Below are 144,179 nucleotides of genomic sequence, written 5' to 3'. Positions count from 1 at the left end.
AAATTCTATCTTCTTATCCTGTTTCTCTTTAACTTGCGTAATCAGCCCTTCCCATTGTTCTAGTGCCCGCACGCTTGTGTTTTAGGCTGACTTAGGCATAAAAGTGGAGATTCCAAGCATAAGGCTGCATGGTTTCTGAGTCTAAGGTCAGAGCCTGTGATAGTTGGTATCAGAGCGAGTTCGATTCTGCGTGTTTATGTTGTGCAGGTTAGATCGTGATTGAGGTGATGGCATCCCAAAGCAACGTTGCTAGCCAACAGCCAGAGGCCCAGGAGCATGGATGTGGAAGAGGCAAGAAAGCTAGTTCTAGAGATATCTAGTCTACCATGGATGGTAGGCTGGCCAAGGTGGAGGCGACCGTAGGCAACATGGGGGAGAAGCTTGAAGAGGTAGAGACTCACATTGCATCGCTAGACTCTATGGGGGAGGAGATCTAAAGTGAGCTGGAAGCTGCTCTCAACAAAGGCATGGACGTGTTCACCCAAAAGACTCAGACCTTGGAGGCTGAAGTGCTAACCTTGCACGATGGCATGGAGGCCATACGCCAGCAGATGGAAAAGCTTGCCAGTGAGCTCGTTGCTTGCAAGACTGCCATTAGGAATGGCATGTTTGCTGGAGTGTCCAAGTCCAGATTGGATGTCCCCAAGCCTAAGGAGTTCAAGGGGACTAGGGTAGCCAAGGAAGTAGACAACTACCTATGGGGTATGGAGCAGTACTTCCAAGCCATGGGCATTCAAGACGAGGTGATAAAGGTAAGCACCGCTACTATGTATCTCATTGATGTAGCCTTATTGTCATGGAGGCACAGGTGTGATGATGTCAAGCGTGGGAGCACCAAGATTGGAACCTGGGCAGAGTTCCAAAAAGAGTTCAGAGAACAATTTTACCCAGAGTATGCCGATGATGAGGTGCGGGCAAAGTTACGCAGGCTGATCCAGCAAGGGGACATAAGGGAGTATGTCCAGAAATTCTCTGAACTGATGCTACAGATCTCGGATCTAGGTAAGAAGGATGCCTTATTTACTTTCATGGATGGGCTGAAGCCATGCATGAAGCATGAGCTACAAAGGAGAGGAGTTCATGACTTGGCTAAAGCCATGACTACTGTCGAGGCCTTGATAGAGTTCAAGCCTCTAAACAAGTTTGAGTCTACCAAGCCCAAGGGTAAGGGCAGGGATGATAGGGACTGGAAGAAGCAGCCTAAGGGGAAGGACCATGACCAGGAGTCCAAGGATGGAGATCGAGACCGTTCAACCAAGGATGGTGAGAGGAAGCCACCAGCAGGCAAGTGGAAAGCAAAAGGGGATCGAGAGCCACTAGCATGCTACCTATGTGGAGAGAGCCACATAGCATGCAATTGCTCACAGAAGGGCAAACTGGCTGCTGTAGACAAGGAGTCTAACGAGGAGCCAGAGTCAGGGGTAACAAAGCTTGGGTCGTTGGTGCTCAATGCTGTCTAGAGTAAGGGGAACCATAAGCCAAAGGGCTTAATGTTTGTGGATCTAATGGTTGCAGGTCAAAAGGTGAGCACACTGGTGGACACAAGTGCCTCACATCTTTTTATTTTAGGTGATGGAGCCCGAAAGCTCGAACTAAAGGTGCAAAAAAGGATTAGTACCATCAAAATGTTGAACTCCAAGGAGGTTCTAGCCATTAGAGTAGCACGAAGAGTGGAGTTACAGCTTGGAGACTGGAAAGGTAAGGAGACTATAGAGGTAATACCCCTTGACGACTATGAGTTTGTGATTGGGTTGGATTTCCTTGTTCGGATTAACGCCCTCCTTGTGCCTTTTGCCGATTGTGTTTGCATCTTGGATGCACGGTGCCAAAGCTTAGTGCCATTAAGAAAAGGGTCTGGAGTTGGGTCACGGGTGGTGTCAGCCATCCAATTTGCCAAGGCGATAAGCAGACAAGAAGACACATTCTTAGCAGCCCTAAAATATGATGACCCAAGGGAGAAGGAGACCGAGTCACCCTTGGAGGTGCTAAAGGTGCTAAAGACCTTTAGTGATGTGATGCCCGTAAAGCTGCCTAGCAAGCTACCACCTAAGAAAGAGGTGGACCACAAGATCAAGCTGGTGTCCGAGGCCAAGCCACCAGCTAGAGCCGCTTACCGAATATCTCCACCAGAGTTGGAGGAGTTGAGGAAGCAGCTCAAAGAGTTAGTTGATGCTGGCTTCATCAGGCCATCGAAGGTGCCCTATGGTGCATCGGTTCTATTCCAGTGCAAGCATGATGGGTCGTTGTGGCTGTACATAGACTATCGGGCTTTGAACAAGCTAACCATCAAGAACAAGTACCCCATCCCACTCATTGCGGACTTGTTCGATCAACTTGGGAGTGCAAGGTGGTTCATTAAGCTGGATTTAAGGTCGAGCTACTATCAAGTCAGGATCGTGGAGGGAGATGAGCCAAAGACAGCATGTGTCACTCGGTATGGTTCATATGAGTTCTTGGTGATGCCTTTCGGACTCACGAATGCCCCAGCAACATTCTGCACCCTTATGAACAAGGTACTTCAATCGTTCCTTGATCGATTTGTTGTGGTTCATTTAGATGACATTGTGATCTACTGCCAGACTTTGGGAGAGCATGTAGACCACTTGAGACAGGTGTTCCAGGTGTTGTGGGCACACAAGCTGTTTGTCAAAAGGGAGAAGTGCTCATTCACCCAGCAGGAGATCCCGTTCCTAGACCACATAATGGGAGGTGGCAGGATACGCATGGATGAAGGCAAGATACACGCCATCCTAGAGTGGCAAGCACCAACTAAGGTCACTGAGTTGAGATCATTCCTTGGGCTGGTTAACTACTATAGGCACTTCATCAAAGGTCACTCAGCAATAGCCACACCATTGACTGACTTGCTCAAGAAAGGGAGAGCATGAGAGTGGAGCGCAGGGTGCCAGAAAGCCTTTGATAGGTTGAAGCAGGCTATGATCGAGAAGCCAATCTTGGCCTTGCCAGACCATGCCAAGCCATATGAGGTACATACGAATGCATCAGACTTTGCCATAGGGGGCATGTTGATACAAGAGGGACGTTCAGTCACATTCGAGAGCAGGAAGCTGAATGAGACTGAATGCAAGTACACGGTCCAAGAGAAGGAGATGACTACAGTGGTACACTGTTTGTGTACTTGGCATTATTACCTGTTGGGGTCGAGGTTCGTGGTGAAGATGGACAATGTGGCAACCAGCTACTTTCAGACGTAGAAGAAGCTATCTGCCAAGCAAGCAAGATGGTAAGATTTTCTTGTAGAATTTGATTTTTAGATGGAGTACAAGCCAGGACGGGCGAACCTAGTGGCAGACGCCCTGAGCAGAAAGGCTAACCTTGCTGCCATTAGCCAACTAGAGGGGTCACTGGTGCCGTGCATCAGTGAGGGACTTGTGCATGATCCTACAGCCAAGGTTTTGATGGAGTACACCCAGCAAGATAAGCCTAGGCAGTTTTGGTTGCAGGATGGGTTGCTGTACACCAGGGGTAGTAGACTATTTCTGCCACAGCATGGGAAGCTCCGTAAGGAAGTTTTGCAAGAATGCCATGATTCAAGGTGGGCTGGACACCCTGGAGTGAGCCATACCCTGGCTCTGATCGAGGATCGGTACTACTGGCTGCACATGAGGGACGATGTGGAGGCCTATGTGAAGACTTGTCTTGTGTGCCAACAGGACAAGGTGGAGCTCAAGAAACCAGGGGGTCTCTTAGAGCCATTGCCAGTGCCAGAGTGACCATGAGATAGTGTTTCTCTAGACTTTATAGTCGATCTACCCAAAGCAGAAGCGTTTGGAAGCATCATGGTAGTGGTGGATAGGTTTTCCAAGTATGGAATCTTCATTCCAGCAACCAAGGAGTGCCCAGCCGAGGAGGCAGCTCGATTGTTCCTGAAGAACATGGTTAAGTAATGGAGCGTGCCGATGACCATTGTTTGTGATCGGGACGGGCGTTTCACGGGCGGGTTCTAGATTAAGTTGCTCAAGCTGTTGGGGTCAGACTTGAACTTTTCCACTAGCATGCATTCACAGACCGATGGGCAGACAGAGCGAGTAAATGGACTATTGAAGATCTACTTCAGGCACTATGTAAGTGCCATAGAAAGGGACTGGCCAAAGCTGCTAGATATTGTGCAGTTTTCCTACAACTTGCAAAGGAGCGAGGCAACGAACCAAAGCCCATTTGAGGTTGTGACAGGGCAACAATGACTAACACCCGGTTTGATTACTGTAGGTTATACAGGGTCGAATCCAGCAGCATACAAGTTTCCCAAGGCATGGCAGGAGCAAACTAACTTGGACAGAGTTTGTCTACACAAGACGGCTAAGAGGTCGAAGAAGTGGGCAGACAAGAATAGGCGGGACGTGTAGTTCCAAGTTGGAGACTTGGTGTTGGTGAAGCTACATCCCATTGTACGCTATAGGGGGCTACACAAAGGCCTAGTCCGGAGGTATGAGGGACCCTTTCGAGTAGTCAAGAGGGTAGGCAAGGTTGCCTACAAGCTAGATATGCCACCCAAGCTGAGGGTACACCCGATGTTCCATGTGAGCATGTTCAAGCCGTTCTATGAGGATGAGGGAGATCCAAGATGGGTAGAGTCAAAGCATGCACCATTAAGAGCAAGGGCCTCATATGAGAAGGAGGTCCACAGCATCATAGCTGACCGAAAGGTGAGACCGAAGAATTATCAGCTAAGATAAGAGTACTTGGTGCGCTGGAAGGGACTTTTAGACAGTGAGGCAAGCTGGGAACCAGCAAATGACTTATGGCAGTTCGGAGACCAAATCAGGTAGTACCATGCAGAAGAAGCAACGAGGGCATTGTGCAATCAGGTGAGGGAGAATGTCACACCCTGGGCAGGCACGCCAAGCACATCAGGTGCACCACCAGGTGAGCCAGAGGTTAAGGCCCGCAGACCAGGTGTGCTGGCAGGTATCTATGCGCAAAGCCTAGCAAACGAGTTCATAACGCTCGCCCAACTTGCAGGCCAGCTCATGAGACCAAGGCCCTGCATACAAGCTACTCGCACCACATCCAGAAGGGCCCAAGTTGCTGGACAGGAAAGAGAAGCTTTTGGAAGCAAGTAGGATCAGTTGGAGCATCCTAGCAGATTTGGTTGACCCTGAAAATCAGGAGTTAGAATCCTGATTGATTGTAATCTGTATAATCCCATGATTTTAGCCTTTATTCTAGGGATATGCCATTAAGTTGTAGCTGGAGCCTCAACTATAAATAGAGGGCTACTCCACCCTCATTTGTACTCTATCAAACACTTCTGTTTCAGTGAATACAAGAGCATTTCCAGAATTCTATCTTCTTATCTTGTTTCTCTTTAACTTGCGTAATTAGCCCTTCCCACTGTTCTAGTGCCCTCACGCTTGTGTTTTAGGCTAACTTAGGCATAAAGGAGGAGATTCCAAGCCTAAGGCCACACGGTTTCTGAGTCTAAGGTCGGAGCTCGTGACACCTGCACGCTCATTTCGTGGGTTAGCTTAGGCATATGGAGTAATTCCATGTCTAAGCCCCAGCTGAATCGAGGGTTGTGGTAGCAGGATCGGTAGCTGGATCGACAGCACGCAGAGAGGGATCGGGTTGATCCTCGGCTTGCGCATTATACCTCTCTGGCTGGCCTCTCCGACCAGCTGAGCGCTCGCACACTCATTTCGTGGGTTGACTTAGGCATACGGAGTTCATCTCTAGTCTAAGCTTACGGAGTTCATTCCCAATCTAAGATCAGACCGGACCGAGGGTTGTGGTAGCAGGATCGACAGCACGCAGGGGGAATCAGGTCGATCCTCGGCTTGCACATTCTACCTCTCCGACCAGCTGAGCACCCGTACGCCCGTTCTGTGGGTTGGCATAGGCATAGGAGTTCATTCCATGTCTAAGCCCTCGTCAGACCGAGCGTTGTGGCAGTGGAACCGGCAGTACGTAAAGGGGGACCGGGCCGATCCCTAGCTTAAGCATTATACCTCTTCAACCGACTCAGTGCCCGTACGCTCGTTTCATGGGTTGACTTATGCATACGAAGTTTATTCCCAGTCTAAGATCAGATCGGACCGAGGGTTAGATAGCAGGATCGATAGCAGGATCGATAGCACGCACGGGGGATGGGCCGATCCTCGGCTTGCGTATTCTGCCTCTCCGGCTGGCTGAGTGCCCACACTCTCGTTTCGTGGGTTGGTTTAGGCATACGGAGTTCATTCCATGTCTAAGCCCCAGTCAGACCGAGGGTTGTGGTAGCAAGACCGGTAGTGAGATCGACAGCATGTATAGGGGGACCGGGTTGATCCTAGGCTTACGCCATATGCCTCTCTGACAGGCCTCTACGGTCGGCTGAATGCCCACACATTCATTTTGTTGGTTGACTTAGGCATACGGAGTTCATCCCTAGTCTAAGCATACAGAGTTCATTCCCAGTCTAAGATCAGATCGGACTGAGGGTTGTGGCAGCAGGATCGGCAGCACGCAGGGGGAACCAGGTCGATCCCCGTCTTATGCATTCTGCCTCTCCGGCCAGCTGAGCGCTCGTATGCCTGTTTCGTGGGTTGGCTTAGGCATACGAAGTTCATTCCATGTCTAAGCCCCAGCCGGATCGAGGGTTGTGGTAGCGAGATCGACAGCACATAGAGGAGGACTGGGTCGATCCTCGGCTTGCGCATTATGCCTCTCCGGTCGACTCAGTGCCCGAACGCTCGTTTCATGGGTTGACTTAGGCATATGGTGTTCATTCCCAGTCTAAGATCGGAATGGACCGAGGGTTGTTGTAGCAGGATCAAGAGCATGCAAGGAGGACCGAGCCAGTCCCCGGCTTGCGCATTCTACCTCTCTGACCGGCTGAGCGGTCGTACGCTTGTTTCGTAGGTTGGCTTAGGCATACGGAGTTCATTCCATGTCTAAGCATACAGAGTTCATTCCTAGTCCAAGATCGGATCGGACTGAGGGTTGCAATAGCAGGACCAGTAGTAGAATCGACAGCATGCAAGGGGGACCAGACCGATCCCCGGCTTGCGCATCTGCCTCTCCGGTCGGCTGAGCGCCCGCATGCTCATTTCATGGGTTGACTTAGGCATACGGAGTTCATCCCCAGTCTAAGCATACGAACTTCATTCCCAGTCTAAGATCAGATTGGATCGAGGGTTGCGGTAGCAAGATCAGCAGCACACAGGGGGGACCGAGCTGATCCCCAGCTTGTGCATTCTACCTCTCCGACCGGCTGAACGTCCGCACACTCATTTCGTGGGTTGGCTTAGGCATAGGGAGTTCATTCCATGTCTAAGCCCCAGTCAAACTGAGGGTTGTGGTAGCGGGACCGACAGCACGTAGAGGGGGACTGGGTCGATCCCCGGCTTGCGCATTCTGCCACTCCGACCGGCTGAGTGCCTACACGCTCGTTTCATGGGTTGGCTTAGGCAAACGGAGTTCATTCCATGTCTAAGCATACAGAGTTCATTACAGTCTAAGAGTTTGAGCCACGATGCACATGCTGGGCTTAGGCATGTGCTGGTGCAACATTTTTTTCACCCGGGGCACCATCGTCGAAGCATCGCCGAAGAGCCTAACCGACGGTAATGAGGGTTTCGACGATGGGGGGGGCCGGGGGGGTGTGCGCACATGATGTGTGATGGGTGCTGGTACTTGGCCCTTATGTTGGCCCCCTATCCCTCATCAAACCTTGAGAACTCACACCTCCTTAAAGAGCATTTGAGATTTTATAGGTTTGCTCCCAGTAGCCATTAAAATGTCTGAAATGGGGACACTTTTTTCAAACGGTCACAAAAGCTTCTCCACTTTGAGTTTTTAGCTGAATTTTTTTGTGCATGCCAACAAAAGTACAAGGATCACCTCTAAAAATTTGGGGACAAAACTTTTTCTAAAAAAATTTTAAAAAATCTCGAACTGTAAAAAGTTTCAAAAATCGTGAAAAATAGAAAACGGGTCGTCTTGCCATGAAACTTCACATGAAGGCTTAGGGGACCATTGTATGAATTTACAAGCCAAAAAAATGGCATTCGCATGGCAGAAATATGAAGATGTGCTTGAACCCACCTACCACCCGTTCGATCCCCGACTTGCGCATCCTGCCTCTCTGGGGGGCTGAGCGCTCGCACGCTCGTTTCATGGGTTGACTTAGGCATATGGAGTTCATCCCCAGTCTAAGCATATGGAGTTCATTCCCAGTCTAAGATCAGATCGGACTGAGGGTTGCAGAAACAGGATCGGTAGCACGCACGGTGGATCGGGTCAATCCCCATCTTGTGCATTCTGCCTCTCCGATCGGCTGAGCACTCGCATGCCTGTTTCGTGGGTTGGCTTAGGCATAGGTAGTTCATTCCATGTGTAAGCCCCAACCAGACTAAGGGTTGTGGCAATAGGACCGGCAGCACGCAAAGGGGGATCGGGCCGATCCCCGACTGCACGCTCGTTTCATGGGTTAACTTAGGCATACGAAATTCATTCCCAATCTAAGATCAGACCAGACTGAGGGTTGCGATAGCAGGATCGACAGTACTTAGGGGGGATCGGGCCGATCCTCGACTCGCGCATTCTGTCTCTCCGATCGACTGAGCGCTCGCACGCTCGTTACGTGGGTTGGCTTAAGCATACGGAGTTCATTCCATGTCTGAGCATACGGAGTTCATTCCCAATCTAAGATCAGACCGGACCAAGGGTAGTGGCAGTAGGACCAGCAGCAGGATCGACAACACGCAGGGGGTACCGGGTCGATCCTCGACTTACGAATTCTGCCTATCCGATCGGCTGAGCATCCGTACACTCATTTCATGGGTTGGCTTAGGCATATAGAGTTCGTTCCATGTCTAAGCCCCAATCGGACCGAGGGTTGTGGCAGCAGGACCGGCAGCGGGATGGGCAGCACGTAGAGGGGGACCGGGCTGATCCCTGACTTGCACATTATGGCTCTCCGGCTGGCCTTTTCGATCGGCTGAGCGCCCGTACCTTCTTTCATGGGTTGACTTAGGCATACGGAGTTCATCCCCAGTCTAAGCATATGGATTTCATTCCCAGTCTAAGATCGAAATGGACCGAGGGTTGTGGCAGCAGGATTGACAGCATGCAGGGGAAACCTAGTTGATCCCCGGCTTATGCATTCTGCCTCTCCGGCCGACTGAGTACCCGCACGCCCTTTTCATGGGTTCACTTCATAGGGAGTTCATTCCATGTCTAAGCTCTAGCCAGACTGAGGGTTGTGGCAGTAGGACCGGTAGCACGCAGAGGGGGACTGGGTCGATCCTCGGCTTGCGCATTATGCCTCTTTGGTCGGCTCAACACCCGCACGCTCATTTTATTGGTTCACTTATGCATACAGAGTTCATACCCAGTCTAAGATCGGACCGGACCAAGGTTGCGACAGCAGGATCGACAGCACGTAGGGGGGACTGGGCCGATCCCCAACTTGCGCATTCTGCCTCCCTGATCGGTTGAGCGCCCGCACACTCGTTTCGTGGGTTGGCTTAGGCATACGGAGTTCATTCCATGTCTGGGCATAAGGAGTTCATTCTCATTCTAAGATTTTGAGCCACGGTGCACATGCTGGGCTCGAGCATGTGCTGGTGCCATATTTTTTTCGCTTGGGGCACCATCGTTGGAGCATCACGGGAGAGCCTAACCGGCATCATTGGGGGTTTCGAAGATTTGGGGGGTCGGGGGGTGTGCGCACATGATGTGCGATGGGTGCTGGTACTTGTGTCACAAGCTCTGACCTTAGACTCAGAAACCGTGTAGCTTTAGGCTTGGAATCTCCTCTTTTATGCCTAGGTCAGCCTTAAACACAAGCGTACGGGCACTACAACAACAGGAACGGCTGATTACGCAAGTTAAAGAGAAACAAGATAAGAAGGCAGAATTCTAGAAATGCTCTTGTATTCACTGAAACGGAAGTGTTTGATGGTGTACAAATGAGGGAAAAGTAGCCCTCTATTTATAGTTGAGGCTCTAGCTTACACTTAATGGCAATATCCCTAGAATAAAGGCTAAAATCATGGGATTATACAGATTGCAATCAATCAGGATGCTAACTCCTGATTTTCAGGGTCAACTAAATCTGCCAGGATGCTACTGCTGATCCTACCTGCTTCCAGAAGCTTCCCTTGCGTGTCCAGCACCTTGGGCCCTTCTGGATGTGGTGTGGGCAACTTGAATGCCAGGCCTTGGTCTCATGGGTTGGCGTACAAGTTGGGCGGGCGTTCTGAACTCGTTTGCTTTGCTTTGTGCGCAGATACCCGCCAGCACACCTGGTCTACAGGCCTTAACCTCTGGCTCACCTGTTGGTGCGCTTGATGTGCCTAGCGCACCCGCCCAGGGTGTGACATTCTGCCCCACCTGATTGTGCAATGCCCTCATTGTGTCTGCTGCATGGTACTGCCTGATCTGGTCCCCAAATTGCCATAAGTCATCTACTAGTTCCCAGCTCACCTCACTGTCTGGAAGTCCTTTCCAGTGCACCAAGTACTCTTATCTTGGCTGATAGTTCTTCCGTCTTACCTCCTAGTCAGCTATGATGTTGTGGACTTCCTTTTCATATGAGGCCCTTGCTCTCAATGGCGTATGCTTTGACTCTGCCCATCTTGGATCTCCCTCATCCTCATGGAATGGCTTGAGCATGCTCACATGGAACACCGGGTGTACCCTCAGCTTGGGTGGCATATCCAGCTTGTAGGAAACCTTGCCTACCCTCTTGACTACTCAGAAAGGTCCCTCATACCTCCAGACTAGGCCTTTGTGCAGCCCCCTATGGCGCACAATGGGATGCAGCTTCACCAACACCAAGTCTCCAACCTGTAACTGCACATCCCGCTTATTCTGGTCTGCCCACTTCTTTGACCTCTTGGCCGCCTTGTGTAGACAAACTCTAGCCAAGTCAATTTACTCCTGCCATGCCTTGGCAAACTTATATACTGCTAGATTCAGTCCTGTATAACCTACAACAATCGAACTGGGTGTTAGTGGTTGTTGCCCTATCATAACCTCAAATGGGCTCTGGTTCGTTGCCTCACTCCTTTGCAAGTTGTAGGAAAACTGCGCAACATCTAGCAGCTTTGGCCAGTCCCTTTGTATGGCACTCACATAGTGCCTGAGGTAGACCTTCAATAGTCCATTCACTCATTCTGTCTGCCCATCGATTTGCGGATGCATGCTAGTGGAAAAGTTTAAGTCTGACCCCAATAGCTTGAACAACTTAATCCAGAACCTGCCCGTGAAACACCCATCCTGATCACTAACAATGGTCCTCGGCACTCTCCAGTACTTAACCATGTTTTTCAGGAACAATCGAGCTGGCTCCTCGGCTGGGCACTCCTTGGATGCTAGAATGAAGATTCCATACTTGGAAAACCTGTCCACCACTACCATGATGCTTCCAAACCCTTCTACTTTGGGTAGACCGACTATAAAGTCCAGAGAAACACTCTCCCATGGTCGCTCTGGCACTGGCAATTGCTCCAAGAGACCACCTGGTTTCTTGAACTCCACCTTGTCCTATTGGCACACAAGACAAGTCTTCACATAGGCCTCCACATCGTCCCTCATGTGTGGCCAATAGTACCGATCCTTGATCAGCGCCAAGGTACGGCTCACTCCGGGGTGTCCAGCCCACCTTGAATCATGGTATTCTTGCAAAACTTCCTTGCGAAGCTTCCTGTGGTACGGCACAAACAGTCTACTGCCCCTGGTGTACAGCAAGCCATCCTGCAACCAAAACCGCGTAGTCTTACCTTGCTGGGCGTACTCCATCAAAGCCTTGGCTGTAGGATCATGTGCAAGTCCCTTCTTGATGTGCGGCACCAGTGACCACTCTGGTTGGCTAATGGCAGCAAGGTTAGCCTTTCTGCTCAGGGCGTCTGCCACTAGGTTCGCCCGTCCTGGCTTGTACTCCATCTGAAAATCAAATTCTGCAAGAAAATCTTACCATCTCACCTACTTGAGGGACAGTTTCTTCTGCATCTGAAAGTAGCTGGTCACCACATTGTCCATCCTCACCATGAACCTCGACCCTAATAGGTAATGGCAACAAGTGCGCAAGCAGTGCACCACTGCAGTCATCTCTTTCTCTTAGACCATGTACTTACGCTCAGTCTCGTTCAGCTTCCTGCTCTTGAACGCGACTAGATGTCCCTCCTGCATCAACACGCCCCCTATGGCAAAGTCTAATGCAACCATATGCACCTCATACGGCTTGGCATGGTCTGGCAAGGCCAAGACTGGCTCCTCAGTCATAGCCCACTTGAACCTATCAAAGGCTTCCTGGCACCTTGCGCTCCACTCCCATGCTTTCCCTTTCTTGAGCAAGTCAGTCAATGGCGTGGCTATTGCTGAGTGACCTTTGATGAAACGCTTGTAGTAGTTGACCAGCCTAAGGAACGATCTCAACTTAGTGACCTTGGCTTGCAGTTGCTACTCCAGGATGGCGTGTATCTTGCCTTCATCCATGCGTATCTTGCCACCTCCCACTATGTGGCCAAGGAACAGGATCTCTTGTTGGGCGAATGAGCACTTCTCCCTCTTGACAAACAGCTTGTGCGCTCGCAACACCTCGAACACCTATCTCAAGTGGTCTATATGCTCTCCCAAAGTCTGGCTATAGATCACAATGTCATCCAAATAAACCACAACAAATCGATCAAGGAATGATTGAAGTACCTTGCTCATAAGGGTGCAGAATGTTGCGTGGGCGTCCGTGAGTCCGAAAGGCATCACCACGAACTCATACGAACCATACCAAGTGACACATGCTGTCTTTAGCTCATCTCCCTCTGCGATCCTGACTTGATAGTAGCCTGACCTCAAATCCAGCTTGGTGAACCACCTTGCTTTCCCAAGTTGATCAAACAAGTCCACAATGAGTAGGATGGGGTACTTGTTCTTGATGGTCAGCTTGTTCAAAGCCCGATAGTCTATGCACAGTCACAACTACCCATCATGCTTGCACTAAAATAGAACCGGTGCACCATAGGGTGCCTTCGATGGCCTGATGAAACCAGCATCAACTAACTCTTTGAGCTACTTCCTCAACTCCTCCAACTCTGGTGGAGACATTCGGTAAGGGGCTCTAGCTGGTGGCTTGGCCTCGGACACCAGCTCGATCTTGTGGTCCACCTCCCTCTTAGGTGGTAGCTTGCTAGGTAACTTTGCGGGCATCACATCACTAAAGGTCTTCAGCACCTTTAGCACCTCCAAGGGTGACTCGGTCTCCTTTTCCCTTGGCTCATTATATTTCAGTGCTACCAAGAAAGTGTCTTCTTGTCTGCTTACCGCCTTGGCAAATTGGATGGCTGACACCACCCACGACCCAACTCCAGACCCTCTCCTCAATGGCACTAGGCATTGGCACCGTGCATCCAAGATGCAAACACAATCGGCAAAAGGCACAAGGAGGGCGTTAATCTGAATAAGGAAATCCAACCCAATCATAAACTCATAGTCGTCAAGGGGTATTACCTCAATGGTCACCTTGCCTTTCCAGTCTCCAAGCCGTAACTCCACTCCGCGCGCTACTCCAATGGCTGAAACTTCCTTGGAGTTCATCGTTTTGATGGTACCAGTCCCTTTTTGCTCTTTTTATCACCTGAAATAAAAAGATGTGGGCACCTGTGTCCACCAGTGCACTCACCTTCTGACCCGCAACCATCAGATCCGTAAACATCAAGCCCTTTGGCTTACAGCTCCCCTTACTCTGGACAGCATTGAACACCAACGACCCAAGCTTTGTTACCCCTAACTCTGGCTCCTCATCAGACTCCTTGTCTACAGCAGCCAGCTTGCCTTTCTATGGGTAATTGCCCGCTATGTGGCTCCTTCCACATAGGTAGCATGCTAGTCGCTCTCAGTCCCCTATTGTTTTCCACTTGCCTGCTGGTGGCTTCCTCTCGCCATCCTTGGTTGAACAGTCTCGGTCTCCATCCTTGCACTCCCAGTCACGGTCCTTCCCCTTGGACTACTTCTTTCGATCCCTATCGTCCCTACCCTTACCCTTGGGCTTGGTAGACTCGAACTTGTTCAGAGGCTTGAACTCTATCAAGGCCTCGGTAGTAGTCACAGCTTTAGCCAAGTCATGAACTCCTCTCCTTTGTAGCTCATGCTTCACCCACGACTTCAGCTCATCCAAGAAAGCAAATAAGGCATCCTTCTCGCCTAGATTCGAGATCTGTAGCATCAGTTTAGAGAATTTTTGGACATACTCCCTTATGTCCCCTTGTTGGCTCAACCTGCGCAACTTTGCCTGTGCCTCATCATCGACATACTCCGGGTAAAATTGTTCTCTGAACTCCTTTTGAAACTCTGCCTAGGTTCCAATCTTGGCGCTCCCACGCCTGACATCATCACACTTGCGCCTTTACCACAATAAGGCTATATCAGTGAGATACATAGCAGCGGTGCTTACCTTTATCGCCTCGTCTTGCATGCCCATGGCTTGGAAGTACAACTCCATACCCCAAAGGTAGTTATCTACTTCCTTGGTCGCCCTAGTCCCCTTGAACTCCTTAGGCTTGGGGACATCCAATCTGGACTTGGACACTCCAGCAAACATGCCATTCCCAATGGCAGTCTTGCAAGCAATGAGCTCACTGGTAAGCTCTTCCATCCACTGGCGCATGGCCTCCATGCCATCACGCAAGGTCAGCACTTCATCCTCCAAAGTTTGATTCTTTTAGGTGAACACGTCCAAGCCTTTGTTGAGAGTAGCTTGTAGCTCACTTTGGATCTCCTCTCCCATGGAGTCTAGCGATGCAATGTGAGTCTCTACCCCTCAAGCTTCTCCCTCATGTCGCCCATGGTCACCTCCACCTTGGCCAGCCTACCGTCCATGGTGGACCAGATATCTCTAGAACTGGCTTTCCTCCCTCTTCCACACCCATGCTCCTGGGCCTCTGGTTGTTGGTTAGCAGCATCACTTTGGGATGCCATCTCCTCTAACCTGCACAACACAAACACGCAGAATCGAACTCGCTCTAATACCAACTGTCATGGGCTCTAACCTTAGACTCAGAAACCGTGCGGCCTTAGGCTTGGAATCTCCTCCTTTATGCCTAAGTCAGCCTAAAACACAAGTGTACAGGCACTAGAACAATAGGAAGGGCTGATTAGGCAAGTTAAAGAGAAACAGGATAAGAAGGCAGAATTCTGGAAATGCTCTTGTATTCACTGAAATAAAAGTGTTTGATGGTGTACAAATGAGGGAGGAGCGGCCCTCTATTTATAGTTGAGGCTCCAGCTAACACTTAATGGCAATATCCCTAGAATAAAGGCTAAAATCATGGGATTATACAGATTACAATCAATCAGGATGCTACCTCCTGATTTTCAGGGTCAACCAAATCTGCCAGGATGCTGCTGCTGCTGATCCTGCCTGCTTCCAGAAGCTTCCCTTGCGTGTCCAGCACCTTGGGCCCTTTTGGATGTGGTACAGGCAGCTTGCATGCTAGGCATTGGTCTCACGGCCTGGCCCGCAAGTTGGGCGGGCATTCTGAACTCGTTTGCTAGGCTTTGCGCGTAGATACCCGCCAGCACACCTGGTCTGCGGGCCTCAACCTCTGGCTTGCCTACTGGTGCGTCTGATGTGCCTGGCGTGCCTACCCAGGGTGTGACACTTGGCCCTTATATTGGCCCCCTATCCCTCATCAAACCTCGAGAACTCATACCCCCTTAAAGAGCATTTGAGATTTTATAGGTTTGCAGCCAATAGCCATTAAAGTGTCTGAAATGGGGACACTCTTTTCAAACGGTCGCAAAATCTTCTCCACTTAGAGTTTTTAGCTGAATTTTTTTGTGCATGCCAACAAAAATACAAGGATCACCTCTACCAAATTTGGGGACAAAACACTTTCTAAAAAAAATTTAAACAATCCCGAACTGCAAAATGTTTCGAAACTCAAGAAAAATAGAAAACTGGTCGTCTTGCCATGAAACTTCACATGAAGGCTTAGGGGACCATTGTATGAATTTACAAGCCATAAAAATGGCATTGGCATGGCAGAAATATGAAGATGTGCTTGAACCCACCCACCACCCATTCGATCTCCGGCTTGTGCATCCTACCTCTCTGGTCGGCTGAGCGCCTGCACGCTCGTTTCGTGGGTTGGCTTAAGCATATGGAGTACATCCCTAGTCTAAGCATACGGAGTTCATTCCCAATCTAAGATGAGACCGGACCGAGGGTTACGGCAACAGGATAGGCAGCACGCAGGGGGGACCAGGCCAATCCCTGGCTTGCTCATTCTACCTCTCCGGTCGGCTGAGTGCCCGCACACCCGTTTCGTGGGTTGGCTTAGGCATAGGGAGTTCATTCCATGTCTAAGCCCTAGCTGGATCGAGGGTTGTGGCAGCGGGATCGACAGCACGTAGAGGGGGATCAGGCCGATCCTCGGCTTGCACATTATGCCTCTTCGACCGGCTTAGCACCCACACGCTCATTTCATGGGTTGACTTAAGCATATGAAGTTCATTCCCAGTCTAAGATAGGACCGGACTGAAGGTTGCAGTAGCAGGATTGACAGCACGTAAAGGGGACCAGGCCGATCTTCGGCTTGTGCATTCTGCCTTTATGGTCGGCTGAGTGCCCGCACGCTCATTTCGTGGGTTGGCTTAGGCATACGGAGTTCATTCCATGTCTAAGCATATGGAGTTCATTCCCAGTCTAAGACCAGACCAGACCAAGGGTTACGGTAGCAGGATCGACAGCACGCAGGGGGGATCGAGATGATCCCCGGCTTGTGCATTTGTCTCTCCAGCCAGCTGAGCGCCATCACGCTCATTTCGTGAGTTGGCTTAGGCATACGGAGTTCATTCCATGTCTATGCCCCAGTTGGATCGAGGGTTGTGGTAGCAAGACCGGCAGCGGGATCAGCAGCACGCAGAGGGGGACTGGGCTGATCCCTGACTTACGCATTATGCCTCTCCAGTCGACCTTTCCAGCACCTGCACGCTCATTTCGTGGGTTAACTTAGGCATACGAAGTTCATCCCCAATCTAAGCATACGAAGTTCATTCCCAGTCTAAGATCAAACCAGACTGAGGGTAACGGCAGCAGGATCGGTAGCACGTAGGGGGGACTGGGCCGATCCCCAACTTGCGCATTCTGCCTCTCCGGTCGGCTAAGTGCCCACACGCCCATTTCGTGGGTTGGCTTAGGCACAGGGAGTTCATTCCATGTCTAACCCCAGCCGGACCGAGGGTTATGGCAGCGGGATCGGCAGTACGCAAGGGGGACCAGGCTGATCCCCAGCTTGTGCATTCTGCCTCTCCGGTCGGATGAGCACCCGCATGCCCGTTTCATGGGTTGGCTTAGGCATAGGGAGTTCATTCCATGTCTAAGCCACAGCCAGATCGAGGGTTGTGGTAGCGGGACCGACAGCACATAGAGGGGGACCGAGCCGATCCCCGACTTACGCATTATGCCTCTTTGGCCGGCTCAATGCCCACACGCTCGTTTCGTGGGTTGACTTATGCATACGGAGTTCATTCCCCATCTAAGATCAGACCGGACCGAGGGTTGCGGCAGCAGGATCTACAACATGTAAAGGGGATAGGGCCGATCCTCGGCTTATGCATTTTGCCTCTTCGGTCGGCTGAGCACTCGCATGCTCATTTCGTAGGTTGGTTTAGGCATATGGAGTTCATTCTATGTCTAAGCATACGGAGTTCATTCCCAGTCTAAGATTTTGAGCCACGGTGTACATGCTGGATTCGAGCATGTACTGGTGCCATAGTTTTTCACCCAGGGCACCATCGCCAGAGCATCGCCGGAGAGCCTAACCGACGGCATAGGGGTTCCGGCGATTGGGGGGCCGGGGGGTGTGCGCACATGATGTGCGATGGGTGCTGGTACTTGGCCCTTATATTGGCCCCCTATCCCCCATCAAATCTCGAGAACTCACACCCCCTTAAAGAGCATTTGAGATTTTATAGGTTTGCTGCCAGTAGCCATTAAAGTGTCTGAAATGGGAACACTTTTTTCAAATGGTCACAAAATCTTCTCCACTTCGAGTTTTTAGCTAAATTTTTTTATGCATGCCAAAAAAAAAAATACAAGGATCACCTCTACCAAATTTGGGGACCAAACTCTTTCTAAAAAAATTTTAAAAAATCCCGAACCGCAAAAAGTTTTAAAAATCGTGAAAAATAGAAAACGGGTAGTCTTGCCACGAAACTTCGCATCAAGGCTTAGGGGGCCATTGTATAAATTTACAAGCCATAAAAATGGCATTGGCATGGCAGAAATATGAAGATGTGCTTGAACCCACCTACCACCCGTTCGATCCTCGGCTTGCGCATTCTGCCTCTCTGGTCGGCTGAGCGTCCGCACGCTCATTTCGTGGGTTGACTTAGGCATATGGAGTTCATCCCTAGTCTAAGCATACGGAGTTCATTCCCAGTCTAAGATCAGACCAGACCAAGGGTTGTGGCAGCAGAATCGACAGCACGCAGGGGGGACCAGGTCGATCCCCGGCTTGCGCATTTTGCCTCTCCTGTCGGCTGAGCGCCCGCACGCCTATTTCATGGGTTGGCTTAGGCATAAGGAGTTCATTCCATGACTAAGCCCCAGCCAGACCGAGGGTTGTGGCAAAGGGACCGGCAGCACGCAGAGGGGGACCGGGTCGATCCTCGACTTCCGTATTATGCCTCTTCGGCCGGCTGAGCGCCCACACGCTCGTTTCGTGGGTTGACTTAGGCATACGGAGTTCATTCCCAATCTAAGATTGAATCAGATCGAGGGTTGTAGTAGTGGGACCGGTAGCACGCAGAGGGGGACCGGGCTGATCCCCGGCTTGCCCATTCTGCCTCTTCAGCCGACTTAGTGCCCGCACGTCGGTTTCGTGGGTTGGCTTAGGCATAGGGAGTTCATTCCATGTCTAAGCATAGGAGTTCATTCCCTGTCTAAGAGTTTGAGCCACGGTACACATGCTGGGCTTGAGCATGTGCTGGTGCCGCATTTTTTTTGCCCCGGGGCATGATCACCAGAGCATTGTCGGAGCATCGCCGAAGAGCCTAACTGACGGCATTGGGGGTTCTGTCGATTGGGGGGTCGGGGGGTGTGCACACATGATGTGCGATGGGTGCTGGTACTTGGCCCTTATATTGGCCCCCTATCCCTCATCAAACCTCGAGAACTCAAACCCCCTTAAAGAGCATTTGAGATTTTATAGGTTTGCTGCCAGTAGCCATTAAAGTGTCTGAAATGGAGACACTTTTTTCAAACGGTCACAAAATCTTCTCCACTTTGAGTTTTTAGCTGAATTTTTTTGTGCATGCCAAAAAAAATACAAGGATCACCTCTACCAAATTTACAGACAAAACTCTTTCTAAAAAAATTTTAAAAAATCTCGAACCGCAAAAAGTTTGGAAAATTGTGAAAATTAGAAAACGGGTCGTCTTGCCATGAAACTTCACATGAAGGCATAGGGGACCATTGTATGAATTTACAAGCCATAAAAATGGCATTGGCATGGCAAAAATATGAAGATGTACTTGAACCCATCTACCACCCATTCGATCCTCGGCTTGCGCATCTCGCCTCTCCGGTCGACAGCACGCAGGGGGGACCGGGTCGAGCCCCGACTTGTGCATTCTGCCTCTCCGATCGGTTGAGCACCTGCATGCTCGTTTTATGGGTTGACTTAGGCATACGGAGTTCATCCCCAGTCTAAGCATACAGAGTTCATTCCTAGTCTAAGATCGGATCAGACCGAGGGTTACAGCAGCAAGATCGATAGCACGTAGGGGGGACCAGGCCGATTCCCAGCTTGCGCATTCTGCCTCTCCGGCCTACCTGCACACTCGCTTCATGGGTTTGCTTAGCCATAGGGAGTTCATTCCATGTCTAAGCCCCAGTCGGATCGAGGGTTGTGGTAGTGGGACCGACAGCACGGAGAGGTGGATCGGGCCAATCCTTAGCTTGCACATTATGGCTTTCAGGCCGGCTCAGCATCCGCACACTCATTTCGTGGTTTGACTTAAGCATACGGAGTTCATTCCCAAGATCAACAGCACGCAGAAGGGGATCAAGCCGATCCTCGGCTTACGCATTTTGCCTCTCCGGCCGACTGAGCACCCGCACGATCGTTTCGTGGGTTGGCTTAGGCATACGGAGTTCATTCCATGTCTAAGCATACGGAGTTGATTCTCAGTCTAAGATCGAACCGGACTGAGGGTTGCGGTAGTAGGACCAGCAGCAGGATCGACAGCACGCAATGGGGACTAGGTCGATCCCCGGCTTGTGCATTTTGCCTCTCCGATCGACTTAGCACCCGCACGGCAATTTTGAGGGTTGGCTTAGGCATAGGGAGTTTATTCCATGTCTAAGCCCCAGCCGAATCGAGGGTTGTGGTAGCAAGACCGACAGCATACGGAGGGGAATCGGGTTGATCCCCGGCTTGCGTATTATGCCTCTCCGACTGGCAGAGTTCATTCCCAGTCTAAAATCGAACCGGACTGAGGGTTGCGACAGCAGGATCGACAGCACATAGGGGGGACCGGGCTGGTCCCCGACTTGCGCATTCTGCCTCTCCGGTCGGCTGAGCGCGCGCACGCTCATTTCATGGGTTGGCTTGGGCATACGGAGTTCATTCCCAGTTTAAGATCGGGTCAGACCGAAGGTTGCGGCAGCAGGACCAGCAGCAGGATCGGCAGCACGCAGGGGGGGCCGAGCCGATCCCCGGCTTGTGCATTCTGCCTCTCCAGTCGGCTGAGCACCCGCAGGCTCATTTCATGGGATGGCTCAGGATATGGAGTTCATTCCATGTCTAAGCCCCAGCCAGACCGAGGGTTGCGGCAACAGGATCGGCAGCGGGATCGACAGCATGCAAAAGGGATCGGGTTGATCCTCGACTTGCGCATTATGCCTTTTTGATTGGCCTCTCCTGGTCGGTTGAGTGCCCGCACGCTCGTTTCGTGGGTTGACTTAGGCATACGAAGTTCATCCCTAGTCTAAGCATACAGAGTTAATTCCCAGTCTAAGATCAGACCGGACAGAGGGTTGCAGCAGCAGGATCGGTAGCACGCAAGGGGGATCGAGTAGATCCCCGGCTTGCGCATTTTGCCTCTCCAGTCGACTGAGCGCCCGCACACCCGTTTCGTGGGTTGGCTTAGGCATAGGGAGTTCATTCCATGTCTAAGCCCTAGTCAGACCGAGGGTTGTGGTAGTGGGTCTGACAGCACGTAAAGGGGGACTGGGCCGATCCCCAACTTGCGCATTATGCCTCTTCGGCCGGCTCAGTGCCCGCACGCTCGTTTTGTTGGTTGACTTATGCATACGGAGTTCATTCCCAGTCTAAGATCAGACTGGACCGAGGGTTGCGGCAGCAGGATCGATAGCACACAGGGGGGATCAAGCCGGTCCCTGACTTGCGTATTCTGCCTCTCCGGCCGACTGAGCGCCTGCACGCTCATTTCATGGGTTGTCTTGGGCATACAGAGTTCATTCCCAATTTAAGATTGGACCGGACAGAGGGTTGCGGCAGCAGGATCGGTAGCACGCAAGGGGTGATCGGGCCGATCCCTGGCTTGCGCATTCTGCCTCTCCAACCGGCTGAGTGCCCGTAGGCTCATTTCGTGGGATGGCTTAGGCATACGGAGTTCATTCCATGCCTAAGCCCCAGCCGGACCGAGGGTTGTGGCAGCAAGACCGACAGCGGGATCGACAGCACGCAAAGGGGGATTGGGCTAATCCCCAGCTTGCACATTATGCCTTTTCGACCGACCTCTCCTGGCCGGTTGAGTGCCCGTACGCTCGTTCTGTGGGTTGACTTAGGCATATGGAGTTCATCCCCAGTCTAAGCATACGGGGTTCATTTCCAGTCTAAGATCGGATCGGACAGAGGGTTGTAGTAGCAGGATCAGTAGCACGCAGGGGGGACCGGGCCGATCCCCGGCTTGCGCATTCTGCCTCTCCGGTCGGCTGAGCACCCGCATGCCCGTTTCATGGGTTGGCTTAGGCATAGGGAGTTCATTCCATGTCTAAGCCACAGTCGGACCGAGGGTTGTGGTAGTGGGATAACAGCACACAGAGGGGGACCGGGCCGATCCCCGACTTACGCATTGTGCCTCTTTGGTCGGCTCAGCGCCCGCACGCTCGTTTTGTTGGTTGACTTATGCATACGGAGTTCATTCCCAGTCTAAGATTAGATCGGATCGAGGGTTGCGGCAGCAAGATCAATAGCACACAGGGGGGGATCAGGCTGATCCCCGACTTACGCATTATGCCTCTCCGATCGACTAAGCGCCCGCACGCTCGTTTCATGGGTACGAAGTTCATTCCATGTCTAAGCATGCGGAGTTCATTCCCAGTATAAGATTTTGAGCCACAGTGCACATGCTGGGATTGGCCATGTGCTGGTGCCACATTTTTTTCACCCGGGGCACTATCGCCAGAGCATCGCCGGAGAGCCTAACCGGTGGCATTGGTTGTTTCGACGATTGGGGGGCCGGGGGGTGTGCGCACATGATGTGCGATGGGTGCTGGTACTTGGCCCTTATATTGGCCCATATGCATAAGTCAACCCATGCCTTTCCGGTCGGCTGAACGCCCGCACGCTCGTTTCATGGGTTGATTTAGGCACACGAACTTCGTCCCCAGTCTAAGCATATAGAGTTCATTTCCAGTCTAAGATCAGACCGGACCGAGGGTTATGGTAGTAGGATCGACAGCACGCAGGTAGATCGGGCTGATCCCCGGCTTGCGCATTCTGCCTCTTTGGCCGATTGAGCACCCGCACGCCTGTTTCATGGGTTGGCTTAGGCATAGGGAGTTCATTCCATGTTTAAGCCCCAGTCGAACCAGGGTTGTGGCAACGGGACCGACAGCACGTAGAGGGGGATCGGGCCGATCCCTGGCTTATGCATTATGCCTCTTCGGTCGGCTCACCACCCGCACGCTCATTTCGTGGGTTGACTTATGCATACAGAGGTCATTCCCAGTCTAAGATCAGACCAGACCAAGGGTTGCAGCAGTAGGATCGATAGCACGTAGAGGGAACTGGGCCAATCCCCGGCTTGCGCATTCTGCCTCTCCGGTCGGCTGAGCGCCTGCACGCCCGTTTCATGGGTTGGTTTAGGCACAGGGAGTTAATTACATGTCTAAGCCCTAGCCAGACCGAGAGTTGTGGCAGCGGGACCGGCAACACATAGAGGGGGACTAGGCCGATCCCCGACTTACGCATTATGCCTCTCCGATCGGATCAGCGCCCGTACGCTCGTTTCGTGGGTTGACTTAGGCATACGGAGTTCATTCCCAGCTAAGATCGGACCAGATCGAGGGTTGCGATAGCAGGATCGATAGCACGCGGGGGCGGACTTGGCCGATCCCCGGCTTGCGCATTCTACCTCTCCGACCAATTGAGTGCCTGTACGCTCGTTTCCTGGGTTGGCTTAGGCATACGAAGTTCATTCCATGTCTAAACATACGAAGTTCATTCCCAGTCTAAGATCGGATCAAACCGAGGGTTGCAGCAGCAGGACCAGCAATAGGATCGACAGCACACAGGGGGGGATCGGGTCGATCCCCGGCTTACACATTCTGCTCTCCCGCCGACTGAGTGCCCGTACACTCATTTCGTGGGTTGGCTTAGGCATATGGAGTTCATTCCATGTCTAAGCCCCGGCCGGACCGAAGGTTGTGGCAGCAGGACCGACAGCGGGATCGACAGCACACAGAGGGGGACCGGGCTGATCCTCGACTTATGCATTATGCCTCTCTAGCCGGCTGAGCGCCCGCACGTTCATTTTGTGGGTTGACTTAGGCATACGGAGTTCATCCCCAGTCTAAGCATACAGAGTTCATTCCCAGTCTAAGATCTGATCAGATCGAGGGTTGTGGCAGTAGGATTGACAGCACGCAGGGGGGATCGGGTTGATCCCTGGCTTGCGCATTCTGCCTCTCTGGCCGACTGAGCACCCGTACGCCCGTTTCGTTGGTTGGCTTAGGGATAGGGAGTTCATTCCATGTCTAAGCCCCAACCGGACAGAGGGTTGTGGCAGTGGGACAGGCAGCATGTAGAGGGGGACAGGGTCGATTCTTGGCTTGCGTATTATGCCTCTTCGATCAGCTCAACGCCCGCACGCTTGTTTCATGGGTTGACTTATGCATACGGAGTTCATTCCCAGTCTAAGATCGGATCAGACTGAGGGTTGCGTAGCAGGATCGACAGCACGTAGGAGGGACTAGGCTGATCCCCGACATGCGCATTCTGCCTCTCTGGTCAGCTGAACATCCGCACACTCGCTTCTTGGGTTGGCTTAGGCATACGGAGTTCATTCCTTGTCTAAGCATACGGAGTTCATTCCCAGTCTATGATTTTGAGCCACGGTGCATGTGCTGGTGCTGCATTTTTTTCACCCGGGGCACCATCGTCGGAACATCACTGGAGAGCCTAACCAGCGGCATTGGGGTTCCGACGATTGGGGGGGCCAGGGGGGTGTGCGCACATGATGTGCAATGCGTGCTGGTACTTGTGTCATGGGCTCCGACCTTAAACTCAGAAATCGTGTGGCCTTAGGCTTGGAATCTCCTCTTTTATGCCTAAGTCAGCCTAAAACACAAGCGTACGGGCACTAGAACAACGGGAAGGGCTGATTACGCAAGTTAAAGGAAACAGGATAAGAAGGTAGAATTCTGAAAATGCTCTTGCATTCATTGAAACGGAAGTGTTTGATGGTGTACAAATAAGGGAGGAGTAGCCCTGTATTTATAGTTGAGGCTCTAGCTTACACTTAATGGCAATATCCCTAGAATAAAGGCTAAAATCATGGGATTATACAGATTACAATCAATCAGGATGCTAACTTCTGATTTTCAGGGTCAACCAAATCTACCAGGATGCTACTGCTGATCTTGCCTGCTTCTAGAAGCTTTCCTTACGTGTCCAGCACCTTGGGCCCTTTTGGATGTGGTGCGGGTAGCTTGTATGCCAGGCCTTGGTCTCACGGGCTGGCCTGCAAGTTGGGCGGGCGTTCTGAACTCGTTTGCTAGGCTTTGCACGTAGATACCTACCAGCATGCCTGGTCTGCGGGCCCCAACCTCTTGTTCGCCTGTTGGTACGCCTGATGTGCCTGGCGTGCCCGCCCAGGGCATGACATTCTGCCCCACCTAATTGCGCAATGCCCTCGTTGCATCTTCTCCATGGTACTACCTATTCTGGTCCCCAGACTGCCATAAGTCATCTGCTAGTTCCTAGCTCACCTTATTGTCTGGAAGTCCCTTCCAGCACACCAAGTACTCTTGTCTTGGCTGATAGTTCTTTCGTCTCAGCTCCCGATCAGCTATGATGCTGTAGACCTCCTTCTCATATAAGGCCCTTGCTCCCAATGGTGCACGCTTTGACTCTGCCCGTCCTGGATCTCCCTCATCCTCATGGAACGGCTTGAGTATGCTCACATGGAACACCGGGTGTACCCTCGACTAGGTGGCATATCCAACTTGTAGGCAACCTTGCCTACCCTCTTGACTACTCGAAAAGGTCCCTCATACCTCTGGACTAGGACTTTGTGCAGCCCCCTATGGCGCACAATGGGATGTAGCTTCACCAACACCAAGTCTCCAACCTGGAACTGCACGTCCCACCTATTTTGGTCTGCCCACCTATCTTGGCCGCCTTGTGTAGACAAACTCTAGCCAAGTCAGTTTGCTCTTGCCATGCCTTGGCAAACTTGTATGCTGTTGGATTTGGCCCTGTATAACCTGCAGCAATCGAACCAGGTGTTAGTGGTTGTTGCCCTATCACAACCTTAAATGGGCTCTAGTTCATTGCCTCACTCCTTTGCAAGTTGTAGGAAAACTATGCAATATCTAGCAGCTTTGGCCAGTCCCTTTGTGTGGCACTCACATAGTGCCTGAGGCAGACCTCCAATAGTCCATTCACTCGTTATGTCTGCCCATCGGTCTGTGGATGCATGCTGGTGGAAAAGTTTAAGTCTGACCCCAATAGCTTGAACAACTCAGTGCAGAACTTGCCCGTGAAACACCCGTCTTGATCACTAACAATGGTCCTCGGCACTCCCTAATACTTAACCATGTTCTTCAGGAACAATCGAGCTGCCTCCTCGGCTGAGCACTCCTTGGTTGCTGGAATGAAGATTGCATACTTGGAAAACCTGTCCACCACTACCATGATGCTTCCAAACCCTTCTGCTTTGGGTAGACCGACTATAAAGTCCAGAGAAACACTCTCCCATGGTCACTTTGGCACTGGCAATGGCTTCAAGAGACCACCTGGTTTCTTGAGCTCCATCTTGTCCTATTGGCACACAAGACATGTCTTCATATAGGCCTCCACATCATCCCTCATGTGCGGCCAGTAGTATCGATCCTCGATCAACGCCAAGGTACAACTCACTTCGGGGTGTCCAGCCCACCTTGAATCATGGCATTCTTGCAAAACTTCCTTGCAGAGCTTCCCGTGCTGCGGCACAAACAGTCTACTTCCCCTAGTGTACAGCAAGCCATCCTGCAACCAAAACTACCTATTCTTACCTTGCTGGGCGTACTCCATCAAAGCCTTGGCTGTAGGATCATTCATAAGTCCCTCCTTGATGAGCGACACCAGTGACCCCTCTGGTTGGCTAATGGCAGCAAGGTTAGCCTTCCTGCTTAGGGCATCTGCCACTAGGTTCACCTGCCCCGACTTCTACTCCATCTGGAAATCAAATTCCGTAAGAAAATCTTGCCATCTCACCTGCTTGGGGGATAGCTTCTTCTACGTCTGGAAGTAGTTGGTTGCCACATTGTCCGTCCTAACCATGAACCTCAACCCCAACAGGTAATGGCGCCAAGTGCACAAGCAGTGCACCACTGCAGTCATCTCCTTCTCTTGGACCGTGTACTTGTGCTCAATCTCGTTCAGCTTCCTGCTCTCGAATGTAACTGGACATCCCTCTTACATCAACATGCCCCCTATGGCAAAGTCTAATGCATCCGTATGCACCTCATACGGCTTGGCATGGTCTGGCAAGGCCAAGACTGGCTCCTCGGTCATAGCCCGCTTCAACCTATCAAAGGCTTCCTGGCACCTTGTGCTCCACTCCCATGCTTTCCCTTTCTTGAGCAAGTCAGTCAATGGCATGGCTATTGCTGAGTGACCTTTGATGAAGTGCCTGTAGTAGTTGACCACCCCAAGGAACGATCTCAACTCAGTGACCTTGGTTGGCGGTTGCCACTCTAGGATGGCGTGTATCTTGCTTTCATCCATGCGTATCCTGCCACCTCCCACTATGTGGCCAAGGAACGGGATCTGCTGCTGGGTGAATGAACGTTTCTCCCTCTTGACAAACAGCTTGTGCACCCGCAACACTTCGAACACCTATCTCAAGTGGTTTACATGCTCTCCCAAAGTCTGGCTGTAGATCACAATGTCATCCAAATAAACCATAACAAACTGATCAAGGAATGACTAAAGTACCTTGTTCATAAGGGTGCAGAATGTTACTGCGGCATTCATGAGTTCGAAAGGCATCACCAAGAACTCATACGAACCATACCGAGTGACACGTGCTTTCTTTGGCTCATCTTCCTTCGCGATCCTGACTTGATAGTAGCCTGACCTCAAATCCAGCTTGGTGAACCACCTTACGCTCCCAAGTTGATCGAATAAGTCTGTAATGAGTGGGATGGGGTACTTGTTCTTGATGGTTAGCTTGTTCAAAGCCCGATAGTCTATGTACAGTTGCAATGACCCATCATGCTTGCACTGAAATAGAACCAGTGCACCATAGGGTGCCTTCGATGGCCTGATGAAGCCAACATCAACTAACTCTTTGAGCTGCTTCCTCAACTCCTCCAACTCTGGTGGAGACATTCGGTAAGGGGCTCTAGCTGGTGGGTTGGCCTCGGACACCAGCTCGATCTTGTGGTCCACCTCCCTCTTAGGTGGTAGCTTGCTAGGTAGCTTTACGGGCATCACATCACTAAAGGTCTTCAGCACCTTTAGCACCTCCAAGGGTGACTCGGTCTCCTTCTCCCTTGGCTCATCATATTTCAGGGCTGCCAAGAAGGTGTCTTCTTATCTACTTACCGCCTTGGCAAATTGGATGGCTGACACCACCCGTGACCCAACTCCAGACCCTCTCCTCAATGGCACTAGGCATTGGCATCGTGCATCCAAGATGCAAACACAATCGGCAGAAGGCACAAGGAGTGCGTTAATCTGAACAAGGAAATCCAACCCAATCACAAACTCATAGTTGTCAAGGGGTATTACCTCAATGGTCTCCTTGCCTTTCCAGTCTCCAAGCTGCAACTCCACTCCCTGCGCTACTCCAATGGCTGGAACTTCATTGGAGTTCACCATTTTGATGGTACCAATCCCTTTCTGCACCTTTAGTCCGAGCTTCCAGGCTCTATCACCTGAAATAAAAAGATGTGAGGCACCTGTGTCCACCAGTGCGTTCACCTTCTGACCCACAACCATCAGATCCATAAACATCAAGCCCTTTAGCTTGCGGTCCCCTTACTCTGGACAGCATTGAGCATCAACGACCCAAGCTTTGCTGCCCCTGACTCTGGCTCCTCATCAGACTCCTTGTCTATAGCAGCCAGCTTTCCCTTCTGCGGGTAATTATGCACTATGTGGCTCCCTCCACATAGGTAGCATGGTAGTGGCTTTCGGTCCCCCTTTGCTTTTCACTTACCTGCTGGTGGCTTCCTCTCACCATCCTTGGTTGAACGGTCTTGGTCTCCATCCTTGGACTCCCGATCAGGATCCTTCCCCTTGGACTGCTTCTTCTGGTCCCTATCGTCCTTGCCCTTACCCTTGGGCTTGGTAGACTCGAACTTGTTCAGAGGCTTGAACTCTATCATGGTCTCGATAGTAGTCATGGCTTTAGCCAAGTCATGAACTCCTCTCCTTTGTAGCTCATGCTTCACCCACGGCTTTAGCCCATCCATGAAAGCAAATAAGGCGTCCTTCTCGCCTAGATCCGAGATTTGTAGCATCAGTTCAGAGAATTTTTGGACATACTCCCTTATGTCCCCTTGCTGGCTCAGCTAGCACAACTTTGCCCGTGCCTCATCATCGGCATACTCTGGGTAAAATTATTCTCTAAACTCTTTTTGGAACTCTGCCCAGGTTCCAATCTTGGCGCTCCCACGCCTGACATCATCACACCTGTGCCTCTACCATAATAAGGCTACATCAGTGAGATACATAGTAGCGGTGTGACACTTGGCCCTTATATTGGCCCTCTATCCCTCATCAAACCTCAAGAACTCACACCCTCTTAAAGAGCATTTGAGATTTTATAGGTTTGCTGCCAGTAGCAATTAAAGTGTCTAAAATGGGGACACTTTTTTCAAACGATCACAAAATCTTCTCCACTTTGAGTTTTTTAGTTGAATTTTTTTGTGCATGCCAAAAAAAAAATACAAGGATCACCTCTACTAAATTTGGGGTCAATACTCTTTCTAAAAAAATTTTAAAAAATCCCGAACCGTAAAATTTTTTAGAAATCATGAAAAATAGAAAACGGGTCGTCTTGCCACGAAACTTCACATGAAGGCTTAGGGGACCATTGTATGAATTTACAAGCCATCAAAATGGCATTGGCATGGCAGAAATATGAAGATGTGCTTGAACCCACCTACCACCCGTTCGATCCCCGGCTTGCGCATCCTGCCTCTCTGGTCGACTGAGCGCCCGCACACTCGTTTTGTGGGTTGACTTAGGCATACGGAGTTCATCCCCAGTCTAAGCATATGGAGTTCATTCCCAGTCAAAGATCAAATCAAACCGAGGGTTGTGGTAGCAGGATCGGCAGCATGCAGGAGGGACCGGGCCAATCCCCGACTTGCGCATTCTGCCTCTCTGGTCGGTTGAGCACCCGCACGCCCATTTCATGGGTTGGCTTAGGCATAGGGAGTTCATTGCACGTCTAAGCCCCAGCCAGACCGAGGGTTGTGGCAGCGGGACTGGCAGCACGTAGAGGGGGATCGGGCTAATCCCTGGCTTGCGCAATATGCCTCTCCGGTCGGTTCAGCGCCCACATGCTCGTTTCATGGGTTGACTTAGGCATATGGAGTTTATTCCCAGTCTAAGATTGGATCGGTTCGAGGGTTGCAGTAGCAGGATCGGTAGTACACAGGGAAGGACCGGGCTGATCCCAGGCTTGCGCATTCTACCTCTCCGACCGGCTGAGTGCCCTCATGCTCATTTCATGGGTTGGCTTAGGCATAGGAGTTCATTCCCAGTCTAAGATCAGATCGGACCGAGGGTTACGGCAGTAGGACCAACAGCAGGATTGGCAGCACGTCGGGGGGGATCAGGCCAATCCTCGGCTTACGCATTTTGCCTCTTCGGTCGATCGAGCGCTCGTACACTCGTTTCGTGGGTTGGCTTAGGCATACGGAGTTCATTCCATCTCTAAGCCCTAGCCGGACTGAGGGTTGTGGCAGTAGGACTGGCAGCGGGATCAGCAACATGTAGAAAGGGATCGGGTTGATCCTCGACTTGCGCATTATGCCTCTCAGGCCGACCTCTCCGGTCGGCTAAGTGCACGCACGCTCGTTTCATGGGTTGACTTATGCATACAAAGTTCATCCCCAATCTAAGCATACGGAGTTCATTCCCAGTCTAAGATCAGATCAGACCGAGGGTTATGACAGCAGGATCGGTAGCATGCAGGGGGGATCGGGTCAATCCTCAGCTTGCGCATTCTGCCTCTCCGACCAGCTGAGCGCCCGCATGCCCATTTCATGGGTTGGCTTAGGCATAGGGAGTTCATTCCATGTCTAAGCCCTAGCCAGACCGAGGGTTGTGGCAGCGAGACCGACAGCACACAGAGGGGGACATGGTCGATCCCTGTCTTGTGCATTATGCCTCTCCGACCGGTTGAGCGCCTGCACGCTCGTTTCATAGGTTGGCTTAGGCATACGGAGTTCATTCCATGTCTAAGCATACGGAGTTCATTCCCAGTCTAAGATTTTGAGCCACAGTGCACATGCTGGGCTCGGGCATGTGCTGGTGCTACATTTTTTTTGCCCGGGCACCATCACCAGAGCATCATCGGAGCATCGTCGGAGAGCCTAACTGGCGGTATTGGGGGTTCCAATGATTGGGGGGGCCGGGGGGGTGTGCACACATGATGTGCGATGGGTGCTGGTACTTGGCCCTTATATTGGCCCTCTATCCCTCATCAAACCTCGAGAACTCACACCCCCTTAAAGAGCATTTGGGATTTTATAGGTTTGCTGCCAGTAACCATTAAAGTGTCTGAAATGGGGACACTTTTTTCAAACGGTCACAAAATCTTCTCCACGTCGAGTTTTTAGCTGAATGTTTTTATGATGCCAACAAAAATACAAGGATCACCTCTACCAAATTTGGGGACAAAACGCTTTCTAAAAAAATTTTAAAAAATCCCTAACCGTAAAAAGTTTCAAAATTTGTGAAAAATAGAAAACGGGTCATCTTGCCACGAAACTTAACAAGAAGGCTTAGGGGACCATTGTATGAATTTACATGCCATAAAAATGGCATTGGCATGGTAGAAATATGAAGATGTGCTTGAACCCACCTACCAACCGTTCGATCTTCGGCTTGTGCATCTTGCCCCTCTGGTCGGCTGAGCGCCCACACGCTTGTTTCGTGGGTTGACTTAGGCATACAGTGTTCATTCCCAATCTAAGATTGAGCTGGACCGAGGGTTGCGGCAGCAGGATCGGCAGCATGCAGGGGGGACCGGGCCGATCCTCGGCTTGTGCATTCTGCCTCTTCAGCTGACTAAGCGCCCGCACGCCTGTTTTGTGGGTTGGCTTAGGCATAGGGAGTTCATTCCATGTCTAAACCCTAGCCAAATCGAGGGTTGTGGCAACGGGATCGATAGCCCGGAGAGGGGGACCAGGTCGATCCCCGGCTTGCGCATTATGCCTCTTCGGTTGGCTCAGCGTCCGTATGCTCATTAAATGGGTTGACTTAGGCATACGGAGTTCATTCCCAGTCTAATATTTTGAGCCACGGGGCACATGCTGGGCTTGGGCATGTGCTGGTGCCGCATTTTTTTCGCCCGGGGCACCATCGTCGGAGCATCGCCGGAGAGCCTAACCAGTGGCATTGGGGGTTTCGGCGATTGGGGGGCTGGGGGGTGTGGGCACATGATGTGCGATGGGTGTTGGTACTTGGCCCTTATATTGGCCCCCTATCCCTCATCAAACTTTGAGAACTCACACCCCCTTAAAAAGCATCTGAGATTTTATAGGTTTCCTGCCAGTAGCCATTAAAGTGTTTGAAATGGGGACACTTTTTTCAAACGGTCACAAAATCTTCTCCACCTCGAGTTTTTAGCTTAAAGTTTTTGTGCTTACCCACAAAAATACAAGGATCACCTCTAAAAAATTTGGGGACAAAACTCTTTCTAACAAAAGTTTCAAAAATCGTAAAAAATAGAAAACGGGTCGTCTTGCCATGAAACTTCACATGAAGGCTTAGGGGACCATTGTATCAATTTACAAACCATAAAAATGGCATTGGCATGGCAGAAATATGAAGATGTGCTTGAACCCACCTACCACCCGTTCGATCACCGGCTTACGCATCCTGCCTCTCTAGTCGGCTGAGCGCCCGCACGCTTGTTTTGTGGGTTGACTTAGGCATACGGAGTTCATCCCCAGTCTAAGTATACGGAGTTCATCCCCAGTCTAAGTATACGGAGTTCATTCCCAGTCTAAGATCAGATCGGACCGAGGTTCAGGGTAGCAGGATTGGCAGAACGCAGGGGGGATCAGGTCGATGCCCGGCTTGCGTATTTTGCCTCTCCGGCCAGTTGAGCGCCCGTATGCCCGTTTCGTGGGTTGGCTTAGGCATAAGGAATTCATTCCATGTCTAAGCCCCAGCCGGACTGAGGGTTGTCGCAGCGGGATCGACAGCACGTAGAGGGGGATCGGGTCGATCCCCGGCTTACGCATTATACCTCCCCGATCGGGTCAGCGCCTGCACGCTTGTTTCGTGGGTTGACTTAGGCATACGGAGTTCATTCCCAGTCTGAGATCAGACGGGACCATGGGTTGCGGCAGCAGGATCGACAGCACGTAGGGGGGACTGGGTCAGTCCCCGACTTGCGCATTCTGCCTCTCCGACCGACTGAGGACCCGCACGCTCGTTTCATGGGTTGGCTTAGGCATACGGAGTTCATTCCTTGTCTAAGATCGGATCGGACCGAGGGTTGTGGTAGCAGGACCAGCAGCCAGATCGGTAGCATGCAGAGGAGGACCGGGTCGATCCCCAGCTTGCGCATTCTGCCTCTTCGGCCGGCTGAGCGTTCGTACGCTCGTTTTGTGGGTTGACTTAGGCATACGTAGTTCATCCCTAGTCTAAGCATACGGAGTTCATTCGCAGTCTAAGATCGAACTGAAATGAGGGTTGCGGTAGCAGGATCGACACCACGCAAAGGGGACCGGGCTGATCCCCGGCTTGCGCATTCTGCCTTTCCAGCTGGCTAAGCGCCTACACGCCCGTTTTGTGGGTTGGCTTAGGCATAGGGGTTCATTCGATGTCTAAGCCCCAACCGGACCGGGGGTTGTGGTAGTAGGACCGATAGCACGCAGAGGGGGATTGTGCCGATCCCCGGCTTGCGCATTCTGCCTCTCCGGTCGACTGAGCGCCCGCACGCGTGTTTCGTGGGTTGGCTTAGGCATACGGAGTTTATTCCATGTCTAAGCGTACAGAGTTCATTCCCAGTCTAAGAGTTTGAGCCACGGTGCACATGCTGGGCTTAGGCATGTGCTGGTGCTGCATTTTTTTTGCCCGGGTCACCATCACCGGAGCATCGCTGGAGAGCCTAACCGACGGCATTGGGGGTTCTGACGATTGGGGAGGCCGGGGGGTGTGCGCACATGATGTGCGAAGGGTGCTGGTACTTGGCCCTTATATTGGCCCCCTATCCCTCATCAAAGCTCGAGAACTGACACCCCCTTAAAGAGCATTTGAGATTTTATAGATTTGCTGCTAGTAGCCATTAAAGTGTCTGAAAATGGGGACACTTTTTTCAAATATGCACAAAATCTTCTCCACTTCGAGTTTTTAGCTGAATTTTTTTATGCCTGCCAAAAAAAATACAGGGATCATCTCTACCAAATTTGGGGACAAAACTCTTTCTAAAAAATTTTTAAAAAATCCCGAACCACAAAAAGTTTTAAAAATCGTGAAAAATAGAAAATGGGTCATCTTGCCAAGAAACTTCACATGAAGGCATAGGGGACCATTGTATGAAAAATAAAAATGGCATTGGCATGGCAGAAATATGAAGATGTGCTTGAACCCAACTACCACCCGTTTGATCCCCGGCTTGCACATCCTACCTCTCTGGCCGGCTGAGCGTCCGCACGTTCGTATCGTGGGTTAACTTAGGCATACAGAGTTCATCCCCAGTCTAAGCATACAAAGTTCATTCTGAATCTGAGATCAGACCGAACCGAGGGTTGCTGCAGCAGGATCGACAGCACGCAGAGAGGATTGGGCCGATCCCCAGCTTGCGCATTCTGCCTCTCCGACCGGATGAGCGCCCGTACGCCCGTTTCATGGGTTGGCTTAGGCATAGGGAGTTCATTCCATGTCTAAGCCCCAGTCAGACTGCGGGTTGTGGCAGTGGGACCGGCAGTACGTAGACGAGGATTGGGCTGATCCTCGGCTTGTGCATTATGCCTCTCCGGCTGGCTCAGCGCCTGCACGCTCGTTTCATGGGTTGACTTAGGCATACGAAGTTTATTCCTAGTCTAAGATCAGACTAGACAGAGGGTTGTGGCAGCAGGACCAGCAACAGGATCGACAGTGTATTTTGTGCATTTTGCCTTTCCGATTGGCCTTTCCGGCTGACTAAGCACTCGCACGCTCGTTTCATGGTTTGACATAGGCATACGGAGTTCATCCCCAGTCTAAGCATATGGAGTTCATTCCCAGTCTAAGATGGAATCGGATCGAGGGTTATAGTAGTAGGATCGGCAGCACGCAGGGGGGATCGTGCCGATCCCTGGCTTGCGCATTCTGCCTCTCCGGTTGGCTGAGTGCCCGCATGCCCATTTTGTCGGTTGGCTAAGGCATAGGGAGTTCATTCCACGTCTAAGCCCCAACCGAACTGAAGGTTGTGGCAGCGGGACTGGTAGCACGTTGAAGGGGATCGGGTCGATCCCCAGCTTGCGCATTATGCCTCTCCGACACGCTCAGCGTCTGCACGCTCATTTCGTGGGTTGACTTAGGCATACGGAGTTCATTCCTAGTCTAAGATCAGACTGGATCGAGGGTTGTGGCAGCAGGATTGACAGTACGCAAGCTGGGACCGAGCCAGTCCCCGACTTACGCATTCTGCCTCTCCGGTCTGCTGAGCGCCCGCACGCCCATTTCGTGAGTTGGCTTAGGCATAGGGAGTTCATTCCATGTCTAAGCGCCAGCAGGATCGACGATTGTGGCAGCGGGACCTGGAGCACGCAGAGGGGGGCTAAGGTAATCCCCGGCTTACGCATTCTGCCTCTCCGACGGGTTGAGCGCCCACACGCTCGTTTCATGGGTTGGCTTAGGCATATGGAGTTCATTCCATGTCTAAGCCCCAGTCGGACCGAGGGTTGCGGCAGCAGGACCAGCAGCACGAATGGTAGCATGCAGGGGGGGACCAGGTCGATCCCCGGCTTGCGTATTCTACCTCTCTAGCCGGCTGAGCACCCGTACACTCATTTCATGGGTTGGCTTAGCCATACAGAGTTCATTCCATGTCTAAGCCCCAGCCAGACCGAGGGTTGTGGCAGCGGCACCGATAGCACGTAGAAGGTGATTGGGTTGATCCCCGGTTTGTGCATTATGCCTCTTCGACTGGCTCAGTGCCCGAACACTCATTTCATGGGTTGACTTAGGCATACAAAGTTCATTCCCAGTCTAAGATCAGATCGGACTGAGGGTTGCGACAGCAAGATTAATAGCACCTAAGGGGGGACCAGGCCGGTCCCCGGCTTGCACATTCTGCCTCTTCGGTCGGTTGAGTGCCTGCACGCTCGTTTCATGGGTTGACTTAGAAATACAAAGTTCATTCCTAGTCTAAGATCGGACCGGACCGAGGGTTACGGTAGCAGGATCGATAGCACGTAAGGGGGACTGGGTCGGTCCCCAGCTTACACATTCTGCCTCTCCAGCCAGCTGAGCGCCCGCATGTCCGTTTCATGGGTTGGCTTAGGAATAGGGAGTTCATTCCATGTCTAAGCCCCAGTCGAACCGAGGGTTGTGGCAGTGGGACAGATAGCACGTAGAGGGGGACCGGGTCGATCCCCAGCTTGCACATTATGCCTCTCCGACCGACTTAGCGCCCGAACGCTCGTTTCATGGGTTGACTTAGGCATATGAAGTTCATTCCCAATCTAAGATCAGATCGGACTAAGGGTTGCGATAGCAGGATTGACAGCACATAGGGGGGACCGGACCGATCCCTGGCTAGCGTATTCTACCTCTCCGATCGGCCTCTTCGACCAGCTGAGCGCCCGCACGCTCGTTTCATGGGTTGACTTAAGCATACGAAGTTCATCCCCAGTCTAAGCATATAGAGTTCATTCCCAGTCTAAGATCAGACTGGATCGAGGCTTGTGGTAGCAGGATCGGTAGCACGCAAGGGGGACCAGGCCGATCCTCAGCTTGTGCATTCTGCCTCTCCGACCGACTGAACGCCCGTACACCCGTTCCGTGGGTTGGCTTAGGCATAGGGAGTTCATTCCATGTCTAAGCCCCAGCTGCACTGAGGGTTGTGGCAGCAGGACTGGTAGCACATAGAGGGGGATCGGGTCGATCCCTGGCTTGCGCATTCTACCTCTCCGGTCGACTGAGCGCCCGTACGCTCGTTTCATGGGTTGGCTTAGGCATTCAGAGTTCATTCCATGTCTAAGCATACGGAGTTCATTCCCAGTCTAAGAGTTTGAGCCACGGTGCAAATGCTGGGCTCAGGCATGTGCTGGTGTCACATTTTTTTCGCCTGGGGTACCATCACCGAAGCATCGTCGAAGCATCACTGAAGAGTTTAACTGGCGGCATTAGGGGTTCCGACGATTGGGGGGTCGGAGGGGTGTGCGCACATGATGTCCGATGGGTAATGGTACTTGGCCCCTATATTGGCCCCCTCTTCCTCATCAAACCTCAAGAACTCACACCCCCTTAAAGAGCATTTGAGATTTTATAGGTTTGCTGCCAGTAGCCATTAAAGTGTCTGAAATGGGGACACTTTTTTCAAACGGTCTCAAAATCTTCTCCACTTCGAGTTTTTTGCTGAATTTTTTTTGCATGCCAACAAAAATGCAAGGATCACCTCTACCAAATTTGGGGACAAAACATTTTCTAAAAAAATTTTTAAAAATCCCAAGCCGCAAAAAGTTTCAAAAATCGTGAAAAATAGAAAACGGGTCGTCTTGCCATGAAACTTCACATGAAGGCTTAGGGGACCATTGTATGAATTTACAAGCCATAAAAATGGCATTGGCAAGGCAGAAATATGAAGATGTGCTTGAACCCACCTACCACCCGTTCGATCCTCGGCTTGCGCATCCTGCCTCTCTGGTCGGCTGAGTGTCCGCACGCTCATTTCGTGGGTTGACTTAGGCATACGGAGTTCATCCCCAGTCTAAGCATACAGAGTTCATTCCCAGTCTAAGATCAGATCGGACCGAGGGTTACGGTAGTAGGATCTGCAGCACGCAGGGGGGACCAGGCCGATCCCTGGCTTACGCATTCTACCTCTCTGGCTAGTTGAGCGCCCGCACGCCCGTTTCGTGAGTTGGCTTAGGCATAAGGAGTTCATTCTGTGTCTAAGCCCCAGTCGGACCGAGAGTTGTGGCAACGGGACTGACAACATGTAAAGGGGGATCGGACTGATCTCCGACTTGCGCATTATGCCTCTACGGTCGGCACAGCACCCGAACGCTCGTTTCATGGGTTGACTTAAGCATACGGAGTGTATTCCCAGTCTATGATCGGACCGAATCAAGGGTTACGGTAGCAGGATCGATAGCACACAAGTGGGACCGGGCCAGTCCCTGGCTTGCGCATTCTACCTCTCTGACCGACTGAGCGCCCGCACGCTCGTTTCGTGGGTTGGCTTAGGCATACGGAGTTCATTCCTTGTCTAAGCATATGGAGTTCATTCCTAGTCTAAGATCGGATTGGGCTGAGGGTTGTGGCAGTAGGACCAGCAGCAGGATCGACAGCACAGAGGGGGGATCGGGTCGATCCTCGGCTTACGAATTCTGCCTCTCGATCGCCCTCTCCGATCGACTGAGCGCCCGTACTCTCATTTCATGCGTTGACATAGGCATACGAAGTTCATCCCCAGTCTAAGCATACAAAGTTCATTCCAGTCTCAGATCAGACCGGGTAGAGGGTTACGACAGTAGGTTCGATAGCACGCAGGGGGATCGGGTCGATCCCCGACTTGCGCATTCTACCTTTCCAGTCAACTGAGCACCCGCACGCCCGTTTCATGGGTTGGCTTAGGCATAGGCAGTTCATTCCATGTCTAAACCCTAGTCGGACCAAGGGCTGTCACAGCAGGACCAGCAGTACGTAGGGGCGATCGGCCTGACCCCCGGCTTACGCATTCTACCTCTACGATCGGCCTCTCCAGTCGGCTGAGTGCCCGTACGCTCATTTCGTGGGTGGACTTAAGCATACGGAGTTCATCCCCAGTCTAAGCATACGGAGTTCATTTCGAGTCTAAGATAGGATCAGACCGAAGGTTGCGGCAGTAGGATCGGTAGCACGCAAGGGGAACTGGGCCGATCCCCAGCTTGCACATTCTGCCTCTCCGGTCGGTTGAGACCCCGCACGCCCGTTTCGTGGGTTGGCTTAGGTATAGGGAGTTCATTCCATGTCTAAGCCCCAAACAGAACGAGGGTTGTGGCAGCGGGACCGACAGCACGTAGAGGGGGACCGGGTCGATCCGCGGCTTGCCCATTCTGCCTCTCGTGCCAGCTAAATGCCTGCACGCTCGTTTCATGGGTTGGCTTAGGCATACGGAATTCATTCCATGTCTAAGAATACAGAGTTCATTCCCAGTTTAAGAGTTTGAGCAACGGTGCACATGCTGGGCTCAGGCATGTGCTGGTGCCACATTTTTTTTGCCTGGGGCACCATTGCCGGAGCATCACCGGAGAGCCTAACATGAGGCATTGGGGGTTCTGGTGATTGGGGGGTCGGGGGGGTGCGCGCACATGATGTGCGATGGGTGCTGGTACTTGGCCCTTATATTGGCCCCCTATCCCTCATCAAACCTCGAGAACTCACACTACCTTAAAGAGCATTTGGGATTTTATAGGTTTGCTGCCAGTAGCCATTAAAGTGTCTGAAATGGGGACACTTTTTTCAAATGGTCACAAAATCTTCTCCACTTCAAGTTTTTAGCTGAATTTTTTTGGGCATGCCAACAAAAATACAAGGATCACCTCTGCCAAATTTGGGAATAAAACTCTTTCTAAAAAAATTTTAAAAAATCTCTAACTGTAAAAAGTTTCAAAAATCAAAAAATTTAGGGACCAGGTAGAGGGTTGCGACAGTAGGTTCGGCAGCACGCAGAGGGATCGGGCCGATCCCCAACATGTGCATTCTACCTCTCTAGCCGATTGAGTGCTCGCATGCCCATTTCATGGGTTGGCTTAGGCATAGGGAGTTCATTCCATGTCTATGCCCCAGTCGGACCAAGGGTTGTGGCAACAGGACCAGCAGTACGTAGGGGGGATCGACCCGACCCCTGGTTTACGCATTCTGCCTCCTCGACTGGCCTCTCCAATTGGTTGAGCATCCGCACGCTCGTTTCGTGGGTTGACTTAGGCATACGGAGTTCATCCCCAGTCTAAGCATACGGAGTTCATGCCCAGTCTAAGATCGGACCGGATAGAGGGTTGTGGTAACAAGATCGACAACACGCATGGGGGACCGAACCGATCTCTGGCTTGCGCATTTTACCTCTCTGGCCGGCTGATTGCCCTCACACCCATTTCGTGGGTTGGCTTAGGCATAGGGAGTTCATTCCATGTCTAAGCCCCAGTCGGACCGAGGGTTGTGGCAGCAGGATCGGTAGCATGCAGAGGGGGACCGTGTCGATCCCTGGCTTGCGCATTATGCCTCTCCGATCGGCTTAGCGCCCGAACACTCATTTTGTGGGTTGACTTAGGCATACGGAATTCATTCCCAATCTAAGATCGGACTAAACTAAGGGTTGTGATAGCAGGATCGACAGCACGCAGTGGGGACTGGGTTGGTCTCTAGCTTGTGCATTCTGCCTCTCCGGTCGGCTAAGTGCCCGCATGCTCATTTCGTGGGTTGGCTTAGGCATACGGAGTTCATTCCATGTCTAAGCGTACAGAGTTCATTACCAGTCTAAGATCAGACCGGACCGAGGGTTACGGCAGTAGGACCAGTAGCAAGATCGGTAGTACATAGAGGGGGATCAGCCCGATCCCCGACTTGTGCATTCTACCTCCCCTATCGGCCTCTCCAGCCAGCTGAGCACCCGCACGCTTGTTTCATGGGTTGACTTAGGCATACAGAGTTCATCTCCAGTCTAAGCATATGGAGTTCATTCCTAGTCTAAGATCAGACCGAATCGAGGGTTGCGGTAGCAGGATCGGTAGCACGCAGGGGGGATCGGGCCGATCCCTGCCTTACGCATTCTGCCTCTCCGACCGACTGAGCACCCGTACGCCCATTTTATGGGTTGGCTTACGCATAGGGAGTTCATTCCATGTCTAAGCCCTAGCCGGACCGAGGGTTGTGGTAGTGGGACCGACAGCATGCAGAGGGGGACCGAGCCGATCTCCGACTTGATCATTATGCCTCTCCAACTGGCTTAGCGCCCGCACGCTCATTTCATGGGTTGACTTAGGCATACGGAGTTCATTCCTAGTCTAAGATTGGATCAGACTGAGGGTTTCAACAGCAGGATTGACAACATGCAGGAGGGATTGGGTCGATCCTCGGCTTACGCATTCTACCTCTCCGATCGGCTGGGTGCCCGCACCCTCGTTTCGTGGGTTGGCTTAGGCATACGGAGTTCATTCCATGTCTAAGCATACGTAGTTCATTCCCAGTCTAAGATCGGATTAGACCGAGGGTTGTAGCAGTAAGACTAGCAGCAGGATCGACAGCACGTAGGAGGATCGGGCCGATCCCCAGTTGTGCATTCTACCTCTCCGGTCGGTTGAGTGCCCACATGCTTGTTTCATGGGTTGGTTTAGGCATACGAAGTTCATTCCTTATCTAAGCCCCTGCTGGATCGAGGGTCATGGTAGCAGGACTGGCAGCGAGATTGACAGCATGCAGAGGGGGATCAGGCTAATCCCTGACTTACACATTATGCGTCTCCGACCGACTGAGCGCTCGTACGCTCGTTTCGTGGGTTGACTTAGGCATACGGAGTTCATCCCCAGTCTAAGCATACAGAGTTCATTCCCTGTCGAAGATTGGACTGGACCGAGGGTTGCGGTAGCAGGATCGACAGCACACAGTGGGGATCGGGCCGATCCCCGACTTGCGCATTCTGCCTCTCCGATCGGTTGAGCGCCCGCACGCCCATTTTGTGGGTTGGCTTAGGCATAGGGAGTTCATTCCATGTCTAAGACCCAGTCGGACCGAGGGTTGTGGCAGCGAAACTGGCAGCATGCAGAATGGGATCAGACCAATCCTCGGCTTATGCATTATGCCTCTCCGGCTGGCTCAATGCCCGAACGTTTGTTTCATGGGTTAACTTAGGCATACAGAGTTCATTCCTAGTCTAAGATCAGACCGGACTGAAGGTTGTGGCAGTAGGATCGATAGCACGTAGGGGGGATCGGGCCGGTCCTAGGCTTACGCGTTCTGCCTCTCCGGTCGACTGACCGTACGCACGCTCATTTCGTGGGTTGGCTTAGGCATAAGGAGTTCATTCCATGTCTAAGCATAAGGAGTTCATTCCTAGTCTAAGATCGGACTGGACCGAGGGTTACGACAGTAGGACCAGCAACAGGATTGGTAGCATGCAGGGGGGATCAGGCTGATCCTCAGCTTGCACATTCTACCTCTCCGACTGGCCTCTCCAGCCGGCTGAGTGCCCGCAAGCTCGTTTCGTGGGTTGACTTAGGCATACGAAGTTCGTCCCCAGTCTAAGTATACGGAGTTCATTCCCAGTCTAGGATCTGACTGGACTGAGGGTTGCGGGAGCAGGATCGGTAGCTCACAGGGGGGACCGGGCTGATCCTCGGCTTGCGCATTCTACCTCTCCAGTCGGTTGAGTGCCTGCACACCTGTTTCATGGGTTGGCTTAGGCATAGGGAGTTCATTCCATGTCTAAGCCCCAGCTGGACCGAGGGTTGTGGCAGCGGGACTGACAACACACAGAGGGGGATCGAGCTGATCCCCGACTTACGCATTCTGCCTCTTCGGTTGGCTGAGCACCCGCATGCTCGTTTCGTGGGTTCGCTTAGGCATACAAAGTTCATTCATTGTCTAACCTTACGGAGTTCATTCCCAGTCTAAGAGTTTGAGCCACGGTGCACATGCTGGGCTCGGGCAGGTGCTGGTGTCACATTTTTTTCGCCCGAGGTACTATCGTCGAAACATCATCGAAGCATCACCGGAGAGCCTAACCGGTAGGATTGGGGGTTCCGACGATTAGAGGGGCCGAGGGGTGTGCCAAATGATGTGCAATGGGTTGGCATAGGCATACGGAGTTCATTCCATGTCTAAGCCCAGTAGAACCGAGGGTTGTGGTAGTTAGACCGGTAATGGGATCAGCAGCACACAGAGGGGGTTGACTTAGGCATACAGAGTTCATTCCTAGTCTAAGATCGGACCAGACTGAGAGTTGTGGCAGCAGGATCGACAGCATGCAAGGGGGATCAGGCCGGTCCCCGACTTGCGCATTTTGCCTCTTCGATCGGTTGAGCACCCGTACACTCGTTTTGTGGGTTGGCTTAGGCATACAGAGTTCATTCCCAGTCTAAGATCAGACCAGACCAAAAGTTGCAATAGCAGGACTAGCAGCAGGATCAGCAGCACGTAGGGGGGACCGGGCCGGTCCCCAGCTTGCGCATTCTACCTCTCCTGTCGACTGAGCACCCGCACGCTCATTTCTTGGGTTGGCTTAGGCATACGGAGTTCATTCCATGTCAAAGCCTAGTCAGACCGAAGGTTGTGGCAGTAGGACCGGCAATGAGATCGACAGCACACAGAAGGGGATCGGGCTGATCCCCGGCTTGCGCATTATGCCTCTTTGGCCGACCTCTCCGGTAGGCTGAGTCTCCGTACGCTCGTTTCGTGGGTTGACTTAGACATATGGAGTTCATCCCTAGTCTAAGCATACGGAGTTCATTCCCAGTCTAAGATCAGACAAAACCAAGGGTTGTGGCAACAGAATCGGTAGCACGCAGAAGGGATCGGGTCGATTCCCAGCTTGTGCACTCTGTCTCTCCGACCGACTGAGTGCCCGCATGCCCGTTTCATGGGTTGGCTTAGGCATAGGGAGTTCATTCCATGTCTAAGCCCTAGCCGGACCAAGGGTTGTGGCAGCGAGACCGACAGCACGTAAAGGGGGACCGGGTCGATCCCCGACTTGCACATTATACCTCTCCAGCCAGCTCAGCGCCCGAACGCTCGTTTCATGGGTTGACTTAGGCATACTGAGCTCATTCCCAATCTAAGATCGGACCAGACCAAGGGTTGCGGCAGCAAGATTGACAGCACGCAGGGGGGACCAGGTCAATCCCGACTTATGCATTCTGCCTCTCCAGTAGGCTGAGCACCCGTACACTTGTTTCGTGGGTTGGCTTAGGCATACGGAGTTCATTCCATGTCTAAGCATACGGAGTTCATTCCCAGTCTAAGATCGGACCAGACCGAGGGTTACGGCAGTAGGACCAACAGCTGGATTGGCAGCACGTAGGAGGGACCGGGTCGATCCTCAGCATGCACATTCTACCTCTCCGGTCGACCTCTGCGGCCGGTTGAGCACCCACATGCTTGTTTCATGAGTTGATTTAGGCATACAGAGTTCATCCCCAGTCTAAGCATATGGAGTTCATTCCCAATCTAAGATCAGATCGGATCGAGGGTTACGGCAGCAGGATCGGCAGCACACAGGGGGGATCGAGCCAATCCCCGGCTTGTGCATTCTGCCTCTCCGGTCGACTGAGTGCCCACGTGTTCATTTTATGGGTTGGCTTAGGCATACAGAGTTCATTCCTAGTCTAAGAGTTTGAGCCACGGTGCACATGCTGGGCTCGGGCATCATCGGAGAGCCTAACCGACGGCATTGGGGGTTCCGACGATTGGGGGGGCCGGGGGGTGTGCGCACATGATGTGCGATGGGTGCTGGTACTTGGCCCTTATATTGGCCCCCTATCCCTCATCAAACCTCGAGAACTCACACCCCCTTAAAGAGTATTTGAGATTTTATAGGTTTGCTGCCAGTAGCCATTAAAGTGTCTGAAATGGGGACACTTTTTTCAAACGATCACAAAATCTCCTCCACTTCAAGTTTTTTGCTGAATTGTTTTGTGCATGCCAACAAAAATACAAGGATCACCTCTACCAGATTTGGGGACAAAACTCTTTCTAAAAAAATTTTAAAAATCCTGAATCATAAAAAGTTTCAAAAATCATGCTAAATAGAAAACGGGTCGTCTTGCCACGAAACTTCACATGAAGGCTTAGGGGACCATTGTATGAATTTACAAGCCATAAAAATGGCATTGGCATGGTAGAAATATAAAGATGTGCTTGAACCCACCTACCACCAGTTCGATCCCCGACTTGCGCATCCTGCCTCTCTGGTCGGCTGAGCGTTCGCACACTCGTTTCGTGGGTTGACTTAGGCATACGAAGTTCATCCCCAGCCAAAGCAAGCGGAATTCATTCCCAATCTAAGATCAAATTGGATCGAGGGTTACGATAGCAAGATCGACAGCACGCAAGGGGGATCGGGCCGATCCCTGGCTTGCGCATTCTGCCTCTCCGATTGGTTAAACGCCCGCACGCTCGTGTCATGGGTTGGCTTAGGCATAGGGAGTTCATTCCATGTCTAAGCCCCAGCCGGATCGAGGGCTATGGCAGCAAGACCGGCATCAGGCAGAGGGGGACCGGGCCGATCTTCGGCTTGCGCATTATGCCTCCCCAACCGGCTCAGCGCCCGCACGCCTGTTTTGTGGGTTGACTTACGCATACGGAGTTCATTCCCAGTCTAAGATCAGATCGAATCGAGGGCTGCGATAGCAATATCGACAGCACACAGGGGGGACTACGTCTGTTTCGGGCCACAGTGCACATGTTGGTTTCGGGCCTGAGCTGGTGCCGTATTTTTTTCGCACGGGGCACCATCGTCGGAGTATCGTCAGAAAGCCTAACCGACAGCATTGGGGGTTCCGACGATTGGGGGGGCCGGGGGGGTGTGCGCACATGATGTGCGATGGGTGCTGGTACTTGGCCCTTATATTGGCCCCTTATCCCTCATGGGGACACTTTTTTCAAACGGTCACAAAATCTTTTCCACTTCGAGCTTTTAGCTTAATTTTTTTATGCATGCCAAAAAAATACCTCTACCAAATTTGGGGACAAAAATCTTCCTAAAAAATTTTTAAAAAATCCCGAACCGCAAAAAGTTTTGAAAATCGTGAAAAATAGAAAACGGGTCATCTTGCCACGAAACTTCACATGAAGGCTTGGGGGACCATTGTATGAATTTACAGGCCATAAAAATGGCATTGGAATGGCAGAAATATGAAGATGTGCTTGAAACCACCTACATCCCGTTCGATGCCTGGCTTGTGCATCCTGCCTCTCTGGTCGGCTGAGCGCCCGCACGGTCGTTTAGTGGGTTAACTTAGGCATACGGAGTTCATCCCTAGTCTAAGCATATGGAGTTCATTCCCAGTCTAAGATCGAACCAGACCAAGGGTTGTAGCAGTAGGATCGACAGCACCCAGGGGGGACCGGTCCGATCCCCGGCTGTGCATTCTACCTCTCCGGCTGACTGACCGCCCGCACGCCCGTTTCATGGGTTGGCTTAGGCATAGGGAGTTAATTCCATGTCTAAGCCCCAATCGGACCGAGGGTTGTGGCAGCGGGACCAGCAGCACGCAGAGGAGGACCGGGTCGATCCTCGGCTTGCGCATTATGCCTCTCCGACCGGCTCAATGCCCACACGCTCATTTTGTGGGTTGACTTTGGCATACGGAGTTCAATCCCAGTCTAAGATCGGACTGGATCGAGGGTTGCGGCAGTAGGATCGACAGCACGCAGGGGGGATCGGGCCAGTTCTCGGCTTGCTCATTCTGCCTCTCTGCCCGACTGAGTGCCTGCACGCTCGTTTCGTGGGTTGGCTTAGGCATACGGAGTTCATTCCATGTCTAAGCATACGGAGTTCATTCCCAGTCTAGGATCAGACCGGACCGAGGGTTGCGGTAGTCGAATCAGACTGAAGGTTACGGCAGCAGGACCAGCATAAGATTGATAGCACGTAGAGGGGACCGGGCCAATCCGTGGCTTGCGCATTCTACCTCTCCGGCCGGTTGAGTGCCCGCACGCTTGTTTCGTGGGTTGGCTTAGGCATATGGAGTTCATTCTATGTCTAAGCCCCAGCCGGATTGAGGGTTGTGGCAGCAGGATCGGTAGTGGTATCGACAGCACGTAGAGGGGTACCGAGCTGATCCCTGGCTTGCGCATTATGCCTCTTCGGGCCTATGCAGGTGCCACATTTTTTTCACCCGGGGCACCATCACCGGAGCATCGTCGGAGAGCCTAACTGATGAGATTGGGGGTTCCGGTGATTGGGGGGTTGGGGGGTGTGCGCACATGATGTGCAATGGGTGCTGGTACTTGGCCCTTATATTGGCCCTCTATCCCTCATCAAACCTTGAGAACTCACACTGCCTTAAAGAGCATTTGAGATTTTATAGGTTTGCTCCCAGTAGCCATTAAAGTGTCTGAAATGGGGACACTTTTTTCAAACGGTCACAAAATCTTCTCCACTTCGAATTTTTAGCTGAATTTTTTTTTGCATGCCAATAAAAATAAAAGGATAACCTCTACCAAATTTGGGGACAAAATTCTTTCTAAAAAAATTTTAAAAAATCCCAAACCGCAAAAAGTTTCAAAAATCGTGAAAAATAGAAAACAGGTCATCTTGCGGCGAAACTTCACATGAAGGCTTAGGGGACCATTGTATGAATTTACAAGCCATAAAAATGGCATTGGCATGGCAGAAATATGAAGATGTGCTTGAACCCACCTACCACCCGTTCGATCCTCGACTTGTGCATCCTGCATCTCTAGTCGATTGAACGTCCGCACGCTCGTTTCGTGGGTTGACTTAGGCATATGGAGTTCATCCCCAGTCTAAGCATACAGAGTTCATTCCCAGTCTAAGATCAGATAGGATCGAGGGTTGCAATAGCAGGATCGACAGCTCGAAGGGGGGACCAGGCCGATCCTCGGCTTACGCATTCTGCCTCTCCGGCCGGCTGAGCGCCCGCACACTTGTTTCATGGGTTGGCTTAGGCATAGGGAGTTCATTCCATGTCTATGCCCCAGTCGGACCGAGGGTTGTGGCAGTGGGACCTACAGCACGTAGAGGGGGACCGGGCCAATCCTCGACTTGCGCATTATGCCTCTCTAGCTGGATCAGCACACGCACGCTCATTTCATGGGTTGAGTTAGGCATACAGAGTTCATTCCCAATCTAAGATCGACCCGAATCAAGGGTTACGGTAGCAGGATCGACAGCACGCATGGGGGACTGCGTCGGTCCTCGACTTTCGCATTTTGCCTCTCTGGTCGGTTGAGCACCCGCACGCACGTTTTATGGGCTGGCTTAGGCATGCGGAGTTCATTCCATGTCTAAACATACGGAGTTCATTCCCAGTCTAAGATCAGATCAAACCGAGGGTTGCGGTAGCAGGACCAGTAACAGGATCGGTAGCACGCAGGGGGGATTGAGCCGATCTTCGGCTTGTGCATTCTACCTCTCCAACCGGTTGAGCGCCCGCACGCTCATTTCATGGGTTGGCTTAGGCCTACGAAGTTCATTCCATGTCTAAGGCCCAGCCAGACCGAGGGTTGTGGCAGCAGGACTGGTAGCGGGATCAGCAGCATGCAGAGGGGAATCAAGCTGACCCTCAGCTTGCGTATTATGCCTCTCCGACCGACTGAGCGCCCGCATGCTCGTTTCATGGGTTGACTTAGGCATACGGAGTTCATTCCCAGTCTAAGCATACGGAGTACATTCCCAGTCTAAGATCAAATCAGATCGAGGGTTGCGGTAGCAAGACCAGCAGCACGTAGGGGGGACCGAGTCGATCCTTGGCTTGTGCATTTTGCCTCTCCAGTCGACCTCTCCGACAGGCTGAGTGCCCACACGCTCGTTTCATGGGTTGACTTAGGCATATGAAGTTCATCCCTAGTCTAAGCATACAGAGTTCATTCTCAGTCCAATATCAGACTAGACTGAGGGTTGTGGTAGCAAGATCGGTAACACGTAGGGGGACTGGGTCGATCTTCAGCTTGTGCATTCTGCCTCTCTGATCGGTTGAGTGCCTGCATGTCCGTTTCGTGGGTTGGCTTAGGCATAGGGAGTTCATTCCATGTCTAAGCCCCAGTCGGACATAGGGTTATGGCAGTGACATCAACAGCATGCAGAGAGGGACCGGGCCGATCCTTGGCTTGCGCATTATGCCTTTTCGATCGGTTCAGTGCCCGCACGCTCGTTTCGTGGGTTGACTTAGGCATACAGAGTTAATTCCTAGTGTAAGATCAGACCAGTCCGAGGGTTGTGGCAGTAGGATCGACAGCACGTAGGGAGGGATCGGGCCGGTCATCGACTTACGCATTCTACCTCTCCGGCCGACTGAGTACCCGTACGCTCGTTTCGTGGGTTGGCTTAAGCATACTGAGTTTATTCCATGTCTAAGCATACAGAGTTCATTCCCAGTTTAAGACCAGACCAGATCAAGGGTTGCGACTGTAAGACCAGCAGCAGGATGACAGCACACAGGGGGGGACCGAGCCAATCCCCGACTTTCACATTCTACCTCTCCGGTCGGTTGAGCGCCCGCACGCTCATTTCATGGGTTGGCTTAGGCATACAGAGTTCATTCCATGTCTAAGCCCCAGCCGGACTGAAGGTTGTGGTAGTAAGACCGATAGCGGGATCGGTAGCACACAGAGGACGATCGAGCTGATCCCCAGCTTGCACATTATGCCTCTCCAGCTGGCCTCTTCGGTCGGCTGAACGCCCAAACGCTCGTTTCATGGGTTAACTTAGGCATATAGAGTTCATCCCCAGTCTAAGCATACGAAGTTCATTCCCAGTTTAAGATCAGACTGGACCGAGGGTTGTAGTAGTATGATCGACAGCACGCAAGGGGTACCAGGTCGATCCCCGGCTTGCGCATTCTGCCTCTCCGGCAAACTGAGTGCCCGCACGCTCGTTCCGTGGGTTGGCTTAGGCATATGGAGTTCATTCAATGTCTAAGCATACGAAGTTCATTCCCAGTCTAAGATTTTGAGCCACAGTGCACATGCTGGGCTCGAGCATGTGCTCGTGCCGTATTTTGTTCACCTGAGGCACCATCGTTGGAGCATCGCCAAAGAGCCTAACAGGCGACATTGGGGGTTTCGACGATTGGGGGGGCTGGGGGGTGTGCGTACATGATTTGCGATGGGTGCTGGTACTTGGCTTTTATATTGGCCCCCTATCCCTCATCAAACCTCAAGAACTCACACCCAACTTAAGAGCATTTTAGATTTTATAGGTTTGCTGCCAGTAGCCATTAAAGTGTCTGAAATGGGGACACTTTTTTCAAACGGTCACAAAATCTTCTCCACTTTGAGTTTTTAGCTGAATGTTTTTGTGGATGCCAACAAAAATACAAGGATCACCTCTACTAAATTTGGGGACAAAACTCTATCTAAAAAGATTTTTAAAAATCCAGAACCGTAAAAAGTTTCAAAAATCATGAAAAATAAAAAAATGGGTCATCTGGCCACGAACTTCACATGAAGGCTTAGGGGACCATTGTATGAATTTACAAGCCATAAAAATGGCATTGGCATGGCAGAAATATGAAGATGTGCTTGAACTCACCTACCACCCGTTCGATCCCCGGCTTGCGCATCCTGCCTCTCTGGTCAGCTAAGAGTCCGCACGCTCGTTTCATGGGTTGACTTAGGCATACGAAGTTCATCCCCAGTCTAAGCATACGGAGTTCATTCCCAGTCTGAGATTGGACCGGATCGAGGGTTGCGACAGCAGGATCGGTAGCACGCAGGGGGGACTGAGCTGATCCTTGGCTTGTGCATTCTGCCTCTCTGGCCGGCTGAGTGCCCGTACGCCCATTTCATGGGTTGGCTTAGGCATAGGGAGTTCATTCCATGTCTAAGCCCTAGCCGGACCAAGGGTTGTGGCAGCGGGACCGACAACATGCAGAGGGGGACCGGGTCGATCCTCGGCTTGCGCATTATGCCTCTTCGGTCGGCTTAACGCCCGCACGCTCGTTTCATGGGTTCACTTAGGCATACGGAGTTTATTCCCAATCTAAGATCAGACCGGACCGAGGATTGTGACAGCAGGATTGACAGCACGCAAGGGGGATCAGATCGGTCCCCGACTTGCGCATTTTGCCTCTTTGGCCGGCTGAGCGCCCGCACGCTCGTTTCATGGGTTGGCTTAGGCATACGGAGTTCATTCCATGCCTAAGCATACAGAGTTCATTCCCAGTCTAAGATTGGACTGGACTGAGGGTTGTAGTAGCAGGACCAATAGCAGGATCGGTAGCACATAAGGGGGATCGGGCTAATCCTCGACTTGCGCATTCTCCCTCTCCGACCGGCTGAGCGTCCGCACGCTCGTTTCATGGGTTGGTTTGGGCATAGGGAGTTCATTCCATGTCTAAGCCCCAGTCTGACGAAAGGTTGTGGTAGCGGGACCAGCAGCACGTACAGAGGGACCAGGCCGATCCTTGGCTTGCGCATTATGCCTCTCTGGCTGACTCCGCGCCCGCACGCTCATTTCGTGGGTTGACTTAGGCATACGAAGTTCATTCCCAGTCTAAGATCGGACCAGACTGAGGGTTGCGACAGCAGGATCGACAGCACGTAGGGGTGGACCGGGCTGATCTTCGGCTTGCGCATTCTACCTCTCCGACCGACTGAGCGCCCGCACGCCCATTTCGTGGGTTGGCTTAGGCGTAGGGAGTTCATTCCATGTCTAAGCCCCAGCTGGACCGAGTGTTATGGCAGCGGGACCGGTAGCACGTAGAGGGGGACCGGGCCGATCCCGGCTAGCGCATTATGCCTCTCCGGTCGGCCTAGCACCCTCACGCTCGTTTTGTGGGTTGACTTAGGCATACGGAGTCCATTCCCAGTCTAAGATCAGATCAAACCGACGGTTGTGACAGCAGGATCGATAGCACACAGGGGGCGATCGGGCTGGTCCCCAGCTTGCGCATTCTGCCTCTCCGGCTGGCTAAGCGCCCACACGCTTCTTTTGTGGGTTGGCTTAAGTATACAGAGTTCATTCCCAGTCTAAGATCAGACCGGACCGATGGTTGTGGCAGCAAGACTAGCAGCAGGATCGACAGCACGCAAGGGGGGACGGGGCTGATCCCCGGCTTGCACATTCTACCTCTCCGATCGGCTGAGCGCCCGCACGCTCATTCCATGGGTTGGTTTAGGCATACGAAGTTCATTCCATTTCTAAGCCCCAGTCGGATCGATGGTTGTGGCTACAGTACCGGCAACGGGATCAGCAGCATGCAAAAGGGGATCGGGCTACTCCTCGACTCGTGCATTATATCTCTCGAACTGACCTTTCTTGCCGGCTGAGCGCCCGCCTGCTCGTTTCGTGGGTTGGCTTAGGCATACGAGGTTCATTCCATGCCTAAGCATATGGAATTCATTCCCAGTCTAAGATTGGACTGGTCTTAGGGTTGTAACAGCAGGACCAGCAGCTGGATTGATAGCACGTAAGGGGGATCGAGCTGATCCCCGACTTGCACATTCTGCCTCTCCGACCGACTGAGCGCCCGCACGCTCATTTCCTGGGTTGGCTTAGGCATACGGTGTTCATTCCATGTCTAAGCATACGAAGTTCATTCCCAGCCTAAGATCGGACCAGATCGAGGGTTACGACAGCAGGACCAGCACAGGATCGATAGCACGCAGGGGGATCGGGCCAATCCGTGACTTGCGCATTCTGCCTCTCCGGTCGGTTGAGCGCCCGCATGCTCGTTTCGTGGGTTGGCTTAGGCATACGGAGTTTATTCCATGTCTAAGCCCCAGCCGGACCGAGGGTTGTGGCAGCAGGACTGGCAACAAGATCGGTAGCATGCAGAGGGGGACCGAGCCGATCCCCGACTTGCACATTATGCCTCTCTGGCCAGCTCAGCACCCGTATGCTCGTTTTGTGGGTTGACTTATGCATACGGAGTTCATTCCCAGTCTAAGATCAAGCCAGACCGAGGGTTATGGTAGCAAGATCGACAGCATGTAGGGGGGACCGGGTGGAGCCCCGGCTTGCGCATTCTGCCTCTCCGATCGACTGAGCGCCCGCACGCTCATTTCATCGGTTGGCTTAGGCGTACAGAGTTCATTCCATGTCTATGCCCCAGTTGGACTGAGGGTTGTGGCAACAGGATCGGTAGCGAGATCAGCAGCACGTAGAGAGGGATCGAGCTAATCTCCGGCTTACGCATTATGCCTCTCCGATCAGCCTTTACGGTCAACTGAGTGCCCGCATGCTCGTTTCGTGGGTTGACTTAGGCATACGGAGTTCCTCCCCAGTCTAGGCATACGAAGTTCATTCCTAGTCTAAGATCGGACGGGACTGAGGGTTACGGCAGCAGGATCTGTAGCACGCAGGGGGGACCGGGCCGATCCCTGGCTTGTGCATTCAACCTCTCCGGCCGGCTGAGCGCCCACACGCCCGTTTCGTGGGTTGGCTTAGGCATACGGAGTTCATTCCATGTGTAAGCCCCAACCGAATCGAAGGTTGTGGCAGCGAGACCGGCAGCACGCAAAAGGGGATCGAGCTGATCTCTGGCTTGCGCATTATGCCTCTCCGGTCGACTCAGCGCTCGTACTCTCGTTTCGTGGGTTAACTTATGCATATGGAGTTCATTCCCAGTCTAAGATCGAACCGGACCGAGGGTTGCAGCAGTAGGATCGATAGAACGCAGGGGGAAATCGGGTCGATCCCTGACTTGCGCATTCTACCCTTTCGGCCGACTGAGCGGCCGCACGCTCGTTTCGTGGGTTGGCTTAGGCATACGGAGTTCATTCCATGTCTAAGCATACGGAGTTCATTCGTAGCCTAAGATTTTGAGCCACGGTGCACATGCTGGGCTTGGGCATGTTCTGGTGCCACATTTTTTTTACCTGGGGCACCATCGTCGGAGCATCGTCGAAGAGCCTAACCGACGGCATTGGGGGTTCCGACGATTGGGGGGTCGGGGGGTTTGCGCACATGATGTGCGATGGGTGCTGGTACGTGTGCCACGGGCTCCGACCTTAGACTTAGAAATCGTGTGGCCTTAGGCTTGGAATCTCCTCTTTTATGCCTAAGTCAGCCTAAAACACAAGAGTATGGGCACTAGAACAACGGGAAGGGCTGATTACGCAAGTTAAAGAGAAACAGGATAAGAAGGAAAAATTTTGGAAATGCTCTTGTATTCACTAAAACGGAAGTGTTTGATGGTGTACAAATGAGGAACGAGCAGCTCTCTATTTATAGTTGAGGCTCCAACTTACACTTAATGGCAATATCTTTAGAATAAAGGCTAAAATCATAGGATTATACAGATTACAATCAATCAGGATGCTAACTCCTGATTTTTAGGGTCAACCAAATCTGCCAGAATGCTGCTGCTGATCCTGCCTGCTTCCAGAAGCTTCCCTTGTGTGTCCAGCACCTTGGGCCCTTCTGGATGTGGTGCGAGCAGCTTGTATGCCAGGCCTTGGTCTCACAGGCTGGCCTGCAAGTTGGGCGGATGTTCTGAACTCATTTGCTAGGCTTTGCACGTAGATACTCGCCAGCACGCCTGGTCTGTGGGCCTGAACCTCCAGCTCACCGACTGGTGTGCCTGATGTGCCTGACGTGCCCGCCCAGGGTGTGACATTCTCCTCCACCTGATTGCGCAACACCCTATTGCATCTTCTGCATGGTACTACCTGATCTGGTCCCTGAACTGCCATAAGTCATCTGCTGGTTCCCAACTTGCCTCACTATCTGGAAGTCCCTTCCAGCGCACCAAGTACTCTTGTTTTGGATGATAGTTCTTCCGTCTCACCTCTCGGTCAGCTATGATGCTGTGGACCTCCTTCTCATATGAGGCCCTTGCTCCCAATGGCACACGCTTTGACTCTGCCCATCCTCGATCTCCCTCATCCTCATGGAACGGCTTGAGCATTCTCACATGGAACATCGGGTGTACCATCAGCTTGGGTGGCATATCCAACTTGTAGGCAACCTTGCCTACCCTCTTGACTACTCGGAAAGGTCCCTCATACCTCTGGACTAGGCCTTTATGCAGCCTCCTATGGCGTACAATGGGATGCAGCTTCACCAATACCAAGTCTCCAACCTGGAACTGAACGTCCCGCCTATTCTGGTCTACCCACTTCTTCGACCTCTTGGCCGCCTTGTGTAGACAAACTCTGGCCAAGTCAGTTTGCTCCTACCATGCCTTGGCAAACTTGTATGCTGCTGGATTCGGCCCTGTATAACCTGCAGCAATCTAACCGGGTGTTAGTGGTTGTTACCCTGTCACAACCTCAAATAGGCTCTAGTTCATTACCTCGTTCCTTTGCAAGTTGTAGGAAAACTGTGCAATATCTAGTAGCTTTGGCCAGTCCCTTTGTGTGGCACTCACATAGTGCCTGAGGTAGACCTTCAATAGTCCATTCACTCATTCTGTCTGCCCATCGGTCTACAGATGCATGCTGGTGGAAAAGTTCAAGTCTAACCCTAACAGCTTGAACAACTCAGTCCAAAACCTACCCGTGAAACGCCCGTCCCGATCATTAACAATGGTCCTCGGCACTTAACCATGTTCTTCAGGAACAATCGAGCTACCTCCTCGACTGGGCACTCCTTGGTTGCTGGAATGAAGATTCCATACTTGGAAAACCTATCCACCACTACCATGATGCTTCCAAACCCTTCTGCTTTGGGTAGACCGACTATAAAGTCCAGAGAAACACTCTCCCATGGTCGCTTTGGCACTGGCAATGGCTCCAAGAGACCACCTGGTTTCTTGAGCTCCATCTTGTCCTATTGGCACACAAGACATGTCTTCATATAGGCCTCCACATCATCCCTCATGTGCGGCCAGTAGTATCGATCCTCGATCAACGCCAAGGTACAACTCACTTCGGGGTGTCCAGCCCACCTTGAATCATGGCATTCTTGCAAAACTTCCTTGCAGAGCTTCCCGTGCTGCGGCACAAATAGTCTACTTCCCCTAGTGTACAGCAAGCCATCCTGCAACCAAAACTACCTATTCTTACCTTGCTGGGCGTACTCCATCAAAGCCTTGGCTGTAGGATCATTCATAAGTCCCTCCTTGATGAGCGACACCAGTGACCCCTCTGGTTGGCTAATGGCAGCAAGGTTAGCCTTCCTGCTTAGGGCATCTGCCACTAGGTTCACCTGCCCCGACTTCTACTCCATCTGGAAATCAAATTCCGTAAGAAAATCTTGCCATCTCACCTGCTTGGGGGATAGCTTCTTCTACGTCTGGAAGTAGTTGGTTACCACATTGTCCATCCTAACCACAAACGTCGACCCTAACTGGTAATGGTGCCAAGTGCGTAAGCAGTGCACCACTACAGTCATCTCTTTCTCTTGGATCGTGTACTTACGCTCAGTCTCATTCAGCTTCCTGCTCTCGAATGCGACTGGACGTCCCTTCTGCATCAACACGCCCCCTATGGCAAAGTCTGATGCATCCGTATGCACCTCATACGGCTTGGCATGGTCTGGCAAGGCTAAGACTAGCTCTTCGGTCATAGCCTGCTTCAACCTGTCAAAGGCTTCCTGGCACCCTGCGCTCCACCCTATGCTTTCCCTTTCTTGAGTAAGTCAGTCAATGGTGTGGCCATTGCTGAGTGACCTTTGTGAAGCGCCTGTAGTAGTTGACCAGCCTAAGAAACGATCTCAACTCAGTGACCTTGGCTGGTGGTTGCCACTCCAGGATGGTGTGTATCTTGCCTTCATCCATGTGTATCTTGCCACCTCCCACTATGTGGCCAAGGAACGGGATGGGTGAATTAACATTTCTCCCTCTTGACAAATAGCTTGCGCGCCCGTAACACCTCAAACACCTGTCTCAAGTGGTCTACATGCTCTCCCAAAGTCTGGCTATAGATCACAATGTCATCCAAATAAACCACAACAAACTGATCAAGGAATGACTGAAGTACCTTATTCATAAAGGTGCAAAATGTTGATGGGGTGTTCGTGAGTCTGAAAGGCATCACCAATAACTCATACGAACCATACCGAGTGACACATACTATCTTTGGCTCATCTTCCTCTGCGATCCTGACTTGATAGTAGCCTGACCTCAAATCCAGCTTAGTGAACCACCTTGCGCCCCCAAGTTGATCGAACAAGTCTGCAATAAGTGGGATGGGGTACTTGTTCTTGATGGTCAGCTTGTTCAAAGCCCGGTAGTCTATTCACAGCTGCAACAACCCATCATGCTTGTGCTGAAATAGAACCGGTGCACCATAGGGTGCCTTCGATGGCTTGATGAAGCCAGCATCAACTAACTCTTTGAGCTACTTCCTTAACTCCTCCAACTCTGGTGGAGACATTTGGTAAGGGGCTCTAGCAGGTGGCTTCGCCTCGGACACCAGCTCGATCTTGTGGTCCACCTCCCTCTTAGGTGGTAGCTTGCTAGGTAGCTTTACGGGCATCACATCACTAAAGGTCTTCAGCATGTTTAGCACCTCTAAGGGTGACTTGATCTCCTTCTCCCTTGGCTCATCATATTTTAGGGCTGCCAAAAAGGTGTCTTCTTGTCTGCTTACCGCCTTGGCAAATTGAATGGCTAACACGACCCAACTCTAGACCCTCTCCTTAATGGCACTAGGCATTGGCACCATGCATCCAAGATGCAAACACAATCGGTAAAAGGCACAAGGAGGGTGGTAATCCGAACAAGGAAATCCAACCCAATCACAAACTCATAGTCATTAAGGGGTATTACCTCAATGGTCTCCTTGCCTTTCTAGTCTTCAAGCTGCAACTCCACTCCCCACGCTACTCCAATGGCTGGAACTTCCTTGGAGTTCACCATTTTGATGGTACCAATCCCTTTCTACACCTTTAGTCTAAGCTTCCGGGCTCTATCACCTGAAATAAAAAGATGTGAGGCATCTGTGTCCTCCAGTGCACTCACCTTCTGACCCGCAACCATCAGATCCGCAAACATCAAGCCCTTTGGCTTGTGACTCCCCTTACTCTGGACAGCATTGAGCACCAACGACCCAAGCTTTGCTGCCCCTGACTCTGGCTCCTTGTCAGACTCCTTGTCTACAGTAGCCAGCTTACCCTTTTGTGGGTAATTGCGCGCTATGTGGCTCCCTCCATATAGGTAGCATGCTAGTGGCTCTCGGTCCCCTTTTGCTTTCCACTTGCCTGCTGGTGGCTTCCTTTTGCCATCTTTGGTTGAATGGTCTCGGTCTCCATCCTTGGACTCTCGATCATGGTCCTTCCCCTTGGACTGCTTCTTTCGGTCTCTATCATCCCTGCCCTTACCCTTGGGCTTGGTAGACTCGAACTTGTTCAGAGACTTGAACTCTATCAAGGCCTCGACAGTAGTCATGGCTTTAGCCAAGTCATGAACTCCTCTCCTTTGTAGCTTATTCTTCACCCATGGCTTCAGCCCATCCATGAAAGCAAATAAGGCGTCCTTCTCACCTAGATCCGAGATCTGTAGCATCAGTTCAGAGAATTTCTGGACATATTCCCTTATGTCCCCTTGCTGGCTCAGCCTGTGCAACTTTGCCCGCACCTCATCATCGGCATACTCCGGGTAAAATTGTTCTCTGAACTCTTTTTGGAACTTTGCCCAGGTTCCAATCTTGGCGCTCCCACACCTGACATCATCACACCTACGCCTCTACCACAATAAGGCTACATCAGTGAGATACATAGCAGCGGTGCTTACCTTTATCGCCTCATCTTGCATGCCCATAGCCTAGAAGTACTGCTCCATACCCTAAAGGCAGTTATCTACTTCCTTGGCCGCCCTAGTCCCCTTGAACTCCTTAGGCTTGGGGACATCCAAACTTGACTTGGACACTCCAGCAAACATGCCATTCCCAATGGTAGTCTTGCAAGCAACGAGCTCATTGGTAAGCTCCTCCATCCGCTGGTGCATGGCCTCCATGGCATCGCGCAAGGTCAGCACTTCAGCCTCCAAGGTCTAATTCTTTTGGGTGAACACGTCCAAGCCTTTGTTAAGAGCAGCTTGCAGCTCACTTTGGATCTCCTCCCCCATGGAGTCTAGCGATGCAATGTGAGTCTCTACCCCCTCAAGCTTCTCCGCCAGGTCACCCATGGTCACCTCCACCTTGGCCAGCCTACCGTCCATGGTAGACCAGATATCTTTAGAACTGGCTTTCCTCCCTCTTCCATGCCCATGCTTCTGGGCCTTTGGTTATTGGTTAGTAGTGTCACTTTGGGATGCCATCTCCTCTAACCTGCACAACACAAACACGCAAAATCGAACTCGCTCTGATACCAACTGTCATGGGCTCCGACCTTAGACTCAGAAACCGTGTGGCCTTAGGTTGGAATCTCCTCCTTTATGCCTAAGTCAGCCTAAAACACAAGCGTACAGGCACTAGAACAACAAGAAGGGCTGATTACGCAAGTTAAAGAGAAACAGGATAAGAAGGCAGAATTCTGGAAATGCTTTTCTATTCACTAAAACAGAAGTGTTTGATGGTGTACAAATGAGGGAGGAGCAGCCTTCTATTTATAGTTAAGGCTCCAGCTTACACTTAATGGAAATATCCCTAGAATAAAGGGTAAAATCATGGGATTATATAGATTACAATGAATCAGGATGCTAACTCCTGATTTTTAGGTCAACCAAATCTACCAGGATGCTGCTGCCGATCCTGCCTACTTTCAGAAGCTTCCCTTGCGTGTCCAGCACCTTGGGCCCTTCTGGATGTGGTGCAGGCAGCTTGTATGCCAGGCCTTGGTCTAATGGGCTGCCTGCAAGTTGGGCGAGCATTCTGAACTCGTTTGCTAGGCTTTGCGCACAGATACCCGCCAGCACACTTGGTTTGCGGGCCTCAACCTCTGGCTCACCTGCTGGTGCACCTGATGTGCCTGGCGTGCCCGCCCAGGGTGTGACACTTGGCCCTTATATTGGCCCCCTATCCCTCATCAAACCTTGAGAACTCACACCCCCTTAAATAGCATTTGAGATTTTATAAGTTTGCTGCCAGTAGCCATTAAAGTGTCTCAAATGGGGACACTTTTTTCAAACAGTCACAAAATCTTCTCCACTTCGAGTTTTTAGCTGAATTTTTTTGTGCATGCCAACAAAAATACAAGGATCACCTCTACCAAATTTGGGGACAAAACTCTTTCTAAACAATTTTTAAAAAATCTCGAACCATAAAAAGTTTTGAAAATCGTGAAAAATAGAAAATGGGTCGTCTTGCCACAAAACTTCACATGAAGGCTTAGGGGAAAATTGTATGAATTTACAAGACATAAAAATGGCATTGGTACGGCAGAAATATGAAAATGTGCTTGAACCCACCTACCACCCATTCGATCCTTGGTTGCGCATCTTGCCTCTCTGGTCGGCTTAGCGCCCGCACACTTGTTTCGTGGGTTGACTTAGGCATATGGAGTTCATCCCCAGTCTAAGCATACGGAATTCATTCCCAGTGTAAGATCGGATCGAACCGAGGATTGCGACAGTAGGATCGGCAGCATGCAGGAGGGACCGGGCCAATCCCCGGCTTGCGCATTCTGCCTCTCCGATCGGCCAAGTGCCCGCACGCCTATTTCATGGGTTGGCTTAGGCATAGGGAGTTCATTCCATGTCTAGGCCCCAGCCAGACCGAGGGTTGTGGCAGCGTGACCGACAGCACACAGAGGGGGACCAAGCCGATCCTTGGCTTGTGCATTATGCCTCTCCGGTTGGCTCAGCACCCGCATGCTCGTTTTGTGGGTTGACTTAGGCATACGGAGTTCATTCCCAGTCTAAGATTAGACCGGACCGAGGGTTACGGTAGCAGGATCGACAGCACGTAGGGGGGATCGGGTCGATCCCTAGCTTACGCATTCTGCCTCTCCGACTAGCTGAGCACCCGCACGCTCGTTTCGTGGGTTGGCGTAGGCATACAGAGTTCATTCCATGTCTAAGCATACAGAGTTCATTCCTAGTCTAAGATCAGACCGGACCAAGGGTTGCGGTAGCAGGACCAGCAGCAGGATCGGCAGCACGTAGGGGGGGACCAGGTCGATCCTCGGCTTGCGCATTCTGCCTCTCCGGTCGGTTGAGCACCCGCACGCTCGTTTCATGGGTTGGCTTAGGCATACGGAGTTCATTCCATGTCTAAGCATACAGAGTTCATTCCCAGTCTAAGATCAGACCAGACCGAGGGTTGTGGCAGCAAGACCAGCAGTAGGATCGACAGCATGCAGGGGGACCGGGCTGATCCCCGACTTACGCATTCTACCTCTCTGGCTGACTGAGCGCCCGCATGATCATTTCATCGGTTGGCTTAGGCATACGGAGTTCATTCCATGTCTAAGCCCCAGCCGGATCGAGGGTTGTGGCAGCAAGATCGACAGCAAGACCGGCAGTGGGATCGACAGCACGTAGAGGGGTACCGGGCTGATCCCCGATTTGTGCATTATGCCTCTACGACCAACCTCTCCGGCCAACTGAGCGCCCGCATGCTCATTTCATGGGTTGACTTAGGCATACGAAGTTCATCCCCAATCTAAGCATACGGAGTTCATTCCCAGTCTAAGATCGGACTGGACTGAGGGTTATGACAATAGGATCGGCAGCACGCAGGGGGGACCGGGCCAATCCCCATCTTGCGCATTCTGCATCTCTGACCGACTGAGCGCCCTGCATGCCCGTTTCATGGGTTGGCTTAGTCATAGGGAGTTCATTCCATGTCTAAGCCACAGCCAGACCGAGGGTTGTGGCAATGGGATCGGTAGCATGTCAGGGGGACCGGGCTGATGCCCGGCTTGCGCATTCTGCCTCTCCGACCGGCTGAGTGCCCGCATGCCCGTTTCATGGGTTGGCTTAGGCATAGGGAGTTCATTCCATGCCTAAGCCCCAGCTAGACCGAGGGTTGTGGCAACGGGACCGACAGCACGTAGAAGGGGACCAGGTCAATCCTTGACTTGCGTATTATGCCTCTTTGGTCAGCTCAGCGCCCGCACACTCATTTCGTGGGTTGACTTATGCATACAGAGTTCGTTCCCAGTCTAAGATTGGACCGGACCGAGGGTTGTGGTAGCAAGATCAACAGCACGCAGGGGGGACCGGGTTGATCCCCGGCTTGTGCATTCTGCCTCTCTAGCCAGCTGAGCACCCACATGCTCGTTTCGTAGTTTAGCTTAGGCATACGATGTTCATTCCACGTCTAAGCATATGGAGTTCATTCCCAGTCTAAGATTTTGAGCTTCGACGCACATGCTCGGCTCAGGCATGTGCTGGTACCGCATTTTTTTCTCTTGTGGCACCATCGTCGGAGAGCCTAACCGACGGCATTGGGAGTTTCGACGATTTGAGATTTTATAGGTTTGCTGCCAGTAGCCATTAAAGTGTCTGAAATGGGGACACTTTTTTCAAACGGTCACAAAATCTTCTCCACTTCGAGTTTTTAGCTAAAATTTTTTTGTGCATGCCAACAAAAATACAAGGATCACCTCTACCAAATTTGGGGACAAAACTCTTTCGAAAAAAATTTTAAAAAATCTGAAATCGCTAAAAGTTTCAAAAATCATGAAAAATAGAAAATGGGTCTTCTTGCCACGAAACTTCACATGAAGGCTTAGGGGACCATTGTATGAATTTACAAGCCATAAAAATGGCATTGGCATGGCAGAAATATGAAGATGTGTTTGAACCCACCTACCACCTGTTCGATCCCCGGCTTGCGCATCCTGCCTCTCTGGTCGGCTGAGCGCCCGTACACTCGTTTCATGGGTTGACTTAGGCATACGGAGTTCATCACCAGTCTAAGCATATGAAGTTCATTCCCAGTCTAAGATCGGACTGGACCGAGGGTTGCGACTGTAGGATCGGCAGCACGCAGAGGGGACCGGGTCGATCCCCGACTTGCACATTCTGCCTCTCCGATCGGTTGAGCACCCGCACGCCCGTTTCATGGGTTGGCTTAGGCATAGGGAGTTCATTCCATGTGTAAGCCCCAGCCGGACCGAGGGTTGTGGCAGCGGGGCCGACAGCATGCAGAGGGGGACCGGGCTAGTCCTCGACTTGCGCATTATGCCTCTTCGGCCGACTCAGCACCCGTACGCTAGTTTCGTGGGTTGACTTATGCATACAGAGTTCATTTCCAATCTAACATCGGACCGGACCGAGGGTTGCGACAGCACGCAGGGGGGACCGGGACAATCCCCGGCTCACACATTCTGCTTCTCCAGTTGACTGAGTGCCCGCATGCTCATTTCGTGGGTTGGCTTAGGCATACGGAGTTCATTCCATGGCTAAGCATACAGAGCTGACTGAGTGCCCGCATGCTCGTTTCGTGGGTTGGCTTAGGCATACGGAGTTCATTCCATGGCTAAGCATACAGAGTTGCTTCCCAGTCTAGGCATACGGAGTTCATCCCCAGTGTAAGCATACGAAGTTCATTCCCAGTCTAAGATCGGATCGGACCGAGGGTTGCGGTAGCAAGATTGATAGCACGCAGGGGGGACTGGGCCGATCCCCGACTTGCGCATTCTGCCTCTCCGATCGGCTGAGCACCCGCACGCCCATTTCATGGGTTGGCTTAGGCATAGGGAGTTCATTCCATGTGTAAGCCCCAGCCGGACCGAGGGTTGTGGTAGCGGGACCGGCAGCACGTAGAGGGGGACCCGGCTGGTCCTCGACTTGCGCATTATGCCTCTTCGACCGGCTCAGCACCCGCACGCTCGTTTCGCGGCCGATCCCTGGCTTGTGCATTCTACCTCTCCGGCCAGCTAAGCACCCGTACGCCCGTTTCGTGGGTTGGCTTAGGCATAGGTAGTTCATTCCATGTCTAAGCCCCAGCCAGACCGAGGGTTGTGGCAGCGGGACCGATAGCACACAGAGGGGGATTGGGTCGATCCCCGGCTTGCTCATTATGCCTCTTCGGTCTGCTCAACGCCTGCACGCTCGTTTCATGGGTTGACTTATGCATACGGAGTTCATTCCTAGTCTAAGATCAGACCGGACTGAGGGTTGCGGTAGCAAGATCGACAGCACGTAGGGGGCATCGGGCCAATCCCCGGCTTGCGCATTCTGCCTCTTCGACCGGCTGAGTGCCCGCACGCTCATTTCGTGGGTTGGATTAGGTGTACGGAGTTCATTCCATGTCTAAGCATGCGGAGTTCATTCCCAGTCTAAGATTTTGAGCCACGGTGCACATGCTAGGCTCGGGCATGTGCTGGTGCCATATTTTTTTCGCTCTGTGCACCATCATCGGAGCATCATCGGAGAGCCTAATCGACGGCATTGGGGGTTTCGGTGATTGGGGGCCGAGGGGTGTGCGCACATGATGTGCGATGGGTGCTGGTCCTTGGCCCTTTTATTGGCCCCCTATCCCTCATCAAACCTCGAGAACTCACACCCCCTTAAAGAGCATTTGAGATTTTAAAGGTTTGCTGCTAGAAGCCATTAAAGTGTCTGAAATGGGGACACTTTTTTCAAACGGTCACAAAATCTTCTCCACTTCGAGTTTTTAGCTGAATTTTTTTGTGCAAGCCAAAAAAAATACAAGGATCACCTCTACCAAATTTGGGGACAAAACTCTTTCTAAAAAAAATTTAAAAAAATCTCGAACCGCAAAATGTTTCAAAAATCGTGAAAAATAGAAAACGGGTTGTGCTTGAACGCACCTACCACCCGTTCGATCCCAGGCTTGTGCATCCTGCCTCTCTGGTCAGCTGAGCGCCAGCACTTTCGTTTCATGGGAGGCATACAGAGTTCATCCCCCGTCTAAGCATATGGAGTTCATTTCCAACCTAAGATCGGATCGGACCGAGGGTTGTGACAACAGGACCGACAGCACGCAAGGGGGATCGGGTCCATCCTGGCTTACGCATTCTGCCTCTCCAACTGGTTGAGTGCCTGTATGCCCATTTCATGGGTTGCTTTAGGCATAGGGAGTTCATTCCATGTCTCAGCCCCAGCCAGACCGAGGGTTATCGCAGTGGGACCGGCAACACATAAAGGGGGACCGGGTCGATCCCCGACTTGCGCATTATGCCTCTCCGGTTGGCTCAGCACCCGCACTCTCATTTCATGGGTTGGCTTAGTCATAGGCAGTTCATTCCATGTCTAAGCCACAGCCGGATCGAGGGTTGTGGCAGTGGGATCGACAGCATGTCGAGGGGACCGGGCTGATCCCTGACTTGCGCATTCTGCCTCTCCGGCCGACTGAGTGCCCGTACGTCCGTTTCGTGGGTTGGCTTAGGCATAGGGAGTTCATTCCATGCCTAAGCCCCAGCCAGACCGAGGGTTGTGGTAGCGGGACCGACAGCATGCATAGGGGGACCAGGCCGATCCTCAACTCGCTCATTATGCCTCTTCGGCCGGCTCAGCGCTCGCACGCTTGTTTTGTGGGTTGACTTATGCATACGGAGTTCATTCCCAGTCTAAGATTGGACCAGACCGAGGGTTGTGGAGCAGGATCGATAGCACGTAGGGGGGACCAGGCCGATCCCTGGCTTGTACATTTTGCCTCTCTGGCCGGTTGAGCACCCGGACGCTCGTTTCATAGGTTAGATTAGGCATACAGAGTTCATTCCACATCTAAACATACGAAGTTCATTCCCAGTCTAAGATTTTGGGCCATGATGCACATGCTAGGCTCAGGCATGTGCTGGTGCCGCATTTTTTTTGCCCGGGGCACCATCGTCAGAGAGCCTAACCGATGGCATTGGGGGTTCCAACGATTTGGGGGGCCGGGGGGTGTGCTCACATGATGTGTGATGGGTGCTGGTACTTGGCCATTATTGGCCCCCTATCCCTCTTTAAACCTCGAGAACTCACACCCCTTAAAGAGCATTTGAGATTTTATAGGTTTGCTGCCAGTAGCCATTAAACTGTCTGAAATGGGGACACTTTTTTCAAACGGTCACAAAATCTTCTCCATTTCGAGTTTTTAGCTGAATGTTTTTATGCATGCCAACAAAAATACAAGGATCATCTCTACCAAATTTGGGGACAAAACTCTTTCTAAAAAAATTTTAAAAAATCTCAAACCGCTAAAAGTTTCAAAAATCATGAAAAATAGAAAACGGGTCTTCTTGCCACGAAACTTGACATGAAAGGTTAGGGGACCATTGTATGAATTTACAAGCCATAAAAATGGCATTGGCACAACAAAAATATGAAGATGTGCTTGTACCCACCTACCACCCGTTCGATCCCTGGCTTACGCATCCTACCTCTCTGGTCAGCTAAGCGCCTGTACGCTCGTTTCGTGGGTTGACTTAGGCATACGGAGTTCATACCCAGTCTAAGCATATGAAGTTCATTCCTAGTCTAAGATTGGACTGGATCGGGGGTTGCGGCTGCAGGATCGACAGCACGCAAGGGGGACCGAGCCGATCCCCGGCTTGCGCATTCTACCTCTCCGACCGGCTAAGCACCCGCACGCCCATTTCATGGGTTGGCTTAGGCATAGGGAGTTCATTCCATGTGTAAGCTCCAGCCGGACCGAGGGTTGTGGCAGCGGGACTGGTAGCATGCAGAGGGGGACCCGGCTGGTCCCTGACTTGCGCGTTATGCCTCTTCGACCGGCTCAGCACCTGCACGTTCGTTTCACGGGTTGACTTATGCATACAGAGTTCATTCCTAGTCTAACATCGGACCAGACCGAGGGTTGCGGTAGCAGGATCGGCAGCACGCAGGGGGATCGGGCCAATCCCTGGCTCGCGCATTCTGCTTCTCCGGCTGACTGAGTGCCCGCATGCTCGTTTCGTGGGTTGGCTTAGGCATACAGAGTTCATTCCATGGCTAAGCATACAGAGTTCCTTCCCAGTCTAGGCATATGGAGTTCATCCCTAGTCTAAGCATACAGAGTTCATTTGAAGTCTTAGATTGGATCGGACCGAGGGTTGTGGCAGCAAGATCGATAGCATGTAGGGGGGATCGGGCCGATCCCTGGCTTGCACATTCGGCCTCTCCCGTCGGCTGAGCACCCGTACGCCCGTTTCATGGGTTGGATTAGGCATAGGGAGTTCATTCCATGTGTAAGCCCCAACCGGACCGAGGGTTGTGGCAGCGGGGCCAGCAGCACGCAGAGGGGGACCGGGCTGGTCCTCGACTTACGCATTATGCCTCTTCGACCCGCTTAGCACCCGCACGCTAGTTTCATGGGTTGACTTATGCATATAGAGTTCATTTCCATCTAACATCGGACCAGACCGAGGGTTGCGACAGTAGGATCAATAGCACGCAGAGGGGACCAGGCCAATCCCCGGCTCGTGCATTCTACTTCTTCGGCTCGCATGCTCATTTCGTGGGTTGGCTTAGGCATACAGAGTTCATTCCATGGCTAAGCATACAGAGTTCCTTCCCAGTCTAGGCATACGGAGTTCATCCCCAGTCTAAGCATACGGAGTTCATCACTCGTGTAAGCATACGGAGTTCATTCCCAGTCTAAGATCGGATCAGACCGAGGGTTACGACAGCAAGATCGACAGCACGCAGGGGGGACCGAGGGTTGCACATTCTACCTCTCCGACTGGTTGAGCTCCCGCACACCCGTTTCATGGGTTGGCTTAGGCATAGGGAGTTCATTCCATGTCTATGCCCCAGCCAGACAGAGGGTTGTGGCAGCGGGACCGGCAGCACACAAAGGGGGACTATGTCGATCCTCAGCTTGCGCATTATGCCTCTTCGGTCGGCTCAGCGCCCGCACGCTCGTTTTGTGGGTTGACTTATGCATATTGAGTTCATTCCCAGTCTAAGATCAGACCAGACTGAGGGTTGCGGTAGCAGGATCGACAGCACGCAGGGGGGACCGGGCCTCTTCGACCGACTGAGTGCCCGTACGCTCGTTTTGTGGGTTGGATTAGGCATACGGAGTTCATTCCATGTCTAAGCATACGGAGTTCATTCCCAGTCTAAGATTTTGAGCCACGGTGCACATGCTGGGCTTGGGAATGTGCTGGTGCCGCATTTTTTTCGCCCGGTGCACCATCGTTGGAGCATCACCGGAGAGCCTAATCGGCGGCATTGGGCGTTTCTGCGATTGGGGGGCCGGGGGGTGTGCGCACATGATGTGCAATGGGTGCTGGTCCTTGGCCCTTTTATTGGCCCCCTGTCCCTCATCAAACCTCGAGAACTCACACCCCCTTAAAGAGCATTTGAGATTTTAATGGTTTGCTGCCAGAAGCCATTAAAGTGTCTGAAATGGGGACACTTTTTTCGAACGGTCACAAAATCTTCTCCACTTCGATTTTTTAGCTGAATTTTTTTGTGCAAGCCAACAAAAATACAAGGATCACCTATACCAAATTTGGGGACAAAACTCTTTCTAAAAAAATTTTAAAAAAATCCTGAACCGCAAAAAGTTTCAAAAATCGTGAAAAATAGAAAACGGGTTGTCTTCCCAAGAAACTTCTCATGAAGGCTTAGGAGACCATTCTATGAATTTACAAGCCATAAAAATGGCATTGGCACGGCATAAATATGAAAATGTGCTTGAACCCACCTACCACTTGTTCGATCCCCGGCTTGTGCATCCTGCCTCTCTGGTCGGCTGAGCGCCAGCACTTTTGTTTCGTGGGAGGCATACGGAGTTCATCCCCAGTCTAAGCATATGGAGTTCATTCCCAGCCTAAGATCGGATCAGATTGAGGGTTGCGATAGTAGGACCGACAGCACGCAAGGGGGATCGGGTTCATCTCGGCTTGCGCATTCTGCCTATCCAGTCGGCTGAGTGCCTGCATGCCCGTTTCATGGGTTGCCTTAGGCATAGGGAGTTCATTCCATGTCTCAGCCCCAGTCGAACCGAGGGTTATGGCAGCGGGAACGGCAGCACACAAAGGGGGACCCGGCCGATCCCTGACTTGCACATTATGCCTCTTCGGCTGGCTCGACGCCCGCACTCTCGTTTCATGGGTTGGCTTAGTCATAGGTAGTTCATTCCATGTCTAAGCCACAGCCGGACCGAGGGTTGTGGCAGTGGGATTGGTAGCACACCGAGGGGACCGAGCTGATCCCCGGCTTGCGCATTCTGCCTCTCCGATCGGTTGAGTGCCCGCACGCCCGTTTCGTGGGTTGGCTTAGGCATAGGGAGTTCATTCCATGCCTAAGCCCCAGCCAGACCGAGGGTTGTGGTAGTGGGACCGACAGCATGTGCAGGGGGACCAAGCCAATCCCTGGCTCACCCATTATGCCTCTTCAGTCGGCTCAGTGCTCGCACGCTCGTTTCGTGGGTTGACTTATGTATACGGAGTTCATTCCCAGTCTAAGATCGAACCGAACTGAGGGTTGCGGTAGCAGGATCGACAGCATGCAGGGGGGACCGGGCCGATCCCCGACTTGCGCATTTTGCCTCTCTGGCCGGTTGAGCACCCAGACGCTCGTTTCATAGGTTAGCTTAGGCATACGGAGTTCATTCCACGTCTAAGCATACGTAGTTCATTCCTAGTCTAAGATTTTGGGCCACGATGCATATGCTAGGCTCGGGCATGTGCTGGTGTCGTATTTTTTTTGCCCGAGGCACCATCGCCGGAGAGCCTAACCGACGGCATTGGGGGTTCCGACGATTTGGGGGGTCGGGGGGGTGTGCGCACATGATGTGCGATGGGTGCTGGTACTTGGCCATTATTGGCCCCCTATCCCTCTTCAAACCTCGAGAACTCACACCCCCTTAAAGAGCATTTGAGATTTTATAGGTTTGCTGCCAGTAGGCATTAAAGTGTCTGAAATGGGGACACTTTTTTCAAACGGTCACAAAATCTTCTCCACTTCGAGTTTTTAGCTGAATTGTTTTGTGCATGCCAACAAAAATACAAGGATCATCTCTACCAAATTTGGGGACAAAACTCTTTCTAAAAAAATTTTAAAAACTCTCGAACCGCTAAAAGTTTTAAAAATCGTGAAAAATAGAAAACGGGTATTCTTGCCATGAAACTTGACATGAAGGCTTAGGGGACCATTGTATGAATTTACAAGCCATAAAAATGGCATTGGCATGGCAGAAATATGAAGATGTGCTTGTACCCACCTACCACCCATTCGATCCCTGACTTACGCATCCTACCTCTCTAGTCGACTGAGCGCCCGCACACTCGTTTCGTGGGTTGACTTAGGCATACGGAGTTCATACCCAGTCTAAGCATACGAAGTTCATTCCCAGTCTAAGATTGGACTGGATCGAGGGTTGCAGCTGTAGGATCGGTAGCACACAGGGGGGATTGGGTTGATCCCTAGCTTGCGCATTCTACCTCTCCGACCGGCTGAGCGCTCGTACGCCCATTTCATGGGTTGGCTTAGGCATAGGGAGTTCATTCCATGTGTAAGCCCTAGCCAGATCGAGGGTTGTGGCAGCGGGACCGACAGCACGTAGAGGGGGATCCGACTGGTCCCTAACTTGCGCATTATGCCTCTTCGACTGACTCAGCACCCGCACGCTCGTTTCGCGGGTTGACTTATGCATACAGAGTTCATTCGCAGTATGACATCGGACCAAACCGAGGGTTACAGCAGCAGGATCGACAGCACACAAAGGGGCTCAGGCTGATCCCCGGCTTGCGCTTTGTGCCTCTCAGGCCGATTGAGCGCCCGCATGCTCGTTTCATGGGTTGGCTTAGGCATACGGAGTTCATTCCATGGCTAAGCATACAAAGTTCATTCTCAGTGTAGGAATACGGAGTTCATCCCCAGTCTAAGCATACGGAGTTCATTCGAAGTCTTAGATCGGATCGGACCGAGGGTTGTGGCAGCAAGATTGACAGCACGTAGGGGGGACCGGGCCGATCCCTGGCTTGCGCATTATGCCTCTCCGATCGGTTGAGTGCCCGCACGCCCATTTCATGGGTTGGCTTAGGCATAGGGAGTTCATTCCATGTCTATGCCCCAGTCGGACTGAGGGTTGTGGCAGCGGCACCGGCAGCACACAGAGGGGGACTGCGCCGATCCCCGGCTTGCGTATTACGTCCTTTCGGCCGGTTCAGCACCCGCACGCTCGTTTCATGGGTTGACTTATGCATACGAAGTTCACTCCCAGTCTAAGATCAAACTGGGCTGAGGGTTGCGGTAGCAGGATTGACAGCACGCAGGGGGGACCGGGCCTCTTCGACCAGCTGAGCGCCTGCACGCTCGTTTCGTGGGTTGGATTAGGCATACGGAGTTCATTCCATGTCTAAGCATATGGAGTTCATTCCTAGTCTAAGATTTTGAGCCACGGTGCACATGCTGGGCTCGGGCATGTGCTGGTGCTGCATTTTTTTCGCTTGGGGCACCATCGTCGGAGCATCGTCGGAGAACCTAATCGACGGCATTGGGGGTTTCGGCGATTGGGGGTCTGGGGGGTGTGCGCACATGATGTGCGATGGGTGCTGGTACCTGGCCCTTTTATTCCCCCCCTATCCCTCATCAAACCTCGAGAACTCACACCCCCTTAAACAACATTTGAGATTTTAAAGGTTTGCTGCCAGAAGCCATTAAAGTGTCTGAAATGGGGATACTTTTTTCAAACGGTCACAAAATCTTCTCTACTTTGAGTTTTTTGCTGAATTTTTTTGTGCAAGCCAACAAAAATACAAGGATCAACTCTACCAAATTTGGGGACAAAAATCCTTCTAAAAAAATTTTAAAAAATCCCAAACCGTAAAAAGTTTCAAAAAACATGAAAAATAGAAAACGGGTTGTCTTCCCAAGAAACTTCTCATGAAGGCTTAGGGGACCATTGTATGAATTTACAAGCCATAAAAATGGCATTGGCATGGCAGAAATATGAAGATGTGCTTGAACCCACCTACCACCCGTTCATTCCCAATCTAAGATCGGACAGGACCGAGGGTTACGGTAGTAGGATCGGCAGCACGCAAGGGAGACCGGGTCGATCCCCGACTTGCGCATTCTACCTCTCTGGTCGACTGAGGGCCCGTACGCACGTTTCGTAGGTTGGATTAGGCATAGGGAGTTCATTCCATGCCTAAGCCCAAGCCAGATCGAGGGTTGTGGCAGCGGAACCGACAACACGCAGAGGGGCATCGGGCCGATCCCCGGCTTGTGCATTATGCCTTTTCGGTCGGCTCAACGTCCGCACACTCGTTTCATGGGTTGACTTATGCATATGGAGTTCATTCCTAGTCTAAGATCAGACTGGACCAAGGGTTGTGGCAGTAAGATTGACAGCATACAGGTGGGGACCGGGTCGATCCCCGGCTTGTGCATTCTGCCTCTTCGGCTGACTGAGCGCCTGCACGCTCGTTTCGTGGGTTGGCCTAGGCATACGGAGTTCATTCTAGTCTAAGCATACGGAGTTCATTCCCAGTCTAAGATTTTGAGCCACGGTGCACATACTGGGCTCGGGCATGTGCTGGTGCCGCATTTTTTTCACCTAGGGCACATCGCTGGAGCATCGCCAAAGCATCATCGGAGAGCCTAACCGGTGGCATTGGGGGTTTCCACGATTGGGGGTCTGGGCGGGTGTGCGCACATGATGTGCGATGGGTGCTGGTACCTGGCCCTTATATTGGCCCCCTATCCATCATCAAACCTCGAGAACTCACACCCCCTTAAAGAGCATTTGAGATTTTATAGGTTTGCTGCCAGTAGCCATTAAAGTGTCTAAAATGGGGACACTTTTTTCAAACGGTCACAAAATCTTCTCCACTTCGAGTTTTTAGCTGAATTTTTTTATGGAAGTCAAAAAAAATACAAGGATCACCTCTACCAAATTTGGGGACAAAAATCTTTCTAAAAAAAGTTTAAAAAATCGTGAACCACAAAAAGTTTTGAAAATCGTGAAAAATAGAGAACGGGTCGTCTTGCCACGAAACTTGACATGAAGGCTTAGGGGACCATTGTATGAATTTACAAGCCATAAAAATGGCATTGGCATGGCAGAAATATGAAGATGTGCTTGAACCCACCTACCACCCGTTCAATCTTCGGCTTACGCATCCTGCCTCTTTGGTCGGTTGAGCGCCCGCACGCTCGTTTGGTGGGTTGACTTAGGCATACGGAGTTCATCCGTAGTCTAAGCATACAGAGTTCATTCCTAGTCTAAGATCAAACCGGACCGAGGGTTACGGCAGTAGGATCGATAGCATGCAGGGGGGACTGGGCTGATCCCCGGCTTGCGCATTCTGCCTCTCTAGCCGGCTGAGGGCCCGCATGCCCGTTTCATGGGTTGGCTTAGGCATAGGGAGGTCATTCCATGTCTAATCCCCAGTCAGACCGAGGGTTGTGATAGGGGGACCGACAGCATGCAAATGGGGATCGGGTCGATCCCCGGCTTCTGCATTATGTGTCTCCGATCGGCTCAGCACCCGCACGCTCGTTTCATTGGTTGACTTAGGCATACAGAGTTCATTCCCAGTCTAAGATTGGACCGGACTGAGGGTTGCGACAGCAGGATCGACAGCACGCATGGGGGATCGTGTCGATCCCTGGCTTGCGATTCTGCCTTTCTGACCGATTGAGCGCCCGTTCGCTTGTTTCATGGGTTGGTTTAGGTATACAGAGTTCAATCCATGTCTAAACATACAGAGTTCATTCCCAGTCTAAGATCGGACTGGCCCGAGGGTTGTGACAGCAGGACCAGCAGCAGGATCGACAGCACGCAGGGGGGACCAGACCGATGCCAGACTTGCATATTCTGCCTCTCCAGCCGGCTGAGCGCCCACACGCTCGTTTCGTGGGTTGGCTTAGGCATACAGAGTTCATTCCATGTCTAAGCCCCAACCAAACCCAGGGTTGTGGTAGCAGGATCGGCAACGAGATCGACAGCATGCAGAGGGGGATCGGGCTGATCATCGGCTTACGCATTATACCTCTCCGACCGATTGAGCGCCCCTACGCTCGTTTCATGGGTTGACTTAGGCATGCGCAGTTCATCCTCATTCTAAGCATACGGAGTTCATTCCCAGTCTAAGATCGAACCGGACCGAGGATTGCGACAGCAGGATCGACAGCACGCAGGGGGGATCGGGTCGATCCCTGGCTTACAAATTTTGCCTCTCCTGTCGGCTGAGCACCCTCATGCCCGTTTCGTGGGTTGGCTTAGGCATAGGGAGTTCATTCCATGTCTAAGCCCCAATTGGACCGAGGGTTGTGGTAGCGGGACCGACAGCACGCAGAAGGGGACCGAGCTGTTCCCCAGCTTGCGCATTATTCCTCTTCGATCGAATCAGTGCCCGCACGCTCATTTTGTGGGTTAACTTATGCATAGCAGTTCATTCCCAATCTAAGATTAGACCAGACCGATGGCTGTGGCAATAGGATCGACAGCACGTAGGGGGGGATCGGGCTGATCCCCAGCTTACGCATTCTGCCTCTCCGACCAGCTGAGCGCCCGCACGCTTGCTTCGTGGGTTGGCTTAGGCATACGGAGTTCATTCCATGTCTAAGCATACGGAGTTCATTCCAGTCTAAGATTTTGAGCCATGGTGCACATGTTGGGCACGGGCATGTGCTGGTGCCGCATTTTTTTCGCCCAGGGCACCATCGTCGGAGCATCACTGGAGAGCCTAACCGGCAGCATTGGGGGTTCCGGCGATTTAGGGGGCGGAGGATGTACGCACATGATGTGTGATGGGTGCTGGTACTTGGCCCTTATATTGGCCCCCTATCCCCCATCAAACCATGAGAACTCACACCCCCTTAAAGAGCATTTGAGATTTTATAGGTTTGCTACCAGTAGCCATTAAAGTGTCTGAAATGGGGACACTTTTTTCAAACGGGCACAAAATCTTCTCCACTTCGAGTTCTTAGCTGAATTTTTTTGTGCATGCCAAGAAAAATACAAGGATCACCTCTAACAATTTTGGGGGCAAAAATCTTTCTAAAAAAATTTTAAAAAATCCCGAACCTTAAAAAGTTTCAAAATTTGTGAAAAATAGAAAACGCGTCGTCTTGCCATGAAACTTCACATAAAGGCTTAGGGGACCGTTGTATGAATTTAAAAGCCATAAAAATGGCATTAGCATGGCAGAAATATGAAGATGTGCTTGAACCACCTACCACCCGTTCGATCCCCGGCTTCCGCATCCTGCCTCTCTGGTCGGCTGAGTGCCTGTACTGGGTTGACTTAGGCATACGAAATTCATTCCCAGTCTAAGATTAGACCGGACTGAGGGTTGCGGCAACAGGATTGGTAGCATGCAGGGGACTGGGCCTATCCCCGGCTTGCGCATTCTGCCTCTTCGGTCGGCTGAGCGCCCACACACCCGTTTCGTGGGTTGGCTTAGGCATAGGGAGTTCATGCCATGTCTAAGCCCCAGCCGGACCGAGGGTTGTGGCAGCTAGACTGACAGCACGTAGAGGGGGGCCGGGCTGATACTCGGCTTGTGCATTATGCCTCTCTGACCGGTTCAGTGCCTGTACGCTTGTTTCATGGGTTGACTTAGGCATACGGAGTTCATCCCCAGTCTACGATCAGGCTGGACCGAAGGTTAAGGTAGTAGGGCCAGTAGCAGGATCGACATCACACAGGGGGGATCGGGTCGATCCCCAGCTTGTGCATTCTACCTCTCTAACCAGTTGAGTGCCCGTGTCACACCCTGGGCGGGCGCGCCAGGCACATTAGGTGCACCAGCAGGCGAGCCAGAGGTTAAGGCCCGCAGACCTGGTGTGCTGGTGGGTATCTATGTGTAAAGCCTAGCGAACGAGTTCAAAACACCCACCCAACTTGCAAGCCAGCCCGTGAGACCAAGGCCTAGCATACAAGTTGCCCGCACCACATCCAGAAGGGCCCAAGGTGCTGGACACGAAAGGGAAGCTTCTGGAAGCAGGCAAGATCAGTTGGAGCATCCTGGCAGATTTGGTTGACCCTGAAAATCAAGAGTTAGCATCCTGATTGATTGTAATCTGTATAATCCCATGATTTTAGCCTTTATTCTAGGGATATGCCATTAAATTGTAGCTGGAGCCTCAACTATAAATAGAGGGCTGCTCTACCCTCATTTGTACACCATCAAACACTTCTGTTTTAGTGAATACAAGAGCATTTCCAAAATTCTGTCTTCTTATCATGTTTCTCTTTAACTTGCATAATCAGCCCTTCCCATTGCTCTAGTGCCCGTACGCTTGTGTTTTAAGCTGACTTAGGCATAAATGAGGAGATTCCAAGCCTAAGGCCGCACGGTTTCTGAGTCTAAGGTCAGAGCCCGTGATAGTTGGTATCAGAGCGAGTTCGATTCTGCATGTTTATGTTGTGCAAGTTAGATCGTGATTGAGGATATGGCATCCCAAAGTGACGTTGCTAGCCAACAACCAGAGGCCCAGAAGCATGGGCGTGGAAGAGGCAAGAAAGCCAGTTCTAGAGATATCTGGTCTATCTTGGACGGTAGGTTGGCCAAGGTGGAGGTGACCGTAGGCAACATGGGGGAGAAGCTTGAGGAGGTAGAGACTCACATTGCATCGCTAGACTCCATGGGAAAGGAGATCCAAAGTGAGCTAAAAGCTACTCTCAACAAAGGCATGGACGTGTTCACCCGAAAAAATCAGACCTTGGAGGCTGAAGTGCTGACCTTGCGCGATGGCATGAAGGCCATGCGCCAGCGGATGGAAGAGCTTGCCAATGAGCTCGTTGCTTGCAAGACTACCATTGGGAATGGCATGTTTGCTGGAGTGTCCAAGTCCAGATTGGATGTCCCCAAGCCTAAGGAGTTCAAAGGGACTAGGGCAACCAAGGAAGTAGACAACTACCTATAGGGTATAGAGCAGTACTTCTAGGCCATAGGCATGCAAGACGAGGTGATAAAGGTAAGCACCGCTACTATGTATCTCACTGATGTAGCCTTATTGTGGTGGAGGTACAGGTGTGATGATGTCAGGCATGGGAGTGCTAAGATTAGAACCTGGGCAGAGTTCTAAAAGAAGTTCAAAGAACAATTTTACCTGAAGTATACCGATAATGAGGTGCGGGCAAAGTTGCGCAGGTTGAGCCAGCAAGGGGACATAAGGGAGTATGTCCAAAAATTCTCTGAACTGATGATACAGATCTCGGATCTAGGTGAGAAGGATGCCTTACTTGCTTTCATGGATGGGCTGAAGCCGTGGGTGAAGCATGAGCTACAAAGGAGAGGAGTTCATGACTTGGCTAAAGCCATGACTACTGTCGAGGCCTTGATAGAATTCAAGCCTCTGAACAAGTTCGAGTCTACCAAGCCCAAGGGTAAGGGCAGGGATGATAGGGATCAGAAGAAGCAGTCCAAAGGGAAGGACCGTGACCAGGAGTCCAAGGATGGAGATCGAGACTATTCAACTAAGGATGGCAAAAGGAAACCACTAGCCGACAAGTGGAAAGTAAAAGGAGACCGAGAGCCACTAGCATGCTACCTATGTGGAAGGAGCCATATAGCATGGAATTACCCACAGAAGGGCAAACTGGCTGCTATAGACAAGGAGTCTGACGAGGAGCTAGAGTCAGGGGCAGCAAAGCTTAGGTCGTTGGTGCTCAATGCTATCCAGAGTAAAGAGAGCCGTAAGCTAAAGGGCTTAATGTTTGCGGATCTAATGGTTGTGGGTCAGAAGGTGAATGCACTGGTGGACACAGGTGCCTCACATCTTTTTATTTCAGGTGATGGAGCCCGGAAGCTCAGACTAAAGGTGCAAAAAAAGATTGGTACCATCAAAACGGTGAACTCCAAAGAGGTTCCAGCCATTGGAGTAGCACGAGGAGTGGAGTTGTAGCTTGGAGATTGGAAAGGCAATGAGACCATAAAGGTAATACCCCTTGACAACTATGAGTTTGTGATTGGGTTGGATTTCCTTGTTCGGATTAATGCCCTCTTTGTGCCTTTTGTCGATTGTGTTTGCATCTTGGATGCACGATGCCAATGCCTAGTGCCATTGAGGAGAGGGTCCGGAGTTAGGTCACGGGTGGTGTCAGCCATCCAATTTGCCAAGGCGGTAAGCAGATAAGAAGACAACTTCTTGGCAGCCCTGAAATATGATGAGCCCAGGGAGAAGGAGACCGAGTCACCCTTGGAGGTGCTAAAGGTGCTGAAGACCTTTAGTGATGTGATGCCCACAAAGCTGCCTAGCAAGCTACCACCTAAAAGAGAGGTGGACCACAAGATCGAGCTGGTGTCCGAGGCCAAGCCACTAGTTAGAGCCCCTTACCGAATGTCTCCACCAGAGTTGGAGGAGTTGAGGAAGTAGCTCAAAGAGTTAGTTGATGCTGGCTTCATCAGGCCATCGAAGGTGCCCTATGGTGCATCGGTTCTATTCCAGTGCAAGCATGATGGGTCGTTGTGGTTGTGCATAGACTACCGAGCTTTGAACAAGCTAACCATTAAGAACAAGTACCCCATCCCACTCATTACGGACTTGTTCGATCAACTTGGGAGCGCAAGGTGGTTCACCAAGCTAGATTTGAGGTCGGGCTACTATCAAGTCAGGATCACGGAGGGAGATGAGCCAAAGACAACATGTGTCACTCTGTATGGTTCGTATGAGTTCTTGGTGATGCCTTTCGGACTCACAAACGCCCCAGCAACATTCTGCACCCTTATGAACAAGGTACTTCAGTCGTTCCTTGATCGATTTATTATGGTTTATTTGGATGACATTGTGATCTACAACCAGACTTTGGGAGAGCATGTAGACCACTTGAGATAGGTGTTCAAGGTGTTATGGGTGCACAAGCTATTTGTCAAGAGGGAGAAGTGCTCATTCCCCAACAGGATATCCTGTTCCTAGGCTACATAGTGGGAGGTGGCAGGATACATATGGATGAAGGCAAGATACACGCCATCCTGAAGTGGCAACCGCTAGCCAAGGTCACTGAGTTAAGATCGTTCCTTAGGCTGGTTAACTACTACAGGTGCTTCATCAAAGGTCACTTAGCAATAGCCACGCCATTGACTGACTTGCTCAAGAAAGGGAGAGCATGGGAGTGGAGCGTAGGGTGCCAAGAAGCCTTTGATAGGTTAAAGCAGCCTGTGATCGAAAAGCCTATCTAGGCCTTGCCAGACCATGCCAAGCCGTATGAGGTACATACGGATGCATTAGACTTTGCCATAGGGGGCGTGTTGATGCAGGAGGGACGTCTAGTCACGTTCGAGAGCAGGAAGCTGAATGAGACTGAACGCAAGTACACGGTCCAAGAAAAGGAGATGACTATAGTGGTACACTGCTTGCGTAATTGGTGCCATTACCTATTGGGGTCGAGGTGCCTGGTGAGGACGGACAATGTGGCGACCAGCTACTTCCAGACGCAGAAGAAGCTGTCCCCCAAACAGGTGAGATGGTAAGATTTTCTTGCAGAATTTGATTTTTAGATGGAGTACAAGCCAGGACGGGCGAACCTAGTGGCAGACGCCCTGAGTAGAAAGGCTAACCTTGCTGCCATTAGCCAACTAGAGGGGTCACTGGTGCCTTGCATCAAGGAGGGACTTGCGTATGATCCTACAGCCAAGGTTTTGATAGAGTACGTCCAGCAAGGTAAGACTAGGTGATTTTGGTTGCAGGATGGGTTGCTGTACACCAGGGGCAGTAGACTGTTTTTGCCGTAGCATGGAAAGCTCCGCAAGGAATTTTTGCAATAATGCCATGATTCAAGGTGGGCTGGACACCCCGGAGTGAGCCACACCCTGGCGCTGATCGAGGACCGGTACTACTGGCCGTACATGAGGGACAATGTGGAGGCCTATGTAAAGACTTGTCTTGTGTGCCAGTAGGACAAGGTGGAGCTCAAGAAACCAGGGGGTCTCTTAGAGCTATTACTAGTGCTAGAGTGACCATGGGAGAGTGTTTCTCTAGACTTTATAGTCGGTCTACCCGAAGTAGAAAGGTTTGGAAGCATCATGGTAGTGGTGGACAGGTTTTCCAAGTATGGAATCTTCATTCCAGCAACCAAGGAGTGCCTAGCTGAAGAGGTAGCTCGATTGTTCCTGAAGAACATGGTTAAGTACTGGGGAGTGCCGACGACCATTGTTAGTGATCAGGACGAGCGTTTTACGGGCAGGTTCTGGACTGAGTTGTTCAAGTTGTTGAGGTTAGACTTGAACTTTTCCACCAGCATGCATCCGTAGACCAATGGGCAGACAGAGCGAGTAAATGGACTATTGGAGATCTACCTCAGGAACTATGTGAGTGCCACACAAAGGGACTGACCAAAGCTGCTAGATATTGCATAGTTTTCCTACAACTTGCCAAGGAGTGAGGCAATGAACCAAAGCCCATTTAAAGTTGTGATAGGGTAACAACCACTAACACCCAGTTCGATTGCTGCAGGTTATACAGGGCTGAATCCAGCAGCATACAAGTTTGCCAAGGCATGGCAGGAGCAAACTGACTTGGCCAGAGTTTGTCTACACAAGGCGACCAAGAGGTCGAAGAAGTGGGTAGACCAGAATTGGTGGGACGTGTAGTTCCAAGTTGGAGACTTAGTGTTGGTGAAGCTGCATCCCATTGTGCGTCATAGGGGATTGCATAAAGGCCTAGTCCAAAGGTATGAGGGACCTTTCTGAGTAGTCAAGAGGGTAGGCAAGGTTGCCAACAAGCTGGATATGCCACCCAAATCGAGGGTAAACCAAGTGTTCCATGTGAGCATGCTCAAGTCGTTCCATAAGGATGAAGGAGATCCAGGACAGGCAGAGTCAAAGCGTGCACCATTGGGAGCAAAGGCTTCATATGATAAGGAGGTCCACAGCATCATAGCTGATCGAGAGGTGAGATGAAAGAATTATCAGCCAAGATAAGAGTACTTAGTGCGCTGGAAGGGACTTCCAGACAGTGAGGCGAGCTGGGAACCAACAGATGACTTAGGGCAGTTCGGGGACCAGATCAGGCAGTACCATGTAGAAGATGCAACGAGGGCATTGCACAATCAGGTGGGGGAGAATGTGATGCCCTGGACGGGCGCGCCAGGCACATCAAGCACACCAGCAGGCAAGCCAGAGGTTAAGGCCCACAGACCAGGAGTACTGGTGGGTATCTGTGCGCAAAGCCTAGCAAATGAATTCAGAATGCTCACCCAACTTGCAGGCCAGCCCGTGAGACCAAGGCCTGGCATACAAGCTACCCGCACCACATCTAGAAGGGCCCAAGGTGCTAGACACGCAAGGGAAGCTTTTGGAAGCAAGCAGGATCAGCTGGAGCATCCTGGCAGATTTGGTTGACCCTAAAAATCAAGAGTTAGCATCCTGATTGATTGTAATCTGTATAATCCCATGATTTTAGCCTTTATTCTAGGGATATGCCATTAAGTTGTAGCTGGAGCCTCAACTATAAATAGAGGGCTGCTCCACCCTCATTTGTATACCATCAAACACTTCTATTTCAGTGAATACAAGAGCATTTCCAAAATTCTATCTTCTTATCCTGTTTCTCTTTAACTTGCTTAATCAGCCCTTCCCATTGTTCCAGTGCCCGCACGCTTGTGTTTTAGGCTAACTTAGGCATAAAGGAGGAGATTCCAAGCCTAAGGTCGCACGGTTTCTGAGTCTAAGGTCAGAGCCCGTGATAGTTGGTATCAGAGCGAGTTTGATTCTGTGTGTTTGTGTTGTGCAGGTTAGATCGTGATTGAGGAGATGGCATCCCAAAGTGATGTTGCTAGCCAACAACCAGAGGCCCAAGAGCATGGGTGTGGAAGAGGTAAGAAAGCCAGTTCTAGAGAACATTATGCCTCTCCGACCGACTCAGCGCCCGAATGCTCATTTCATGGGTTGACTTAGGCATACGGAGTTCATTCCCAGTCTAAGATTGGATCAGACTGAGGGTTGCAACAGCAAGATCGACAGCACATAGGAGGGGACCAGGCCAGTCCCCGACTTATGTATTCTGCCTCTCCGACCGATTGAGCGCCCGCACACTCATTTCGTACATTGGCTTAGGCATACGGAGTTCATTCCATGTCTAAGCATACGGAGTTCATTCCCAATCTAAGATCGGACTGGACCGAGGGTTGCGGTAGCAGGGCTAGCAGTAGGATCGGTAACACGCAGGGGGGATCAGGTTGATCCACGGCTTGTGCATTCTGCCTCTCCAGTCGGCCTCTTCGATCGGTTGAGCGCTCGTACGCTTGTTTCGTGGGTTGACTTAGGCATACGGAGTTCATCCCCAGTCTAAGCATACAAAGATCATTCCCAGTCTAAGATCGGATCAGATCGAGGGTTGCGGTAGCAGGATCGGTAGCACGCAGGGGGGACCAGACCGATCCCCGACCTACGCATTCTGCCTCCCTGACTGGGTGAGCGCCCGCATGCCAGTTTCATGTTTTGGCTTAGGCATAGGGAGTTCATTCCATGTCTAAGCCCCAACCAGACCGAGGGTTGTGGCAGCAGGATCGGCAGCACGCAAAAGGGATCGGGCTGATCCCCAGCTTGCGCTTTTTGCCTCTCCGACCGACTGAGCGCCCGCATGCTCATTTCATGGGTTGGCTTAGGCATACGGAGTTCATTCCACGTCTAAGCATACGGAGTTCATTCCCAGTCTAAGAGTTTGAGCCTCGGTGCACATGCTGGGCTCAAGCATTTGCTAGTGCTGCATTTTTTTTGCCCAGGGCACCATCGCCAGAGCATCGTCGGAGAGATGTGCTATGGGTGCTAGTACTTCGCCCTTATATTGGCCCCCTATCCCTTATCAAACCTTGAGAACTCACACCATTTTAAAGAGCATTTGAGATTTTATAGGTTTGCTACCAGTAGCCATTAAAGTGTTTGAAATGGGGACACTTTTTCAAACGGTCACAAAATATTCTCCACTTCGAGTTTTTAGCTGAATTTTTTTGTGCATGCCAAAAAAAATACAAGGATCACTTCTACCAAATTTGGGGATAAAACTCTTTCTAAAAAAATTTTAAAAAATCCCAAACTGTAAAAAGTTTTAAAAATCATGAAAAATAGAAAATGGGTTGTCTTGCCATGAAACTTCACATGAAGGTTTAGGGGACCATTGTATGACTTTACAAGCCATAAAAATGGCATTGGCATGGCAGAAATATGAAGATGTGCTTGAACCCACTGACCATCCGTTCGATCCCCAGCTTGCGCATCCTGCCTCTGTAGTCGGCTGAGCATCTGCACGCTCGTTTCGTGGGTTGACTTAGGCATATGGAGTTCATCCTAGTCTAAGCATACAGAGTTCATTCCTAGTCTAAGATCAGACTGGACCGAGGGTTGCGGCAGCAGGATCGATAGCATGCAGGGGGGATCGGGTCGATCCCCGACTTATGCATTCTACCTCTCGGGCCGGCTAAGCACCTGTACGCCCGTTTTATTGGTTGGCTTGGGCATAGGGAGTTCATTCCATGTCAAAGCCCCAATCAGATCGAGGGTTGTGGCAACGGGACCGGCAGCATGCAAAGGGGGACCAGGCTGATCCCCGGCTTGCGCATTCTACCTCTCTGGCTGGCTAAACGCCCGCACGCTCATTTCATGGGTTGGCTTAGGCATACGGAGTTCATTCCATGTCTAAGCATATGAAGTTCATTCCATGTCTGAGCGCCCACACGTCCGCACGCTCGTTTCGTTTCGTGGCCAGTCTGAAATGGGGACACTTTTTTCAAACGGTCACAAAATCTTCTCTACTTCGAGTTTTTAGCTGAATTTTTTTGTGCATGCCAAAAAAATAAAAGGATCACCTTTACCAAATTTGGGGGCAAAACGCTTTCTAAAAAAAATTTTAAAAAATCCCAAATCGTAAAAAGTTTTGAAAATCGTGAAAAATAGAAAACGGGTAGTCTTGCCACGAAACTTCACATGAAGGCTTAGGGGAAAATTGTATGAATTTACAAGCCATAAAATGGCATTGGCATGGCAGAAATATGAAGATGTGCTTGAACCCACCTACCACCCATTCGATCCTCAGCTTACGCATCCTGCCTCTCTGGTCGGTTGAGCATTCGTATGCTCATTTCGTGGGTTGAATTAGGCATACGAAGTTCATCCCCAGTCTAAGCATATGGAGTTCATTCCCAGTCTAAGATCAAATAGGACTGAGGGTTACGGCAGTAGGATCGATAGCATGTAGGGGGAACGGGTCAATCCTCGGCTTGCGCATTCTGCCTCTCCGATCGACTGAGCGCCCATACACCTGTTTCATGGGTTGGCTTAGGCATAGGGAGTTCATTCCATGTCTAAGCCCCAGCCAGACCGAGGGTTGTGGTAGCGGGACTGGCAGCACGTAGAGGGGGATCGGGCTGATCCTCGGCTTGCGCATTATGCCTCTTCGACCTGTCCGTACGCTCGTTTCAGGGGTTGACTTAGGCATACAGAGTTCATTCCAAGTCTAAGATCGGATCGGATCGAGGGTTACGGTAGCAGGATCGACAGCATGCAGGGGGGACTGCGTCGATCCCCGGCTTGCGCATTCTACCTCTCCTATCGGTTGAGCACCCGCACGCTTGTTTCGTGGGTTGGCTTAGGCATACGGAGTTCATTCCATGTCTAAGCATACGAAGTTCATTCCCAATCTAAGATCAGACTGGACCGATGGTTGCGGTAGTAGGATCGGCAGCAGGACCAGCAGTAGGATCGACAGCACGCAGAGAGGACCGGGTCGATCCTCGACTTGCGCATTCTGTCTCTCCGATCGGTTGAGCACCCGCACGTTCGTTTCATGGGTTGGCTTAGGCATACGAAGTTCATTCCATGTCTAAGCTCCAGCCAGACCGAGGGTTGTGGCAATAGGACCGACAGCGAGATTAGCAGCAAGCAGAGGGGGACCGGGTTGATCCCTGGCTTATGCATTATGCCCTTCCAGTCCGCCTCTTCAACTGGCTGAGCGCCCGCATGTTCGTTTTATGGGTTGACTTAGGCATACGAAGCTCTTCCCCAGTCTCAGCATACGGAGTTCATTCCCAGTCTAAGATCAGACTGGATCGAGGGTTGCGACAGCAGGATCGACAGCACACAGGGGGACCGAGCCAATCCCCAGCTTGCGCATTCTGCCTCTCCGATCGACTGAGAGCCCGCATGCCTGTTTCATAGGTTGGCTTAGCCATAGGGAGTTCATTCCATGTCTACGCCCCAGCCAGACCGAGGGTTGTGGCAGTGGGATCGACAGCAAGCAGAGGAGGACCAGGCCGATCCCAGGCTTACGCATTATGCCTCTCCGGCCGGCTCAACGCCTGAACGCTCGTTTCGTGGGTTAACTTAGGCATACAGAGTTCATTCCCAGTCTAAGATCAGACCGGGCTGAGGGTTGCGACAGAAAGATCGATAGCACGTAGGGGGATCTGGTCGATACCCAACTTGCGCATTCTACCTCTTCGGTCTACTGAGCGCCCGCACGCTCGTTTCATGGGTTTGCTTAGGCATACAGAGTTCATTCCATGTCTAAGCATACAGAGTTCATTCCCAATCTATGATCAGACCGGACTGAGGGTTGCGGTAGCAGGACCAGCAGCAAGATCGGTAGCACACAGGGGGGACCGGGTCGATCCCCGGCTTGCGCATTCAGCCTCACCGACCGACTGAGCGCCTGCACGCTCGTTTTGTGGGTTGACTAAGGCATACGGAGTTCATCCCTAGTCTAAGCATATGGAGTTCATTCCTAGTCTAAGATTGGACCGGACCGAGGGTTGCGGTAGCAAGATCGACAGCATGTAGGGGGGACCGAACCGGCTGAGCGCCCGTACGCCCGTTTCGTGGGTTGGCTTAGGCATAAGGAGTTCATTTCATGTCTAAGCCCCAGTCGGACCGAGGGTTGTGGCAGCAGGATCGGCAGCACGCTGAGGGGGACCGAGCTGATCCCCGGCTTGCGCATTATGCCTCTCCGATCGGTTGAGAGCCCGCACGCTCGTTTCGTGGGTTGGCTTAGGCATACAAAGTTCATTCCATGTCTAAGCATACGGAGTTCATTCCCAATCTAATAGTTTGAGCCACGGTGCAGATACTGGGCTTGCTCATATGCTGGTGCCACATTTTTTTCGCCCGGGGCACATCACCGGAGCATCGCCGGAGAGCCTAACTGGAGGCATTGTGGGTTCTGACGATTGAGGGGGCCGGGGGGTGTGCGTACATGATGTGTGATGGGTGCTAGTACTTAGCCCTTATATTGGCCCCCTACCCCTCATCAAACCTTGAGAACTCACACCCCCTTAAAGAGAATTTGAGATTTTATAGGTTTGCTGCCAGTAGCCATTAAAGTGTCTGAAATGGGGACACTTTGTTCAAATGGTCACAAAATCTTCTCCACTTTGAGTTTTTAGCTGAATTTTTTTGTGCATGCCAACAAAAATACAAGGATCACCTCTACCAAATTTGGGGACAAAAATCCTTCTAAAAAAATTTGAAAAAAATCCCAAACCGTAAAAAGTTTTGAAAATCATGAAAAATAGAAAATGGGTCGTCTTGCCACGAAACTTCACATGAAGGCTTAGGGGACCACTGTATGAATTTACACGCCATAAAAATGGCATTGGCATAGCAAAAATATGAAGATTTGCTTGAACCCACCTACCACTCGTTCGATCCCCTTTGGTCGATTGAGTGCCCGCACGCTCGTTTCGTGGGTTGACTTAGGCATACGGAGTTCATCCCCAGTCTAAGCATACGGAGTTCATTCCCAGCCTAAGATCAAATTGGACCGAGGGTTACGATAGCAGAATAAGCAGCACGTAGGGGGGATCGGGCCGATCCCTGGCTTACGCATTCTGCCTCTCCGACCGGTTGAGTGCCCGCACACTCGTTTCATGGGTTGGCTTAGGCATAGGGAGTTCATTCCATGTCTAAGCCCCAGTCAGACTGAGGGTTGTGGCAGTGGGACCGACAGCACGCAGAGAGGGATCGGGTCGATCCTCAGCTTACGCATTATGCCTCTCCGGTCGGCTCAACACCCGCACGCTCCTTTCGTGGGTTGACTTGGGCATACAGAGTTCATTCCCAGTCTAAGATTGGATCGGATTGAGGGTTACGGTAGCAGGATTGACAACACACAGGGGGGACCGACCCAATCTCCGGCTTGCGCATTCTGCCTCTCCGGCCGGCTGAGCGCCCATACGCTCATTTTATGGGTTGGCTTAGGCATACGGAGTTCATTCCATGTCTAAGCATAAGAGCTCATTCCTAGTCTAAGATCGAACCGGACCGAGGGTTACGACCGCAGGACCAGCAGTAGTATCGACAGCACGCAGGGGGGACCGGGCCGATCCCCGGCTTGCGCATTCTACCTCTCCAATCGGCTGAGTGCCCGCACGCTCATTTTGTGGGTTGGCTTAGGCATACGGAGTTCATACCATGTCTAAGCCCCAGCCAGACCGAGGGTTGTGGTAGTAGGACCGGCAGCGGGATCGAAAGCATGCAGAGGGGTACCAGGCCGATCGTTGACTTGCGCATTATGCCTCTTCGGCCGGCTCAGTGCCCGCACGCTCGTTTCGTGGGTTGACTTATGCATACGATGTTAATTCCTAGTCAAAGATCGAACCAGAATGAGGATTGCAGTAGTAGGATTGATAGCAAATAGGGGGGACTTGGTCGATCCTCGACTTACACATTCTGCCTCTCCGATTGACTGAACACCCGCACGCTCGTTTCGTGGGTTGGCTTTGGCATATGGAGTTCAATCCATGTCTAAGCATACGGAGTTCATTCCCAGTCTAAGATTTTGAGCCACGGTGCATATGCTAGGCTCAGGCATGTGCTGGTGCCACATTTTTTTTGCCCAGGGCACCATCGTCGGAGCATCATCGGAGAGCCTAACCGGTGGTATTGGGGGTTCCGACGATTGGAGGGGCCGGGGGGTGTGCACACATGATGTGCGATGGGTGCTGGTACTTGGCCCTTATATTGGCCCCCTATCCCTCATCAAACCTCGAGAACTCACACCCCCTTAAAGAGCATTTGAGATTTTTTAGGTTTACGGCCAGTAGCTATTAAAGTGTCAGAAATGGGGACACTTTTTTCAAATGGTCACAAAATCTTCCCCACTTCGAGTTTATAGCTGAATTTTTTTGTGCATGCCAACAAAAATACAAACATCACCTCTACCAAATTTGGGGATAAAACTCTTTCTAAAAAATTTTAAAAAATCCCAAACCGTAAAAAGTTTCAAAAATCTTAAAAAATAGAAAATGGGTCGTCTTGCCACGAAACTTCACATGAAGGCTTAGGGGACCATTGTATGAATTTACAAGCCATAAAAATGGCATTGGCATGGCAGAAATATGAAGATGTGCTTGAACCCACCTACCACCCGTTTGATCCCCGGCTTGCGCATCTTTCCTCTCTGGTCGGCTGAGCGCCCGTACGCTCGTTTCGTGCGTTGACTTAGGCATATTGAGTTCATCCCCGGTCTAAGCATATGAAGTTCATTCCCAGTCTAAGATTGGATCGAACAGAGGGTTGCGATGTAGGATCGGTAGCACGCAGGTGGGATCGGGTAGATCCCCGACTTGCACAATCTGCCTCTTCGACTGGTTGAGCGCTTGCACGCCCGTTTCGTGGGTTGGCTTAGGCATAGGGAGTTCATTCCATGTCTAAGCCCCACTCAGACCGAGGGTCTTGGCAGCGGGACCGACAGCACGCAGAGGGGGACCGGGCCGATCCCCGGCTTGCGCATTATGCCTCTCTGGAAGGCTCAGCGCCCGCACGCTTGTTTCGTGGGTTGACTTAGGCATATGGAGTTCATTCCCAGTATAAGATCGGACCGAACCGAGGGTTACAGCCACAGGATTGACAGCACGTAGGGGGATCGGGCCGGTCCCCAGCATACGCATTCTACCTCTCCGACCGACTGAGCGCTCGCTCGCTCGTTTCATGGGTTGGCTTAGGCATACGGAGTTCATTCCATGTCTAAGCATACGGAGTTCATTCCCAGTCTAAGATCAGACCGGATCGAGGGTTGCGGTAGCAGGACTAGTAGTAGGATCAGCAACACGTAGCGGGGGGTCAGGTCGATCCCCTACTTGCGCATTTTGCCTCTCTGGCCGACTGAGCACCCGTACGCTCATTTCGTAGGTTGGCTTAGGCATACGGAGTTCTTTCCATGTCTAAGCCCCAGTCGGATCGAGGGTTGTGGTAGCAGGACCAACAGCGAGATCGACAGCATGCAGAGGGGGATCGGGCTGATCTCCGACTTGCGCATTATGCCTCTCTGGCCGGCCTCTCTGACCGACTGAGCGCCCGCACGCTCATTTCGTGGGTTGAATTAGGCATACGAAGTTCATCCCCAGTCTAAGGACATGAAGTTCATTCCCAGTCTAAGATCAAACTGGACTGAGAGTTTCGGTAGTAGGATTGGCAACACACAAGGGGGACTGAGGCGATCCCCGGCTTGCGCATTCTACCTCTCCGGCCAGCTGAGTGCCCGCACATCTGTTTCATGGGTTGGCTTAGGCATAGGGAGTTCATTCCATGTTTAAGCCCCAGTCAGATCGAGGGTTGTGGCAGTGGGACCGGCAGCACGCGGAGGGGGGCCGGGCCGATCATCGGCTTGCGCATTATGCCTTTTCGGTCGGCTCAGTGCCCGCACGCTCGTTTCGTGGGTTGACTTATGCATACGGAGTTCATTCCCAGTCTAAGACCAGACTAGACCAAGGGTTCCGACAGCAGGATCGACAGCACGCAAGGGGGATCGGGCCAATCCCAAGCTTGCGCATTCTACCTATCCGGTCGGCTGAGCGCCCGCATGCTTGTTTCGTGGGTTGGCTTAGGCATACGGAGTTTATTCCATGTCTAAGCATATGGAGTTCATTCCCAGTCTAATATTTTGAGCCATGATGCACATGCTGGGCTCGGGCATGTGCTGGTGCCGCATTCTTTTTCGCTCGGGGCACCATCACTGGAGCATCACCGGAGAGCCTAACCGACGGCATTAGGGGTTCCGGTGATTGAGGGGGCCGGGGGGTGTGCGCACATGATGTGCGATGGGTGCTAGTACTTGGCCCTTATATTGGCCCCCTATCCCTCATCAAACCTTGAGAACTCACACCCCCTTAAAGAGCATTTGAGATTTTATAGGTTTGCTGCCAGTAGCCATTAAAGTGTCCATAATGGGGACACTTTTTTCAAACGGTCACAAAATCTTCTCGACTTTGAGTTTTTAGCTGAATTTTTTTGTGCATACCAACAAAAATACAAGGATCACCTCTACCAAATTCATGGGTTTACTTAGGCATACGGAGTTCATCCCCAGTCTAAGCATACGGAGTTCATTCCCAGTCTAGGATCAGACTGGACCGAGGGTTGCGGCAGTAGGATCGGTAGCACGCAGGAGGGACTGGGCCGATCCTCGGCCTGTGCATTCTGCCTCTCCGGTTGGCTGAGCACCCGCACGCCCTTTTCGTGGGTTGGGTTAGGCATAGGGAGTTCATTCCATGTCTAAGTCCTAGCTGGATCGAGGGTTGTGGCAGTGGGACTGACAGCACGCGGAGGGGGACCGAGCCGATCCCCGGCTTGCGCATTATGCCTCTTCGATCTACTCAGCGCCCGCACGCTCGTTTCGTGGATTGACTTAGGCATACAGAGTTCATTCCCAGTCTAAGATCAGACTAGACCGAGGGTTGTGACAGCAGGATTGACAACACACAAGGGGGATCAGGCTGATCCCCAGCTTACGCATTCTGCCTCTCTGGTCGGTTGAGCGCCCGCATGCTCGTTTCGTGGGTTGGCTTAGGCATACGGAGTTCATTCCTGTCTAAGCATATGGAGTTCATTCCCAGTCTAAGATTTTGAGCCACGGTGCACATGCTGGGCTCGGGCATGTACTGGTGCCGTATTTTTTTCACCCGGGGCACCATCATCGAAGCATCATCGGAGAGCCTAGCCGACGGCATTAGGGATTCTGGCGATTGGGGGGGCCGGGGGGTATGCACAAATGATGTGCGATGGGTGCTATTGGCCCCCTATCCTTCATCAAACCTCGAGAACTCACACCCCCTTAAAAAGCATTTGAGATTTTATAGGTTTGCTGCCAGCAACCATTAAAGTGTCTGAAATGGGGACACTTTTTTCAAACGGTCACAAAATCTTCTCCACTTCGAGTTTTTAACTGAATGTTTTGGTGCATGCCAAAAAAAATACAGGGATCACCTCTACCAAATTTGGGGACAAAACTCTTTCCAAAAAAATTTTAAAAAATCCTGAATCGTAAAAGGTTTCGAAAATCATGAAAAATAGAAAACGAGTCGTCTTGCCATGAAACTTCATGTGATGGCTTAGGGGACCATTGTATGAATTTACAAGCCATAAAAATGGCATTAGCATGGCAGAAATATGAAGATGTGCTTGAACCCACCTACCACCCATTCGATCCTCGACTTACGCATCTTGCCTCTCTGGTCGACTGAGCGTTCGCACGTTCGTTTCATGGGTTGACTTAGGCATACGGAGTTCATCCCCAGTCTAAGCATACGAAGTTCATTCCCAGTCTAAGATCAGACTTGACCGAGGGTTGCGACAGCAGGATCGACAGCACGCAGGGGGGATCGGGCTGATCCTCGGCTTGCTTATTCTGTCTCTCCGATTGGCTAAGCACCCGTACGCCTGTTTTATGGGTTAGCTTAGTCATAGGGAGTTCATTCTATGTATAAGCCCTAGCCGGACTGAGGGTTGTGGTAGCGGGATCGACAGCACGCAGAGGGGGACCGGGCTGATCCCCAACTTGCGCATTATGCCTCTCCAGTCGGCTCAGTGCCCGCATGCTCATTTCGTGGGTTGACTTAGGCATACGAAGTTCATTCCCAGTCTAAGCTCAGACCAGACTGAGGGTTGCAACAGCATGATCGACAGCACGCAGGGGGGATCGGGCTGATCCTCGACTTACGCATTTTGTCTCTCCGGCTAGTTGAGCGCCCGCACGCACCTTTTGTGGGTTGGCTTAGGCATACAGAGTTCATTCAGTGTCTAAAGATACAGAGTTCATTCCCAGTCTAAGATCGGATTAGATCGAGGGTTGCGACAGCAAGGCCAGCAGCAGGATCGACAGCACGCACGGGAGGACCGGGCCAATCCTCGACTTGCGAATTCTACCTCTTCGTCTGGCTAAGCATCCGTACACTCGTTTCGTGGGTTGGCTTAGGCATATGGAGTTCATTCCATGTCTAAGCCCCAGCCGGACCAAGGGTTGTGGCAGTAGGACTGGTAGCTGGATCGACAGCACCAGAAGGGGATCGGGTTGATCCCCAGCTTGCACATTATGCCTCTCCGACCGGCTGAGAGCCCGCACGCATGTTTCGTGGGTGGACTTAGGTATACGGAGTTCATCCCCAGTCTAAGCATATGGAGTTCATTCCCAGTCTAAGATCGGACCGGATCGAGGGTTGCGACAGCAGGATCGGTAGCACACTGAGGGGACTGGGCCGATCCCTGGCTTATGCATTCTACCTCTTCGATTGGCTGAGTGCCCGCACGCCCGTTTCATGGGTTGGCTTAGGTATAGGGAGTTCATTCCATGTCTAAGCCCCAGTCAGACCGAGAGTTGTGGCAACGGGACCGACAGCACACAGAGGGTGATCGAGCTGATCCCCGGCTTACGCATTATGCCTCTTCGATTGGCTCAGCACCCGCACCCTCATTTTATGGGTTGACTTATGCATACGAAGTTCATCCCCAGTCTAAGCATACAGAGTTCATTCCCAGTCTATGATTGGACCGGACCAAGGGTTGAGATAGCAAGATCGACAGCACGTATGAGGGATCGAGTCGATCCCCAGCTTGCACATTCTGCCTCTCTGGTCAGCTGAGTGCCCGCACGTCTGTTTCATGGGTTGGCTTAGGGATAGAGAGTTCATTCCATGTCTATGCCTCAACCAAACTGAGGGTTGTGGCAGCGGGACCGGTAGCACGCAGAGGGGACCAGGTCGATCCCCTGCTTACGGATTATACCTCTTCGGTTGGCTCAGCACCCGCACGCTTATTTCGTGGGTTGACTTATGCATACGGAGTTCATTCCCAGTCTAAGATCGGATCGGACCAAGGGTTGCGACAATAGGATCGACAGCACGCATGGGGGATCGGGCCAATCCCTAGCTTGCGCATTCTGCCTCTCCAGCCGGTTGAGCACCCACACGCTCGTTTCATGGGTTGGCTTAGGCATACGGAGTTCATTCCATGTCTAAGCATACGGAGTTCATTCCCAGTCTAAGATTTTGAGCCACGGTGCACATGTTGGGCTAGGGCATGTTCTGGTGCTGCATTTTTTTTGCCCGGGGTACCATCGCCGGAGCATCACTAGAGAGCCTAACCAACGGTATTGGGGGTTCCGGTGATTGGGGGGGTCGGGGGGTGTGCGCACATGATGTATGATGGGTGCTGGTACTTGTGTCACGGGTTCCGACCTTAGACTTAGAAACCATGCAGCCTTAGGCTTGGAATCTCCTCCTTTATGCCTAAGTCAGCCCAAAACACAAGCGTACGGGCACTAGAACAACGGGAAGGGTTGATTACGCAACTTAAAGAGAAACAGGATAAGAAGGCAGAATTTTGGAAATGCTCTTGTATTCACTGAAACGGAAGTGTTTGATGGTGTACAAATGAGGGAGGAGTAGCCCTCATTTATAGTTAAGGCTCCAGCTTACACTTAATGGCAATATCCCTAGAATAAAGGCTAAAATCATGGGATTATACAGATTACAATCAATCAAGATGCTAACTCCTGATTTTTAGGGTCAACCAAATCTACCAGGATGCTGCTGCTAATCCTACCTGCTTTCAGAAGCTTCCCTTGCTTGTCCAGCACCTTGGGCCCTTCTGGATGTGGTGCGGGCAGCTTGTATGCCAGGCCTTGGTCTCATGGGTTGGCCTGCAAGTTAGGCGGGCATTCTAAACTCGTTTGCTAGGCTTTCCGTGCAGATACCCGCCAGTACGCCTGGTCTGTGAGCCTCAACCTCTAGCTCGCCTGCTGGTGCGCCTGATGTGCCTGGTGCGCCCACCCAGGGCGTGACATTCTCCCCCACCTGATTGCGCAATGCCCTCGTTGCGTCTTCTGCATGGTACTACCTATTCTGGTCCTCAAACTGCCATAAGTCATTTGCTGGTTCCCAGTTCACCTCACTGTCTAGAAGTCCCTTACAGTACACCAAGTACTCTTGTCTTGGCTGATAGTTCTTTCGTCTCACCTATTGATCAGTTATGATGCTTTGGACCTCCTTATCATATAAGGCCCTTGCTCCCAATGGCATATGCTTTGACTCTGCCTGTCCTGGATCTCCCTCATCCTCATGGAACGGCTTGAGCATGCTCACATGGAACACCGGGTGTACCCTCGGCTTAGGTGGCATATCCAGCTTGTAGGCAACCTTGCCTACCCTCTTGACTACTCGAAAAGGTCCCTCATACCTCCGGACTAGGCCTTTATGTAGCCCCCTAGGATGCATAATGGGATGCAGCTTCACCAACACCATGTCTCCAACCTGGAACTGCACGTCCCACCTATTTTGGTCTGCCTACTTCTTCGACCTCTTGGCTGCCTTGTGCAGACAAACTCTGGCCAAGTCAGTTTGCTCCTGCCATGCCTTGGCAAACTTGTATGTTGTTGGATTCAGCCTTGTATAACCTGCAGTAATCGAACCGGGTGTTAGTGGTTGTTACCCTATCACAACCTTAAATGGGCTCTGGTTCGTTGCCTCACTCCTTTGCAAGTTATAGGAAAATTGTGCAATATCTAGCAGCTTTGGCCAGTCCTTTTGTGTGGCACTCACATAGTGCTTGAGGTAGACCTCCAATAGTCCATTCACTCATTCTGTCTGCCCATTGGTCTACGGATGCATACTGGTGGAAAAGTTCAAGTCTGACCCCAACAGCTTGAACAACTCAGTCCAGAACTTGCCCATAAAATGCCCATCCTGATCACTAACAATGGTCTTCGGCACTCCCTAGTACTTAACCATGTTCTTCAGGAACAATCGAGCTGCCTCCTCGGCTGGGCACTCCTTGGTTGCTGGAATGAAGATTCCATACTTGGAAAACCTGTCCACCACTACCATGATGCTTCCAAACCCTTCTACTTTGGGTAGACTGACTATAAAGTCTAGAGAAACACTCTCCCATGGTCACTCTAGCACTGGCAATGGCTCTAAGAGACCGCCTGGTTTCTTGAGCTCCACTTTGTCCTGTTGGCACACAAGACAAGTCTTCACATAGGCCTCTACATCGTCCCTCATGTGCGGCTAGTAGTACCGATCCTCGATCAGTGCCAAGGTACGGCTCACTCCGAGGTGTCCAACCCACCTTGAATCATGGCATTCTTGCAAAACTTCCTTGTGGAGCTTCCCGTGCTACGACACAAATAGTCTATTGCCCCTGGTGTACAGCAAGCCATCCTACAACAAAAACCACCTAGTCTTACCTTGCTGGGCATACTCTATCAAAGCCTTGGCTGTAGGATCATGCGCAAGTCCCTTCTTGATGCGCGGCACCAGTGACCCCTCTGGTTGGCTAATGGTAGCAAGGTTAGGCTTCCTACTCAGGGCGTCTGTCACTAGGTTTGCCCACCCTAGCTTGTACTCCATCTGGAAATCAAATTCCGTAAGAAAATCTTGCCATCTCGCCTGCTTGAGGGACAGCTTCTTCTACGTCTGAAAGTAACTGGTCGCCACATTGTCCATCCTAACCACAAACCTCGACCCTAACCGGTAATGGCACCAAATGCGCAAGCAGTGCACCACTGCAGTCTTCTCCTTCTCTTAGACCGTGTACTTGCGCTCAGTCTCATTCAGCTTCCTGCTCTCGAATGTGACTGGACATCCCTCCTACATCAACATGCCCCCTATGGCAAAGTTTGATGCATCCGTATGCACCTCATACGACTTGGCATCGTCTGGCAAGGCCAAGACTGGCTCTTCGATCACATCCCGCTTCAACCTATCAAAGGCTTCCTGGTACCCTGCGCTCCACTCCTATGCTTTCTCTTTCTTGAGCAAGTCAGTCAATGGTGTGGCTATTGCTGAGTGACCTTTGATGAAGCACCTGTAGTAGTTGACCAGCCCAAGGAACGATCTCAACTTAGTGACCTTGGCTGGTGGTTGCCACTCCAGGATGGCGTGTATCTTGCCTTCATCTATGCGTATCCTGCCACTTCCCACTATGTGGCCAAGGAACGGGATCTCCTGTTGGGCGAATGAGTACTTCTCCCTCTTGACAAATAGCTTATGCATATGTAACACCTCAAACACCTATCTGAAGTGGTCTACATGCTCTCCCAAAGTCTGGCTGTAGATCACAATGTCATCCAAATAAACCATAACAAACTGATGAAGGAATGACTGAAGTACCTTGTTCATAAAGGTGCAGAATGTTGCTGGGGCATTCGTGAGTTTGAAAGGCATCACCAAGAACTCATACGAACCATACCGAGTGACACATGCTATCTTTGGCTCATCTCCCTTCGTGATCCTGACTTGATAGTAGCCTGACCTCAAATCCAACTTGGTGAACCACCTTGCGCTCCCAAGTTGATCGAACAAGTTCGCAATGAGTGGGATGGGGTACTAGTTCTTGATGGTCAGCTTGTTCAAAGCCTGGTAGTCTATGCACAGTCACAACACCCCATCATGCTTGCACTGAAATAGAATCGGTGCACCATAGGGTGCCTTCGATGGCCTGATGAAGCCAGCATCAACTAACTCTTTGAACTACTTCCTCAACTCTTCCAACTCTGGTGGAGACATTTAGTAAAGGGCTCTAGCTGGTGGTTTGGCCTTGGACACCAGCTCGATCTTGTGGTCCACCTCCCTCTTAGGTGGTAGCTTGCTAGGTAGCTTTGCGGGCATCACATCACTAAAGGTCTTCAGCACCTTTAGCACCTCCAAGGGTGACTCAGTCTCCTTCTCCCTTGGTTCATCATATTTCAAGGCTGGCAAGAAGGTGTCTTCTTCTCTGCTTATCACCTTGGCAAATTGGATGGCTGACACCACCCGTGACCCAACTCTAGACCCTCTTCTCAATGGCACTAGGCATTGGCACCATGCATCCAAGATGCAAACACATTTGACAAAAGGCACAAAGAGGGCGTTAATCCGAACAAAGAAATCCAACCCAATCACAAACTCATAGTCGTTAAGGGGTATTACCTCAATGGTCTCCTTGCCTTTCCAGTCTCCAAGCTGCAACTCTACTCCCCGCACTACTCCAATGGTTGAAACTTCATTAGAGTTCACCGTTTTGATGGTACCAATCCTTTTCTACACTTTTAGTCTGAGCTTCCAGGCTCTATCACCTGAAATAAAAAGATGTGAGGCACCTGTTTCCACTAGTGTGCTCACCTTCTAACCCGCAACCATTAGATCCGCACACATCAAGCCCTTTGGCTTACGGCTCCCCTTACTCTGGACGGTATTGAGCACCAACGACCCAAGCTTTGCTGCCCCTGACTCTAGCTCCTCGTCAGACTCCTTGTCTATAGCAGCTAGCTTACCCTTCTACGGGTAATTGCGTGCTATGTGGCTCTCTCCACATAGGTAGCATGCTAGTGGCTCTCGGTCCCCCTTTGCTTTCCACTTGCCTGCTGGTGGCTTCCTCTCGCCATCCTTGGTTGAACGGTCTTGATCTCTATCCTTGGACTCCCGATCACAGTCTTTCCCCTTAGACTGCTTCTTTCAGTCCCTATCGTCCCTGCCCTTACCCTTGGGCTTGGTAGACTCGAACTTGTTCAGAGGCTTGAACTCTATCAAGGCCTCGGTAGTAGTCATGGCTTTAGCCAAGTCATGAACTCCTCTTCTTTGTAGCTCATGCTTCACCCACGACTTCAGCCCATCCATGAAAGCAAATAAGGCATCCTTCTTACCTAGATCTGAGATCTGTAGCATCAGTTTAGAGAATTTTTGGACATACTCCCTTATGTCCCCTTACTGGCTCAGCCTGCGTAACTTTGCCAGTGCCTCATCATCGGTATACTCCGGGTAAAATTATTCTCTAAACTTCTTTCGGAACTCTATCCAGGTTCCAATCTTGGCGCACCCACGCCTGACATCATCACACCTGTGCCTCTACCATAATAAGGCTACATCAGTGAGATACATAGCAGCGGTGCTTACCTTTATCGCCTCGTCTTGCATGCCCATGGCCTGGAGGTACTGCTCCATACCCCAAAGGTAGTTATCTACTTCCTTGGCCGCCCTAGTCCCCTTGAACTCCTCAGGCTTGGGGACATCGAATCTAGACTTGGACACTCTAGCAAACATTCCATTCCCAATGGCAGTCTTACAAGCAACAAGCTCACTGGTAAGCTCTTCCATCCGCTGGTGCATGGCCTCCATGCCATCGCCCAAGGTCAGCACTTTAGCCTCCAAGGTCTGATTCTTTTGGGTGAACACGTCCAAGCTTTTTTTGAGAGCAACTTGCAGCTCACTTTGGATCTCCTCCCCCATGGAGTTTAGCAATGCAATGTGAGTCTCTACCCCCTCAAGCTTCTCCCCCATGTCACCCATGGTCACCTCCACCTTGGCCAGCCTACCGTCCATGGTAGACCAGATATCTCTAGAACTGGCTTTCCTCCCTTTTCCACACCCATGCTCATGGGCCTCTAGTTGTTGGTTAGTAGCGTCACTTTGGGATGCCATCTCCTCTAACCTGCACAACACAAACACGTAGAATCAAACTTGCTCTGATACCAACTGTCACAGGCTCAGACCTTAGACTCAGAAACCATGCAGCCTTAGGCTTGGAATCTCCTCCTTTATGCCTAAGTCAACCTAAAACACAAGCGTACGGGCACTAGAAAAACAGGAAGGGCTGATTGTGCAAGTTAAAGAGAAACAAGGATAAGAAGGCAGAATTCTAGAAATGCTCTTGTATTCACTGAAATAGAAGTGTTTGATGGTGTACAAATAAGGGAGGAGCAGCCCTCTATTTATAGTTGAGGCTCCAGCTTACACTTAATGGCAATATCCCTAGAATAAAGGCTAAAATCATGGGATTATACAGATTACAATCAATCAGGATGGTAACTCCTGATTTTCAGGGTCAACCAAATCTGCTAGGATGCTCTGCTGATCCTGCCTGCTTCCAGAAGCTTCCCTTGTGTGTCCAGCACCTTTGGCCCTTCTGGATGTGGTGCAGGTAGCTTGTATGGCATGCCTTGGTCTCACGGGCTAGCCTGGAAGTTGGGCGGGCATTTTGAACTTGTTTGCTAGGCTTTACGGGTAGATACCCACCAGCACACCTGGTTTGCGGGCCTCAACCTCTGGCTCGCCTGCTAGTGCGCCTGATGTGCCTGGCGTGCCCGCCTAGGGTGTGACACTTGGCCCTTATATTGGCCCCTATCCCTCATCAAACCTCAAGAACTCACACCCCCTTAAAGAGCATTTGAGATTTTATAGGTTTGCTGCCAGTGGCCATTAAAGTGTCTGAAATGGGGACACTTTTTTCAAATGGTCACAAAATCTTCTCCACTTCGAGTTTTTAGTTGAATGTTTTTGTGCATGCCAAAAAAAATACAAGGATCACCTCTACCAAATTTGGGGACAAAACACTTTCTAAAAAATTTTTAAAAAATCTTGAACCATAAAATGTTTCAAAAAATCATGAAAAATACAAAACGGGTCTCTTGCCATGAAACTTCACATGAAGGCTTAGGGGACCATTGTATGAATTTACAAGCCATAAAAATGGCATTGGCATGGCAGAAATATGAAGACGTGCTTGAACCCACCTACCATCCATTCGATCCCTGACTTGCTCATCCTGCTCTCTGGTCGGCTGAGCGCCCGCACGCTCGTTTTGTGGGTTGAGTTAGGCATACGGAGTTCATCCCCAGTCTAAGCATACGGAGTTCATTCCCAGTCTAAGATCAGATTGGACCAAGGGTTGTGGCAGTAGGATCGGCAGCACGCAGGGGGGATCGGGCCAATCCCCAGCTTGCACATTTTGCCTTTCCAGCCGGTTGAGTGCCCACACGCTCGTTTCGTGGGTTGGCTTAGGCATAAGGAGTTCATTCCATGTCTAAGCCCTAGTTGGACCGAGGGTTGTGGCTGCGGGACTGACAGCACACAAAGGGGGACTGGGCCAATCCCCAGCTTGCGCGTTATGCCTCCTTGGTCGGCTCAGTGCCCGCACGCTCGTTTCGTGGGTTGACTTAGGCATACGAAGTTCATTCCCAGTCTAAGATTGGATCAAACTGAAGGTTGCAATAGCAGGATCGATAGCATGTAGGGGGGATCGGGCTGATCCCCGACTTATGCATTTTGCCTCTCCGGTTGGCTGAACGTCCGCATGCTCGTTTCATCAGTTGGCTAAGGCATACGGAGTTCATTCCATGTCTAAGCATACGGAGTTCATTCCCAGTCTAAGATCAGACTGGACTGAGGGTTACGACAACAGAATCGATAGCACGCAGAGGGGACCGGACTGATCCCTGGCTTGCACTTTCTGCCTCTCCAGCCGACCGGGTGCCCACACGCTCATTTCGTCGGTTGGCTTAGGTGTACGAAGTTCATTCCATATCTAAGCCCTAGTCGGATAGAGGGTTGTGGCAGTAGGACCAACAGCGGGATTGGCAACACGCAGAGGGGGACCGGGCTGATCTCGACTTACACATTATGCCTCTCAGGTCAGCCTCTCTGACCGACTGAGCGTCCACACGCTCGTTTCGTGGGTTGACTTAGGCATACGAAGTTCATCCCCAATCTAAGCATACAGAGTTCATTCCAGTCTAAGATTGGACTGGACCGAGGGTTATGGCAATAGGATAGGTAGCATGCAGGGGGGACCAGGCTGATCCCCGGCTTGCGCATTCTACCTTTCAGGCAGGCTGAGCACCCGCACGCCCGTTTCGTTGGTTGGCTTAGGCATAAGGAGTTCATTCCATGTCTAAGCCCCAGTCGGACCGAGGGTTGTGATAGCGGGATTGATAGCACGCATAGGGGGATCGGGCCAATCCCCGTCCTGTGCATTATGCCTCTCCCAGCGGCTGAGCGCCCGCATGCTCATTTCGTAGGTTGGCTTAGGCATACGGAGTTCATTCCCAGTCTAAGATTTTGAGCCACGGTGCACATGTTGGGCTCGAGCATGTGCTGGTGCCCATTTTTTTTGCCTGGGGCACCATCACCGGAGCATCGCCGGAGAGCCTAACCGACAATATTAGGGGTTCCGGTGATTGGGGGGGCCGGGGGGGTGTGCGCACATGATGTGCAATGGGTGCTGGTACTTGGCCATTATATTGGTCCCCTATCCCTCATCAAACCTCGAGAACTCACACCCCCTTAAAGAGCATTGAGATTTTATAGGTTTCCTGCCAGTAGCCATTAAAGTGTCTAAAATGGGGACACTTTTTGCATACGGTCACAAAATCTTCTCCATTTCGAGTTTTTAGCTAAATGTTTTTGTGCATGCCAACAAAAATAAAAGGATCACCTCTACCAAATTTGGGGATAAAACTCTTTCTAAAAAAATTTTAAAAAATCGTGAAAAATAGAAAACGCGTCGTCTTGCCACGAAACTTCACATGAAGGCTTAGGGGACCATTGTATGAATTTACAAGCCATAAAAATGGCATTGGCATGGCAGAAATATGAAGATGCGCATGAACCCACCTACCACCCGTTCAATCCCCGGCTTGCGCATCCTGCCTCTCTGGTCGACCGAGCGCCCGCACGCTCGTTTCATGGGTTGACTTAGGCATATAGGGTTCATCTCCAGTCTAAGCATATGGAGTTCATTCCCAGTCTAAGATCAGACCAGATCGAGGGTTGCGGCAGTAGGATCGACAGCACGCAGGGGTGACCGGACCGATCCTCGGCTTACGCATTCTGCGTCTCCGGTTGGCTGAGCACCCGCACGCTCGTTTCGTGGGTCGGTTTAAGTATACGGAGTTTATTCCCAGTCTAAGATCGAACCAGACTGAGGGTTGCGATAGTAGGATTGACAGCACGCAGGGGGGACCAGGCCGATCCCTGGCTTGTACATTCTGCCTCTCCGACTGGCTGAGCGCCCGTATGCCCGTTTCGTGGGTTGGCTTAGGCATAGGGAGTTCATTCCATGTCTAAGCCCCAGTCGGATCGAGGGTTGTGGCAACGGGACCGACAGCAAGCAGAGAAGGATCGAGCCGATCCCTGGCTTCCGTGTTATGCCTCTCTGGCTGACTCAGTGCTCGAACGCTCGTTTCATGGGTTGACTTAGGTATACGGAGTTCATTCCCAGTCTCAGATCAGACCAGATCGAGGGTTGCGACAGTAGGATCAATAGCACACAGGGGGGACCGGTTGAGTGCTCGCGCGCTCGTTTCGTGGGTTGGCTTCGAAATATGGAGTTCATTCCATGTCTAAGCATACAGAGTTCATTCCCAATCTAAGATTGGATTGGATCGAGGGTTACGGTACTAGGACCAGCAGTAGGATCTGTAGCACACAGGGGGGGATCGGGTCGATCCTTGGCTTATACATTCTGCCTCTCCAGTAGGCCTCTCTGTCCGGCAGAGCGCCCGCACGCTCATTTCGTGGCTTTACTTAGGCATATGGAGTTCATCTCCAGTCTAAGCATATAGAGTTCATTTCCAGTCTAAGATTGGATTGGACCGAGGGTTGCGACAGTAGGATCGACAACACAAAGGGGGGATCGGGCCGATCCCCGGCTTACGCATTCTGCCTCTCCGGTCGGTTGAGCGCCCGCATGCCCGTTTCATGGGTTGGCTTAGGCATAGGGAGTTCATTCCATGTCTAAGCCCTAGCCAAACCGAGGGTTGTGGTAGTGAGACCGGCAGCATGCAGAGGGGGACCGAGCCGATCCCCGACTTGCGCATTTTGCCTCAGTGGTCGGCTGAGCGCCCGCATGCTCGTTTCGTGAGTTAGCTTAGGCATACGGAGTTCATTCCATGTCTAAGCATACAGAGTTCATTCCCAGTCTAAGAGTTTGAGCCATGATGCAGATGCTGGGCTCAGGCATGTGCTGGTTTCGCATTTTTTCACCCAAGGCACCATTGCCGGAGCATACTCGGAGAGCCTAACCCACGACATTGGTTGTTCTGGTGATTGGGTGGGCCAGGGGGTGTGCGAACATGATGTGTGATGAGTGCTGGTACTTGGCCCTTATATTGGCCCCCTATCCCTCATCAAACCTCAAAAACTCACACCCCCTTAAAGAGCATTTGAGATTTTATACGTTTGCTGCCAGTGGCCATTAAAGTGTCTGAAATGGGGACACTTTTTTTCAAATGGTCACAAAATCTTTTCCACTTTGAGTTTTTAGCTAAATCTTTTTATGCATGCCAAAAAAAATACAAGGATCACCTCTACCAAATTTGGGGACAAAAATCTTTCTAAAAAAATTTTAAAAAAAATTGAACCTAAAAAGTTTCAAAAATCATGAAAAATAGAAAACGGGTCGTCCTGCCATGAAACTTCACATGAAGGCTTAGGGGACCATTGTTTGAATTTACAAGCCATAAAAATGGCATTGGCATGGTATAAATATGAAGATGTGCTTGAACCCACCAACCACCCGTTCGATCCCTAGCTTGCGTATCCTGCCTCTCTGGCCGACTGAGCGTTCGCATGCTCGTTTCGTGGGTTGAGTTAGGAGTGTGGAGTTCATCCCCAGTATAAGCATACAGAGTTCATTCCCAGTCTAAGATCGGATCGGATCAAGGGTTGCGACAGCAGGATCGATAGCACGTAAGGGGCACCGGGCCGATCCCCAGCTTGCGCATTCTACCTCTCCGGCCTGTTGAGCGCCCGCACGCCCGTTTCGTGGGTTGGCTTAGGCATAGGGAGTTCATTCCATGTCTAAGCCCCAGCTGGACCGAGGGTTGTGGCAGTCAGACTGGCAGCACACAGAGGGGGACCGGGCTGATCCCTGGCTTGCGCGTTACGCCTCTCCGATCGGCTCAGCGCCCGCACGCTCATTTTGTTGGTTGACTTAGGCATACGAAGTTCATTCCCAGTCTAAGATCGGTCCAGACCAAGGGTTGTGGCAAGAGGATCGACAGCATGCAGGGGGGACCAGGTCGGTGCCCGACTTGCGTATTCTACCTCCCCGGTCGGCTGAACGCCCGTTTCGTGGGTTGGCTTAGGCATACGGAGTTCATTCCATGTCTAAGCATACGGATTTCATTCCTAGTCTAAGAGTTTGAGCCACGGTGCACATGCTGGGCTCGGGTATGTGCTGGTGCCAAATTTTTTTCGCTCGGGGCACCATCGTCGGAGCATCATCGGAGAGCCTAGCCGACGACAATGAGGGTTCCAGTGATTGGGGGGCCGGGGGTGTACGCATATGATGTGTGATGGGTGATGGTACTTGGCCCTTATATTGGCCCCCTATCCCTCTTCAAACCTCGAGAACTCACACCCCCTTAAAGAGCATTTGAGGTTTTATAGGTTTGCTGCCAGTAGCCATTAAAGTGTTTAAAATAGGGACACTTTTTTCAAATGGTCACAAAATCTTCTCCACTTCGAGTTTTTAGCTGAATGTTTTTATGCATGCCAAAAAAAAATACAAGAATTACCTCTACCAAATTTGGGGACAAAACTCTATCTAAAAAATTTTTTAAAAATCCCAAACCGCAAAAAGTTTTGAAAATCATGAAAAATAGAAAAACGGGTTGTCTGGCCACGAAACTTCACATGAAGGCTTAGGGGACCATTGCATGAATTTAGAAGCCATAAAAATGGCATTGGCAAGTCAGAAATATGAAGATGTGCTTGAACCCACCTATCACCCATTCGATCCTCGGCTTGCGCATCCTGCCTCTCTGATCGGCTGAGCGTTTGCATGCTTGTTTCACGGGTTGACTTAGGCATATGGAGTTCATCCCCAGTCTAAGTATACGGAGTTCATTCCCAGTCTAAGATCGAACCGGACCGAGGGTTACGACAGCAGGATCGACAGCACGCAGGGGGGATCGGGCCGATCCCTAGTTTGGACATTCTGCCTCTCTGACTGGTTGAGCACCCGCACGCTCATTTCGTGGTGTTGGCTTAGGAATACGGAGTTCATTCCATGTCTAAGCATAGAAAGTTCATTCCCAATCTAAGATCGAATCGGATCGAAGGTTGCAGCAGCAAAACCAACAGTAGGATCGAAAGCATGTAGGGAGGCCTAGGTTGATCCTTAGCTTGTGCATTCTACCTCTTCGACTGGCCTCTCTGACCGGTTGGGCACCCACACGCTCGTTTCGTGGGTTGACTTAGGCATACAGAGTTCATCCCCAGTCTAAGCATACGGAGTTCATTCCTAGCTTAAGATCGAATCGGATCAAGGGTTTCGATGGTAGGATCGGTAGCATGGACCGAGGGTTGTGGTAGCGGGATCGACAGCATGTAGAGGGGGATCGGGTTGATCCCTAGCTTGCGCATTCTGCCTCTCCAGCCGACTGAGCACCCACATGCTCGTTTCGTGGGTTGGCTTAGGCATACGGAGTTCATTCCATGTCTAAGCATATGGAGTTCATTCCCAGTCTAAGAGTTTGAGCCACGGTGCACATGCTGGGCTCAGCCATGTGCTGGTGGTACATTTTTTTCGCCCGAGGCACCATCGTCGGAGCAACGTCAGAGAGCCTAACCGACGGCATTACGGGTTCTGACGATTGGGGGGGTCGGGGGGTGTGCACACATGATGTGCGATGGGTGCTGGTACTTGGCCCTTATATTGGCCCCCTATCCCTCATCAAACCTCGAGAACTCACACCCTCTTAAAGAGTATTTGAGATTTTATAGGTTTGCTGCTAGTACCCATTAAAGTGTCTGAAATAGGGACACTTTTTTCAAACTGTCACAAAATCTTCTCCGCTTTGAGTTTTTAGCTGAAGTTTTTTGTGCATGCCAACAAAAATACAAGGATCACCTATTCCAAATTTGGGGACAAAACTATTTATAAAAAAGTTTTAAAAAATCTCGAACCGCAAAAAGTTTCAAAAATCATGAAAAATAGAAAACGGGTCGTCTTGTCACGAAACTTCACATGAAGGCATAGGGGACCATTGTATGAATTTACAAGATATAAAAATGGCATTGGCATGGCAGAAATATGGAGATGTGCTTGAACCCACCTACCACCCGTTCGATCCTCGACTTGCGCATCCTACATCTCTGGTCGATTGAGCGTCCGCATGCTCGTTTCTTGGGTTGACTTAGGCATACGGAGTTCATCCCCAGTCTAAGCATACGGAGTTCATTCCTAGTCTAAGATCAGACTGGATCAAGCGTTGCGATAGCAGTATCGATAGCACATAGGGGGGACCGGACCGATCCCCAACTTGCGCATTCTGCCTCTCTGGCCGACTGAGCGGCCACACGCCTGTTTCATGGGTTGGCTTAGGCATAGGGAGTTCATTCCACGTCTAAGTCCCTGCTGGATTGAGAGTTGTGGCAGTGGGACCGGCAGCACGCAGAGGGGGATCGGGTCGATCCTCGGCTTGCGCATTATGCCTCTCCGACCGGCTCAGCGCACGTATGCTCATTTCGTGGGTTGACTTAGGCATACAGAGTTCATTCACAGTTTAAGATTGGACCGGATCGAGGGTTGTGGTAGCAAGATCGACAGCACGCAGGGGGGACCGGACCAGTCCATGGCTTGTGCATTCTCCCTCTTCGGCTGGCAAAGCACCCGTACGCTCGTTTCATGGGTTGGTTTAGGCATACAGAGTTCATTCCATGTCTAAGCATACAGAGTTCATTCCCCGTCTAAGATCAGACCGGACTCAGGGTTACGGTAGCAGGACTAGTAGCAAGGTCGACAGCACGTAGGGGGGACCGGGTCGATCCCTGACTTGCGCATTCTACCTTTCCGGTCGGCTGACCGCCCGCACGCTCGTTTCGTGGGTTGGCTTAGGCATACGTAGTTCATTCCATGTCTAAGCCCTAGCCAGACCGAGGGTTGTGGCAGTAGGATCAGTAGCGGGATCGACAGCATGTAGAGAGGGATCGGGCTGATCCCCATCTTTCGCATTATGCCTCTCCAGCTGGCTGAGCACCTGTATGCTTATTTCATGGGTTGACTTAGTCATACAGAGTTCATCCCCAGTCTAAGCATACGAAGTTCATTCCCAGTCTAAGATCGGACCGGATCGAGGGTTACGACAGTAGGATCGATAGCATGCAAGGTGGACCAGGCTGATCCCTGGCTTTCGCATTCTGCCTCTCCGACCGGCTGAGCACCCACACGCCCGTTTCATGGGTTGGCTTAGGCACAGGGAGTTCATTCCATGTCTAAGCCCCAACCGGACCGAGGGTTGTGGTAGTGGGACCGGCAGCACGCAGAGGGGGATCGGGCTGAACCCCGGCTTGCACATTATGCCTCTCCGACCGGCTCAGCGTCCGAACGCTCGTTTCGTGGGCTAACTTAGGCATACAAAGTTCATTCCTAATCTAAGATCAGACCGAATCGAGGGTTGCAGTAGCAGGATTGACAGCACGTAAGGGGGGACCAGGTCGGTCCTCGGCTTGTGCATTCTACCTCTCCGGCTGGCTGAGCGCCCGCACGCTCATTTCGTGGGTTGGCTTAGGCATACAGAGTTCATTCCATGTCTAAGCATACAGAGTTCATTCCCAGTCTAAGATCAGATCGAACCGAGGGTTGCAACAACAGGACCTGTAGCAAGATCGGTAACACGCAGGGGGGATCGGGCCGATCCCCAACTTTTACATTCTGCCTCTCCAGTCGGCTGAGCATCCGCACGCTTGTTTTATGGGTTGACTTGGGCATACGAGTTCATCCCCAGTCTAAGCATACGAGTTCATTCCCAGTCTAAGATCGAACCAGACTGAGGGTTGCGGTAGTAGGATCGACATCACGCATGGGGGACCGGGCCGATCCTCGACTTGCGCATTCTGCCTCTTCGACTGACTGAGTGCCTGTATGCCTGTTTCGTGGGTTGGCTTAGGCATAGGAGTTCATTCCATATTAAGCCCCAGTCAAAAAAAGGGTTATGGCAGCGGGACCAACAGAATGTGGAGAGGGATCGGATCGATCCTCGGCTTGTGCATTCTGCCTCTCCGGCTGGCTGAGCGCCCGCACGCACATTTTGTGGGTTGGCTTAGGCATACAGAGTTCATTCCATGTCTAAGCATACAGAGTTGATTCCCAATCTAAGACCAGAATGGACCGAGGGTTACGACAGCAGGACCAGCAGCAGGATCAGTAGCACGCAGGGGGGGACCAGGCCGATCCTTAACTTTTGCATTCTGCCTCTTCGACCGGCCTGTCCGGCTGGAAGAGCACCCGTACGCTCGTTTTATGGGTTGACTTAGGCATACGGAGTTCATCCCCAGTCTAAGCATACGGAGTTCATTCCCAGTGTAAGATCGAACTGGACTGAGGGTTATGGCAGTAGGGTCGGTAGCACGCAGGGGGGACCGGGCCAATCCCCAGCTCGATCATTCTGCCTCTCCGGCCGGTTGAGCACCAGTATGCCCATTTTGTGGGTTGGCTTAGGCATAGTGAGTTCATTCCATGTCTAAGCCCCAGCCAGACCGAGGGTTGTGGTAGCAAGACCGACAAAAAGTAGAGGGGGAACAGGTCGATCCCCGACTTGCGCATTCTGCCTCTCCAACCGATTGAGCACCCGCACGCTCATTTTGTGGGTTGGCTTAGGCATACGGAATTCATTCAATGTCTAAGCTTACGGAGTTCATTCCCAGTCTAAGATCAGACTAGACTGAGGGTAACGGTAGTAGAACCAGCAGTAGGATTGGCAGCACGTAGAGGGGACCGGGCCGATCCCCAGCTTGCACATTCTGCCTCTCCGACCGACCCCTCTAGCCGGCTGAGTGCCCGCACGCTCGTTTCGTGGGTTGACTTAGGCATACAGAGTTCATCCCCAGTCTATGCATACGGAGTTCATTCCCAGTCTAAGAGTTTGAGCCACGGTGCACATGCTGGGCTCGGGCATGTGCTGGTACCGTATTTTTTTTGCTTGGGGCACCATCGCCGGAGCATCGCCGGAGAGCCTAACCAATGGTATTGGGGGTTCTGACGATTGGGGGGGCCGGGGGGTGTGCGCACATGATGTGCAATGGGTGTTGGTACTTGGCCCTTATATTGGCCCCCTATCTCTCATCAAACCTCGAGAACTCACACCCCCTTAAGGAGCATTTCAGATTTTATAGGTTTGCTGCCAGTAGCCATTAAAGTGTCCAAAATGGGGACACTTTTTTCAAACGGTCACAAAATCTTCTCCACTTCGAGTTTTTAGCTGAATTGTTTTGTGCATGCCAACAAAAATACAAGGATCACCTCTACCAAATTTGGGGACAAAACCCTTTCTAAAAAAATTTAAAAAAATCTCGAACCTCAAAAATTTTCAAAAATCGTGAAAAATAGAAAACGGGTCGTCTTGCCACAAAACTTCACATGAAGGCATAGGGGACCATTGTATAAATTTATAGGCCATAAAAATGGCATTGGCATGGCAGAAATATGAAGATGTGCTTGAACCCACCAACCACCCGTTTGATCCCCGGCTTGCGCATCCTGCCTCTCTGGTCAGTTAAGCGTCTGCATGCTCGTTTCATAGGTTGACCTAGGCATACGGAGTTCATCCCCAATCTAAGCATACGGAGTTCATTCCCAGTCTAAGATTGGACTAGACCATAGGTTGCGACAGCAGGATCGACAGCACGCAGGGGGGACGAGGCTGATCCCCGGCTTACGCATTCTACCTCTCCGGCCGGCTGAGCGCCCGCACGCCCGTTTCGTGGTTTGGGTTAGGCATAGGGAGTTCATTCCATGTCTAAGACCCAGTCGGATCGAGGGTTGTGGCAGCAGGACCAGTAGCACGCAGAGGGGGATCGAGCCAATCCCCGGCTTGCACATTGTGCCTCTCCGGCAGGCTCAGCACCCGCACGCTCATTTTATGGGGTTGACTTAGGCATACAGAGTTCATTCCCACTCTAAGATCAGACCGGACTAAGGGTTGTGGTAGAAGGATCGACAGCACACAGTGGGGATCGAGTCGGTCCCCGACTTGCACATTCTACCTCTCCAACCGACTGAGTGCCCGCACGCTCGTTTCGTGGGTTGACTTAGGCATACGGAGTTCATTCCATGTCTAAGCATACAGAGTTCATTCCCAGTCTAAGATTGGACCGGACTGAGGGTTGCAACAGTAGGACCAGTAGCAGGATCGGCAGCATGCAGGGGGGACCAGGCTGATCCCCGAGTTGCGTATTTTGCCTCTCCGACCGGTTGAGCGCCCGCACGCTCGTTTCCTGGGTTGGCTTAGGCATACGGAGTTCATTCCATGTCTAAGCCCCAACCAGATTGAGGGTTGTGGTAGCAGGACCAGTAGCAGGATCAACAGCACGCAGAGAGGGACTAGGCTGATCCCCGGCTTACGCATTATGCCTCTCCGGTCGGTTGAGCGCCCGCACGTTCATTTCATGGGTTGACTTAGGCATACGGAGTTCATCCCCAGTCTAAGCATACGGAGTTCATTCCCAGTCTATGATCGGATCGGATCGAGGGTTGCAGCAGCAGATTGACAGCATACGGGGGAGACCGAGCCGATCCCCAGCTTGTGCATTTTGCCTCTCCGGCGGTCTGAGCGCCCACACACCCGTTTCATGGGTTAGCTTAGGCATAGGGAGTTCATTCCATTTCACAACCCCAGTCAGATCGAGGGTTGTGGTAACGGGACGACAGCACACAGAGGCCGATCAGGTCGATCCTCGGCTTGCGCATTTTGCCTCTCCGACCGGCTCAGCATCCGAACGCTCGTTTCATGGGTTTACTTAGGCATACGAAGTTCATTCCCAGTCTAAGATCAAACCGAACTGAGGGTTACGGTAGCAAGATCGACAGCACGCAGGGGGGGTTTGGGCCGGTCCCTAGCTTGCATATTCTGCCTCTTCGGACGGCTGAGTGCCCGTACGCTTGTTTCATGGGTTGGCTTAGGCATACGGTGTTCATTCCATGTCTAAGCATACGGAGATCATTCCCAGTCTATGATCGGACAAGACCGAGGGTTCTGGCAGCAGGACCAGCAGCAGGATCGACAGCATGTTGGGGGGGATCGGGCCGATCCTCGGCTTGCGCATTCTGCCTCTTTGGTCGACCTCTCCAGCCGACTGAGTGCTCGTATGCTCGTTTCGTGGGTTGACTTAGGCATACAGAGTTATTCCCAGTCTAAGCATAAGATCGAATTGGACCGGGGGTTACGGCAGCAGCATCGGTAGCACGTAGGGGGACCGGGTCGATCCCCGGCTTGCGCATTCTGCCACTCCAGCCGGTTGAGCACCCGCACGCCCGTTTCGTGGGTTGGCTTAGGCATAGGGAGTTCATTCCATGTCTAAGCCCCAGTTGGACCGAGGGTTGTGGTAGTGAGACCGGCAGCACGAAGAGGGGGACCAGGCCGATCCTCGGCTTGCGCATTCTGGCTCTCTGGTCGGTTGAGCGCCCGCACGCTCGTTTCGTGGGTTGGCTTAGGTATACGGAGTTCATTCCATGTCTAAGCATACGGAGTTCATTCCCAATCTAAGAGTTTGAGCCACGGTGGACATGCTGGGCTCAGGCATGTGGTGGTGCTGCATTTTTTTTGCCCGGGGCACCATCATCGGAGCTTCGTCGGAGAGCCTAAACGACGGCATTGAGGGTTCCGACGATTGGGGGGCCGAGGGGTGTGCCCACATGATGTGCTGTGGGTGCTGGTACTTGGCCCTTATATTCACCCCTTATCCCTCATCAAACCTCAAGAACTCATACCCCCTTAAAGAGCATTTGAGATTTTTATAGGTTTGTTGCCAGTAGCCATTAAAGTGTTTGAAATGGAGACACTTTTTTCAAATGGTCACAAAATCTTCTCCACTTTGAGTTTTTAGCTGAAATTTTTTTTCACATGCCAACAAAAATACAAGAATCGTCTCTACCAAAATTGGGGACAAAACGCTTTCTAAAAAAATTTTAAAAAATCTCAAACCGCAAAAAGTTTCCAAAATCGTGAAAAATAGAAAACGAGTCGTCTTGCACGAAACTTCACATGAAGGCATAGGGGACCATTGTATGATTTACAAGCCATAAAAATGGCATTAGCAAGGCAGAAATATGAAGATGTGCTTGAACCCACCTACCACCGATTCGATCCCCGACTTGCGCATCCTGCCTCTCTGGTCGGCTGAGCGTCCGCAGCTCATTTCATGGGTTGACTTAGGCATACGGAGTTCATCCCTAGTCTAAGCATACAGAGGTCATTTCCAGTCTAAGATTGAATCAGACCGAGGGTTACGACAGTAGGATCGGCAACACGCAGGAGGGACCGGGTCGATCCTCGACTTGTGCATTCTGCCTCTCCGACCAGCTGAGCGCCCGCACTCCGGTTTCGTGGGTTGGCTTATGCATAGGGAGTTCATTCCATGTCTAAGCCCCAGCCAAACCGAGGGTTGTGGCAGCGGGACTGGCAGGATGCAGATGGTGATTGGGTCGATCCCCGACTTGCGCATTAAGCCTTTTCGGTTAACTCAGCGCTCGCACGCTCGTTCCGTGGTTTGACTTAGGCATACTGAGTTCAATCCATGTCCTACCACAAAACTTCACATGAAGGCATAGGGGACCATTGTATGAATTTACAAGCCATAAAAATGGCATTGGCATGACAGAAATATGAAGATGTGCTTGAACCCACCTACCACCCGTTTGATCCCCGGCTTGCACATCCTGCCTCTCTGGTCGGCTGAGCATTTACACGCTCGTTTCGTGGTTGACTTAGGCATACGGAGTTCATCCCCAGTCTAAGCATACGGAGTTCATTCCCAATCTAAGATCAGACCGGACCGAGGGTTGTGGCAGTAGGATCAATAGCATGCAAGGGGACCGGGCCAATCCTTGGCTTACGCATTCTGCCTCTCCGGTCGGCTGAGCGCCCGTACGCCCGTTTCATAGGTTGGCTTAGGCATAGGGAGTTCATTCCATGTCTAAGCCCTAGTCAAACTAAGGGTTGTGGCAGCGGGACCGACAGCACGCAGATGGCGATCGGGCTGATCCCCGGCTTGTGCATTATGCCTCTCCGGCTGGCTCAGTGCTCGCACGCTCATTCCGTGGGTTGACTTAGGCATACGGAGTTCATTCCCAGTCTACGATCAGACCGGACCGAGGGTTACAGTAGCAAGATCGATAGCACGTAAGAGGGATCGAGTCGATCCCCGGCTTATGCATTCTGCCTCTCCGATCGGCTGAACGCTCGCATGCTCGTTTCATGGGTTGGCTTAGGCATACGGAGTTCATTCCATGTCTAAGCATACAGAGTTCATTCTTAGTCTAAGATTAGACCAGATCGAGGGTTGGACAGTAGGATCAGCAGAAGGATCGGTAGCATGCAGGAGAGGATCGGGTCGATCCCTGGCTTACGCATTTTGCCTCTCCGATCGGCTGAGTGCCTGTACGCTCGTTTCTGTGGGTTGGCTTAGGCATACGGAGTTCACTCCATGTCTAAGCCCCAGTCGGACCGAGGGTTGTGGCAGTAGGATCAGTAGTAGAATCAGTAGCATGCAGATGGGGATCGAACCGATCCCTAGCTTGCTCATTATGCCTCTCCGACCGGCCTTTTCGATCGGTTGAGCACCCGCACGCTCATTTCATGGGTTGACTTAGGCATATGGAGTTCATCCCCAGTCTAAGCATATGGAGTTCATTGCCAGTCTAAGATCGGACCGGATCGAGGGTTATGGCAACGGGACCAACAATATGTAGGAGGGATCGGGCTGATCCCCGGCTTACGCATTATGCCTCTCCGACTGGCTCAACGCTCGCACGCTTGTTTCATACGTTGACTTAGGCATACGAAGTTCATTCCCAGTCTAAGATCAGACTAGACCGAAGGTTGCGGTAGCAGGATCGACAGCACGCAAGGGGGACCTGGTCGATCCTCAGCTTGTACATTCTACCTCTCCGATCGACTGAGTGCCCGCACGCTCGTTTCATGGGTTGGCTTAGCCATACAGAGTTTATTCCATGTCTAAGCATACGGAGTTCATTCCCAGTCTAAGATCAGACCGGATCGAGGGTTGCGATAGTAGGACCAGCAGCAAGATCGACAGTAAGCATGGGGCTCCGATTGCGCATTCTGCCTCTCCAGCCGGTTAAGCATCGCATGCTCATTTCATGGGTTGGCTTAGGCATACGGAGTTCATTCCATGTCTAAACCCTAGCTGAACCGAGGGTTGTGGATGTAGGATTGGTAGCAGTGTCGATAGCACGCAGAGGAAGATCGGGCTGATCCCTGCCCTGTGCATTATGCCTCTTCGGCCGGCCTCTCCGACCAGCTAAGCGCCCGTAAGCTCATTTCGTGGGTTGACTTAGGCATACGGAGTTCATCCCCAGTCTAAGCATACGAAGTTCATTCCCAGTCTAAGATCAGACCGGACAGAGGGTTACGGCAGTAAGATCGACAGCACGCAGGGGGGATCGGGCTGATTATGTCTCTCCATCTGACTCAGTGCTTGAACGCTCATTTCATGGGTTGACTAAGGCATACGAAGTTGATTCCCAGTCTAAGATTAGACCGGATCGAAGGTTGCTGTAGCAGGATCGAGAGCACGTAGAGGGGATCGGGGTGGTCCCCGATTTATGCATTCTACCTCTCCAGTCGGCTGAGCGCCCGTACGCTCCTTTCGTGGGTTAGCTTAGGCATACGGAGTTCATTCTATGTCTAAACATACAGAGTTCATTCCCAGTCTAAGATCAAACCGGACTGAGGGTTATGGCAACAGGACCAGCAGCAGGATCGATAGCATGCAGAGGTGGACCGGGCTGATCCCCGACTTGCGCATTCTGCCTCTCCGGTCAGCTGAGCGCCTACATGCCTATTTCGTGAGTTGGCTTAGGCATAAGGAGTTCATTCCATGTCTACACCCCAGCTGGACTGAGGGTTGTGGTAGTGGGATCGACAGCACGCAGAGGGGGAACGGGCCGATCCTCGGCTTGCGCATTCTGACTCTCCGATCGGCTGAGTGCCTACACGCTCATTTCATGGGTTGGCTTAGGCTTACGGAGTTCATTCCATGTCTAAGCCCCAGCCGGACCGAGGGTTGTGGTAGTAGGATCGGTAGCGCAATCAGTAGCACGCAGAGGGAGATTAGGCTGATCCTTAGCTTGCACATTATGCCTCTCCGATCGGCCTTTTAGACAGACTGAGTGCCCGCTCGCTCATTTCGTGGGTTGACTTAGGCATACGGAGTTCATCCCTAGTCTAAGCATACGGAGTTCATTCCTAGTCTAAGATCAGATCGGACTGAGGATTGTGACAGCAGGATCGACAGCATGTAGAAGGGACCGAGCCGATCCCTGGCTTACGCATTCTACCTCTTCGATCGTCTGAGCACCCGCACGCCTATTTTATGGGTTGGCTTAGGCATAGGGGGCTCATTCCATGTCTAAGCCCCAGCTGGACCGAAGGTTGTGGCAATGGGATCGGCAGCACGTAGAGGGGGACCGAACCGATCCCCGACCTGTGCATTTTGCCTCTCTAGCCGGATGAGCGCCCGCACGCTCATTTCATGGGTTGGCTTAGGCATATAGAGTTCATTCCATGTCTAAGCGTACGGAGTTCATTCCCAGTCTAAGATCAGACCGGACCGATGGTTACGATAGTAGGACAAATAGCAGGATAGACAGCACACAGGGGTGACCGGGCCGATCCTCGACTTGTGCATTCTGCCTGTCCGACCGACTGAGCGCCCGCATGCTCGTTTCGTGGGTTGGCTTAGGCGTAGGGATTTCATTCCATGTCTAAGCCCTGGCCAGACCGAGGGTTGTGGCAATGGGATCGGCAGCACGCAGAGGGGGATTGGGCCGATCCCCAGCTTACGCACTCTGTCTCTCAGGTCGGTTGAGCACCCGCACGCCCATTTCATGGGTTGGCTTAGGCATAGGGAGTTCATTCCATGTCTAAGCCCCAGCCGAACCGAAGGTTGTGACAGCGAGACCGGCAGCACGCAGAGGCAGATCAGGTCGATCCCCATCTTACGCATTATGACTCTTCGATTAGTTCAGGCATATGAAGTTTATTCCCAGTCTATGATCAGACCAGACCGAGGGTTACAACAGTAGGATCAACAGCACGTAGGGGGGATCGGGCCGATCCTCGACTTGCGCATTCTGCCTCTATGGTCGGCTGAGCGCCCGGAAGCTCGTTTTGTTGGATGGCATAGGCATACAAAGTTCATTCCATGTCTAAGCCCCAGTCGAACCGAGGGTTGTGGTAGCAGGACCAGCAGCGGGATCGACAGCACACAGAGGGGGGCCGGGCTGACCCCCGACTTGCGTATTATGCCTCTCCGACCGACTGAGTGCCCGCATGCTCGCTTTATGGGTTGACTTAGGCATACGGAGTTCATCCCCAATCTAAGCATGCGGAGTTCATTCCCAGCCTAAGATCAGACCGGACAGAGGGTTACGGCAGTAAGATCGATAGCACACAGGGCGGACCAGGCCGATCCTCGGCTTGCACATTCTGCCTCTCCGATCGGCTGAGCACCCTTACGCTCGTTTCATGGGTTGGCTTAGGCATACGGAGTTCATTCCATGTCTAAGCCCCAGTCGGACCAAAGGTTGTGGCAGCGGGACCGACAGCACGCAGAAGGGGACCGAGGTAATCCCCGACTTGCGCATTATGTCTCTTCGACAGACTCAACGCACAAATGCTCGTTTCATGGGTTGACTTAGGCATACGGAGTTCATTCCCAGTCTAAGATTGGACCAGATTGAGGGTTGTGAAAGTATGATCGACAGCACAAAAGGGGGATCAGGCCGGTCCCCGACTTGCGCATTCTACCTCTCCAGCCGGCTGAGCGCCCGCACGCTTGTTTCATGGGTTGGCTTAGGCATACGAAGTTCATTCCATGTCTAAGCATATGGAGTTCATTCCCAATCTAAGATCAAACCGGACTGAGGATTGCAGTAGCAGGACCAGCAGTAGGATCGGTAACATGCAGGAGGGGATCGAGCTAATCCCCAGCTTGCATATTCTACCTCTCAGGGCAGCTGAGCGTGCGCACGCCCATTTCGTGGGTTGGCTTAGGCATAGGGAGTTCATTCCATGTCTACGCCCCAGTCGAACAGAGGGTTGTGGCAGCGGGATCGACAGCACATAGAAGGGGAGTGGGCCGATCCTCAGCTTGCGCATTCTACCTCTCCGGTCGACTGAGCGCCCACGCGCTCGTTTTGTGGTTTGGCTTAGGCATACGGAGTTCATTCCATGTCGAAGCTTATAGAGTTCATTCCCAATCTAAGAGTTTGAGCCACGGTGCACATGCTGGGCTCGGGCATGTGCTGGTGCCGTATTTTTTTGGCCCGGGGTGCCATCGTCGGGGCATCGTCGAAGAGCCTAACCGACGGCATTGGGGGTGCCGATGATTGGGGGGTCGAGGGTGTGTGCGCACATGATGTGTGATGGGTTGGCTTAGGCATACGGAGTTCATTCCATGTCTTAGACCCAGTCGGACCGAGGGTTGTGGCAGCAGGACCCACAGTGGGATCGGCAGCACGCAGAGGGGGATCGAGCTGATCTCCGACTTACGCATTATGCCTCTCCGGCCGGCTGAGCGCTCACACGCTCATTTCATAGGTTGACTTAGGCATACGGAGTTCATCCCTGTCTAAGCATATGGAGTTCATTCCCGGTCTAAGACCGGATCGGACTGAGGGTTGCGGTAGCAAGATCGGCAGCACGCAAGGGGGACTGGGCCGATCCCTGGCTTGCCCATTCTGTCGCTCCAGCCGGTTGAGTGCCCGCACGCCCGTTTCGTGGGTTAGCTTAGGCATAGGGAGTTCATTCCATGTCTAAGCCCCAGTCGGATCGAGGGTTGTGGCAGTGGGATCGACAGCACGCAGAGGGGGACCGGGCCAATCCCCGACTTACGCATTATCCCTCTCCGACTGGCTCAGTGCCCCCGCACTCATTTAGTGGGTTGACTTAGGCATACGGAGTTCATTCCCAGTCTAAGATCAGACTAGACCGAGGGTTACGTAAGCAAGATCGATAGCACATAGGGGGGACCGGATCGGTCCCCGGCTTACGCATTCTGGCTTTCCAGCTGGCTGAGCGCCCGCACACTCATTTCATGGGTTGGCTTAGGTATACGAAGTTCATTCCATGTCTAAGCATACGGAGTTCATTCCAATCTAAGATTGGACCAGACCGAGGTTTGTGATAGCAAGACCAGCAGTAAGATCGATAGCTTGCAAGGGGACTGAGCCAATCCCCGGCTTGCGCATTCTACCTCTCCGACTGGCTGAGCCCCCGCATGCTCGTTTCATGGGTTGGCTTAGGCATACGGAGTTCATTCCATGTGTAAGCTCCAGTCAGATCGAGGGTTGTCACAGCAGGAGCGGCAACGAGATCGGCAGCACACAGAAGGGGGCCAGGCTGATCCTCTACTTGTGCATTATGCCTCTTCGATCGGCCTCTCTGGTCAGCCGAGCGCCCACACTCTCATTTCATGGGTTGACTTAGGCATACGGAGTTCATTCCTAGTCTAAGATCGGACCGGACCGAGGGTTGTGGTAGCAGGATCGACAGCACGTAGGGGGGACCGGGCTGACCCCCGACTTACGCATTCTGCCTCTCTGGCTGGCTGAGTGCCCGTACGCTCATTTCCTGGGTTAGCTTAGGCATATGGAGTTCATTCCATGTCTAGGCATACGGAGTTCATTTCCAGTCTAAGATCGAATCGAATTGAGGGTTACGGCTACAGGACCAACAACAGGATCGGTAGCACTCAGAGGGGGACCGGGTCGATCCCTAGCTTGCACATTCTGCCTCTCCTACCGGTTGAACACCCGCACCCTCATTTCCTTGGTTGGCTTAGGCATAGGGAGTTCATTCCATGTGTAAGCCCCAGTCGGACCGAGGGTTGTGGCAGCAGGACCGGTAATCGGATGACAGCACACAGAGGGGATCGAGCTGATCCCTGGCTTGGACATTATGCCTCTTCGACCGACCTCTCCGACCGGCTGAGCACCTGTAGGCTTGTTTCATGGGTTGACTTAGGCATACAGAGTTCATCCCTGATCTAGGCATACGAAGTTCATTCCCAGTCTAAGATCGGATCGGACCGAGGGTTTCGACAGCAAGATCGACAGCACGCAGAGGGGACCGAGCCGATCCCCGACTTGCGCATTTTACCTCTCCGACCGACTGAGCGCCCGCACGCCTGTTTCGTGGGTTGGCTTAGGCATAGGGAGCTCATTCCATGTCTAAGTCCCAGTCGAACCGAGGGTTGTGGTAGCAGGACAGCCAGCACACAGAGGGGGACTGGGCCGATCCCCAGCTTGCACATTATGCCTCTCCGATCGGCTCAGCGCCCTACGCTCATTTCGTGGGTTGACTTAGGCATACGGAGTTCATTCCCAGTCTAAGATCGGACCAAACTGAGGGTTATGGCAGCAGTATCGACAGCACGCAAGGGGGATCGGGCCGATCCTCGACTTACGCATTTTGCCTCTCTGATCGGCTGAGTGCCCGTACGCACACTCGTTTCGTGGGTTGCCTTAGGCATACGAAGTTCATTCCATGTCTAAGTATACAAAGTTCATTCCCAGTCTAAGATCAGACTGGACTGAGAGTTGCTGTAGCAGGACCAGCAGCAGGATTGGCAGCACGTAGGGGGGATCGAGTCGATCCTCAGCTTGTGCATTCTCTCTCTCCGGCCAGCTGAGCACCCGCATGCTTGTTTCGTGGCTTAGCTTAGGCATACGGAGTTCATTCCATGTCTAAGCCCCAGCTGAACCGATGGTTGTGGTAGCAAGACCGGCAGCTGGATCGACAGCACGTAGAAGGGTATCGGGCTGATCCCTGGCTTGCACGTTATGCCTCTCCAGTCGGCCTCTCCGGTCGGTTGAGCCCCCGCACGCTCGTTTCATGGGTTGACTTAGCCATACGGAGTTCATCCCCAGTCTAAGCATACGGAGTTCATTCCCAGTCTAAGATCGAAGCAGACCGAGGGTTGCGGCATTAGGATTGGCAGCATGAAGGATGGAGCGGGCCGATCCCCGGCTTACGCATTCTACCTCTCCGATCGGCTGAGTGCCCGCACGCCCATTTCGTGGGTTGGCTTAGGCATAGGGAGTTCATTCCATGTCTAAGCCCCAGCTAGATCGAGGGTTGTGGTAACGGGACCAGTAGCACGTAGAGGGGGACCAGATCGATCCCTAGCTTGCACATTATGCCTCTTCGGGCGGCTCAGTGCGCGCACGCTCGTTTCATGGGTTAACTTATGCATACGGAGTTCATTCCCAATCTAAGCTCAGATCGTACCGAGGGTTACGACTGATGCCTGGGTTGTGGCTGATCCCGAGCAGCAGGATCGACAGCACGTAGGGGGACCGGGTCGATCCCTGACTTACGCATTCTGCCTCTCCAGTCGGCTGAGCACCCGCACGCTCGTTTCGTGGGTTGGCTTAGGCATACGGAGTTCATTCCATGTCTAAGGATACGGAGCTCATTCCCAGTCTAAGATTTTGAGCCACGGTGCACATGCTGGGCTCGAGAATGTGCTGGTGCGACATTTTTTTTGCCTGGGGCACTATTACCGGAGCATCATCGAAGAGCCTAACCGACGACATTGGGGGTTCCTGTGATTGGGGGGGCCAGGGTGGTGTGCACAGATGATGTTCGATGGGTGTTGATACTTGGCCCTTATAATGGCCCCCTATCCCTCATCAAACCTCGAGAACTCACACCCCCTTAAAGAGCATTTTAGATTTTATAGGTTTGCTGCAAGTAGCAATTAAAGTGTCTGAAATGGGGATACATTTTTTGAAACGGTCACAAAATCTTCTCCACTTCGAGTTTTTTGCTGAATTTTTTTATGCATAGAAGGATCACCCCTACTAAATTTGGGGACAAAACTCTTTCTAAAAAAATTTTAAAAAATCCCGAACCGTAAAAAGTTTTAAAAATTGTGAAAAATAGAAAACGGGTCGTCTTGCCACGAAACTTCACATAAAGGCTTAGGGGACCATTTTATGAATTTACAAGCCATAAAAATGGCATTGGCATGGCAAAAATATGAAGATGTGCTTGAACCCTCCTACCCCCCGTTCGATCCCTGGCTTGCGCATCCTGCCTCTCTGGTCGGCTGAGCGCCCGCACGCTCATTTCGTGGGTTAACTTAGGCATATGGAGTTCATCCCCAGTCTAAGCATACGGAGTTCATTCCCAGTCTAAAATCAGATCGGATCGAGTGTTGTGACAGCAAGATCGACAGCACCCAGTGGGGACCGGACCGATCCCCGGCTTACACATTCTGCCTCTCCAGCTGGTTGAGCAGTCGCACTCCCGTTTCATGGGTTGGCTTAGGCATAGGGAGTTCATTCCATGTCTAAGCCCCAGTCGGACCGAGGGTTATGGCAGTGAGATCGGTAGCACGCCGAGGGGGACCGGGTTGATCCTCGGCTTATGCATTATGCCTCTCCGGTCGGCTCAATGCCCGTACGCTCATTTCGTTGGTTGACTTAGGCATACAAAGTTCATTCCCAATCTAAGATCGGATCGGACCGAGGGTTGCAGTAGTAGGATCGACAGCATGCAGGGGGATCGGGTCGATCCCCGGCTTATGCATTCTACCTCTCCGGTCGGCTAAGCACCTGCACGCTCGTTTCATAGGTTGGCTTAGTCATACAGAGTTCATTCCATGTCTAAGCATACAGAGTTCATTCCCAGTCTAAGATCAAACCGGACTGAGGGTTGCGGCAGCAGGACCAGCACAGGATCGACAGCACGTAAGGGGGGATCAGGTCGATCCATGGCTTGTGCATTCTGTCTCTCCGATCGATTGACTGTATGCACGCTCGTTTCGTGGGTTAGCTTAGGCATACGGAGTTCATTCCATGTCTAAACCCCAGTTGGACCGAGGGTTGTGGCAACAAGACTGGCAGCGGGATCAGCAGCACATAAAAGGGGATCGAGCTGATCCCTAACTTACGCATTATGCCTCTTCGGCTGACCTCTCCAGCCGTCTAAGTGCCCACACGCTCGTTTCATGATTTGACTTAGGCATACAGAGTTCATCCCAAGTCTAAGCATACGGAGTTCATTCCCAATCTAAGATCGGACCAGACCGAAGGTTGCGGTAGCAAGACCAATAGTAGGATCGATAGCACGTAGGGGGGACTGAGCTGATCCCCAGCTTACGTATTCTGCCTCTCCGGTCGGCTGAGCGCTCGCATGCTCGTTTCATAGGTTGGCTTAGGCATACGGAGCTCATTCCATTTCTAAGCATACAGAGTTCATTCCCAGTCTAAGATTTTGAGCCACGGTGCATATGCTAGGCTTAGGCATGTGCTGGTGCTACTTTTTTCTCGCCCGAAGCACCATCATCGAAGCATCGTTAGAGAGCCTAACCGACGACATTGGGGGTTCCGACGATTGGGGGGCCGGGGGGTGTGTGCACATGATGTGCGATGGGTGCTGGTACTTGTGTCACGGGTTCTGACCTTAGACTCAGAAACCGTGTGGCCTTAGGCTTGAAATCTACTCCTTTATGCCTAAGTCAGCCTAAAACACAAACGTACAGGCACTAGAACAACGGGAAGGGCTGATTACACAAGTTAAAAAGAAACAGGGTAAGAAGGTAGAATTCTAGAAATGCTCTTGTATTCACTGAAATGGAAGTGTTTGATGGTGTACAAATGAGGGAGGAGTAACCCTCTATTTATAGTTGAGGCTCTAGCTTACACTTAATGGCAATATCCCTAGAATAAAGGCTAAAATCATGGGATTATACAGATTACAATCAATCAGGATGCTAACTCCTGATTTTTAGGGTCAACCAAATCTGCCAGGATGCTGCTGCTGATCCTACCTGCTTCCAGAAGCTTCCCTTGCGTGTCCAGTACCTTAGGCCCTTCTGGATGTGGTGCGGGCAGCTTGTATGCCAGGCCTTGGTCTCACAGGTTGGCCAGCAAGTTGGGTGGGCGTTCTGAACTCGTTTGCTAGGCTTTGCACGTAGATACCCGCCAGCACGTCTGGTCTGCGGGCCTCAACCTCTAGCTCACCTGCTGGTGCACCTGATGTGCCTGGCGTGCCTGCCCAGGGAGTGACAATCTCCCTCACCTGATTGCACAATGCCCTCATTGTGTCTTCTGCATGCTATTGCCTGATCTGGTTCTTGAACTGCCATAAGTCATTTGCTGGTTCCCAGCTTGCCTCACTGTCTGGAAGTCCCTTCCAACGCACAAAGTACTCTTGTCTTGGCTGATAGTTCTTCTGTCTCACCTCCCGGTTAGCTATGATGCTGTGGTCCTCCTTCTCATATGAGCCCCTGCTCCCAATGGCACACGCTTTGACTCTGCGTGTCCTGGATCTCCCTCATCCTCATAGAACGGCTTGAGCATGCTCACATGGAACACCGGGTGTACCCTTGGCTTGGGTGGCATATCAAGCTTGTAGGTAACCTTGCCTACCCTCTTGACTACTCGAAAAGGTCCCTCATGCCTCTGGACTAGGCCTTTGTGCAGCCCCCTATGGCGCACAATGAGATACAGCTTCACCAACACCAAGTCTCCAACCTGGAACTGCACGTCCCGCCTATTCTGGTCTGCCCACTTCTTCGACCTCTTGGCCACCTTGTGTAGACAAACTCTGGCTAAGTCAGTTTGCTCCTGCCATGCCTTGGCAAACTTGTATGCTGTTGGATTCAGCCCTGTATAACCTGCAGCAATCGAACCGGGTGTTAGTGGTTGTTACCCTGTCACAACCTCAAATGGGCTCTGGTTCGTTGCCTCGCTCCTTTGCAAGTTGTAGGAAAACTGCGCAATATCTAGCAGCTTTGGCCAGTCCCTTTGTGTGGCACTCACATAGTTCCTGAGGTAGACCTCCAATAGTCCATTCACTCATTTTGTCTGCCCATCGGTCTATGAATGCATGAGGTGGAAAAGTTCAAGTTTGACCCCAACAGCTTGAACAACTCAGTCCAGAACCTACCCATGAAATGCTCGTCCCGATCACTAACAATGGTCCTCGACACTCCCCAGTACTTAACCATGTTCTTCAGGAACAATCGAGCTGCCTCCTCGGCTGGGCACTCCTTGGTTGCTGGAATGAAGATTCCATACTTGGAAAACCTGTCCACCACTACCATGATGCTTCCAAACCCTTCTGCTTTAGGTAGACCAACTGTAAAGTCCAAAGAAACACTCTCCCATGGTCGCTCTGGCACTGGCTCCAAGAGACCGCTTGGTTTCGTGAGCTCCACCTTGTCCTGTTGGCACACAAGACAAGTTTTCACATAGGCCTCCACATCATCCCTCATGTGTGCCCAGTAGTATCGATCCTCGATCAACGCCAAGGTACGGCTCACTCCGAGGTGTCCAGCCCACCTTGAATCATGGCATTCTTGCAAAACTTCCTTGCAGAGCTTCCCGTGCTATGGCATAAACAGTCTACTTCCCCTGGTGCACAGCAAGCCATCCTACAACCAAAATCGCCTAGTCTTACCTTACTAGGTGTACTCCATCAAAGCCTTGGCTGTAGGATCATGCGCAAGTCCCTCCTTGATGCGCGGCACCAGTGACCCCTCTGGTTGGCTAATGGTAGCAAGGTTAGCCTTCCTGCTCAGGGCATCTGCCACTAGGTTTGCCCGCCCCAGCTTGTACTCCATCTGGAAATCAAATTCCGTAAGAAAATCTTGCCATCTCGCCTGCTTGGGGACAGCTTCTTCTACGTCTGGAAGTAACTGGTTGCCACATTGTCCATGCTAACCATGAACCTTGACCCCAACAGGTAATGGCACCAAGTGTGCAAACAGTGCACCATTACAGTCATCTCCTTCTCTTGGACCGTGTACTTACGCTCAGTCTCATTCAGCTTCCTGCTCTCCAACGTGACTGGACGTCCCTCTTGCATCAACACGCCCCCTATGGCAAAGTGTAATGCATCTGTATGCACCTCATATGGCTTGGCATGGTCTGGCAAGGCCAAGACTGGCTCCTCGGTCACAGCCCGTTTCAACCTATCAAAGGCTTCCTGGCACCCTGCGCTCCACTCCCATGCTTTCTCTTTCTTGAGCAAGTCAGTCAATGGTGTGGCTATTGTTGAGTGACCTTTGATGAAGTCCCTGTAATAGTTGACCAGCCCAAGGAACGATCTCAACTCAGTGAACTTGGCTGGCGGTTGCCACTCCAGGATGGCATGTATCTTGCCTTCATCCATGCGTATCCTGCCACCTCCCACTATATGGCCAAGGAACGGGATCTCCTGCTGGGTGAATGAGCACTTCTCCCTCTTGACAAACAGCTTGTGCACCCATAACACCTCAAACACCTATCTCAAGTGGTCTACATGCTCTCTCAAAGTCTGGCTGTAGATCACAATGTCATCCAAATAAACCACAACAAACCGATCAAGGAATGACTGAAGTACCTTATTCATAAGGGTGCAGAATGTTGCTGGGGCATTTGTGAGTCCGAAAGGCATCACCAACAACTCATACGAACCATACCGAGTGACACATGCTGTCTTTAGCTCATCTCCCTCCGCAATCTTGACTTGATAGTAGCCTGACCTCAAATCCAGCTTGGTGAACCACCTTGTGCTCCCAAGTTGATCGAACAAGTCCACAATGAGTGGGATGGGGTACTTGTTCTTGATGGTCAGCTTGTTCAAAGCTCGGTAGTCTATGCACAGCCACAACGACCTATCATGCTTGCGCTAAAATAGAACCGATGCACCATAGGGTGCCTTCGATAGCCTGATGAAGCCAGCATCAACTAACTCTTTGAGTTGCTTCCTCAACTCCTCCAACTCTAGTGGAAACATTCAGTAAGGGGCTCTAGCTGGTGGCTTGGCCTCAGACACCAGCTCGATCTTATGGTCCACCTCCCTCTTAGGTGGTAGCTTGCTAGGTAGCTTTACGAGCATCACATCACTAAAGGTCTTCAACATCTTTAGCACCTCCAAGGGTGACTCGATTTCCTTCTCCCTTGGTTCATCATATTTTAGGACTACCAAGAAGGTGTCTTCTTGTCTGCTTACCGCCTTGGCAAATTGGACGGCTGACACCACCTGCAACCCAACTCCAGACCCTCTCCTCAATGGCACTAGGCATTGGCACCGTGCATCCAAGATGCAAACACAATCGGCAAAAGGCACAAGGAGGGCACTAATTCAAACAAGGAAATTGAACCCAATCACAAACTCATAGTCGTCAAGGGGTATTACCTCAATGGTCTCCTTGCCTTTCCAGTCTCCAAGCTGTAACTCTACTCCCTGCGCTACTCGAATGGCTGGAACTTCCTTGGAGTTCACCGTTTTGATGGTACCAGTCCCTTTCCGCACCTTTAGTCTGAGCTTTCAGGCTCTGTCACTTGAAATAAAAAGATGTGAGGCACTTATGTCCACCAATGCACTCACCTTCTAACCCGTAACCATCAGATCCGTAAACATCAAGCCCTTTGGCTTACGGCTCCCCTTACTTTGGACAACATTAAGCACCAATGACCCAAGCTTTACTGCCCCTGACTCTAGCTCCTCGTCAGACTCCTTGTCTACAACAGCCAGCTTGCCCTTTTACGGGTAATTGTGCGCTATGTGGCTCCCTCCACATAGGTAGCATGCTAGTGGCTCTCGATCCCCTTTTGCTTTCCACTTGCCTGCTGGTGGCTTCTTCTCACCATCCTTGGTTGAACGGTCTCGGTCTCCATCTTTGGACTTCTGGTCATGGTCCTTCCCCTTGGACTACTTCTTTCAGTCCCTATCGTCCCTGCCTTTACCCTTGGACTTGGTAGACTCGAACTTGTTCAGAGGCTTGAACTCTATCAAGGCCTCGGTAGTAGTCATGCCTTTAGCCAAGTCATGAACTTCTCTCCTTTGTAGCTCATGCTTTACCCACGGCTTCAGCCCATCCATGAAAGCAAATAAGGCATCCTTCTCACCTAGATCTGAGATCTGTAGCATCAATTCAGAGAATTTCTGGACATACTCCCTTATGTCCCTTTACTGGCTCAGCCTGAGCAACTTTGCCCGTGTCTCATCATCGGCATACTTCGGGTAAAATTGTTCTCTGAACTCCTTTTGGAACTCTGCCTAGGTTCCAATCTTAGTGCTCCCATGCCTGACATCATCACACCTGTGCGTCTACCACAATAAGGCTACATCAGTGAGATACATAGCAGCGATGCTTACCTTTATCGCCTCGTCTTGCATGCCCATGGCTTGGAAGTACTACTCCATACCCCAAAGGTAGTTATCTACTTCTTTGGCCGCCCTTATCCCCTTGAACTCCTTAGGCTTGGGGACATCCAATCTAGACTTGGACACTCCAACAAACATGCCATTCCCAATGGCAGTCTTGCAAGCAACGAGCTCACTGGTAAGCTCCTCCATCCGCTGGCGCATGGCCTCCATGCCATCACGCAAGGTCAGCACTTCAGCCTCCAAGGTCTGATTCTTTTGGGTGAACACGTCCAAGCCTTTGTTGAGAGCAGCTTGCAGCTCACTTTGGATCTCTTCACCCATGGAGTCTAGCGATGGAATGTGAGTTTCTACCCCCTCAAGCTTTTCCCCCATGTCGCCCATGGTCACCTCCACCTTGGCCAGCCTACCATCCATGGTAGACCAGATATCTTTAGAACTGCTTTCCTCCCTCTTCCACGCCCATGCTCCTGGGCCTCTGGTTGTTGGTTAGTAGCGTCACTTTGGGATGCCATCTCCTCTAACCTGTACAACACAAACACGCAGAATCGAACTTGCTCTGATACCAACTGTCACGGGCTCCGACCTTAGACTCAAAAACCGTTCGGCCTTAGGCTTGGAATCTCCTCCTTTATGCCTAAGTCAGCCTAAAACACAAGCGTACGGGCACTAGAACAATAGGAAGGGCTGATTAGGCAAGTTAAAGAGAAATAGGATAAGAAGGCAGAATTCTAGAAATGCTCTTGCATTCACTAAAACAGAAGTGTTTGATGGTGTACAAATGAGGGAGGAGAAGCCCTCTATTTATAGTTGAGGCTCTAGCTTACACTTAATGGTAATATCCCTAGAATAAAGGCTAAAATCATGGGATCATATAGATTACAATCAATCAGGATGCTAACTCCTAATTTTCAGGGTCAACCAAATCTGTCAGGATGCTGCTACGGATCCTGCCTGCTCCTAGAAGCTTCCATTGCATGTCCAGCACCTTGGGCCCTTTTGGATGTGGTGTGGGTAGCTTGTATGCCAGGCCTTGGTCTCACAGGCTGGCCTGCAAGTTGGACGGGCGTTCTGAACTCGTATCCTAGGCTTTGCGTGTAGATACCCGCCAGCACGTCGTAAAAAGTTTCAAAAATCGTGAAAAATAGAAAATGGGTCGTCTTGCCACGAAACTTCACATGAAGGCTTAGGGGACCATTGTATGAATTTACAAGCCATAAAAATGGCATTGGTATGGCAAAAATATGAAGATGTTCTTGAACCCACCTACCACCAGTTCGATCCCCGGCTTGCGCATCCTGCCTCTCTGGTCGGTTGAGCGCCCGCACGATCGTTTTATGGGTTGACTTAGGCATACAGAGTTCATCCCCAGTCTAAGCATACGGAGTTCATTCCCAATCTAAGATCGAACCGAACCGAGGGTTACGGCAGCAGGATCGACAGCACACAGGGGGGCACCGGGCCGATCCCCCGCTTACGCATTCTGCCTCTCCGATCGGTTGAGCGCCCGCATGCCTACTTCGTGGTTTAGCTTAGGCATAGGGAGTTTATTCCATGTCTAAGACCCAGTCGGACCGAGGGTTGTGGCAGCAAGACTGGAAGTAGGATCGGGCTGATCCCCGACTTGCGCATTGTGCCTCTCCGGTCGCTTGAGTGCCCCCACGCTCGTTTCGTGGGTTGACATAGGCATACAGAGTTCATCCCCAATCTAAGCATATGAAGTTCATTCCTAGTCTAAGATCGAACCAGACCGAGGGTTACGACAGCAAGATCGACAACACGTAGGGGGGATCAGGCCGATCCCTGGCTTGGGCATTCTGCCTCTCTGGCCGGTTGAGCGCCCGCACGCCCGTTTTGTGGGTTGGCTTAGGCATAGGGAGTTCATTCCATGTCTAAACCCTAGCCGGACCGAGGGTTGTGGCAGCAGGACCGGCAGCATGCAGAGGGGGACTAGGTCGATCCTCGACTTGCGCACTATGCCTTTTCGGTCGGCTCAGCGCCCGCACGCTTGTTCTACGGGTTGACTTAGGCATACGGAATTCATCCACAGTCTAAGCATGCAGAGTTCATTCCTAGTCTAAGATCGGACTGGACCGAGGGTTGCGACAGCAGGATCGGTAGCACGAAGGGCAGACTGAGCCGATCCTCGGCTTGTGCATTCTGCCTCTCCGGTCTGCTGAGTGCCCGCACGCCCATTTCGTGGGTTGGCTTAGTCATAGGGAGTTCATTCCATGTCTAAGCCCCAGCCAAACCGAGGGTTGTGGCAGCGGGACCGACAGCATGCAAAAGGGGACCAGGCCAATCCCCGGCTTGCGCATTATGCCTTTTCGGGTGGCTCAGCGCCCGCACGCTTGTTTTGTGTATGGACTTATGCATACGAAGTTCATTCCCAGTCTAAGATCGGACCAAACCGAGGGTTGGGCAGCATGATCGACAGCATACAAGGGGGACCATTTTGATCCCCGGCTTGTGCATTCTGCCTCTCCGGCCGACTGAGCGCCTGCACGCTCGTTTCGTGGGTTGGCTTAGGCATACGGAATTCATTCCATGTCTAAGCATACGGAGTTCATTCCCAGTCTAAGATTTTAAGCCATGGTGCACTTGCTGGGCTCGAGCATGTGCTGGTGCCACATTTTTTTCGCCTGGGGCACCATTGCTGGAGCATCGTCGGAGAGCCTAATTGGCGGCATTGGGTGTTCCGGTGATTGGAGGGCACGAGGGGTATGCTTACATGATGTGCGATGGGTGCTGGTACTTGGCCCTTATATTGGCCCCTTATCCCTATTCAAACCTCGAGAACTCACACCCCCTTAAAGAGCATTTGAGATTTTATAGGTTTGCTGCCAGTAGCCATTAAAGTGTCTGAAATGGGGACACTTTTTTCAAACGGTCACAAAATCTTCTCCACTTCGAGTTTTAGCTGAATTTTTTTGTGCATGCCAACAAAAATACAAGGATCACCTCTACCAAATTTGGGGACAAAACTCTTTCTAAAAAAATTTTAAAAAATTCTGAATCGCAAAAAGTTTTGAAAATCATGAAAAATGGAAAACGGCTCGTCTTGCCACGAAACTTCACATGAAGGCTTAGGGGAGCATTGTATGAATTTACAAGCCATAAAAATGGCATTGGCATGGCAGACATATGAAGATGTGCTTGAACCAACCTACCACCCGTCTGATCCTCGACTTACGCATTTTGCCTCTCTAGCCGGCTGAGCGCCCACACGCCTGTTTCGTGGGTTGGCTTAGGCATACGGAGTTCATTTCATGTCCAAGCCCCAGCCGGACCGAGGGTTGTGGCAGTGGGATCTACAGCATGCAAAGAGGGACCGAGCTGATCCCCGGCTTGTGCATTATGCCTCTCCGGTTGGCTCAGCACCCGCACGCTCGTTTCATGGGTTGACTTAGGCATACGGAGTTCATTCCCAGTCTAAGAACGGACCAGACTGAGGGTTGTGGCAACAAGATCGATAGCACACAGGGGGGGACCGGGTCGATCCTCGGCTTGCACATTCTACCTCTCCGGCCAGCTGAGTGCCCACACGTTCATTTTGTGGGTTGGCTTAGGCACACGGAGTTCATTCCATGTTTAAGCATATGGAGTTCATTCCCAATCTAAGATCAAACCGGATCGAGGGTTACAGCAGCAGGACCAGCAGTAGGATCGACAGCACGCAGGGGGGATCGGGTCGATCCCCGGCTTGCGTATTCTGCCACTCCGACCAGTTGAGCGCCCGTATGCACGCTTCGTGGGTTGGCTTAGGCATAGGGAGTTCATTCCATGTCTAAGAGCCAGCCGGACCGAGGGTTGTGGCAGCAAGACTGGCAGCGAGATTGGTAGCACGTAGAGGGGGATCGGGCTGATCCCTGACTTACGCATTATGCCTCTCCGGTTAGCCTCTCCGACCGACTGAGCACCCGCACGCTCGTTTCATGGGTTGACTTAGGCATACGGAGTTCATCCCTGGTCTAAGCATACGGAGTTCATTCCCAGTCTAAGATCGAATCGGACCGATTGTTACGGCAGCAGGATCGACAGCACGCGGGAGGGACCAGACCAATCTTCGGCTAGCACATTCTGCCTCTCCGGCCGACTGAGCGCCTGCACGCCAGTTTCATGGGTTAGCTTAGGCATAGGGAGTTCATTCCATGTCTAAGCCCTAGCCGAACTGAAGGTTGTGGCAGCGGGACCGACAGCATGCAGAGGGGGACCAGGCCGATCCTCGGCGTGCGCATTATGCCTCTTTAGCCGGCTCAGCTCTCGCACACTTGCTCCGTGGGTTGACTTAGGCATACGGAGTTCATCCCCAGTCTAAGCATACGGAGTTCATTCCCAGTCTATGATCGAACCGGATCTAGGGTTACGACAGCAGGATCGATAGCATGGAGGGTGAACCGAGTCGATCCCCGACTTACGCATTCTGCCTCTCCAGTCTGCTGAGCGCCTGCATGCCCGTTTCATGGGTTGGCTTAGGCATAGGGAGTTCATTCCATGTCTAAGCCCCAGCCAGACCGAGGGTTGTGGCAGCGGGACCGACAGCACGCAGAGGGGGACCGGGCCGATCCCTGGGTTGCGTATTATGCCTCTTCGGCTGGCTCAGCGCTCGTACGCTCATTTTGTGGGTTAACTTATGCATACGGAGTTCATTCCCAGTCTAAGATCGGACCGAACCGAGGGTTGCGGCAGCAGGATCGACAGCATACATGGGGGACCAGGCTGATCCCTGGCTTGCACATTCTGCCTCTCCAACCTACTGAGTGCCCGCACGCTCGTTTTGTGGGTTGGCTTAGGCATACGGAGTTCATTCCCAATCTAAGATTTTGAGCCACAGTGCACATGCTGGGCTCGGGCATGTGCTGGTGCCGCATTTTTTTTGCCCTGGGCACCATCGCCAGAGTATCACCGGAGCATCATCGGAGAGCCTAATCGGCGGCAATGGGGGTTCCAACCATTGAGGGGGCCGGAGGCTGTGCGTACATGATGTGCAATGGGTGCTGGTACTTGGCCCTTATATTGGCCCCTTATCCCCCATCAAACCTCGAGAACTCACACCCCCTTAAAGAGCATTTGAGATTTTATAGGTTTGCTGCCAGTAGCCATTAAAGTGTCTGAAATGGGGACACTTTTTTCAAACAGTCACAAAATCTTCTCCACTTTGAGTTTTTAGCTGAATGTTTTTGTGCATGCCAAAAAAAATACAAGGATCACCTCTACCAAATTTGGGGACAAAACTCTTTCTAAAAAAATTTTAAAAAATCCTGAACCGTAAAACGTTTCGAAAATCATGAAAAATAGAAAATTGGTCATCTTGCCATGAAGCTTCACATGAAGGCTTAGGGGACCACTGTATGAATTTACAAGCCATAAAAATGGCATTGGCATGGCAGAAATATGAAGAGGTGCTTGAACCCACCTACCACCCGTTCGATCCCCGGCTTACGCATCCTGCCTCTCTGGTCGGCTGAGCGCCCGCGTGCTCGTTTCGTGGGTTGACTTAGGCATACGGAGTTCATCCCCAGTCTAAGCATACGGAGTTCATTCCCAGTCTAAGATCGGACTGAGGGTTACGGCAGCAGGATTGGCAGCATGTAGGGGGGACCGAACCGATCCCTGGCTTGCGCATTCTACCTCTTCGACCGGCTGAGTGCTCGCACGTCTGTTTCGTGGATTGGCTTAGGCATACGGAGTTCATTCCATGTCTAAGCCCCAGTAGGACCGAGGGTTGTGGCAGCGGGATCGGTAGCACGCAAAGGGGGACCGGGCCGATCCCCGTCTTGTGCATTACTCCTCTCCGACTGGCTCAGCGCCCGCACGCTCGTTTCGTGGGTTGACTTAGGCATACAGAGTTCATTCCCAGTCTAAGATTGGACCGGACTGAGGGTTGTGGCAGTAGGATCTACACCACGTAAGGGGGGATCGGGCTGGTCCCCGACTTGCGCATTCTGCCTCTCCGACGGGCTGAGCGCCTGCACGCTTGTTTCATGGGTTGGCTTAGGCACACAGAGTTCATTCCCAGTCAAAGATCGAACTGGACCGAGGGTTACGGTAGCAGGACCAGCAGTAGGATTGACAGCACGCAGGGGGGATCGAACTGACCCCCGGCTTACGCATTCTGCCTCTCCAACCGGTTGAGCACCCGCACGCTTGTTTCGTGGGTTGACTTAGGCATACGAGTTCATCCCCAGCCTAAGCATACGAAGTTCATTCCCAGTCTAAGATCAGATCAGACCGAGGGTTGTGATAGCAGGATTGGCAGACGTAGGGGGGATCGGGCCGATCCTCAGCTTGTGCATTCTACCTCTTCGGCTGGCTGAGCGCCCGTACGCCTGTTTCACGGGTTGGTTGAGGCATACAAAGTTCATTCCATATCTAAGCCCTAGCCGGATTGAGGGTTGTGGCAGCGGGATCGGTAGCACGCAGAGAGGGATCAGGCCGATCCCTGGCTTGTGCACTATGCCTCTTCGGCCGGCTCAGCGCCCGCACGTTCGTTTCGTGGGTTGACTTAGGCATACGGAGTTTATTCCCAGTCTAAGATTGGATCGGACTGAAGGTTGCGGCAACAGGATCTACAGCACGTAGGGGGGGACTGGGCCGGTCCCTGACTTGCGCATTCTGCCTCTCCGGTGGGCTGAGCGCCTGCATGCTCATTTCGTGGGTTGGCTTAGGCACACGAAGTTCATTCCCAGTCAAAGATCAAACTGGACCGAGGGTTACGGCACCAGGACCAACAGTAGGATTAACAGCACGCAGGGGGACCGGACCGATCCCCGGCTTGCGCATTCTGCCTCTCCAACCGGTTGAGCACCCACAGGCTCATTTCGTGGGTTGACTTTGGCATACGGAGTTCATCCCCAGCCTAAGCATACGGAGTTCATTCTCATTCTAAAATCAGACCGGATCGAGGGTTGCGGTAGCAGGATCGACAGCACGCAGGGGGGATCGGGTCGATCCTCAGCATGTGCATTCTGCCTCTTCGGCCGGCTGAGCGCCCGCACATCCGTTTCGTGGGTTGGCTTAGCCATAGGGGGTTCATTCCATGTCTAAGCCCCAGCCGGACCGAGGGTTGTGGCAGCGGGACCGATTTGATCCCCGACTTGCGCATTATGCCTCTCCGATCGGCTCAGTGCCCGCATGCTCGTTTCATGGGTTGACTTAGGCATGCGGAGTTCATTCCCAGTCAAAGATCGGATTGGACCGAGGGGTGCGGCAGCAGGATCGATAGCACGCAGGAGGGACCGGGCCGGTCCCTAGCTTGCGCATTCTGCCTCTCACGCTCATTTTGTGGGTTGGCTTAGGCATACAGAGTTCATTCCATGTCTAAGAGTACGGAGTTCATTCCCAGTCTAAGATCAATTGGACCAAAGGTTGTGGTAGCAAGACCAGCAGCAGGATCGGCAGCACGCAGGGAGGACCGAGTCGATCCCCGACTTGTGCATTCTGCCTCTCCAATCGGCTGGGTGCCCGTACGCTCGTTTCGTGGGTTGACTTAGGTATATAGAGTTCATCCCCAATCTAAGCATATGAAGTTCATTCTTATTCTAAGATCAGACTGGACCGGGGGTTGTGGTAGCAGGATCGGCAGCACGCAGGGGGGATCGGGCCGATCCCCAGCTTGCGCATTTTGCCTCTCTAGTTGGTTGAGTGCCCGCACGCCCGTTTCGTGGGTTGGTTTAGGCATAGGGAGTTCATTCCATGTCCAAGCCCCATTCGGACCGAGGGTTGTGGCAGCGAGACTGACAGCACACAGAAGGGGACCGGGTCGATCCCCAGCTTGCGCATTATACCTCTTCGATCGACTCAGCACCCGCATGCTCGTTTTATGGGTTGACTTATACATACGGAGTTCATTCCCAGTCTAAGATCAAACCAAACCGAGGGCTGTGGCAGCAGGATCAACAGCACGTAGGGGGGGACCGGGCCGATCCCCGGCTTGTGCATTCTACCTCTCCGACTGACTGAGCACCCGTACGCTCGTTTCGTGGGTTGGCTTAGGCGTACGTTGTTCATTCCATGTCTAAGCATACGGAGTTCATTCCCAGTCTAAGATTTTGAGCCACGGTGCACATGCTGGGCTCGAGCATGTGCTGGTGCAGCATTTTTTTCGCCTGAGGCACCATCGCCGGAGCATCGTCGAAGCATCACCGGAGAGCCTAACTGGCGGCATTGGGGGTTTCGACGATTGGGGGGCCGGGGGATGTGCGCACATGATGTGTGATGGGTGCTGGTACTTGGCCCTTATATTGGCCCCCTATCCCTCATCAAACCTCAAGAACTCACACCTCCTTAAAGAGAATTTGAGATTTTATAGGTTTGTTGCCAGTAGCCATTAAAGTGTCTGAAGTGGGGACACTTTTTTCAAACGATCACAAAATCTTCTCCACTTCGAGTTTTTGCATGAATTTTTTTGTGCATACCAAAAAAAATACAAGGATCACCTCTAACAAATTTGGGGACAAAACTCTTTCTAAAAAAATTTTAAACAATCCCGAACTGTAAAAAGTTTCAAAAATCATGAAAAGTAGAAAATGGGTTGTCTTGCCATGAAACTTCACATGAAGGCTTAGGGGACCATTATATGAATTTACAAGCCATAAAAATGGCATTGGCACGTCAGAAATATGAAGATGAGCTTGAACCCACCTACCACCCTTTCGATCCCCGATTACGCTTCCTGCCTCTCTGGTCGGCTGAACGCCCGCACGCTCGTTTCGTGGGTTGACTTAGGCATATGGAGTTCATCCCTAGTCTAAGCATACAGAGTTCATTCCCAGTCTAAGATCAGACCGAACCGAGGGTTACGGCAGTAGGATCGATAGCACACAGGGGGGATCGAGCCGATCCCCGGCTTGTGCATTCTACATCTCCGATCGGTTGAGCGCCCGTACGCCCGTTTCGTGGGTTGGCTTTGGTATAGGGAGTTCATTCCTTGTCTAAACCCCAGTCGGATTGAGGGTTGTGGCAGCGGGACCGGCAACACGCAGAGAGGGATCGGGCTGATCTTCGGCTTGCGCATTATGCCTCTCCGGTTGGCTCAGCACCCGCACGCTCGTTTCGTGGGTTGACTTAGGCATACAGAGTTTATTCCCAGTCTAAGATCAAACCAGACCGAGGGTTGCGATAGTAGGACCGATAGCACGCAGGGGGGAGCGGGTCAGTCCCCGGCTTGCGCATTCTGCCTCTCCAACTGGCTGAGTGCCCACACGCTCGTTTCGTGGGTTGGCTTAGGCATACGAAGTTCATTCCATGTCTAAGCATACGGAGTTCATTCCCCGTCTAAGATCAGATTGGATCAAGGGTTGCGGCAGTAAGACCAGTAGCAGGATCGACAGCACGTAGGAGGGGATTGGGCCGATCCCCGGCTTACGCATTCTGCCTCTCCGACCGGCTGAGCACCCACACGCTCATTTCGTCGGTTGGCTTAGGCATACGGAGTTCATTCCATGTCTAAGCCCTAGCCGAACTGAGGTTTGTGTCAGCAAGACCGGTAGCGGGATAGGCAGCACGTAGAGGGGGACCAGACTGATCCCTAGCTTACGCATTATGCCTCTCCGACCGGCTGAGCACCCGCACGCTCGTTTCATGGGTTGACTTAGGCATATGGAGTTCATCCCCAGTCTAAGCATACGGAGTTCGTTCCCAGTCTAAGATCAGACCAGACTAAGGGTTGCGGCAGCAGGATCGACAGCACGTAGAGGGGACCGGGCTGATGTCCGGCTTACGCATTCTGCCTCTCCGGCCTGCTCAGCGCCCGCACGCTCGTTTCATGGGTTGGCTTAGGTATAGGTAGTTCATTCCATGTCTAAGCCCCAGCTGGACTGAGGGTTGTGGCAGCAGGACTGGCAGCATGCTGAGGGGGACCGGGCCGATCCTCGGCTTGCGCATTAGTCCTCTTCGGTAGGCTCACCGCCCGCACGCTCGTTCCGTGGGTTGACTTATGCATACGGAGTTCATTCCTAGTCTAAGATCAGACCGGATTGAGGGTTGCGGCAGCTGGATTGACAGCACAGAGGGGGGACTGGGCTGATCCCCCGCTTGCACATTCTGCCTCTCCGGCCAACTGAGCGTCTGCACGCTCATTTCGTGGGTTAGCTTAGGCATACGGAGTTCGTTCCCTATCTTAGCATATGGAGTTCATTCCAGTCTAAGATTTTGAGCCACGGTGCACATACTGGGCTCGGGCATGTGCTGGTGCCACATTTTTTTCTCTCGGGGCACTATCATCGGAGCATCGTCGGAGCATCACCGGAGAGCCTAATCGGCGACATTGCGGGTTCTGACGATTGGGGGGGCCGGGGGGTGTGCGCACATGATGTGCGATGGGTGCTGGTACTTGGCCCTTATATTGGCCCCCTATCCCTCATCAAACCTCGAGAACTCACACTCCCTTAAAGAGCATTTGAGATTTTATAGGTTTACCGCCAGTAGCCATTAAAATGTCTGAAATGGGGACACTTTTTTCAAACGGTCACAAAATCTTCTCCACTTCGAGTTTTTAGCTGAATTTTTTTGTGCATGCCAGCAAAAATACAAGGATCACCTCTAAATTTGGGGACAAAACTCTTTCTAAAAAAATTTTAAAAAATCTCAAACCGTAAAAAGTTTTAAAAATCGTGAAAAATAGAAAATGGGTCGTCTTGCCACGAAACTTCACATGAAGGCTTAGGGGACCATTGTATGAATTTACAAGCCATAAAAATGGCATTGGCATGGTAGGAATATGAAGATGTGCTTGAACCCACCTACCACCCATTCGATCCCCGGCTTACGCATTCTGTCTCTCCGACCGGCTGAGCGCCCGCACGCTCGTTTCGTGGGTTAGCTTAGGCATAGGGAGGTCATTCCATGTCTAAGCCCCAGCTGGACCGAGGATTGTGGCAGCAAGACTGACAGCACGTAGAGGGGGATCGGGCCGGTCCTCGGTGTCACGGACTAAGCTTTCTCTCAGCAAGCAATAGATCGTGCGGCACTTGAATGGGCGCTCCCAACCAAGTCGGCCTTCGATAGATCGATATCTAAACAAATAACCATAAGCCATGGTTAGTCCCAAGCATTCACAATAAGACACAATATATCGAGATCGATCTCAACCACACACACACAAAAAGGCATATTCGCATCGAGAAAAAGAAAAACACATCGAGGCAACAATCGGGACATTCAATCGGGGTGAGTTTTATTATAGTTGGGAATCATACATCAGGACCTCCCACCATCACCAGGGCCAGGGGGCAGCCCTTGGTGGGTGGCCTAGGCTCACATAGCAACCGGTGAGACAGCCCAACACTACGCTGCCGGCTCACCCCCTAAAGAGGCTTAGAGATTTTAGAGCTATGCTACCAGTAACCATTATAATGTTTGAAATGGGGACACTTTTCCTAGCACTAGGGATCTACCCAGCCATGGCCCTATACATGGGTGGCTTATGGCAACCTAAGTCCCAGTCATGGCCCTATACAAGGTTGGCTCATGACATCCTCCCCCACCTATTCTATCGATGTCCTCGTCGACTTACTGGCTTGAAATTCTTTGATCTTCCTTTGAAATCTCTGAAGGTCATTTTCTCTCTTCCAACTAGTTTCTTCTAGTCCTAATCCCTTCCACTTCACTAAGTACTCCCGAACTAGTCTTTGAGATATCTTGGTTTCCCTATCAGCTAAGATCTCTTTGACTCGATGCTCTGAGGGTGGCTTCATGGTGATGGTGGCTCTGGTTAGCTCCCTTTGGCTAGCATTTGTAGGATCTGCATGGAAAAGTTTCAGGTTGCTTACATGAAATACTAGGTGCACCTTCATCCATTTTGGTGGGTCGATTTTGTAAGAAGCATTCCTCACCTTGGGAAGGACCCTTACTAGACCTTCATATTTGTGCACCAATCTACGATCTCTCTTTCTCAAGAACCTAGTTTGTTTAGGAACTAGTCAGACAAGAACCAAATCACCAACTTGAAATTGTTGAGCCCTACAACCCTTGTCTGCCCATTTTTTCATCCGCTTTGATGCTTTCCCTAGGTAGGCTTGTGCAATCTCTGTGTTTTGTTTCCATTCCTTGCTGAGATTGAAGGCTCTCAGATTCTTTCCTCCATATTGTTCCAAAAAAGTGTGGGGTAGCTTTGGTAATTGTCTGGTGACCACCTCAAATGGGCTTTTATTGGTGAAAGAGCTTTTATTGGAATTAAAGCAGAGTTGAGCCATGTCCAATAATGAAGGCCAGTCTTTCTGATTGGCTTGAACAAAGTGCCTCAAGTATTCCTCTAATAATTCGTTGAACCATTTCGTTTGACCATCGGTTTGAGGGTGGTAGCTTGAGGAGATGTTGAGTTGGGACCCCAATATCTTGAAAAGTTCTCTCCAGAAGGACCCCGTGAATCTCGGATCTCGATCACTGACAATGTTTTGAGGGAGGCCCTAGTATTTGACCACATGTTTGAACAATAGTCAGCTATGTCTTTCACTGTGCAATACTTGTGAGCGGGAATGAATGTGGTGTACTTAGAGAATCGGTCAATCACCACCAAAATAGCTCCAAGGTCACCAACCTTGGGTAGGCTTGAAATTAAATCGAGGGAGAGGCTTTCCCATGGTTTGGTGGGTAGTTGTAGTGGTTCAAGCATGCCTGTAGGTTTCCTCCTTTCAACCTTGTCTTGTTGGCAAATGAGGCAAGTCTTCGTATAGTCCATCACATCTTGTCGCATGTGAGGCCAATAGTATCCCTGTTTTAATAATGCCAAAGTGCATAGCCAACCCGGGTGTCTCGACCATGGTGTGTCACGACATTCCCTCATTAGCATCTGTCTCAAACCTTCTACTCTTGGCACAAACACTCGAGGCCCCTTGGTCCATAAGATCCCATTTTCTTGCCAGAAGTACTTGGACTTCCCTTCTTCCACTAGCTTCAGGATGGCACAAGCTTGCGGGTCCTTCCCTAAGTGATCTCCAATCAACTTGTGAACGTCTATAGTGGCTCTGCTAGCCACCATTGAGGCAATTCTTCTAAGGGCTGCTAAATCTGCTCACCTGCTCAATGCATAGGCCACTTCATTGGTCTTTCCAGCAGTGTGCTCAAAATAAAAGTCAAACTCCGCTAAAAATTCCTGTCACCTAGCTTGTTTTACCGTAAGCCTTGGTTGGGTGAAAAAATGGCTAACGGCCGCATTGTCTATCTTCACAACAAAGTGTGAACCCAACAAGTAATGTTGCCAAGCCCTCAAGCAGTGAACCACCGCTAGGAGTTCTTTTTCTTGGGCCGTATATTTCCTTTCAGCTTCACTTAGCTTCCTACTTTCAAACACTACCGGATGATGTTGTTGCAAAAGCACTTCTCCAATAGCAAAATCAGATGCATCCATCTGAACTTCAAAAGGCTTTTCAATATCAGGAAGAGCTAAGATGGGATCCTTCATAATAGCATCTTTCAATCCCTCCAAGGCCTCTTGGCACTCATTCGTCCAACACCATTTATGCTCCTTCTTCAATAGCTCCGTGAGGGCCGTGGTCTTGCGAGAGTACGCTTCCACAAACCTTCTATAATAGTTGGCTAGTGCCAAAAATGAGCGGAGCTCACTAATGTTCTTTGGTGTTGTCCACTCTTTGATGGCCCTAACCTTTTCCATGTCCATTCGAATGTGGCCACGTTCGACAATGTGACCGAGAAAATGGATTTAGGTCTAAGCAAACGCACACTTCTCCCTTTTTACGTATAACTGGTGGTCCTGTAATCTTTGAAGTACCTGGCGTAGGTGTTCTTGATGTTCTTCCAAGGTGGAGCTATATACCACTATATCATCTAAATAAATGACTACAAATTTGTCTAGGTAGTCATGGAATACCTGATTCATCAATGTACAAAATGTGGCAGGAGCATTGGTCAGTCCAAAGGGCATAACAAGAAATTCAAATGCACCATACTGTGTCACACAAGTGGTTTTTGGCTCATCTCCCTCAACAATTCTGACCTGATGGTAGCCAGACCTCAGGTCCAATTTGGAAAGTACTTGGCCCGGCTCAATTGATCAAACAAGTCTGCTATAAGGGGGATGGGATATTTGTTTCTTACGGTGACTTTGTTTAGGGCCTTATAGTCAACACATAATCGCAAACTTCCATCATGCTTATTTTGAAATAGCATTAGCGCTCTGAAAAGAGCTTTTGATGGTCTGATGAACCCGACTTGTAGCAGCTCATCTAACTATTTTCTTAGTTCAGCCAATTCTGGTGGGGCCATGCAGTAAGGAGCTCTAGCAGGGGTTTCGCTCTTGAAAGGAGCTCAATTTCATGGTCCACTACTCGTCGAGGGGGTAAAACCTTAGGCAACATCTCTGGCATCACCTCTTCAAATTCTTCCAACACTTTTCCCACACCATCAGGTATTGGTTCTACTTTTGACCCTTTTTTGTAGATCGGCACAACCACAAAGGAGGGTTCCCCTCTCTTTACCCCTTTCTTGAACTATAAAGCTGAAATCATTTTCTTCCCACTTTTTGGTAAGATGTTGGTTGGCACCACACATGGGTTTTCCCCTAAGAACAACAAGCAGCTAGCGGCAGGGATAGGGATGACCTGAGCCAACATCATGAAGCCCAATCTGAGAACAACATCAAAGTCATCCATGGTACCTTCCCTTTCCATGGCCCCAATCAGGTTGTCATACTCTTGGAGCTTCCACTGATCGTAAAGACTGGCGAGTTGACCGCTTTCATTTGTCCACAGTCTTTACTAATCTGAAGACCACACCTTTTTGCTTTTTTTGGTGTGATGAAAGTGTCGATTGCACCCGTATCCACCATAGTCTTAGTGGCTTTCTCATTGATCATCAAGTTCACATACATCAAGCCTCTACTCTGCTCTTTCTTTATAGTGTTCAATTGGGTGCGGAGGGCATTGAGAAACCTTATTGAACCCATCCTGGCTGGCTCCTCTTCAGCTTCTTCAACGCTCTCTAGTGCTTTTACAGACTCTTGAGACGAGGTCCTTAAGGCATTAAGGGCTCCCTTGTGCGGGCATTCAGCCACCCGATGCGGCCCTTTGCAAAGAAAGCAAGCTAGCGGTTTCCTAGGGTTGAAAATCCCTACGGTGCTTGTCTTGGGTTAGGTACTATCTCGACCAAAGCACCTCATGTCTGATCCCCCACTGAAAGGGCCGATCCAACCTGGTTTTCTTTCCCCTACTCCCAAAGTTGAAGCTACTGCCAGCTGATGGAGGATTTTTCCGTTTTGAAGAGCCATCATTGCAATCGTGGAGATGTTCAGCTGCAGCCATGGTTGTGGCCACATCTTGCACTTTCTACCTTTGTAGTTCTGTCCTCGCCCAAGGCTTGAGGCCCTCAAGAAAATAGAACATCTTATACTTTTCGGACATGTCTTGAATATCCAACATCAGGATAGAAAAGCTCCTTACAAACTCTCGCACCGTTCTTGTTTGCACCAATTCTTAAAGTCTCTTTCGAGCCATATACTCCACATTCTCAGGGAAAAATTGGTTTTTCAATTCTCGCTTCAGATCCATCCAAGTCTTAATCGAGCACTCATTATCGACAAACTTGGAATGCCACCACAGCTTGGCATCCCCTATGAGGTACATCGATGCCATTGCTACCTTGTCTTCCTCTGAATCCGTGTGTACAGCTCAAAAGTACTACTCCATGTCAAACAAGAAATTTTCAAGTTTCTTAGCATCCCTTGCCCTCTCATAGCATCGAGGCTCCGGCACCTTGGGCCTTTTTCCCCTTTCCATCGAGCTCGAACCTGATCTAGCCACAACCATTTGTAGATTGCTCACCTGTACTCTGAGCTCCTCAAACTCCTTTTGGAGAATGTTCAAGGCATCTCTAGCCTCTTCGCTCACGTTGTTGAGAGTATCGGACAACTCCCGCTGGGTTGTCTCGATCTTCCTCACTTAGTCTTTAGTCGCCATATGAGTTTTCATTGTGGCCACCACGGCCTCAAGTTCCTTAATTCTCTGTTGATGATTGGGTCCACCACTTGTGGCCATCTCATCCATTTTTCTAGCACTTCTCAACCGTGCTCTGATACCACGTGTCACAGACTAAGCTTTCTCTCAACAAGCAATAGACCGTGCGGCACTTGAATGGGCACTCCCAACCAAGTTAGCCTTCAATAGATCAATATCTGAACAAAAAACCATAAGCCATGGTTAGTCCCAAGCATTCACAATAAGACACAATATATCGAGATCGATCTCAAGCACACACACACAAGAAGGCATATTCACATCGAGAAAAAAAAACACATCGAGGCAACAATCGGGACATTCAATCGGGGTGAGTTTTATTATAGTCGAGAATCATACATCGAGACCTCCCACCATCATCAGGGACAGGGGGCAGCCCTTGGTGGGTGGCCTAGGCTCGCATAGCAACCGATGGGACAACCCAACACTACGCTGCCGGCTCACCCCCTAAAGAGCCTTAGAATTTTAGAGCTATGCTACCAGTCACCATTACAATGTTTGAAATGAGGACACTTTTCCTAGCATAAGGGATCTACCCGACCGTGGCCCTATACATGGGTGGCTTATGGCAACCTAAGTCCCGGCCATGGCCCTATACAAGGTTGGCTTATGACACCCGACTTGCGCATTATGCCTCTCCGGCCGACTCAGCGCCTGCACACTCTTTTCGTGGTTTGACTTAGGCATACGGAGTTCATTCCCAATCTAAGATCAGATCAGACTGAGGGTTGTAGTAGCAGGATCAATAGCACGTAGAGGGGAACAGGCCGATCTTCGGCTTGCACATTCTGCCTCTTCGACCGGCTGAGCGATCACATGCTCGTTTCGTGGGTTGGCTTAGGCATACGGAGTTCATTCCATGTCTAAGCATACGGAGTTCATTCCATGTCTAAGCATACGGAGTTCATTCCCAATCTAAGATCAGACCGGATCGAAGGTTGCGGCAGCAGGACCAACAATAGGATCGACAGCATGCAGGGGGGATCGAACCAATCCCCAGCTTGCGTATTCTGCGTCTCCGGCCGGCTGAGCGCTCGCACGCTCATTTTGTGGGTTGGCTTAGGCATACGGGGTTCATTCCATGTCTAAGCCCCAGCTTGATCGAGGGTTGTGACAGCAGGACCGGTAGAGGGATTGACAGCACACAGTGGGGGATCGGGCTGATCCCTGACTTGCGCATTATGCCTCTTCGACCAGCCTCTCCGACCGGTTGAGCGCCCGCATGCTCGTTTCGTGGGTTGACTTAGGCATACGGAGTTCATCCCCAGTCTAAGCATACGGAGTTAATTCCCAGTCTAAGATCATATTGGACTGAGGGTTGCGGTAGTAGGATCGACAGCAAGCAGTGGGGATTGAGCCGATCCCTGGCTTACGCATTCTACCTCTCCGGCCGGCTGAGCGCCCGCACGCCCGTTTCATGGGTTGACTTAGGCATAGGGAGTTCATTCTATGTCTAAGCCCCAGCTGGACTGAGGGTTGTGGTAGTGGGATCGGCAGCACGCAGAGGGGGATCGGGCCGATCCTCAACTTGCACATTATGCCTCTTCGGTCGGCCCAACACCCGCACGCTCGTTTCCTAGGTTGACTTAGGCATACGGAGTTCATTCCCAATCTAAGATCGGACCGAACCGAGGGTTGTGGCAGCAGGATCGACAGCACGTAGGGGGAGACTGGGCCGATCCCCGACTTGCGCATTCGGCCTCTCCGGCCGGTTGAGCGCCCGCACGATCGTTTCGTTGGTTGGCTTAGGCATACAGAGTTCATTCCATGTCTAAGCATACATAGTTCATTCCCAGTCTAAGATTTTGAGCCACGGTGCACATACTGGGCTTGGGAATGTGCTGGTGCCACTTTTTTTTCACCTGGGGAACCATCGTCGGAGCATCACCAAAGCATCGTCGGAG

This window comes from Durio zibethinus, chromosome 7, assembly GCF_047325235.1.
Source record: "Durio zibethinus cultivar Kanyao isolate XHJ-2024 chromosome 7, ASM4732523v1, whole genome shotgun sequence".
NCBI classification, from domain to species: Eukaryota; Viridiplantae; Streptophyta; class Magnoliopsida; order Malvales; family Malvaceae; genus Durio; species Durio zibethinus.
The sequence above is the reverse complement of the archived record's forward strand: the minus strand, read 5'-3'. Positions refer to the sequence as shown.